A 109210-nucleotide genomic window follows, 5' to 3' on the forward strand; every position below is an offset into this window, starting at 1 on the left:
TAGACTACATGAGCGAGCGACCAAATAAAGGAAATAGAAAAGAGAGAAAAAGTGATTCTTTTAAAGTTGTAGCGCCTCTCAACCTGGTGCAAGCTTTGCAAGCATGCGTCATGTGTCTGTCTGCTGAGCTTCTGCCACATACGAAACAACGGTGGATATGAAGAGAGCCATGAGTAAGATGTTTAGAGTCACAGAGAAGGAGCGTCAGATGGTTTAACAGGCACTCAATTCTGTATTGCTGGAGGTTAGCAGTAGAGCTGAGGTCTAAAGTGGATTTTTTTTGTTCTTGCAAAAGGACACACCTGGAAAGGCTGGTGCAGGTTTGTCTGTGTGTCTATACAGTAATCCCCCACTGCGTGTTCTGGGAAAATTCCACAGATCTGAACCACACCTTTCGAATGCTTCTAATGTGATTCTCATCTACAGGAAACTATTATCTGAACATGCAGACTCGACCTCGATAAAGCTGAACTGCCAATCCTGAAAAGTAATGCTTTACTGATGAATAAAATCGCCGTTTCTATATCTAGAGGTGCTTTTCTCAAGATTCTCACTTGTATCAGTATAGTTGAGAAAGTTGATGCTGGCTTTCATAAAACTGACAAATGCCTTTGCTCTGTATGGTTATTAGTTAGAAATGAATCTGAGCCTTGAACAAATACCTAATATAAAACACACAGAGACATGTCAGAACCATAAACATCTCGTCTGGAGTTTATTAAGATCCATAAATAGATTTAGAAAGCTGATTTTGCTTTTGAAGCTACCACAAGACAGAGCTTTAGAGCCTGTAAAACAAGGTGAGGATGTTAAATAAGCCCACAGACACAGTTCTGGACTTTCTCAACCATTTGTTTTAGGCTATTCTTGGGATTTAGAGCTTGCCTTTTCTTATTTGCTCTCTTCTTTTCTACATTTCTACATATCACACAAGTAAGGGGATAACGTACAGTCGTCCCGTCTTTATCTGATCAGGGCTCTGATTTGAAGAGTGACTGCACAAAAAATGAACTAAATACATAAAACTCGAAACTACTGGTTGCCTGGGACAAAAGTCAGTTAAACAGTTTAGTGTTAATTATGCAAAATAAAATAAAAAGCAGAATCAAGTGTTCCAGAGAGCCAAATAATGACAACAACCACAACAGTTGCTCAAGAAAACAGCACAAAACGTACCAGAAAATGTCTACAAGGGTTTAAACATATAGCTAGTACTCGGATTAAATGTAATGCTGATTTAGTGCTAGAGACAAACCATCTGGGTCAGATCACTTAATGACTCTTGAAGAGATGTGTCTTGAGACTTGAGAGATCTGAGGTAGTTCATCATAGCATCATGTAATTCTCACCTCAAAGCCTATGCTTTATTTTCACACCTTTTCCTCTTCTCTTCACTTCAGGCTTTGCTTCTTTCCTGTGCAATCATGCTGCCCTCGATCGCAAAACTCTGGCGACTGGAATGAGGTCATTATCCAAGGCTGTGATGAGGAACTGCTGCATTCTCTCTCTCTCTCTCTCTCTCTCTCTCTTCTTCTTCTTCAGCAGCAGTAGCGTTTGGGATCATTCTGCTCCCCTCCTGATCCTTGATGACGTTACAACACTCATCCTTATCCATCACCTCAGAAGCTGAAGCGTGCAGACACATGTAGTTAACAATTAATTTTACAATCAATATGAAACATATTGGCTGTAATGTTATTCAGTGAGCAACATCCTGGAACCTGTCCAGGAGACGTTTGAGTGCGGGAATGTTTTGAAATCACTGTTCACTATTATTGTGAAATGTCTCTAAACACTTCGGTAGAAAGGCAGCACTTCTCATGGTGCAATGGTGACTTGCATGGATACTACCTTGTGAGTGGGTGTTTAATGATGCTTTCACTTTTCAGTGGTTATTGTGGTCAGCCGTGTTGAACGTTGACTACATTTGCAGAGAAATTATGGTTGCTCCAGGTAATATGGCACAGGCCACAAGCACCCCAAGTTCATTAAATAGATACTATCTGTGTCCTCAGGTCAAATGGCAATTGAACAAAGCATGCTACAGCAGATGGTTTACTCTCATGAACTTTCTCATATCACTGCAATAATATTTTCTTCCGCTGTCCATCACCATTTTACATTTCTGGTGTCTTTGACATCTCTTTTCCAGGAGTGTTAAATATTCTAAATAAATATGGAACACATATAGAAGTGAAAACAGCAAAAGGCTGAAGCATGCTACCACTAGTCATTATAGTATTAGTATTACATAATGGCTGATGGCGACTAAATTGGTTTTCCAATGCTATTGTGGAGGCTGAGAAAACCCAACCCGATCTCACGGCAATTCGTGCATATTTTACGAGGTGGCTTATTCGTACAAATTCGTACGAACACACTCATACAAATTCATATGATTTTTTCCAAATCATACGTATTTTACACTTTGCACAATTCGTATGAATTTGTACGAATGACCTACACTTAACCCAGCCCCTAAACCTTACCGTCACTGGGGTTTAGTCAAATCGTATAAAATCGTACGAGTGTGGTCGTACAAATTCGTACGAATAAGCCACCTCGTAAAATATGTACGAATTGCCGTGAGATCGGGTTGGGTTTTCTCAGCCTCCACAATGGCATTTTTAATGGCACTGAGTTGAATGTGTCAAGTCCATGTGAAAATGCTATTGATAACATGCTTTTTCTTCATCGTTCTAGAATTTATAAATTACTCTTAGTGCTCAGCCCCCTTTGCCCCCTAAATCTCTGTTCGATTGAAAATGCACATATTTGTGCATCTCTCAGACTCTCCCCTCTCTCCCGCTGTGTTGGGTTGACCTGGGGCTTGGCTGTCTTGCCTTGGCCTTGAGAGGACTGAGGCTGTGTTTAAGTAGAGGGAGCGGCTGAGCGAGGCAAATAAAACACTCTTTACACACTCCGAGTCTGAGCTGAGCTGGAACCTCAGGTACGCGATTGTGAAATTCCCCACGTTCCACTCCCTGCAGTCCACAACAACACAAAGAGCTGCCCAAGTTCCTCCACAGAGTGCTTGTCCTTAAGACCGTTTCGCTGTACACTGACTGCTTAGGGTCATTCTCAAAGGATTAGTCAGTTGGGGCGGCACATGATCTTGAATGAGTCCCAGAATTATACGACACTGTTTGTTTGTAAGGCTTATTCATGCTATGCATTACATGAATGCATGACCTGAAATTGGATGTCTGCATAATCATGAAGTCTGAAAAACAATAAAGGGATGAAAAACAATATCAGTGATCTCTTAAATGCTGATGAATGCAGTTGTGGAGATGTAATAGAGGAGCTGACCAAAACCACTTCATATCAGTTAAGTCCAAGTTTATAACGTGTTCAGCACAACTTATTGAAAACGTTAGTATACTCTGCAGAGTTCGATTCTTTTAGACCACACTGACCAGGTGGTTATAATCTCATTGATTATGACAAAGTAACTTCTGCGTGACTATTTGCTAGAAGCAGCAATTGAACTACCTCTCTTTTGGATGCATATTTGGCGCTTATAAAGTTATTTTTGAAGAGTTTAACTACTCAACTGCTGTCGACATTTTGTGAAAAAAGTTCACACTGCTTTCACCCTGAGAATTAATATAGTTTTATTAATTGACCAAGAATCAGTTTCCAGTTAAGCTAAATAAAAAATTATGACTTTTTGGGGGGGAAAGAGAAACACCTTTTTTCCTTTGTGATGCATGTTAAACATAATAATTTACTCATGAATTGGCAATATTTAATGGCATCTGTGAAATTTCTGCTGTCAGAAAATTGCACACTCCAAACCAATTGAACAACAAATCACCTGTGTCGTGCTCAATTGAACAAAACCTTCAGCAGGGGCCCTGCTCTTCTTAATGTATTTCTCAAGACAAGCAGCCACCATCTTTGATAGAGCAGTCTGGAAAATGTGTGAAAACAAGAGAAAATAAGACAATGAAACACATACCTTACCCGCTGCTATGGGCCAGGGAACACAGTGGTTACCATGGCTTAATCTGTCACTGAAGTGGACTTTAAGGGGTGACAGGGTTTTTGCAGGCTGATCTTTCTCCCAAACAGACAGCTTAGCATTTGTGTGCACAGGAAGAGCCCTTTCCAATATCACAAATAAGCTGTTTTGGGCAAAAGAGCCAACTTAATCTCTGTCTCCTGCTCTCTCAATCTCTATGCCAGTGGAATTGCAGCTGATAGAGAGGAACAATATTTAATTTTATTCTAAATGAATCAAAACATTCCTGGGTTTTCAGTTTGTAAATAGACATTTGGACATATTTAAATGAAAGTGAAATCCTGTATATTGTTTAGAAATTGACCCTTTAAATTTAAAACCTTGGCAAAATGATGCTGATACAGGGGACAGTGCACAAGTATAATACATATGCATATTATAAATCAAACTACTATATCTGGATTTTTTTTTTCAGGTTGAGACATTGATGGGAACACAAGTGATTAACCTGATACGTATGTGATTAAAGAGATAAAAAGAAAAGGAAAAAGAAAAGTTTGAATCAAATGAAAACATCTGTGTTTTGGTCATGTTTTGGATTGTGTTTGGAATCGCCTTGTTTGTGGATATTTTAGAATTTATTTGGATTCATGTGCACAAGCACAGACTCCACTGACTGTGATAAACGAAACTTTTAACGAAAAGTCGCGCAATTTATTCACCCTTGCATGCACCTCAAGCAGAATCATAAATACAGCCGAAATGACTTGGTCCATTAGCAGGTCACATACAGATGGGGCTGAGCACACATGCATGTCGCAGCCTCACAGACAGCAGCGGGGGGAAACTGATGCGTTCACATCTCACCGTGTCCCTCCCCTGAAACCCACCTTCTTGAAAGGTTTTTGCGCGTCTGTTTTGTGGGATAACATCAGAAGGGTTCGTCCCGTTGAGCCAATCAGGTCCCTCCCTACCTCAGATCGAAGCTATAATACATAGGAGTAAAGAGGCTTCTCGCATAAGTGGCTGTGGCTTCAAGTACCGTTGTGATTTCGAGGTCAGTCATACCTTCCCCATCCACGCCGCAACCCTCCGATGCGTTATCAGACGCACATTTCCGCACCTGTCACGGTAGGGCTCGGCGCCGAGGGACACGCGTGAGCTGAGGAGACGGCAAGGACATCGCCGGAGATCCGCGCAGCGAGAACGAGAAATCCTGCTAGACAGACCGCGCAGGGCGCTCGAGAACACCGCAGCGAGATTCACCGTGCGGCAAAATGCGGTTTAAGACGAGAGTGCTGCTGGTGTCTCTTCTCAGCCTGTCCTTGGTGGTGTCCGGACTGGCCTGCGGTCCTGGCAGAGGCTACGGCAGAAGAAGACATCCGAAGAAGCTGACACCTCTCGCCTACAAGCAGTTCATACCTAATGTCGCGGAGAAGACCTTAGGGGCCAGCGGCAGATACGAGGGCAAGATCACGCGCAATTCGGAGAGATTTAAAGAACTTACTCCAAATTACAATCCCGATATTATCTTTAAGGATGAGGAGAACACTGGCGCGGACAGACTCATGACACAGGTAATTTCCTTCGCTTCAGAAATCGCACCGGTGCTTGTATGAGAGGCAGAGCTTCGGAAAGTAGCTACAGTTCGTGCAGGGACTGTGAATTAGTCTGACGGCATGCATGGATCTCTCTAATGAAGCTGTGCGAGAGAAATGCCATCAGGAGAGCACCGGCTGGTTGCCTCCTTGCTCACCCTCATTGTGGAAGGTTGCGTGAAATATTTATGCGCTTCTCTGTTTTCTATGTAGCCTATACATTTTCATCCGACTACATCGGGCGCGCGTTATCTGTTTTATAAAACGTGGAGATCCTTCTAGATAGGTGCAGCACCTGATCCGAGGGGACTGTGGTGGTCAGAACATGTCAGTCTTACGACAGCTAAATATAGAACGAATTTAAGCATAGGCTACATGTTCAGGGGATCGCTTAGTCAGACCGCAGCCCACCCGCTCTCAGATGCTGCTTATCAGGGCATGAAAATATTGACATTTCTCGAAGGATGCTCTTCAATTTGTTCCTGCTTATTAATGGGCCAGGGCGGTACCACTTAGTGACAGATCAGAATCAGACACAATGGCCGGAGTGTCCCCAGCTCTCTTATTTCGATATTATTCGGGAGTTTGCTCATCTGCTGGCAATGCTGTATAATCTATAGCTTATTTATTGTACAACTGAGCGATAGACTATATAAGCAACAGCAAGCGGCACAAAGCCTGAAATACATTTTATGTGGTACACTCCAGGAGTAGACTAGTGCAACATTACTTTAATTGCAGAAGGGTAGACTATGTGCTATTATTTTGGTAAATAGGTGTCTATATGTAAAAATCACTTAGATGCGGAGAAGAGTGCATTATTTTACTAGTAAGACTTAGATCTATTTATTTTCTGTTTAATGCTAGAGTTGTGTGGTAGGCCTACTCAAAAATTATATAGGCTAAAGTTTTTTTTTGTTTTTTTTTTGGTCCGGGTAGGCTATTTATGCCGTCTCACACTCCATCTGTTATCTTTTTTTTCTGTCATTCTTTTCCCCCTTTTTTAAGGCCTTTTTATTTTATTTTGAAAGCAAAGCTCTGGGGGGAAAAAGTCAGTCAGAATCGGGAATAGGCTGTCTGTCCTCAAAATGGCTTTCCACTCTCGTCGCATTAGCAGGGATCATTTGAACTTCTGACCCTTTGCAATGCCAAGGAAAAATTACATTGCTGCTTAGTAGACTATAGAAAAAAAAATATAGGCTATATTTTCGATGCATTTACTATGCATATTCAGGATTGCTTCCGTCTAATTTATAAAGCTATTAGTCTGAATATAATATATTTGTTAGTCCATATCGGACGTGTCTTTGCTGAATAACTATTCGGTTCAAAGTCTAAGTCATGACTGGTTATCGCATGGACGAGGTTTGCTTAAACATTCCAAATGTCAACCAAAGTGGATTTACACGCGCTGCGCAGGTGCATTATAAAGTTTCCCCTTTTTCTGGCTCTTAAAAAAAAAAGATGAAACCCCTTTCTGGTGTGGTTTTCTCAGATGTAGGCTATATCAAACTCTACTTAAGGTGAATGTGATTATAAGTGTGCGATGACCCGCGGGCACACACGCTGCCGTTAAAATAGGAAAACTACCCATGCAATCTTGTAACTTCAAATGAACGTCTCAGTCTTTCAAGGGGAGTTAACGAGGTGTCATGTTAACAAATGTTTTGGAGAAGCGCACCCGAGTGGAAGAGATGGTTTGTTGGTTGAACACGCTGTGTAATCAATTGGGCTTAACGGTGCTGCTCGCGAAATTAGGCGCAACTGCGAGAGCATCCAGGAGGCTGTTTGCTCTGACAGGTAGCTGATAAGTGTTTCCTCTAAAACAGTTGATTTCGGGAGGAGATTAGTAGCTGACTGTGACTAGGCGGCTTGTTGAACAAACCTCGTGTGGAGCACAAAGCGGCGGCACAGGGGTTCCCGCTGCGCTTCATGGTGGCTGAACAGAATGTGGCTTGATTTGCGGCACACGACCCAATGAATTAATAAAGAGTTTAGGCTTCACGGCTCTTGAATCCCCAGCAGTTTTGCTCAGAATGTGCTAGGTTGTGTCTTTTGGTGCCTCGTTTGCATTTCCTCTCTGATTCAAGTCCCACAAGTAGATCTAAAAAGGCAGCAGATTCCAAGTATAATCACTAAATCCGTTTTATTTCAATTAAGGAAAAGTACCATTCTGTCATTTTCAATTCAGACCACAGATATTCCACAAATAATCAGTATCTCAATATGAAATTAATGCATGTAGCCACATATAAGAGGATGCATGCATCTGTGAAGTGCAATAAGTTTTTGGTGCTTTGACAGATCCAAGTATTGAAACATTGAAACAGTTTTTTTATATATATAATTGACTTATTCATTTTTTATTTTTTTTATGATGGAATCTAATCTGGTGTAATAAGTTGCATGTGGTTTTCACTGCACACATGAAAATTAGAGGGTCAAGCAAATAAGTAGAAAGTGAGGTGATAGTAGTCTGGTGTATGTTAGCCTAAGAATGGTGTGTGTGTGTGTGTGTGCACTTATGAGGGGGGAGAGAAAGAGGGAGAGAGCAAGCAAGTCAAAGCTAGGAGGGTATGTGTGTGAATTATTGCAGGTATTAATTTGGCTTAGTGTCACAATTTGCAAGCATATTTTGAATAGATTTTATATAACCTCTGAAAGACCGGCGGTTAAGCAATCACATCACGTCCCTTGAGCAAACCTGTGCTGCAAGAATAATGAGTAGTTGCTTCTCCTTTGGGACGCAGTGAAAGAGTCTTTTGTGGTGTTTTATTTGACATATTGGTTAAGTGTTGGGAAGAGTTGTCCTGGAGAAGGCCAGGCATCTCCACACAAGGTCCCGGGAAAGGTTATAGTGGGTGCACCACCCAAACATGGCCTAATATTCCACAGCTACCTGCACCGTCTGCAAAAGCCACTGCTCTAAACCTTAAGGTTATTGTACAAAACCACTATAACTCAGACATCCCTTTTTAGTATTGTTATCTCATATCAAGTTACCATTGCATGTATTTAGGCCTTTGAAAGAGAAGAGGCCAAGATGCAGTCACACCTCTCCATGGTTGGATCTATATGTTTTAGATCAGTGAAGCGAATGCAATATCTTATCAATTTTTCATTAAGCTCTTTGGGCAGACCATCCTTGCATGCAAGGCTGAATTATTTCCGGTGTAAACAAGGGTTTCTCATACAGTCTGCTTATTTGTCTAGACATACCTATTGGGAAATTACAGAATTATTGTCAACAAATGATGTCTGGCCAGCTGTGATCCTTGAGAAGTTTAGAGAAAATGATAAGATACTACTGAACCAGTTTATGGCTTTAAATAAATTAGTCCTGTGGGTTTATTAAGAGGGTGCAAACAGCTTTTATGTAAGATATGCTGTTATTTTTGGGGGATTCAGAACATTATTTATAAATTTGTAAAAAATGTGCTTATGGCATCATGGATGAATGAATAGAAATGTATTAAAACTGAGTTAATTACCTCTCTTCCTGTTCTCTCTCTATTCTATTAGAGATGCAAAGACAAGCTGAACTCACTGGCCATCTCTGTAATGAACCAGTGGCCAGGGGTTAAGCTGCGTGTGACAGAGGGCTGGGATGAGGACGGACACCATTTTGAAGAATCACTCCACTACGAGGGAAGAGCTGTTGATATCACCACCTCTGATCGAGACAAGAGCAAATACGGGACTCTCTCTCGGTTAGCTGTGGAAGCTGGATTTGACTGGGTCTATTATGAATCCAAAGCCCACATCCATTGCTCCGTTAAAGCAGGTAAGACCATGGCAGCTTGACTGGAACGGCAAAATAAAGAAGTGATGAGCACAATGTTTCACACTCGATTTCATGTGAAAAAAAGCTGAGTTAACACTCATTTTAAATACTGATACAGTAAAAAAAAAAAAAGTTGTTACTAGAAGTGTAGTGTATTAGTGTCATAAAAATAACAGAGCAAAGGAATTATTATTTCTAACAAATATTATTCTAATTAATAAATCTACTGTATATTTTAGGATTTATAAGTAATGATCAAGTGATAAGCAATCAAAGTCTACAAATTGTTTTTAATCTGCCTTTAAACCTTATGAAATTCCTATAGGACAGATATGTTGAACACAGAAGGACTTGCCAGCCAGTGTATGAAGTGATCTTACATCGCCCCACTCTGTTTCTTTGAAGGAAGCGCTTATCAAGTCATCACAAGCTCACTCACTGCAACAGAACACACACTGTACAAACATTTTACTACAGATCTATGACAAAAAACTGAGGATAGTATTTTTTACACGCGCGCTTGTAAAAATTCGACGAAGGAATAACTTGCGCAATTACGACGCAGTTCTTGTCAGGATTTTATTTAGTTTAACATTGATCGAAAATAATTTCTCTGGAACATATTGGCAAACCCTCACAAGCGTTGACCAAATCTTATCATTTAAATTCTAAACACATTTACAAATACATTAGAGGCTTTGAACAGAGCCGGGTCGAACTAGCTCGCGCAAATCTGTTTCTCAGTTGTCACCATCTTATTTCATGCCCTAGAATCTTATGAGAGGATTAGACGAAAAGTCCATTCTATAGCTCTGTTTACCGAGCCGAGAGATCGGAATGTGAAGAGATCCCACAAGACCCGAATTATTGTCATTAAGCTTGACAACGGAGAGCAGGGTGGTTTAAAAAAATGAAAGGAAAGAAGAAGAGGGCATTGATTGACTACCGCTAGCATTTCTAATTAACATTCAATTCTACACCATTAGAGCCTTGGAGAAGTGTCTGGGCTGAGTAAATACTGTTTGAGCCTGCTTGGGGTTTTCTCATTCTATAAGTGTGAATTGTCACATAGAAGTTTCTGCACCTGAGCAAATATGAAAGAGGCGCAAGGAAAGGCAGAAGTGTCCTTTTCCAAGAGTGCTCTGTACACAAGCTGCATTAGAATGACAATGTGCGGGCTTTATTGGTTTTTAATTAGAGCAGTCCAGACTCTTTCCTCCATCTCACACAAGGACATTGTTTTTTTTGGGAAAGCTTTCGATTTACAGCCTAATTCCCGTTGCCACGTTTTCTTTTGTTTATTCAGACTTTTTCTTACGTGAGGCGACTTTGGGGCAGATTTAGCTGCCTCACGCGCATGTTTCTTGAGCTTTTTTGACTGGCCAACCTCACCAATATCAACCCAACCCTAAATAAAAAAAATAAAGGTGCATCACGATGCCAGAAGAACCTTTTTTAACATCTGAAGGACCTTTCTGTTTCACCAAAGATTCTTTGTGGCGAAAGAAGGTTCTTCAGATTATAACCACAAGAGATGGTTCTTTAATGAACCTTTGACTGAATGGTTCTTTGTGGAACCAAAACTGGTTCTTCCATGGCATCGCTCTGAAGAAACCTTTATTTTTAAGAGTGAAAATGTATGCCACTTATGATGTTACTTCTCGATATGCAGCATAATAAATATTGCTATTTAATATCTCGACAGAAAATTCGGTTGCGGCGAAATCTGGAGGCTGCTTCCCCGGTTCGGCTCTGGTCTCGCTCAGTGACGGAGGACAGAAGGCCGTGAAGGACCTGAAGCCAGGGGACAAGGTGCTGGCGGCGGACGGCGAAGGGAAGCTCGTGTACAGCGACTTCATCATGTTCACAGACCGAGACTCCGCGACGCGACGCGTGTTTTACGTGATAGAAACGAAAGAACCCGTTGAAAAGATCACCCTCACCGCTGCTCACCTCCTTTTTGTCCTCGACAACTCAACGGATGATCTGCACTCCATGACCGCCGCGTTTGCCAGCAGTGTCAGAGCCGGACAAAAGGTGATGGTTGTTGATGATAGCGGTCACCTTAAATCTGTCATCGTGGAGCGGATATACACCGAGGAGCACCAGGGCTCGTTCGCACCAGTGACTGCGCATGGAACCATTGTGGTCGACAGAATACTGGCGTCCTGTTACGCCGTAATAGAGGACCACAGTCTCGCGCATTTGGCCTTCGCGCCCGTCAGGCTCCATCATAGCGTGTCATCGGCCCTGTTCCCCCAAAACTTCATCAGTCAGTCCAATGCGACTTTACAACAGGAGGGAGTCCACTGGTACTCCAAGCTCCTGTATCACATGGGGACGTGGCTTTTGGACAGCCACGTGCTTCATCCTTTGGGGATGTCAGTAAACTCAAGCTGAAACCCTCGTGTGGAAATAAAGCAAGAGAAATCACACTAATGTAGGATACAAGACAATATTAGTACAAGAAAGAGAGAGAGAGTGAGAGATATACAGAAAGAGAGAGAGAAAGAGAGAGAGACAAAGGCCCCGAGAGGAGTTGGGATATTTATTACAATGACTTTAAAAGAAATGTCATTTTCAAAGAATAAATGGAGCCTTAAAAGTTTTCTTTGCATAATTTATTCTCGCGTGAACTCAGGCTGGAGGCACACAGACGGATTCGAATGCAGTGTGAGCTCATCCAGCGGTGCAGAATCTATTTTTGTATATCTCATGTAAACAGGAAAAAAAAAAATGCAAGAAAAGTAAGAAAAGAGAAAGAAACTTTCATGACAGGTTGTAACATTCTGTGCATATGTGCAAATGACTGTTATATTTTAGGGGTAAGCAAACGCCGTGGGGCTCCAGAAATTATATTTTTATACACAGAATTGTACATTAGGATTTTGACCGATCGTTACCTAATCACTTTTCGTTATTTGAAATAGTGTAAGATACGAGAATATATTTTAATTTAAAATAGGTGCAGAGTCTTTGCAGTCTTGTGCTGTTTTCTCTTTTAGAATTCTCTATCATTTTGTCATTGCTTTGGTTGTCAGAGTGGGACAGACATATACGTCCTTGTTCACTCTTCTCTGCTTTCATTGTTTCTTGTATTTCTTGAAGAAAATACGAAATGCACATTCTGACAATTCAGTAACGATAATAGTCCCACAGTAAAGAACAAAGGGTTTCGTTAAACAAATTAATGAACAACTACTGTACATTTACTAAAATGTATTTTTCTTTTCATATTTTGTAATAGGTAAATAGTTTTATAGAAATAAAATGCAGCTGATGCACAGTTTGGATAGCATATGATTGAGTGGCCATACCAGTTAACCTACCTTTCATCAAGGCAAGGTGTCAGGAAATGTATAGAATTTATTATTTATATGTTTATTATAAATGAATGAGATAAAGAAAATATCCAAACTGTTCTGTTTTGTTTCATGAATATCCTCTGAAAATGCAGACATTAAACATCTTCACCTATCATTTCAATAATCATTATTATTGATATTATTATTATTATTATTAACGCCCATAAATATTTCATTATATGTCATTGCTGTTGTTTAAATAGTCGGCTTTCAAGAGCTGCTCTTCAAATATGTACTGGGCTGGTAATGTTCACTGCTGTCATGTTCAACACATGGCACAAGAAAAACGATATAGCCTACAGGTTGTTTAAATGCATAGAATTAAATAGGCCTACAATTTGTGTTTTATTGTTACAATAAAAACGCTATCTGACAGTCGACCAATAATGTTTCCATTTCCCACACACATAAATCGGGCTATTCAACTTGCATAATACTCGAGTGGGAGAAACAAGAAGTCCATTGAAACAAACCTGCTCGCGATCGTTGAAAACGGCTGTCGGTAAGACGCGAAAAACTCTTTGATCTGGATTTTGTATGCTTGCGAAAAGTTGTGGTCCCATGTTAAATATGAAGAGGACAGTCCTTCGCAAATAACATCTGAAAACCTCTCACGCAGGTTAAAAAGGCCATTGTTTGCGTGCTTTAGACGAAAATTCCCGTCAAAAACATCATGTGACGCAATCAAATACACATTTTTTGAAGAAATTCACCTGGATGACATAGAACAAAGTCCCCACCACCCCATGGCTGCGATTAAACGTATGAACACAGTTCTCCAGTCTTCGTGTAATTGGGATTTTCTAGTGAAGATTCCCTACAGAGAAGAGAGAAGGAGAGAAAGCGCTCCACTTCACATCTAACAGGCTACATGATGCACGATGTCTTTTATCACTTACGGTTCAGTAAACCCAAACACTAAGGTTTCCTTTGGTTAATTTTAACTTTATAATGTGGCTTCTGCATGCATGCAAGCAAATGAGAGCCCCGAACCCATTCACAGGTCCAGACATCAGACATTCCCAATCTGTGTGAAATGAATAAATAAGCAATTATAAGCTTTCACCTTTGAAATGACAAAAGCTGTTCACATTTATAGTAGAGTGAATCGGTGCTGTTTTGACAAGCTGAGAGCCAAATGTCACAATCACCGATTCAAAACATTTAAAAACTTTCACAAGCACCTCCCAGACCTCGATATCATTCATGTGAAGTCTGCCGAATAATATTATCAATGTGAGCTCAGTGGATAAAATGGCTATTGAGAACAGTACTAAAGTCTGAAGGGAATGTTCTTGCCTGACTGACGTGCAAATGCCAAAAACATCAGCATGAAGGATCAATAAATATAAAAGATGGGCTAGGTTAGTGTCTTCACCGTCTTTGTGTTGCGCTAACAACATATACAACCATATCCATTTTTTGTCTTTTATGATGAATGTGTGCATGTGTGTGCACGGACACTTTGAGGGGTGTTAACTAGTGAGTGAATGGAAGTTTGAGCTTTTGAACTCTGTTGCAACACGAATAGAAATTCCACTACCATTTCTTGAGAAGACTTCATTGTGCTGCAGGTTTTGCTGCTTTTTAGAGCTGTTGGTGAGGCTCACTCTCGGCCCTGACCTTGAGCATTTACACAGACACAAAAGCAACCGGGCGAAAGCATTCCTCGGAGCAGGTAAATAAAACCAACTAATCCTTCAGAGGGGCCTTGTGTCTGCAGAGAGAGAGCAACCGTTTCAACAAACGCTCGCTGGCATTTGCAAACAAAAAGAGAAGGAAAAGAAGGAAATACAGCTTGCCTATCATTAAATTCCAATCATTCACCTTGATTGCAGAAATATTTAGCCAAAAGACAAACACTTCACCAAATCTACAAGTTCCATTAAACTTGCATTTTAAAAGAAAACACTGAGACTACAGGCGAGACCAGTTTGGTGTGGTGTGGCGTAAAGATAGTTTAGGACACAGTTTACAATAAGGTTTCATTCAATCACATGAATTAACAATTAATAAAACTTCAGCATTTATTCGTCTTAACATTTACTAATGCATCCAGATCAAAATGTGTATCTGTTAACAACATTATTAAAAATCACGAACATAAACATTTGAAGGAATGTTGACAAAAGTTAATAAATGAGCGTCTCACAATTGATAACAAACATCTCTCAGAGAGCAGATGCAAGGTGAGTGTCAAAAGTCATTCATTTATGAGTCCATAAAAACAACACGGGCAATAGAGAAGATCAAATCCAGGAAAAGGATTTATTTCGAGTTATTATTCATAACAAGTACAATCAAGGCATTTGATCGGTTTTCATTTGACAAGCTCCGTGAAAGCTTACTAAACAAACACCATTTATATTCTTGCTAATTCAACATGTAGGACAGTCTGGTGTACACATTTCAGACACTTCAAAACGGTTTCATTAATACAAGATCGAGGGACAACAAAACGGCGATCAACACAGCATAAATCACTTCCCCCAAACAATAATGATTTCCAAGTAATGTGTTCTTTTTGTTCAGCAACACAACAAGTGTGTCTAAGCTGGCAAGAGTGTACAGATCATTCTTGGGCTTTGTGCAAGTTTTTGAACTTTGGAACTCAGAAGGGTGTGGTCCCAGAGACGCAAAACTTCCACGGACGTGGGCTAATACAGTAAGGAAATCCAGAAGCAAGGTCCCCCTGCTTTAATACAGAAGGATTATGTTCACACAAACACCACATTGAGATCAACAACCGCTTTCCCATCCAGCCCCCAAAAGAGTGAGTGAAAGAGAGAGAGGGAGAACGATACAGAAAGAGAGAGAAAAAACACGAAAGAAGGGATATCTGGCACCAGTTAAACTGAAGAGCACCTGTTGAGAAATGAAGAGAAGTTAGCATCGTCTGGAGGCAGCTCTACTGTAGACAGACACAACATTATTTAGAACTGAAACCAAAAGGAGGGTTTTTCACATCAGTTCGATATTTCAGTTTTCGTCCGATTTGCTTATGCAGTGGTTTTCAAAAGCACAGAGTGTGGAGTGTCACTCGAAAAATCAATAAAATTATTTTTATTATATCAAAGTCATTTTACTTAAAAAGTTCAAGCTATTCAGAAGTTTCCGAGCAGCTCAACACAGCACTGGGCTACTCAGGAGAACTGGGAATGTATGAGGAACGTCAATCGTTACACCAATCTAAGACACAGGCACAAATCTAACATCTTAGTTCAACAAAAACTAAGCAGCTAAGCTTTGCTAAGAAGCCATGAACCTGATTCTGTACCAGATCAACAGAACACTGATCCAGACTGAATCAATCCTACATATTCTGTAGACTTCACAATATATATTTAAAGCACAGTCCTGTCCTAGTTATTAGTGATAGCAGCAATGGTTGTTTGCTAGTGTGAGCACATATGACTATTCTCATCAGGTCACTCATAGGTGATTTAACATATATATGCTATGATCACACCACAGAATGACTCCAAAACTGATGTATAAAACTGCTTCACCCACTATTACTTCAAGCAATCTGCTACTACAACACCAAACATTTACATTTATTCATTTAGCTGATGCTTTTATCCAAAGCGACTTACAATTGCTATACATGTCAGAGGTCGCACGCCTCTGGAGCAACTAGGGGTTAAGTGTCTTGCTCAGGGACACATTGGTGTCTCACAGTGGATTCGAACCCGGGTCTCTCACACCAAAGGCATGTCTTATCCACTGCGCCAACACCACCCCATAAGTAAGGAACCCACAACCTTTAAATTAGAAGTCCAATTCGCTATCCACTGCGCTATCCATTACCACACAATCTGTACATTTCTAAATAGTCCTTTTGAAAACCAATGCCATTTTAGAATGAATACGGGTGCAGAGCATTTGTTTTATGAAAAACCCTCCTTTCTGTGCTCCTGGAAGCTCGGTCCTGAAAAAGAGAAAAAACGGTTTAATTACAAGTTACAAATAATCATACTGCTGCCAACGGGAAGCAGTGCATCGTGTTTGACGCTTCAAAAAGTGAGTAAAACAGGCAAAATGATTAAACAAAACCAGCACCAGAATTTTTTTGAGTCTCAAATGTAATTATAGGGGGGGGGGGGCACATCTACCATTATGAGAAATAATTATAATTTAATTCTGAAGCAATAGGCAATACTGGTGTTTTTATAAAGAGGCCAGTTGCTCTACTGCAGCAGGATCTGCGGTAAAAAAAAATCAAATAAAAGACTGGGAGTGTTGACAGAAATAAAGAAACAAAACAAGACCCAAAAAAAAAGGAAACATTTAGCCTACTCTTGATTTGATCACATAATACCGCTTCCATTATTTTGGACTACACAGCTTGTAAAAAAAATCTGCCAAAAACAGACAATCTCTGAAAATTTAAATTTGTCACATGTGTGATTACAGATCAGAAAGGGACTGTTTCCCCAAAGTTTATCTACACTTACAAAGAAGTTACTAAAAGATTCAATATGAATCAGAGTTCTCTCTCTTAGACTCTTTATAAATATTATGTGTCTTAGAAGATTTATACCTAGAGATATTTATTTTTAAAAGTCTCTCAGACTAGATAAAACATTTGAAATCCATAGGATTAACTCTTTTGACATAAATACATTCAAAACCAATAAATAAATAAATGTGTGCAACTGAAAAAAAAAAAAAAAAAAAAAAAATCTGTGCCCTATACCAATTTTAAACAGAGTATGTCTAGAAAAGTTAAAGTAAAAAAAAAAAAAAAAAGTTTATCATTTTTAAGTGGATCCATATGCACTTTATAACATTATTCATTATCTTACCCATTATATGTATCTTTGTAATTCCTAGAAACTCATGGAGCAAATTATTAACACAAACATATAGACAAATAAGGTACTGTAATCAACCAGAACCAACTATTATATTATAATAGAAGATGGCATATCAGCAAATTACAAGAGCATCTTAAAACAAGAGGCTGCTGAAGGGTAGCAGCTTTACAAATTAACTTCATAGACATGACGGCCCAAAGTCTTGGACACAGTGAGTATTCGAAACCAGAACACACAAAACATCTCAGATGTTTCAATTCACCTGACTCGAGAGAAACTGTGGCACCTTAATCGAAACAAAATCACTTTGTACGGCTGGCAACAGAGAAACATTCAGAAGGAGGGAGGAAATGTGGTGTTCAGAATAATACGCAAGAGGGAATCTTCAAACACAAAACAACATCAGACAACAGTTAATGGTGATCAAGACAGCTGGCTTCACATAACCGTATTTACATGGTATATATGTGACCATCTTTTATTTTTCATCTTTAAAATATCCTCAAATAATAAGTTCTCCAATAACAAAACTGTTGTAAAATGACCAAGGAATACTTTTTATATCGATATATAAAAACAAATCGAGAAAGGAAATTTCACCAGTCACGTAGTAGTAGGTATTTTCAAACCATTTCAAACACAGAAAGATTTCAAGATGAGAAAACAACGACTTGACAGCTTCATACACAAGGTTTTTTTGTTTTTTTTCATTATATACAAGAAAGTGACCACTGATAACAGTTGCTCCCAAATCCTTTGAAAGAGCAGACCTGGATGTGTTAATATCTATAGACATATTTTATTCTATTGAAATGGCTAAAAGATAATTTGATTTTGTTATGCAGTAATGTTATCTGTTAGGTTAAGCTGTACATTTAGATATGACCAAGCACTACGCTTGCACAGTACCACAAACTACTATTATTATTATTACTGTAAATAATAATGGGTGATATAATAACAATTTGAGGCATGAAATTCTCATGATTGAAGCCATGAAATGTTAGGAGTGTAATATATTCACAGGAGACTGAGAAGAAAAAAAAACCTTACAAAAATCTAAAGCGAAAAATAAAGTAGGAAAATGGATATAACGGATATGAGAAGCTGATCTTGACCAGTCCCTTCACATCCCTAACAACTCACAATTCAGATTCAGTCATCTGACAAACTTCAAAACTATTAACTGAGCCAACGTTATAAGCATATTACAAACAGTATCTTCACAAACAAATAACCACAGGACATCCTGCGTCTTGTAAGCATTCAATAAAATCCTATGGAATCATCACACAGGCCACGACTCCGCAATCCTCGTCCACACACAACATGTGCTGAAAACTAAACGCATTAAAAGAAGAGTATTACCAAAGAAGGGGACTTTCTGCTTGCCTTTAATACTTTCTCAGAAGCCATTTCTAACGACGATTAAAAGAATCTAAATATATGCAATTCTAGCACCAAAACCTAAAATCAAAATATAAAAGCCATTTATTGTCAATAATTGTTTTCCAGTTGTTGTGTTCACTCCAGCTCTCTAGAACAAAACCCAACTGCGATGCAATCAGAACGGAGAGAGGGACAATGAATAAACTTAAGATCATGAATAGTCGTAGACAAATGCACAAAAAGAGACGCCTGCGTTATTACAGTGGCTTCTAAAAGATACGCAACTAGAAAAAAAAAACTTGATTCAAATAAACATGCCTCGGATGACATGTCTCTAGCAAGCAGTGCTTTTGGCTCTGATGTCCACAGCTATACCCCAACATACCGAAGACATCTGCTGCCCTCTACAGCTGACAAAACCTACTGCAGCATACGCAACATTCCTCAATCAGGCCAAACCATCCCTCTAACTTTCTTCAAGTCATTCTGCAGTAACTCAAGAATTCCTATTGGACCAAAAACAGACATTCAAAAGATTATCTTGAGAGCAACTATTATCAGCTGGCAACAACATGTCCTGGTTTCATACCACCTTCTCTTCTCTCTTTTCAGCTGCTGGTTCAGACCATTACTGATCTCTCCACATATAAATGAAAGTACAGAAACGACAGCAAGAGCTTCATGCCAAAAAGTCCTTGACAATGTGAGATCAGTGCTGTGCCATTTCCAGCAGGACACAGCTGGTGTTTGGCTCTTTGTTTTTGATTCTTTCATGCATGTGGCGCGAGTTCGTCGACAGCACCCAAAGCTTTAGCCTCTTCAGAAAAAGTCGCTCTCTTCTCGCTCGCTTCTCGTCGTCTTGTCTGTTGTCGAACTGACTGGATCCTCAGCCGTCGATAATGGAAACATCGATGTGAGACAAATCTATCATGTGCCTATGTAATCAAGGGAACATGTGATGGAAATGAGACACTTAAAGGCAAGCTAGTCTGAGGCATCTCCATCAAAACATGACAATCAGTGGAGTCACAGTAGAGCTCTTGTTCTTGTTTGGATGAGTAACACTTGCTGATTGACATTTCATTTGCCTTCACAAACCATTAGGCACAATGACTGTGATCTGCTTCAGCCAATCGCACCAACAGAAAATACACCTTGATATCCACACCATGCACTACCAGTCAGTTCTTGAACAGTGAGAGTTTTCCTGTGGCTCAGTGGTAGAGCATTGCATTAGCAGCTCAAAAGGCAACGGGTTCGAATCCCAGGGAACACACTTAATGGTGAAAAAAATTAATAGAAATAAATAAATGTATAGCCTGAATGCACTGCAAGTTTATAAGAAATGTTTGAGCAGCAAAATCAGAATAGACTTCTGAAGGATCAAGTGACTGGGGTAATGATACTAGAAATTCAGCTTTGAAATCACTAGTAGAAAGTAGAAAACCGTTATTTTTAGATGGTAAAAATATTTCAACATTTTACAGTTGTTGCTGTACTTTGGTTCACATAAATGCAGACTTGGTGAACTCTTGGAAGAGATTTCTTAAAAATCCCACTGTTCAAGAACTTTTAACTGGTAGTGTATATGAAGAGACCTTGATATTTGATCTTGATAATGTGAAACAGACATAAGTCTATAGGAATCCACAGTTTCTATTCAAAATCTTATTTGCAACAGACATTACAAATAAATATTTAGTCTTGGTGTTAATAGACCTCATTCTTAAAAATATGAGAAAAAAAGTCCCAAAATCAAATTATCCATAAAATGTCAATGACTTTATTAATTTTCATGCATTGTGTATAAACACACAGCACAATCCAGTTTAAGATGAATTTAAAAGTGTACCTGTGAAAGCTGTGCTGAAAACTGGCTGCATGCTGAGGGTTCACAAACTTTGCAATGGCCTTCCGCTGCTCCGGCACCATTGTAAACATCTACAAAATAACCATCAAGTTGTGTATTAGCAGATGGGTTTATTATCTAAATCTGAAGCTCATCTGCGTGTTTGTTTGCTACACCTCAAGCCCTGACTGCACACAGCTAGATGGCGCTATTGCAATATTATTTTAGAGGACTACTCTATATTCTACCCAGTTTATTCTTGGGATCACTGTCAGGAGGCAAATCGTTCTCTTCCAAATCATGTTATTTTGTGAAGGGTAGTTTACAGTCAGGAGGGCATTAAATGATTTTAATACACAACATGGAGGTGAAGAACCACCTAGCTGTGTATTTTCCCACAAAAACAATGGTCAAAGGTAATGCTGTCACTGAGGTCTGCAGAGCAAATTTTAACTGGACCAATCAAATATTTCCATTAGATACTTTATCTATGGGTTGTTAGATCTAGAATTACCTGTGCAGCATGTCTCAACTAATCCTGAAGCTGTGAGTTTAATTCCTTCAAAACCAGATACATTAGCACCACTCAGCTGAGAAACATAATGAAGCATTTCACTACTTCAGCTGTTTTACTAATAAAAGAGTTTCTGTGCTCCTGAATGTTTCTCTGAGCATAAGTGACTCTGTGTCCGTGTTACACATTACATGTTCTTACTATTATATTAATAGATTACAAATAATTACCTACAAGTAACCCATAAGCCAAACCCTAATCCTAACCATATAGTAAGAACATGTAGTTCATTAATATTACTCCGTACTTAAATGTATAATTACACTGTAACAAGGACACCTTAAAATAAAGTGTAACCAACTTAATATAAAATATGAATTTTATTTTTTGTTCTGAACATATTGTCTTCAAAACAGTTTGAAGTTGACACTTAGTAATGTATACTGTAAACACATATACTTAAAAAAAAAACACACACACTGTTTCATGCTCTTTGGCCATCAGGTGGCGCCATCATCAATTTGTTGTTGGAAGCTCAGGGTATTGCAGCAACGACACAATAGCAAGTTATGCATAAAATTCACACATACACCCCCCTTCTGATGCTTGAGGAGTAATAAAAAGTAACAAAGGAAATGTGTCTTGAGAAGCGAGTTACCTCAACAGGGCCGATGGAGTTGAGAAGGTTCATGAGCTGTTTGGTGGTTGTAGTGGTGGATAAACCTTCGATGCAAACAGTGCTTCTCTGACAATCCTGAGCTCTCGGGCTCTGCTGCATCATCACACGCCCCCCACCACGGCCTCGCGCCCGACCCCGAACTACCACCTGGGGACATCAGGAAGGGGAATACTGAATAAAGATGGAAAGAGCAATGAACAGGTACACCCTACCAGCTAACAACCTCGATGACAAAAAAAAGAGAAAAGAAAAATAAGAAAAAAGATCATGTTGGTGGAACTAAGCATCTTCGTTATTTCACTGTTATATTTTGTTAGCTATTTTTGCACAGCTGTTTATATGAAATATGGCAAGTCAGTAATTGCTCTTAAAAACAGACAGACATTCTAATTCATACTAATGTTTATATCATCAGAGGGACTGTTAGACTTCAATGGTTTGTTTAACCATATGAACAAACAGTTTCAAAAAGCAAGCTGAACCAAAGTAAGTAATTTCCTGTAGCCTTGATTGAATTACCAGTTATTAAACAATCAAAGCTACAGAATACTAGTTCATATAGTGAATATGTGTGTATTTGCGGTGAGGAAACCAGCTGCAACATCAATACAGAGTGCTTTTGTCTGAAGTAGGAAAGACAGTCCACCAATCTCTTCAGCACTTTACTGATTAGACTGTGAAGCAGCTAGAGGGAAGAGACTTCTGAAAAAGGCCATCATTAAGTCACGCCTGGAGTCTGCTAGAGGCCATGTGACAAAACCTGCTGAATGAAAATGTTGTGGTCTGTTGAGACTGAAGCTGAGCTCTTTGGCCTTGAAAGCAAAGCTCTGTGCTGGGCACAAACCAGAGACAGATAACGCTTCAGCATAAGCCTCTCATTTTAGAAGGCAATAAAGGTTTTTTTTTTTTTTAGGCACTGTTCCTTGTTAAGCTACTTTGAGTGTTAAACATGAACATCATGAAAAATATTAGTTTAAAATTCATTTGAACTGAAATTCTGGAGATTTACACTACAATTAGAAAGAAGTCTCTAACGCTCAACAAAGACTGCATTTATTTGATCAAAAATTGTCAAAAAAAAATATTAGGAAATATCATTTGAAACAACTTTCGATTTGAATATATTTTTAAATGTTATTAATTGCAGACAATAACAAGCTGAATTGTCAATCAATCATATCTTGGGGGTCACATGATTCATCAGAAATCCTTCTAATGGATTCTTTTCACATTTCTGTGGGGATCTCAAAAATGGAAATTGTCATAGTTGGGTAAACTTGAGTTGAAAATAGAAGGGAAAAAAAATTCTACGACTTTCCAAAAGAGAACATGTGTAAAGAGGTTATGTTGGTGAAAAGAGATTTCTTCTTGTAAAGACATTTCATTTCATTCCATACAGTCCTTTTTAAATGAAAGGGCGTCATCAGAAGGGCCAGGCTGGCTAAGTGCAGCAGGCACGCTGAAAAATCCCTTATGGGTTCCCAATGCTATGAGCTAAGATGCTCTCTCACCACTTACACATACTGAGTATACAATTCACTTTTGCTCCAAGCGAGACACTGGGTTCCAGTGTCAGTGAGTGATTTACAAGGCCACGGTTATAGCAGTAAACAGCAGAAAGAGTTTGGAATATCTGACTCAACATGAGAGCTCAGGCAGATGCAGCAAGACAGCCGGACTGAGACAGCGTGAGCGCTCTGCTGTGACTGACTGACACGTGTTAGCACTGTATTTATCCCCTGAGAATGGACTACTGTACAGAGACAGCAGCGTGCTGAAAAGGCCAAGGGATCTTCATCTCTCCTGCTTCAGCCTGTCAATATCATCACACCTGGCACTCGGTTCCATATCATTACTGCTCCTGCTCTCCTCCAAAACAGCTACCAGTCCCCCGGGAGAAGCAGTGACACAGCTGAGCCATAGCAGGAAACCAAATCTGCCGTCTTTACTAGAGCTGAGAGAACCACTTAGAGCAGCTCTTTATGACAGGGAGAAAAAAAAGAGCCTAACAAAGACTGAAGTGTATATTCTGGACAACACCATACAGGTCCAGCAGGAACCGAAGCAGTTCTGGTCAAAATAAACGAATAAATCAAATTATATTGATATGAAAAATGACCAATTTCACAAGCAAATTCACTTTTCTGAATTCTGCCAAAGACATGAAACTTTTGAGCGCTAACATAACTACAAAGAGCTAAATGTGTGTGTAAATGATGCTTATGTAAAGAATCATTCAAACATTTGGGGTTAGTGAGATGTTTTGAACATCTCTTAGACCAATGATGCCTTTATTTGATCGAAAATACAGCAAAGCAGTAATATTGTTAAATATTACAATGCATTTGAAATAACTGGTTCATTTTAATATATTTAAAAATTATATTCATTCCCTTGCTGGCAAAGCTGAATTTTCAGCAGTCATTACTCAAATTCTCAGTGTCACAAGATCTATCGGAAATCATGCTGATATATTGATTTGGTGTTCAAAAACATTTATTATTAATGTTGTGAACATGCTGCTTCAGGATTCTTTGATGTATATTATGCTTTTGTAAGTTTTTTGTAACTTTGCCACTTATGATTTAATGCATCCTTGTTCTATTAATCATAAAAAAAATATAAAAAAATTTGACCCCAAACATTTCATTCTGTGGTGTATTTTTCACTCTTGTGGTGCACCTCAGAGGATGATGGGAGATGGGGAATTTTTGGTCAGATTCATCAAACAAGTTAAATGTGCTGCTTTCTGGCAAGTTTGAACATTTTCCTCAACAGTAATGCAGTTATGCACAAAATGCATAAAAACATTTCACAGTTACAACTTCTTAAGTCTAACAGCAATTAGCTTCCACCATAATGCATTAATTCAGACGTTCCCAATTCAGAAAGCCATGGAAAATAAATAAAAAAATAAAAAAGTGGTAAATACATTCATGTGGACATGACTTGAAAGCACCATTAGTATCAGGGCTTAGTGTCAGCTGTGCAAAATCCCATTGTGCACCTGTCCAATTAAGGGCTTACGAGAGTAATCCAGATTCAATGTCATACCCGGTTCGTTTGGTTTGCCGTGCCATGGCCAGCCTGTTGTTGATTTTGTACACCACCAGTTGCCATGGTAACTTTTCTGATGGGACCAAGTCTCTGTTGGGGGGCAGGCCGACCGATTGGTTGTTGCTGCTGCTGTGGGGGACCAGTGTTGGGACCGGCATCTGCCTGCTGAATACAGAGCAGACACATCTTACAACCCACACAGAAAGAACATCTCCAGCGGCACACCAAATAACTAAAATTACAGTCCACCATGCTGAAGTCTGACTGCACCACCATTTTTTAAGGTAATAAATAAAACGGCAGTCTTAGAGCTCGGATTTCGGGATGACACAGATCATTTTTGAAGGATAAGGTACAGCTGAATTCATTACACATCTTTGAGAAGAGTGATGACTGCATCTCTGGGCACAATGCCATGGATGTGGACCTGTCGAGATAAACTGCCTCTGGCTCTTCCTCCAAATTCTCAATCATTCTGTTTCCTCATCTTCAGGAAAACCTTTTTCTGCGTTATCGAATGGCCACTGGCAGTCTTTAGGTGTAGAAGGCCTTGAAAATGGCCAGATTTAAGTTGCTCACAGGACCACTAAATCTCACAAAATGGGCACTTTTCATAAGGCAAACTGGGAAAGATGTCTCCCATTCACTTGACAACAGACAGCACAAAATCTCAGCACATTGAATGAACTGCTGTGCTCAAATGACCAAGTTAAGAATGATGTTGTCATCTGAATATCAACAGTTGTGAGATGTATTTGGTCACAGAAATTCTCAGGTTAACTAGTTTAAACTGGATCACTGGAAAACTCTGATCTATGACAGTGTGTTATGTTGAATGTAAACGGATTTTGTGTCTATATGTTAATGTGGGATTGCATTAACAGATACATTAATGTTTTTAGATATGTGAGTGTGGCGAGTGGGGCGGGGCCGAGAGGCGTGGGAACGAGGAGTGAGGCCAGGTGTAGTGATTGGAGATGAGCTACACCTGCGCCCCACCGCTGGTATCGAGTCCCACGTAGGAGATGGAAGGATATACAACTGGAGCGACGACCGTGAAGGACGAGAGAGGACCAGGCCTGGGACATTATTTTATGCTTGCTTTTTATTTTGTGCGCACCAGCCGTCTGCGAGGGGCTGGTGCGCTGTTTTGTATTTATTTTTGAATTATTAAAATGTTTTGATTGTGCGCCGGTTCCTGCCTCCTTCTTCCTGATGTTTACAAAGGTCATATCATTACAGTGAGCAAAAATATATAGATTTCTTTTTTAACTAAAAAAGTAAGATTAGACCTTTGGGGTAAGATGCACCGAGGGACCAAAGTGTAATGTTAAGATATTTCTCATTGAATACTTTGAATAATTTTTGTATATAAAAATGGTAAATTTTTATAAAGTTCTTTTTAACAGTCCCATGAGTCAAATGTTCATTTCTGACATCTCGATCCATTAAAACCTACAGGCTAATTGAGGGAAGTCAGTTTATTAATTGTAATTTAATATGTATAGTTCTTTAAACAAGTCACAGAATACATTTTTCTCATTATCTTTTACTTGGATTCTGCTTTGCCTGCTGTCAGTTGATTTAGTATAACATTCATGACACAAAAAATACAAATAATATATATGAACTTTTGTTAATCTGTTAATATCACTTAACACATTGGCTCATGTATTATAATCCTGCACGTGCTAAACTTACATCTGACTGTTACATGCTAACTTAAAAGTACAGTTGAACAAATCTGTGCCAGTAGGTTTACACAGAGACACCATTTGAGAAAATATGAAACCGCTAATATTTTACTTAATCATACAGTTTAGTTTTAATCCGAACAGTGTGCTGAGTGAAAAAATGGTCTCTCTTGGTCTCTTTCCTTGTTAGTAAATATGCTATTCAAATATACTATTAAAAAAAGACAATTTAAATACAAACTTTCCAACACTGTTTAGATGTGCACTAAAACACTTGCGTGTCTGTGCCACTGTGCACTCAATCAGCTCACTGCTTTAAGAATTGAATTTGTTTAAATGCAAATTTAGGTTTAATATTTACATCTTAGCCATCCTTATTGGAAATTCTGCTCCCTGTTTGTTTTGTTGTCAATGTTTTTTTTTTGGTGTGGACAAACACTATACAGCAGTCAAACTCAATTCCTGGAGGGCCACAGCTCTGCAGAGTTTAGCTCCAGCCAGCTCCAAATCTGAAGAGCTTGATTAACTGGATCAGGTGTGTTTGATTAGGGTTGGAGCTAAACTGTGCAGAGCTGTGGCCCTCTAGGAATTGAGTTTCAGGCCCCGTCCACACGGATTAGCTGTATACACAAAAATCTTGTATCGTATCGTCCAGGCGGATCTGGCATTTTGGGAGTGTGAAAACGCTATTTTTTGAAACCGGGTCCCAGAGAGGATATATCTGAAACCAACAATCTTGCCAAGGCTCCAAAATAAGGACAGCTCGATGGCCCTGGGCCAGCGTGAAAGACACTCGGGACAGCTGACGGATTTGTTACCGGCCCAATAGGGCCACTGCCGCATCATCACAAAAAGTTTATAATTTGTATCTGTTTTTAAGCCTTGCTAATGAAAAGATTAAAGCAACTTAAAAGCATTCCAGCAAGGCGTGAAAGACAACTATATTCAGTACACGTGTGCTGTTCTGTGTGTACAGCACAGACATCTGCGTCTCTGATGCCCGAGCCCCGAGTTCAGTTTCTTTCCACGTCTTTCTTGCGCTAACGGACAAATACATACAAAAGTATGTCAAAATACCCATCTTGGCGAGTAACTTTGTAGCTTTATCAATGATTAATCCACATTTAATTTATTTATTAGAGCAGTAAAGGTATTACCTACCTTTTTTTTTCCAGAACAGGTTATCTCTGTTCTGTGCTTGCAAACAAACTGCATCGCTATATTTTTTCAAAATGTAATTTATGTGGAAATATAACGTTAATATTATATTTAGTCTGTAAATGGCCAGTAAAAGAATGCAAAGAGGAGAACATACTTTAGCAGGCAGAGCAAGATCACTTCAAAATATAGAATGAAAATCCTAAATATTGAATTTAAATAGATGTGCTTCTGAGGGGAACTGAATGTTTTCAGAAGTTTACATGGTGTTTCCTTTGCATCTTGCCTTGGTAAAATGCATTTAAAGTAGTGCTAATATGCACAGCGCTGCTTTGTTTACAACAGTAACCAAGTTAAAACTGCTGTTATATAAGCGCCACCTGCTGTCAGAGAGTGAATCTGCATCTCAATCAGCTGTTTCTGTTTCATGCAGGTGTTTTATGTACCATAATTTAACAAAGCTGAAGTCAGATCATTCTGTTTTTGCTTCAAATTTTGAAATTATATGGACTAATTTCAATCAAACGTAGCACAAGCTACATGTATAATTTTTTTTATCGATTCATGATTAAAATGTAGTGGTTACACTAACTTCAAATGGCTATGAAAAATCAAGGTGCAACACGGTGAAGAATATGGAAATGTTATTTTAGATGTGATTATTCAGTTTATGTACCTGAACATCTACAAACATAAAATACAAAAGCATCATTTCATTTGTATCTTTGTTCTATATATTCAGTTGTGCTATTGTTCCTAAACTGTTCATTTGTTCTTATTTACTAACTGTTCACGTCTTTAATAATGACTTTATATATGTCAGGCTAGTAGTTTTAGTATCAAAATTCTAAATTGTAAACTTTAATTGTTATCTAACATATTTGTTTCATATAAGCTTATTTATTAGAATCCAAGATAACATGGATCAAAAATGATGATAAAGGCAGCAATTTCTTTTTTTCAGCAGGGCCAATGAAAATGTTGGCAGGGCAAGTAATAATTTGAACCACTGGCCCTACAGTGAAAGTAGAAAAAAATCCTTAGCGTTGAGCCCTGCTTGCATTTTCATGTGTACAGCCAATCTGTTCATTTTGTGAAATTATGATATCATCACCCCACATCTCGACCCTAGTCAGACACTGTTTGTTACTATGTCATGTAACAAACATTGAACGGTTGTCTTTATCAACTTTAACACGGATTAATAAATGTGTTGTTCCATGTTTGTTTGTATACAGCGTGCAAAATCTCTTTTTGCTATAAGAACATTTTACAAAAACGAGTATGTTAGCTGTATCAGCCAGACCAGTATTGTATAGGTGCACCCCTAAATTGAGTATCGGCCACTACAAAAGAGAAACAAACATCAGCATGTATTCTTTATCCGACAGCAACACGTATATTCAGGCTGGTAAAGCCTGAGATTTAGGGTGCTTTCACACTAGCACTCTTGGTGTGCACACAGGGTCGATTGACATCAGAATTCAGTTCGTTTGGATGATGTGAACGCTGTCTTCCGTACTCGGATGCTCACCCGCGAACCGTACCCGAGTCCGCTTAAAAACGGTGGTCTGGGGCACACTTCATGTGAACCGCTTTTAATGTACATCTCATTTATGTTCACCTTCAACATTCTTTAGAGCATTTTCAGTAAATTCTCCTGCACTGTCGTGACCAAGCAACGGGGTAAACAGCTGCTGACTTGATCACGCAAGCGAACCGCGATTCGGACTCAAATATTATAAAATGAACACAGTCAAGCGGGGGCAGGGGGATCAATTGAACTCGGGTTCAGACCAGGCAAGTGTACCAAGTGTGAAAGCACCCTTAGGGGTCGTTCACATATCGTGTCTTTTGCGCGCGCAAGTTCGTTATTTCCAATGTAGGCGCGCGACATGCGCGCTCATAATGGAAGCGACGCGCCCGTTTTTTCCAGGCGCGTCCGCACCGCATCGAGTTAAAAACATCTCAACTTTTCAGAATGCCGCAAGCGCACCGCGGGTCATGTGACAAGAACTAACCAATCAGCTTCATCCTTTCCCGTAACAACGTTGAAAACTGAGCCAAGATGAAGGAACAGCTGTTCATAGCTGTATATGGATTGCCATTTTGAAATAAATTTAGAAGCAGAGCTACTGCGAGTGATTTTTAGTGCTGCAAATCCATTTATCCTATGCTGAAATTTCCGCATCTTCATGGAGAGAGCACGTCATGGTTGCTTAGCAAAGGCAGACGCCTCAGGAGCGCATCTGCCCGAGCGCTTTGGAAAGAAGGAAAAAGCGGCACGCCTAGCGTTTTCCACGCGTTTTTAGGCGCGATATGTGAATGGCCCCTTATACATCTGAAAGCCGAATATATTATCTTCCATTGATGTATGATTTGTTAAAATATAGAAAATATAAATATTAAATATTTTTTTAAAATCGCCTTTAAAGTTGTTCAAATGAAGTTCATAGCAATGCATACTACCAATCAAAAATTAAGTTTTGATATATTTACGGTAGGAAATTTACTAATTATCTCCATGGAACATGATCTTTACTCAATATGATTTTTGTCATAAAAGAAGAATCAATAATTTTGACCCATACAATGTATTTTTGGATATTGCTACAAATATACAACAGTGGTTTTGTGCTCCAGGGTCACATGTGCCCTGTAAACACATTCCTTCAGTCTACAACAAAGACATTATTGCCAAACCTGCTACACTCATCCTTTTCTCCCCATCCGTGTTTTTCAAACCCACATGCATTATCTCAATTTTGTCTCCATCTGAGGGGGTTAATGGATTAATCTAACCAAATACAAAATCCACACCTTCAGATTACATCGATCAGATAAACCGGGGCGGGGTGACGACACTTGACAAGCACCTCCCCCTCCCCCACCCATCCCGTCACCTCCATCCCCCCATGCTGCTTTTGTACGGCACACGCTTTGTATTCATTCTGATGAAAATTTAATTTGCTCTTATCTGTGCGGCTAAGCTGGGAAAAATACAAATCCGCCCAAACCGCCATCTCTCTTTCTCCCAGACTCTCGCAGGTATTATTACACCGATATCAACATAGACGAGGAAGATTAATTGCAGATGTCCCCCGACTGACACCTATTCTAACACACTTCATTGATGAGCTGATGGAGGGATAAAGCGAGAGGCGAGACGAGATAGATGAAGAGAGCAATACCGAGCGAGCGCAAGTTAGAAAGGAGAACAAGAAAGAGAGATAACATTGTCAGGCGGCTGAGGTTGACAGCAGGAGAAGAGAAGCACCTAGAGGATCAGCTTCTCTCGGTCTGACACCCCCTCCCCCTTCTTCCTCTTTGTCAGTCAGAGCCACGGCACTTCAGATAGCTGCATGTAGCTTTCTATTAACTAAGTTGACACACAGTTATCTTCATCCACAGAGATCCGACACTCAAAGGAAATATTTAGCTTTGCTTCAGGCAGGAGACTGGAAGGGGATGTTTTCTCCTCATTCAATGCAGCAAATCATCTCTTAGAGCCCATAAATCATCCTTGGGTCCTTTTTTTCTTGGTTGAGATGGAGAAAATGTCCTGTCAGATTTGTAAATAAGCACCTCAAACTCCAGTCTTAGTGTTAAATGACTCCACATAAACTTCCATTGTGCCATTCTCCAGTTGTCACATGCAACAGCGCCTTGACTTAAAGAAGACACAAACCTTTACAACGTCTGGATGTGTTGTCACTCAAAGGAAAGGCGCAAATGCCAAGCGACTCACTTTAATGACGCCAGAATAGTGCCATTTATGGACTTGAAAGGTAAAAGTGTTCCATCAATTAAGTGTGGTGTCACAAATCACATAGAGACCACTTTCTGTATCGATTCTTTCAAAAAGAGAAAATCGCATTATGCCTTAAAGAGTTTTTAGCGCTGAAAACTTTAGTGGTCAAAAAAGTAGACACCTTGACTTTTAGAGTAATTGGAAATCCTCCTTGTCGCGTTCCGACAAGTTCTTTGATTTATTCTATAAAGAGCTCTGCTGACAACTACTTCAAGAAAACCCCCAAAGGACAAAGACAAAAAAGTGGCATATGAACTTTAAAAAGCACATTTAGGGTTTAAACCGATAACAAATTCACTCACCTCTCCCTGAAGCTTAACTACACGTACTTTCTGTGGAACCTGAGGAGATTCGATGCTGCTAGCTCTTTGCATCACTGTTCTCTTTCCTCCAGGTTGAGGCTGACCCAGTGGCCCTTCTAGTGGGCTGGTCTGAGCAGCACCTTGTCTTTGAGTGTTTTGTGGGGTCATGGTCCTCTTCTGCTGCGGTTGCCATTGGCCCTGCTGCCTGGCATCAGGACCAGCGCTCGGCTGCTTCTGCGGCCCAGACCAACCTGAAGTCTGGGCCAGAGGTTTAGTGTTCTGCAGACGGGCCTTCACATTTGGACGAGGGGAACTAAGACCTGTCGAAGGGTTCTGGGGTGTTCCGTTAGAGATCAGCGAAGGGACCGGCTGTGGGGGTTGGGCTGCTGGGGTTGGGTTGGGTGTGGCGATCGGAGTTTGTGGGGTCTGGTTTGGGTTCTGGCCGCTGATCCGTTCCATCAGTTCTTTTTTGCGCATCCCAGCCTGCATCTGCCTGCGCTGCTCTTTGCGCTTGAGGATCTCCTCTCGCAGACGCTTCTGTTCCTCAATCTTCAGTCTGTACTGACGCGTCTCCTCATCTTCATCTGGGTCCTTAACAATGACAAATAAAAATTCAGGATGAACAAAACGTTTTTTGGGGCTTGATGAAAAAGCTGTGAACAAAAAATGTGCACTGACAAAATACAGTAAGCTTAAGTTTATTTTTAGTGTAATCAGTGTAGTGTAGTTAGTGTAATCAAGCTCCAGTGTTCATCTCTCTGCCCAAGTATACACAACATATCTGAAGGAATAAACAGTGTGCACATTACTTCTATATGTGCACATACCAGAGGTCAACTGTCACCCAATTAAAGGGTTCGTTAACCCAAAAATGAAAATTCTGTCATTGATTATTCACCCTCATGTCATTCCAAACCCTTTTAAATAGTCCAGGTCATATCAGGGGTTCAGTCGTCATTTTATGAAGTTATGAGAATACTTTTTGTGCACAAAGACAAAATTTAATTCAACAACGTATTTTTGCACAAAAAGTATTCTTGTCACTTCATAAGTTGTCTATGGACTATTTTAATTATGTTTTTACTAGCTTTCTAGGCCTTGAATGTGTCAGTTGCTGTATATGCAGGGTCACAGAGCTCTCGGATTTCAAAAAAAGATCTTAATTTGTGTTCTGAAGATGAGCAAAGGGTTTATGGGTTTGGAAAGAAATGAGAGTGAATAATCTTTAACTTTTGGCTGAACTATCCCTTTTCAAATGTATACATGCAGGACAAAATCAAGCTTTTCTGACTTCCAAAAAAATAAAAAATAAAAATAAATAAATACATTTACTGATAAGATTTTGTACAAGTTGGACTAAAGTGACTGAAAAACTGACTTCTTTTTTTGCTTTTAATTGGCTAAAATTTAAGCCATACATTTTCAAAAGATCTTTGTCTGTTTTTTAATGGCATGCCAACTCCTATGGCTATTTTCATGGCAAAATATTTTCTTAATTTTACGCTTGCTTCTGTATTCGGTTTAAAACAAAGCTTTCACAGCAAGTATCAGTACAAAAACAGTAAAAAGGTGAGACAATCAGCTGGGGCTGCTCGATTAGTACAAAAATCATAATCATGATTATTTTGGTCAATATTGTAATCATGATTATTAAACATGATTATAATTTGGCCATATGACCAAAACTTATATATATAACCTAGTTTAAAAAAAACTGCATAATCTTCACTGCAAGAATAAACTTAATTTGTTTCTTATTAAAGCTATATAATACTTCTTCAGTCTACAGCAGTACGTGTTTTTTTGTCTTTCTTTTATTGTTTGATTGATATTATGCCAAATCGAAATCAAAATCAAATTGCACAGTCCTACAATCAGCCACAACAATAATAGGACTATGCTGCACATAAACAAATGCAGTTAAAACAGAACAATTCTTGCATTTAAAATACTTGCAACTGCAGAAGTCCATGTCTGGAAAACATGCTGAGAGTTAACCCCTCCCCACATGAACATGCCACGCAGTATTACCTCTGGAGTGGTGCTTGGCTGTGCAGCTGGACACTCTTTCTTCATCTCGGGCACACTGGGCTGCTCTGGTGCTTTGGCAGCCCCCTGCCCCTGTGCCACAGATCCTCCTCTTCCTGCTGGTCCAGCACGAGCAGCCTGCCCTTGCCTAACATTCGGTGTAGCCCTGGTAACAGGCTTTGCTTGCCCACCAGGCACTGGCGGGCGGTTATTGTTGTTGCTTGTGGCGATGGGCAGCTCACGGAGATTGCTGTTGCGTTGAGGAGGAATCTGCTGCAGTGGAGATGGAGGCGTCTGAGGAAGTGGACGAGGTGGTCAGATAAATGCATTGACATTCATAGAAGCACAGCAAAACCTTTTGAGCAGACATTAATTAAATACATGTTTATTTAAAATAAATATGTATCTCGTCATCTTTGTAAAATATACACATCTGAATGGCTAACCATTTTGGGTCTGGCATGGTTGTTTCGCTGCTGGTTGCCCTGTGGTCGGGACTGCATCTGTCTGTGGCCACTCTGAATCGACTGGCGGAAGAGGGGCTGGGAGAGGTGCACCATGGGATGTTGGTCCCTTGGGTGGTGTTGGTGGTGCTGTTGGTGTTGGGGTGGAGGCTGGGAGTGAGGCAGACCCTGGGGGGGCAAGTCCTGTCTGTGCTGCTGGTGCAAGGGTTGATGGGACAGTGGCAGATCATGGTGTAGGGGCTGCTGCATTAGACCCTGAATACCACAAAACACAAAGAACACAGCCAAAATGAGGACATTTACACTGAAATATAGGCCAGTCGTGATTGAGAATGGGAGTACTCTAGAAGTCAGCCCTGTGTAATATTTCAGTAGTCTTAAAAACCAATAATGTCACATTTAACTGAACTTAACAGCTAAAACCAGTTTATATCTCAAGTCAAGAAAAAAAATTATACCAAGTTGTGTTTGATGACAATCACGAGGAAATATTTTCATGAAAGATAGCTAGACCTCTAATGTGTAACAACTAACCCAGTGACCTCAAATAACCATGACCTGAAACAGTGCTAACACAAGAGGGCAGTCTTGTCTGCTGCTTAAAATGAGGACTGCAGTTTCTCCACTACACCTAACAATGGTTTCCAACCCAGCCAAAACACCTTAGCTTTGTCTTTTTGTCATGTACACGGATGTTCACAAATTTTGGGCTCAGTAAGATTTTTTTTGTAATCATTTTATTTAGCAAGGACACATTAAATGATTAAAAAGTGACAGTAATGACATTTATAATGTTAGGAAACATTTACATTTTAACTAAACGATGTTTTTTTTTTTTTATCTTTACGGTCATAAAATAATCTTAAAAAAGAAACACTGTTTTCTGAATGATCATGTGACTCTAAAGTTTGGAGTAGTTGCTGCTAAAGATTCAGCTGTTATCACAGGAATAAACTAACTTTTTAATACAAAAGTTATTTTAAATCGAAATAATATTCTGTAATATTACTGCTTTACTGTATGTATGTTTAAATAAATGCAGCTCTGGTGAGCACAAGACTATTTACAAAGAAATACAAATAAAAATTCAAGGACTGCAAAAATGCACATTAAATGAATTAAAAGCAAAATAAAAGACTGAAAGTCCAATATTTTGTATATATTTTTCATGCTAGTTCCACGCCATGCTGTAAATTAACATGCAGGATTCAACAAGCCAGCAAGGCCATGCAGAATCTGGTAAACTGACTTACTCTCTGGCGTACCTGCATACCAAACGGCATGTGCTGGGGGTTAAAGGGGGGTCCCTGCTGTTGGGGCGAGAAGGGCTGTCTGTGACCCACGAAGCCACGGGGACCAGGGGGGCCTGGAGGGGGCTCTCTCTGGAAAATACCTCCTCCCAGAGGCCCTTGGTTTTGCCTGAGCCCCAGAGAACCAAATCCAGGACTTCCGAGTCCCCCTTGTGGGGGGAAAGATGGAGGGCCTTGGCACGACATCGGAAGAACACTGTTATTCATGAGGGGGGCAGGGCCTGGCTGGTCAAACATGTGCTGGCCTGAAAAACGTGGTTCTAGAAAAGAGAAAAGAAAGGAATAAAAGAGCAGCCAGATACCTACAGCAGCATTTCTGACTGCTTCAGTCGCTGGTAAACGACTGGATGGAATAACAAAAGTCAAAACAGATATCTTAAATCATGCAGGTATGGTTTATGCACTTAACTTGACCTTACCAGCAGGGAAGAAGTGCTCTGGATCCTGATGATGTTGTGGTGGTCCTCTCCATTGATCCTGGGGGGGCAGAGGCCGTTGAGGTGGGCCAAAATTCCCCTGAAGATGCTGCTGGAAATCAGGAGGAGCCTGGAGGGGGACAGACAAAAGGCAAAAAACAAACAAATCAAAAATCACACTGACTATTCCAGCACCAAAATATTATTGTTGACATGATTTTCAAAGCTAAAATTCTTCTTATTTGTAGAAAAATGCTTCTTATTGTTGTTCTTATTCTTACTTCATATTAAGATCATAACCATCAGTTTACACCGCCGAGGAATCTTTTAGGCAGAAAGACAGCGATTTGCATACACCCTTGAATATAAATCTTCATCCGTTCTCCGCCCTTACCTAACCCATTGCTCATAAAACTCAAAATCCCCTCTCTACCTTTCCAGAGAAAAGAAAGATAACGATCTTTACTAATCCTGAGGTTGAATACGAATCCCCTCTCCTTTATTCTTTAAAAATATCCTTCGCTCTTAAGAAATTAGCCTTCGTTCAAAAGGGCCACACTCCAGCAAATTGTGATGCTTAGCACCTCTTTACTCATTATAAATGACTTAAGATGCAATCAAACTTTTAATCCAGGTTTTCAGCTCTGATCTTCAGTCGGCCAGTGAGTGTCACCAAGGCCAGCCAAGTTGCTTAACAGAAAGTCAATCAGGCAGCTTAGCTAAGCAGCGGCCAGGAGGGAGCGAGAGAGAATCACATTGTTATTGGGGACTTCATTGCTCCATTCAAAAGGTCAGCTCCTGTAACACAATGGGAGCTTAAGTACATTCACAATACCTTTGCAAGTTTGCATTCGTTTGATAAAAGCAGCATGTCCTTTCGAGGGGCTAATCTTTCGTAAATACCCATGGATCTGTTCAATATGTAACCAGTTATGATCTGCCTGGGAGATAGAGAGGGAGTGGGAAAGACAAATACCAAACACAGGCTGCTGCCATTTCTGAGACAAGCCTCATGAGACTCAAAACACACTCGGCAAACCTATTCATTTCTGCACTTCAGGTATCGGACAAATTCTCAAAGATCAATCTTTGTTGCCTTTTATGTCAAAAAGCACTTTAATCATTCAGAACACTACCTGTTATTTTTATTGTTTAATCATCAACATCATCAGCATCTGGCATGGCATTTATGTCCGTTTACACAGATTGTTTAATGCTGCTTATTAATTTTGATTAACAAAACACAAAAAACACGTTTGTATTTGGGGAAAAGGCTCTTCACATTCTGGCTGAACAGACAAAAACTAACAACCATTTCTGAATTAGTTTATGCTTTTTACAGATAAGAAAAATTCACATTGGTTGTCTTCTCAGCATAAAAAGACCATTTTATCAGTGAATAAATTATACACAGAAAGCAAGCATTTTGTCCATTTTGGTAGTTTTTTTGCCCCACACCCGTTAATTCCCAACCCTGATATACACACAAAACATAAAATATGAAAACCCTATTTTTAAACATATTCCTTTCTACGAGTGTGTTTTTTTTAAATAAAAGCATTTACACATAGAAATCCTTTTACTGGTGTTACTTTATGACAAAATAAAAGGAATGTATCCATCCAACTAAAGCCTCATTATGCACTAAATGTTATTAAGAAAACCTAACTTAAACTTCTAACTTGTAAAATTAAGCAAAGCTATGTGGGGTTTTTTTATATTAAAGAGTTTTACGATACTACTTCTATGAGCAGTATCGAACATAAAATACAATATAAATATGTAGTATGGAGATTAATATTCAAAAACTCTGCAGTAGTAAATATTCATAGAAAAATTGTGGATCAGCCTATTGTAAGATGAGATGTGATCATATGCTAATGTATGATAATCAAGTGCCCAGAGGGCTAATGAACGCCGCGCTCTGCAAAATGCCATTGGCATTTTAAATGGTGTCCTGTCTGTACCAGACTGGCTATGGGAGACAGACAGCTGGAAGTGTGTGTGGAACTTCTCTCCTATTCAGCAAGATTAGGAACGACCAATCATTTTAGGTGTCCACAATGTGTCCAAACAAGGGGCCACTGTACACGAGTAGGTGACAAATAACATGGACACGAACTTTCCTTTTTCAATCAGGAATTAGATTCAAGTTCAGAATAGAAAGAGTATATTTTTGGTGATTGGACTCATTGTTTTTTTGCTGTTAAATGTTTTTTCTTTTTGGTGGCGTGGTCATTTTTAAAAGCTGAAATATACCATGTAGTCTTAATTCTATACAAATTAGAATAATTTTGTTTACAACACATTTTTTGATTAAAACTTTAAGTATAGCATTACACAGCATTCCTGTCACTGCCATATTCCAGACTGAAACACTAAACTATACATCCTTTAAACAGCAATGGCAATATTAAAAGGGAAAATTAAAGTACTTTTAACAGAGAGGAAAGAGAAGAGAGCTGGGGCTGAGATGGTCTCCTCCTCAGCAGTAATCACTTTAGCCACAGCATAGGCAGCTCTACATCCTTACAGGCAAGTAAAGGGCTTTTACATCTGTTCTGGGTTTTCACGGTCTCCATTTCCATCTCAACTTGCAAATTCAACCAATATACGAGGATGTTTTTAGGTTTCTAGTAGGGATGCAACTGAAACCAAAATTCTGGGATGAAACTTAAAATTCTGGATGCACTCAAAAACCAAAACCGAAAATGCTTTGTAATGATTATTTATTATTTTATTAAATATATAAAATCATTTTGGAAGACTTTTTAATTCAGCTCAATCATTTTAAATGATACTAAAAAAAACAACAACAACAACAAAAAAAAACAAGCCAATAAAATAACCACACTTTTACTGAAAGTAACAATAGAACTGGACAGAATTGATAATGATACTGGTAACACTTTACAGTAAAGTTCATTAGTTAACATTTGTTAACTATAGTTAAAAAACTAAGAATGAACAACAGTTCTTCAGCATTTATTAATCTTATTTAATGTTAATTTCAACATTTACTAATACATTATTAAAATCAACAGTTGTGCTTGTCAACAGTTAATGCACTCTGAATTAACAGTGAACACTGTATTATCATTAAAACTAACAAAGAAAGATGAAAAAAATACTGTAATATTTGTAATGTTCATGGTTTGTTCATGTTAGTTAATACATTCAGGGATTTCGGGGATTGCACATAATTCTAACGATTCACTCAGTTTCTGCGCTTGAAATCCCCAAAATATTTAAACGTGAAACATTTAGGTTGGATGATTGTAGTTTAAAAATTTGTATAAAAAAATATAAATAAAAAAATACCCTGACTTCCCCCTCAAATTACCCCCCCCCCCCCACCATAAGAGCCACCTAAAGGGGGAACCCCCCCAACGAAATTACGACATTAACTGATATTAACTAATGGGACCTTTTTGTAAAGTGTTATCTTAATATTAAATATCAATATATTATTTGTATTTACTTCTATGCAAAAGAATCAGATACAAGTTGTTTTTTTTGGACTAATTATCCAAATAATGTATATTCCTAAGCTATTATTATCAGCATGTGAGCAGAGCATACCGTCACTGAAAGGATCATTTTACCAGCGTTGATACTACAGCATGATACAGCACAGTAGCGCTACTGCAAACAGAAACAAGTATACTGCATAGAAATATCCTGTCACCACGTTATTTGAGCGCACTTTGCTTTTCCGGTGATCGGTACACAAGCACATTCATAAAGCGGAAAACTGAATGAAGCGTCAAACTGCACAAATACGAGGAGAGTGAAACTATCCTGATTGGGCCGGAACGCGCCATATATATTATATGTATATTTTATGATTTTCAGCGGCCAAAAATTTGGTGCATCCCTAGTTTCTAGAGAAATGCCATCCACACGGTGAGACAAACATTGCTTTCGGTGGCTACATTTTAGTCAAACCAAGAAATACCATGATGTCTCGACCATAACACACCGCAGTTCTTTGCAGAGTGAAATCACTTAATTCTAACTTTAAGCAATGTGAGGTTACTTACCGGGAGTCTCTGTGAAGCGATGTTAGGCCTCGGTTGGTTCTGCACAGGAGGCATTGAGGGAACTAAGATTAAATGGAAATAGAAAAAGCACGAGTCAGAAAAAGGGAAGCAGAACGGGAGAGTGGGGCGGCGTAAGACAGACACCACAGAAGTCTCTTCTTGCCACGTGTCTAAACCATGGTTTGTCACAGCTGGTCACAGAGAGAGGGCTGTTCTGCTGATTAAACTGTGCATCTCTCTCTCAAGCAGACTGGGCCACCTAATGAGATAAACTGACAGTCAAAAGGAGTAATTTCGCTGTGAATAATTTCACCTCCGCAGATGTGTGCATTTCAGAAAGCTGGTTTAATGCTGATGGACTGCCTACAGAGTGAAGGCCATACCAAAGGAGAAAAAATAAAAAACTCTAAGGACTTGAGTGAAAATGCGAGTAAGCATCAACCAAAAGTGCACAGCCTAAAAATGAACAGGGAATCTGCTTGTTAAGTCGTGACGTAAGGAATACTGTTTCCGGGTCCAAGCCTAAACTCGTTTCAGGAGAGAATACCATGTCAACAGCTGGTTATGAGCACGATTTAATCATGGCGTCACATTTAAGCAAAGCTTGAACAAAAGAAAAAAAAATTATAGTGTACACCACGGTCTCACGGCATCCCAGACATCAATATTTGAACAATCCAATAATGAATCACTGTCTGGCCGTCTGAGATTTCAGTATGAAATCACTATTTCATATGAAATGAGCATTATAATTGGAACTCTCTTGAAAACGTTTTCTGCATTTTTACTATAACAGCTAACAGGATTATATAACCATGAAAAGTGTTGATCACAGCATTATATATAGAACTACTCCCATTCCAACGAAGGTACTGCACTGTAGCCGAAAAAAAAGTCATGTCTACTGAGTACACAATGCAATGATCTCCTTATTGCAACATGATTTCTGCTGTCTCACCAATACTGTCTCGTTGAGCAGTGTAAAATGTGTCTGCACACAAGAGTTCTGGAGAAAACGCAGAAATCAAACAACTGATAGGTTGATTTGGAATTGAAAGATAAAACTATTTTAAAACAATGATCTTTGAATGTTTTCTGTATATACAATAATCTGGTTTTCAAGCTACAAATAGAGACCAGCAGTAGAACCCTTTGGACAAAGAACATTGCACACATCACAGGTCATGATGATCATGAAATGCACTTTTTTTAGTTTCTCTGAGGATAGTTTATTAAGTTTATAAAAGACTTCCTTCACCTACCTGCAAATATGAGTTGTTTAGAACACATCTCTTTGATTACAATATGAAAATGACACATTAAGGGATGTGTCGAGGAGAACAGTGACATTTAAAATTTTTTGTTGATTTAAAATCTGGGCTTTTAAGAAGGCTAGAAATAGAGCGCCTTCATTCACCCAAGTATAACAATCAGATTGGTGGTGTCTGGGGCCGTACCTTGCACGGGTGAGGAGGAGGGTCCTCTGAAGTGAGGGTTGATGTGAATGTTTTTGGGGTGATGCTGCTGATGCTGTTGATGTTGGTTGGGATGTGTTCGTGAGTGCCGCGGTGGTGAGTTCAACAAGCGTGGTACATGTGTGTCGTGTTGTGCTCTGGGCCCTGGGGAATGGTGGGTCAGACGAGGCGTCATCAGCTGCAGTGGCTGCTGAGGAATTGGGGTGCCCGGATCCGGGAATAGCCCGGGACCTCCACTGCCTCTGGGACCAGGCAGACGAGACTGATGGTGGTGATGCTGAAGCGGGGGAGTCATTCTGAGCTGCTGCTTTAAAAGAAAGAAAAGAGAGAGAGGAAAAAAAAGAGGCGAAACAAAAACACCATCAATCAATAGCATAAGCTCTTTCTCTTTCACCTCAAAAAAATCATTATCTTGTAGTGTTGTGACCCTGACTCTCAAGACGACCCCTTTAATCAAGTAATCAATCACACGAGCCATGTGACTGGGAGTGAATCTGAATTAAATGAGGAGTTTAGGAGGAATACAAAATGTTTAAGTACCCTCTTAAAAAACATGCATTGTGCTCCTGTGTCCTCATTGATTATGCAAAAGAACAATATCCTATTTCAAATAATGACTGAAGGATTGACTGCTTTAACTCAAAAATAGACATAGCAGTCTCTTTCAGAAAAGCGTATATACTAGACTTATTAACCCATCACCAGATGAAGACAACTTGTACTCATAGTCAAGGGTGGAGGGGAATTTAATTAAATCATTTTGGAAGTGCTGCTATCTGTATATACCGCTGTCTGAAGCGTAACGTAAAAGAACACATCAATGTCGAGGAATGACAGGTTATGTCAAAAGCCTGAAAAGGCTTGCCTTCTCTGTAAAAGGAAATCAGCTTTAAAAAAAGGTGCAGTAGGAACGAACGAACGAAACGAACAGCTCAAGCGCAAAGGGATTACACCCTCGACAGATATTTAATAATAAAATAAGCACAGGAAGCTAAATCCTTCAGCAAAGTACAAATTTAATTTGGTGTAATGCTTCCTCAATGGACTCCTGCCAAGTTATTTGCCATAATCCATATATCAACATGGATAAGAGGGAGTCAGAACGGTGATAATTGACTTTTACTCAAAAGCAAACTGACTCCACTCCACAAGGGTGAGACAAGACACCAGTCAACACACCATCATCTAACACTGATGCATAATCTTTAATAGCCACAAAAGGCCCAATCCAATCGCAAGAGAACGGCTTGACCACCAGGAAGGTAATAACAGAAAAGGTGTCACTTCTAACGGTTGTAAAGAATGTTACTGTTTATACACTAGTTTTCAAATGTTTGAGGTCAGTAAGATGATCACCAAGACTACAGGTATTTGATAAAAAAATGATGTAAAACATTAATATTGCAGACCTAGTTTTATGTAAATATAATAAAGTAATATAAATAGGGCTGAAACGATTCCTCGAGTAATTTGAGTAACTTGATTACAAAAAATGATTCCTCTGCCTCGAAGCCTCTTATAATTTATTTTAATCTCACGACAGGTTCTTTCACAATGATTTTTTTTAATGTGACAACACGTTTATTGGAGTAGGATTTATAGGAATGTATCTCTGAGGGGGTCTTTAGAAAAGTTTAGACGGTATTTTCTTTTCATCTTGCCTCTGAATGAAGCAAATTAAAGTGAGTTAGTGTTCAGAGAGCAGCTCTGCGTTGTTTACAGCGGTAACCAAGAAAACACTGAAATCATTGCTGTTCATAAGCGCCACCTGCTGGCAGAGGTATATGTTATGATATGTTATGTAATATAGTTTCACAAAACTAAAATCAGACCATTCCGTTTTTGCTTCACATTTTGAAATTATACAATCTAATTTAGATTAAAAACTGCTCATGCTGCATGTATGCAGCATCTGTGTTTGGATGATGATTCAAATTCATCTTAAATGGAAAGAGCACAGACAAAGCTTTATTTTGGTTATATAAAGAGATTTCTTTTATTTGTGTAACTTGGTTATTGGATTTTTTCAGTTTAGTTTTATATTTCAATTTCACAAAGAAACGTGCAACAATAGTCTAATAAAAGGATACTTTCTCATTCACTATACAATGTCTTCAATCTCATTTTGTAAAAAAAAAAAAAAAAAAAAAAAAAAAACGAATAATTAAATCAAAATCATGAGCTGAGTGAATTGTTAGATCGCTAGGATCAAGCGCAGTGAGTGATTTTCTCTCTCTGATTTTCAGATTCAGCACACCCATACATATAAGACACGATCACATAGCAGCAGAATACGGCTGTCAGTCCTTAATGTGGAAAACATGCACTGTGTTACCAGAACAGGACTCGACAACTAGTTGTCCGTCATGTCATACAGTGTAGAGAGAGCCGCTGTGTTGCTCAAACCCTTGTCTACCATGAGTTGTGTGTTTTCATGTGTGGTTTTGATAACCTGGTGATGGAGAAATGAGCTGTGTGTCATGTGAAAGAAAAAAACAGAGTGGATCTAAAACTATTAGTTTTGTGTTCTGCATGCTCTGCTCTCCAATCAAACATTAAAGCTGCCACTGGATAAGGATGGAAGAAGTCACAGCTGGATTGGACTATTGTGTCAGAAATCAGTGAAAAGACTTTCAGTTTTATGGACATTGCCATCTTTGATGTTACTTCTGTCACTGTTGCGGTGGTTAATGGTAAGGAATATAGTCTTGACCCCTTTTGCATGTTCATTCAGACAGTATTCGAGATGCTACTATAAGTTGCTATGTGAACTGGACATTCAGAGACTCACACCTGTAAGTAAATGCTTTTGTCAATTCCAAAAATTGTGTGTGATTGTACCCGTAGATTCAATATATGATACATATTCCATTTTCTCCCAAATGTTTACATTAACTTAAAACATACTGCACAGTTTTATGTGAATACTTTTTTTTGACTGTATTTGACCTTGAATTTGATTTAAATGTAATAAACCATGAAAGAGAACTCCATTCAACAGACTCTGTTTATGTAATATGTTTACATGGCTATAATATAGCCTTTAATCATTCTTTTAACGTCAAGGAAATCCCAATTTAGATTTTCTCATTCAAGCAACTGTAAGCAGACCTGAACTGCATGGGAATATTTACATGCTGCAACATATGATACAGCAAACCATTATATATGATATCTTGTCATACTGCCCATACTGTCATACAGTCATACTGCCCTGCCCTTTTTTATGCACTTGAACCAACAAGGAAAAATGTTAAGGGTTAAATGACTTCCCTAACAACAACATCAATATGCTGAGGGAAAGATATGGATCAGAGGCAAGGACAACTGATTATCAGTTCGGTCATTTGAGAAATAGCATTGACCACTGTCTAGTCCACAGTAGCTTCAAGCATAAACCTGACAATCAATACTTCAGTGATATTTAAATTGACAAGGTTCCAGAATACAACAGTGTGAGTAGAAGGGAAATGTTATCAAATCAGTCAAAACTAAAGGGAAGGCTGATTTATACTTCTGCGTTGGACCTACACCATAGCCTACGCATAGATGCACTTTAATATATTTTAATGTTACACCTTCTTATACACACATATATTACTTGCTATTTATTTGCCGCCTTCAAGACTATAATGCTTCTCCGACGGTTTTTGCCGTGGTCTGCGGGTTACTCCAGCAACATGCCCGTGGACACTGCAGACTAGCGGTTTGCATGTGTACTGGACGTCGACGCGGAAAATGACGCAGAAGTATAAATCAGCCTTTAATCAGTCAAAATTTTCATGGAACAGTTTCAACACAATGTTCTACACATTTGGTTCACCTGGTCTTCATTCAGTTCTTTCAAAGATAACTTTAATGAACTCTAGTTTTCACCCTAATATTATAATACATTTTGCTTTTAGCTGAAGAAAGAAAAATCTCTTATATTATTTCTGGACCATTTTAGGCCTGAATTTACCCTCATTGAAATGTTTGTAATCACCATGAAACTAATGCTTATACTTTCATAAAGTTTAGTTGTGAGGAGAGATTTTCTTAAATTACAGACTGCAACGTTTTTTTTTAAATGACAATAGTTCTGGCCTTTTCCAGGGAACTTGGCTGATAATTATTGCATCTCTAATGTTTAATTAACACTGTCTTATCACACAACTGTATTAGTGTTATTAGAACAGGTTAAGTAGGAGCATCAGTATTACGTGTGCGTCTCTTCAGTCATCAATCTCTCACCTGCATTCCTAAGTTCACTTGCATCAGCGGAGGCCTTTGCTCATTTATTCTCCCTCGTCCTCCAACTCCATCGCCACGGAAAGCTCCCATTCCAAACAGAGGGAAATCTCCTCTTCCTCCGGCTCCTCGTCCTCCTGCTCCTCCCCTTCCCCTGATCCCACCTCTACCTGCCATTCCTCCCCTCCCTCCATCAGCTCCTCTCCCTCGTCCTCCAAACCGGCCCTGCTTCCTCTGACGTTCCCTTTCCTCAAACTCACGCAGGTCTGCTTTAGCTGCATCAGAGAGCTCTGAAAGGAGAAACGAATACAAATACAGACTTATTAGATACTGAAAAATGAAGCTGTTGCTCATTTAAGACAGTTCATCTAATAGTTCTTCTGAAGGATCACTGTAGCATTTTTTGTCCTGCTTAGGATAATGATAATAAACTAATATTAATGTAATAACATTTTTGATTATATGCACTTACATAATATTGGGAGACAATGACAGTTGTTTTTTTTGTTTTGTTTTTTTAAAGGGGGGTTGAAATGCTATGTCATGCATACTGAGTTTTTTACACTGTTAAAGAGTTGGATTCCCATGCTAAACATTGACAAAGTTTCAAAAATTAAGTTGTACGTTTGAAGGAGTATTTTTGTTCCCAAAATACTCCTTCCGGTTTGTCACAAGTTTCGGAAAGTTTTTTTCGAGTATGGCTCTGTGTGACGTTAGATGGAGCGGAATTTCCTTATTTGGGTCCTAAGTGCACTTCTGCCGGAAGAGCGCGCGCTCCCGTATAGCAGAGCACAGCCGAGACATTCACTGATCAGAGCGATTCACTGATCAGAGCGAGAGCGTCGCGAAATGTCACAAAAGAAGTGTGTTTTTGGTTGCCAGGGCAAGACAACCCTGCACAGATTACCAAAAGAGAAACAGCATTAAGGGACCAGTGGATGGAGTTTATTTTTACAGAGCATCAACGGAGTTGTGCAAGTGTTTTTGTTTGTTCCCTGCATTTCGAAGATGCTTGTTTTACAAACAAGGCCCAGTTTGACGCCGGATTTGCATATCGTTTATTTCTTAAGGATAATGCAGTCCCAACGAAAAAGGGTCACGATCGTGTGTTGGAACCGCAGACGGTGAGTAAAACTGCTTCAAATATCTCTGTGTTGTTAACTTAGCTATCGGCGCGTGAGCACATCAAGTAAACAACATGCGATGTTGTCATCAAACTGCACTTTCCACATGTACAGCTTAAAAAAATAAAAATAAAAAAAGACGACATAAAGTGGAACTTAGTCATTTTCCAAAACCGCTAAGCAAATATATACAGTTTCAATACATACCACATAGAGACACATTTGCTGATGCTGCTCTTGTTAAATTTCAGCCTCTGGGTCTGTGTCACAGCATCTAAACGCGAAAGCCTACTTGTGATTGTTATTCTTTAGCTCCGCCCACACGTCACGCCTCCAGGCGCTCGTGTTTTATCCGGGAAAAATCGGTACAGACTATTTTTCTCTTATAAATATAATAAAAATAAAGACTTTTTGGAGTTATGAAGGGTGCAGTACTACTCTATAGGTACTCAAGATTAACAAGATATTGAGTGAAAATGAGCATTTCACCCCCCCTTTAAAGAAAGTTTGGAATTTGGAATCACAATATTAACCGCCAAATGTAAAATTACTTCAAAAACATCAACTAAAAAAAACAAAGGGACAATAGAAAATAGAAAGGCTTTGCTCATGAACATTAATTGCATTATGCAATTCATTATGCTAAGTAACCAGGTAGGTCTCCTTTATTGACTGAAAAGAAGACCGTGAAGTGTAGGGAATGGGCCACGATGGACTAATCAAACGGTAGACTAGTCAGTCACAGTGGTGTGGCCAAATCACAAAAATACATCGGAATTTAGATCAGAAATGCTTAAAAGAAACTGTAGCATTCAGAATAATTTTTCAGATGCCCCAAACATAACTATATGACATTTTTAAACCTATAACAGCACAAAAAGCTGCTTCATTTGTTAACGAATAACCTAGTGTGTCTGGGATGTTCCTCCTTTTACTGGTGGTATCAGACAGTCTGACCACAGTGTCATCTTTGCGCTCCGTCTTAAATCTCAGACGGCCAGATTCTTCAAGATCTTCCTCTTCCTCATCAGACTCCTCCTTCGCGTCGGCGTCCGGTTCGGCCTCAGCTTCTGGATCGTTTTCATTCTCCACCTGAAGCATACAGCACACACAAAACCTCAGAGCATGTTCATGAAGGACAGGAGAAAACATTCTCCGACGCAGCCAATCTTTACCTCCTCTAATTCTGTGAGCTGAGAGTTGTCCTGCTCCTCAGTTTCCTCCTCATGCTCCTCCTCCTCAGGCACTTCCTGTCGGTCAGCCTGCTCTTCACTATACTCAGTCGGGTATTCATCCACCTGTGAAGAGCAATCAAATATTTACTCCATTCAGTGGAAATTGAAGCAGGACATGAACATCAGGGCTAAACTGATCTCTTGTACATCATCCACTGAAACACCTGCTGTGGAGCGTGTCATGGGTCGGCACAACCAGAACCTGTTCGATGCCACAAACGACACTGATGAAGATAAAACATTAGAATGAAGCCAAATCACTTCGGAATGAAAATGTTAATGCCATATCTGAGAGAGAGGCCAGAAAGGCCCAGTGCAGCATTCTGAAGTTGGGGAGGGGGGCGCTGAAGGGGAGTCTTCCTAAATTAGCATAACAGTAGGAGCCCAGTCTCATTACTATGCCCTATTACCATTCCTGCTGATATTTGAAATTCAATGAGATGTAAATGTTTGACATGATACACAGAGAATGGGAGATAAACACGCACACGGCTCAGTGGTGGTGAAAATATCATTGACTGTGTTGTCTTTACACACACACACATAAACAGACAGAAAGAAAGCTCTGGCGCACACGTAGCTCACTGACAGGGAAAATATCATCATCTCACTCGAAGCACATTCTCACACACGCTCGAGCAGAGAATGTACAAAAGCATCCGGAGAGACGGGAGCACACGACTTCTGCTTGCTGAACCTCACGTCCTCCACCACCACAGGTCTTGTCCCGCTCCTCACGCTCCTGCTTCTGTAGCCCCCACAGGTCCTGTCTCCCCCTGCTACACCTACAAGCCACCTGTTAAAGCCCACTGAGCCAGCAGCCCATTCCCTCTGCTGAAGTCCACGTTTCACTCTTTATATCCAGATTTTATTTTGGGTGTGTGAATCTGAAAACGCTGTAACCCACCGAACACACTAAACCTACGGATCTAAAGAAAAAGTGGGCTTTATTAAAAACTACCCAAAATACACATTTACAGCAAATACTTTAGCTAAAAAGCCAAGCTGTATAGCCTTTTTTTAGACATTCATGTGAATTTAGATTTACCTCATTGTACCAGGACTTTGTTATCAAACATCTTTTATGTTATAAACTAACATATCTATAAATGATGTGATTAATGTGCATTATTAAATTCAAATAAATTCGATTATTTTAAAAGTTGGGTCAAAAGCAGGGGCTCTTTAACCTTTATTTACTTGAAGATCCTGCATTGTCCAATACAATATCTGAATGTGCGGTTTAAGATTTTCTGTATTTCTGTATTCTTATTAGCAGAAACTGAAAGTATTCATATTTTACATTTATTAACCACAATTCATTTTGTGATTCCAGTTTCAAGAACAGCATGTTGTTCTTCAAAAAAATTATAATATAATACAAGTAGTTATAAGCTTTTTTAGAATTTTAAATTAGTTAGATTATTTTAGTATATTAATATCAACTTATTAATTTCAATATTTTAAAGTCATCCTCTATACCACTTGGTCCCCGGCTCCCTGGTTGCGAGCCACTGATCCAATGATTAAAGAAAGCGTACAACCAACTTTAATTACAGACTTGTTTTTCAGTCAAACCCCAACATGTGTCCTACTCTTCAAATAACAAGCTCCCCTCCTCTTAGCTTATTTGGGACATGTCCCACTCTGCATTTTTGTAGAAGTCTGTTTCTTCACTGCTCTCTCATGCAACTAACAAAAAGCATTACTTCTCACTTCTAGCCATGTACATATTAGACTCTTGCCAACATGCCTAAAGAGACTAACTTTTCATCTTTAAGCGCTAGCACATTATTCACTAGAAATTATCATCAGAGGGCAGCTATTATAACGCATTTAGACAACACAAATTTCACTGCTATGGAAAGTCAACAGTGCTCAAGCAAACTTATATTTGAAGAGACAGTTTTTTTCCAGTCATATCCTTGAGAAAATGCATGCTGTATGCTATTACAACACTCTCCAGGTCATTTTGATACTGTGAATCCAGATCTCAGTACTACGAATAAGCCTTTAAAATAATGTACAGAAACATAACAGACAAACTTGCGAAATGTGATATGAGGCCAAGGCCTCCGTGCACCTGTCAGCACTGTCCCGGACACGATGATCAAGCGATCACATGGACAGGCAGAATGATCAACGACATCTGTCCTGCATTAAAGGTCAATGAAAGTCAGGACAAAGGGAGCAGTCTGATGAGTCCTGACTCCTGCAGGATTTTATCAGACTCTGTCTTTGTGTAAAGTGACTGATCCTGATGCTTCATGACCACTCTTCGCCAAACTGTTTCTAAGCTCCAGACTATTTTGTGTGTCTTTTAACACACACAAAAAAAATATTTTTGTATGCATACTAGTACACATACAAATAAGTAGTGCCTCAATTAAATAGATATGTAATACAAAAACATACAAGAAAAAAGCTTTGTACACTTTTTCAATTATACAGGATCCCATATTTATCCTTATTAATAAATATTTATGGGATGAATATAGGATCCGATATAATGGGTTTGTATTGTATAGTGTATAGGTGGATGTGATGATTTGTTTACAAATGGAAATTGTCCAGTATTTCACTTGACCGTGACTGAACATTGGCTAATGAATGAGGACATCATTGGAATTAATGATTTTAAGAAAGTGGGAGGAGGGATTAACTGTTCAACACACTGAAGATGGCCTTGAGCCAAAATGTTTGTGCTCTGACATTGGTGATGAACGGAAGATTATTTTTGTGATCACGGTCTCATGTGCTCAGAACAAGCATAACACAAAGTGGGACAGACCTAAATGACTATGACATGTTTCCAGCACACAGCACAGGAACTGACCACATACAGGGCAAATAGTAATCCTTTAAACCGTTCCACACATTAACTCTGGATAACAGTGTAAACAAAATGCTTAGCCTCGGCAGGTAGGCTACAAACAGCTGGCAAAGGTAGTTTATCACCTTCATATGTACAACAAAATCCCTTCCCATGACTGTTGACACAATCACACTTTAAGGAATTTTGAATATGCCTTTAATTAGCATAGAGCTGGAAACAGAAGTAGACTTTGTAGAAAATAAAAAAAAAACACCCTGCATCTGACCTAAGACAGCTTGTTTCGGCCTTAGTCTTGGCCACGGAAGCATGGTAGCGGGCCTCGTTCTGAACACACTTCATTTAGGGAATCGTTTGCCTTTTCTTCAGTTTCATTTATTTAGACAAGTAAACGACCAACAAAAAACGCATTAAAATTAAGATGCAAATTAAATTATTGTTCCAAGGAAAAGAATTCTACAAACAAAACATATGAAGTGGTCAAAAAATTATGTCTGACCCACTTCCCTTCTTCCGGCGTTCTGCCATTCGGTTTTCCGCCCCTTATGACGTTTACAATTTCTTAATTAGCAAATTGAACTAAATAAACCACAAACCAATAATAGTTAAACAAATAATATAAAGAAAAAACACTTTCTTAAATGGCTACATGACAGCTGGTTATATCGGTTTTTACTCAGATTGGCTTTTACTCAATCTCTTCAGACAGCATCCAGTCTACTCAAGACTCAAGAATCTCCAGTTCCTTGTTTTTCCTCTTTTTTTTTAATCTTACTTTATCTGATGTCCGATTTATAAATGACAAGTCATTTTTAGTAGGATCTTTTCAATGATTTAGTAAAAAAAAAATCAAAATTGATCTGAATGATTTGGGTCTCAAATTCTCATAGCGCATGAAGTTTTCATTTTTGGGTGAACTGCGCCTTTAAGATCTTAGAAAATAAATGAATAAACATGTACAGGAAGCGCACAACTCATCAATCATGAGCCCGTGTCATGCTTGCTAAAGACTACTTTAAAGAAGGTCAATAATCTTTTCACCTACAGCCAACTTTATCAGATCCTGTCTGAGAGCTCTTCCCATTAGCCAGCATGGATTGGCAGGACATCTGCTGAACAAAGACTGTGAAAAGAGTCTCGCCCTGAACAAAACCTTGAAGCCTGAGGGTCACAAAGCATGAGGTGTCAGGCTGCAGACGTGGAGGAAATGTGCTGGGGGATTACGGAGAGTGGGTAAGCAACAGAGATAGCAAGAGAAAGCGTTACGTACTTGGAAATCGTCATCCAGTGGCTCGTCGATCTGTAGTTCCAGCACTTCATCTTGATATACTTCATAGTTCTGGTCTCCTGTGTATTCCACCCCTTCATTTTCTCCCTCATACTCCCCACCCTGAGAGAAACCCGGTTGGCTGCCCTCGGTCTCTTCATAGGCGTATTCGGTATATCCGCCTCCATCAGGGTCTTCATCTTGCAGGTGACCAGACGAGCCCAGACCCAGTGTGGCGTTTAAACTCACAACCTCACCCTGAGCACTAGACACACAGACACCAACAGACAAACATGTGTTCAACTCTGGACAATAAAGTGATGAATTTGTTGATCTTGCCCTTGGGTTACAACGATAACTAGAGACTGAAGTGAAGCGTGTCTCCTAAAATTGCAATTCTAAACTCTTTTTTTATATTGGAAGAAAGCAAGCCGTTTGATTAGGGCAGAAGGTGTCAAAGTTAGTTCAAAGTCATCTCTAATTATGTTATGGATGAACTGCTCTATTGATTTTAGAGCACTGAAGCTTTGCATAAATTATGGGGTGAAGGCAATTTTGACCCCACAAATTGAAAAGTGAACAGTTTTGGTAATGCTGTATTTTAGATTCATTTTAAGCATACGTTCTTCTAGGCAACAATAATAAAAAGTAAAAAGGGGAAAATACTTTTAATATCAGCTATTCTGGGATATTGTAGACTATTTTGGAACTCAGAAACATAAAGAGCATCTCATCATTAGATTTAGCAAGCAGTAGCATCAACTCTCATAACTTACACCAATTATAATTTTGTCATTTTAGAAGATCCACAATTGGTAATTTGACATTTAACCCAAAAGAAAAGACCATTTTGAACATGTTTACACTGATATGAGTGTCATATCAGTCTTCTTTAAACAAATCTTTTTAATCTACATATTTCCAAGGCAAAGGTGTCACCATAATGTGATCATATGACCAGACATGTCTTACAATTCGGCAGTTACTAATAGCAATTCAATTTTCTTCATATTGCACTTTCAGTCAGTGCTCATAAAACAGTGACATAAAAGTACTTGCATACAAAATCAAACCAAGCAATATAACCTCAAGCATAAAATGGGCTACATTAAAAACACAACATTACCTACTGTCTTGTACTCAGACACACACACACAAAAAAAAATCCCATTAAAACAACAACAAAGGTCTATCTGGAAACTCAATTCTGTACACAACAACTGAAAACATATCTTAGTAATGAATTTTCATTCATGTCTCTTGTCTAAACGATCCAACAGCTTATATTTTTCAAGCAAAGAAGTGCAGAAATTAAAGAAGTGACCAAAAACAGCAATACAAGATCACTTAGAGATTTTGAAATGCCTGGGGTTTTATTTGAAGGTTTTAGTTAGGGCACCTTGCGTTTTGGTCCTCTTCATCACTTTGTAAGAGGTCATCGTTTAGCTCCTCATCTGACATCTCTGAGGGGTTCTGGGGTGGACAAAAAAAAAAGTATATAATCAAAAATCTTCAGCTTAATACACTTGATATTTTGGAGAGATTGTTACATATGTCGTTGGCTTTATAAGACTTGAATATTAAGTACACCTGCTGGAAACAATTTATGTATTCCTATCAGTTAAGATTAGGGGTTGGAATCTTTCTATCTAGTCACCTCACGATCCGATTCCAGAACGATTCTTGATCTACTTTTCCCCCAATTATTAATTCATTAGTTTACCGACTTTAAAATCCTTACATTTACATATCCTTACATAAGTAATTAAGTACTTTTAAAAATAATTACAAATTGAAAATAAATTCTTCAAACAGTTGTATGTTAAGAATTTTATACTAATAGAACTTCAAAACATACAAGCAAGTAGCAAATAATAAGGAGTAGCATAGAACCAGATTACAAACATCAAACAAAGAGTGCTTTTAAGTATTTAACTTTATCTGAATGTTTTCCTTTTAAGAACTGTGAGTGAATTTTCTTCATCTTTACTGTTGTTGTTGTTTTTTTTACTATGACATCATAGACAGCAGGAGATCTGTTAAGCTGTAAGCTCTTTTGAAATATAAGAAGTAATGTGGTTTGTCCTGTCCGTTTAATCCCTTAAAACAAAATTAACTGTGTTTAATTTGCGTCATAAAACCATTTTGAGACGCACTTACACGGAGTCACGCACAGCCGCATGTGCGAACAGTCTTCACAAACAAATAGCGCGTCAGCATTTGAAATTGAAAGCAGCCTTCTGTAAGTGAGGTTCATAATTTAAATATATAAGTCCATTCCAAATCACATAAATTATGACTTCGTAGAGCATTTGTAAGGAAAATACAGACGGGCGAGATCGCACACTTCAAGTGTAAAGCACGCGTCTCTCATATGATATCGCATCCTGTGCAGTGAAGCCCGCGAATGATCCGCTTCAACCTTTCCAAACTTTATCAATGATTATTTTACAGAAGGTTCGAGTAGTATATGTTTGTAAGGAATTGGAAGCAGAATACAGGTGTTTCTAAAGTAACTCAGCATCATCGCACATCTGGTTTAAAACTAAGCTCTCTACGGAATCGTTGGAGAGGATCGGGATGCATCATTCGATCGATTTTTCTCCCACCCCTAGTTAAGATTGCATAAAAAAACTGAAATAACAACAGATATAAAAATAAGTTTCAGCAGAGGGGTAAGAAATTGCCAAAGACAAAAATCACTTGTTTACCTTTTTAGCTGAAAGCCAATCTTCTTCAAGTAAGTCTCCCTCATCCAGATCACTGTGAATTGATAAATATATGATTAAATAAATCTCTGAAATGCCTGATACAATTACAGCAGAGCAAAGCAAGATATCAACAATTTAATTTGCTTGGCCTCATGGCAACCAATAAAGTCTATATCATTGCTGTTGTGATTCATTTTGAGTTTTATCAAAGACTAGGGTTGGGCCCTTAGATGATGCCATTGCCGATGGCTGATGACATCACTATCATGACGCCACCACCCCGATGTCATTGTCCAACGCAATGTTTCACTGTAGACATCACCCAACCCTATGAAAGAATCTTGCTGGAATGCTATTGTGCTTCTGGTAAACTTTTGCTCTTTATTTGTCTTTTTCATCCCTCCTAATAGAGCCATGAAAACTACAGTGAAGACTTACCTTTCCAAATCATCATCTTCTCCTCTCCGTCTTCTGGACCTCTCAGCACCAGGCTTATATTCATCAAACTCATCGTCTACACACAGACAAGAGAATGAAACACATTAAACTTTCATTACACACGCAAACGACACACACACATATATGAATACATATATATGTGTGTGTGTGTGTGTGTGTGTGAGACCACAAAACCAGTCTTAAGTCACTGGGGTATATTTTTAGCAATAGGAAAAAAAAAAAAAGAAAAAAAACATTGTATGGGTCAAAATTATCAATTTTTCTTTCATGCCAAAAAATCTTTAGGATATTAAGTAAAGATCATGTTCCATGAAGATATTTTGTACATTCCCTACTGTTAATATATCAAAACTTAATTTTTGTTTAGTAATATGCATTGCTAAGAATTAATTTGGAAATTTTTTAAAGCGATTTTCTCAGTATTTTGTTTTTTTGGCACCCTCAGATTCAAAATTTTCAAATAGTTGAATCTCCGCCAAATATTGTCCGATCCTAATAAACCATACATCAATGGAAAGCTTTCAGATGATGTACAAATCTCAATTTCGAAAAATTGCCACTTAAGACTGGGTTTGTGATCCAGGGTCACACACACACACACACACACACACACACACACACATATATATATATATATATATATATATGTATATATATATTATATAGAGATTTTAGGGTTCAAGATTCTGAAGCAGCAATTTCTCTTTGAAAGCAAAAATTCTGTGATTATTTACATGCCCTCATGTCTCTCCAAACCTGTATGACTTTCTTCTGCAGAACACAAAAGAAATGACGATGATGATGATGGAAACCAATCAGTGAACAGTGACCACTGAAATCCATTACATAAACAAAAACACATTACTTAAAAATCTCTTCTTTTATGTACCACAGCAGTCAGTCACAGCCTATTCATCATGAGGGGGGGAGTAAATGATGACAGATTTTTAATTCTGGTGTGAACCATCAATTTGGCAACAGCTGTTTATCATATAATCTGCTCAGTTTTCCAAAAAACATTACTCAGTACAAATGTTATTCTAAAGAAGCAACTGAAATATTGTAAGAAGTTCAGTTCTAGTGATATTTACTTTCTAGGCCGCTCAACTACCAATTAACAGCATAATAATATTCATTAGTAAGCTCATTTGCATGTAATCCAAATTAAATACAGATGTAACAAATCAGATCAGCAACCCTGCAGCTGACAGTGATGTGTACGATTGACAGGTTAAAGGCATTTACAAGAACTGACCCTGGTCTCTGTAATAAACCACTACAACACACACTTGATATACCAGTGACAGATCTATCTATCTTCTCAAAACACATCATTTGAATCTCTGGCCTGGATAAAACAACAGTCCTGCTGTCTGTAAAGGCCTTTTACAGATGATTACATAACCATACAGACCCAACCTCATGGGTCTACGCACAACTGTTCTTCATCTGCCATTTACATTTCAAAATCACTATCCAATTATACATCATTCGTTGCATTTTGCATATCAACACACGGGCTGCGCATTCATTGCATCCCTTCAGAAGGCTAATTTAGCTAGCAACCGCAAAGGAGTAGAAATGTGTAAATGCACGCCTGCTAATAACTGACGATCATTAATAATATAGACTAGAGAAATAAAAAGCATCCTAACAGAGAGTCGTGGCATCAAGGTAATCTGTGTTCAATCTGTAAAACAACAGATCAGGAGCTCAGCAAATTATGAAACAAAAGCAGCTACCTCGTTAGCACTAGCTGGGAGCTAAACTAAGTGTAAATTAATATTGCATATATAAATATATCATACCCTCGGTATTGGTCGCCATAACCCAAGACCGTGTGTTATCTTGGAGACTCTGGAATCTCTATAACGTAGATGAGCGCATTGAAACTGGTTTAAGTGCAGAGCTTCAGGCCGTTAGCTTAGCTTCAAACCTCGTCAGTCTGAGCTGAAAACATCTGCACAGCGCTAGAATCATGGCGACCGGACTGAGCCGCGCTGCATCATGGGTATGATGTGAGGGCTGTGCGTCACTACACACCAGCCTGACTTATTTTGCTTTACCGTATACTCCAAATAAAGCTAAAGGATAGACGGACTTCAGTTTGGAAATCGCAAAATGATTTTATTTACAACGTGTTTTCGTAGCGCTGAGCAGTGTAGCCAATCACAGACATCCGTTGATTTCTTGAACACCTGTGATTGGCTGCACCGCGTTCACTCTGCACTCTGTTGATCCTCTTACTGTACACGATGTAAGCATAAGGTTCAGTGATTATAAAGGAAATGTGTGAGATCGCGGTGAACTTAAGTAAATTAAAATTAAAATTGAGATTGTAAATTAAGAGCTATTTGCTCACTTTCTAGGCTAAATATAATCTGTTCAGAATTTGAATAAAAAATATTTTTTTTCGTGCTGTAAACAGCCATTTACCCTAAAATCAGAAAAGTTTCTGGAGTGAGATATGAATTCCTAATGAATGCGGGATTCATTTTCGAATGGGAAAAATTGCTCTAAACAGATGTTCAATCAGTGCACTGCAGACTAACAGAGAAAAACATAATTTTGAGTAAAAATATTTTTTATATGCAGTTGCAATTATATGACTAGTAAAGCTTGAAACTGTTTCACTTTACATTGCTATTCCCGTTTTGACAAAAATGTATAGTTTTGCAGCCCTGCAACAGTTATTTTACATGATTTTTATGATAAAAACATAGGCTATGACATAAGATGTCAAACAAAACTCTTCAGACAGATGTTATACATAAGGTATATATTCTCCCCGCAGGGAGAATATACACTCCAAGTTGAACTAAAAAGCTGGCAGCCCTGAAAGTTTCAGATATTGTTTTTACTGGATAGTGCATTATGGAAGTTGCAATATACATTTTCATAACATTATTTCAAGCTTTCCAAATTATACAAACAAATTTGTGTTGTGCCAGCAGCTGTTTGTACTTTTTTCATTTTTCACTGATTTCATTGTTGTATTATTTTCTATGCGCAACTTTGGAAATGGCAGAATCTCGTTTTTGTTCTCAGTTTTCCATATAACCCTGCAGGCATTTGACTGTTTTTAGCCTATAACATGTGATTTTTAAGAATGTCAAATTAATTTCAAAATTCACTTTCACTAGTTTGGGAAGAATTAGCTTACAAAAAAAAAATTTGAATTTGTAAATGACGAGTTTCACTCAAGTTACTCCATCATAGTATTATAATTCTTTTTTGACAAAGAAAAATGTTACATTTGATTTTTACCCCAACTTTATTTATTTATCTATTCAGTTTTTTATCGCTAGTAGCCTACTTAGTGGAACAATAAAGTTTTGGGTTTGACTTTATTTTCAATAGCGTATTTTATTTATTATTTTTATTTAGTATTATTATTATTAAGATCAAATAATAGAGTGTTTAAAAACACAATTCATTTTATCAAATCTTTGTTCGTGTATTGTATAGTAATAGTTAGCTATCCAAATGCTGTAAATTGGCCAACATCCTACTATTCTTTTATAATACATATTATAAAATATTTCTCTTAGAAATAAAATTATATAAACACCTCAAACTGGAAGCATCAGCAAGTACACACTTTTGATTAAATATATTAATCCTTTGGTGATGCAAACCAGACAGCTGTTTAAAGCTACGGTCGCGCGCAGAGTAACGCATTATTATGCCGTTTCCTTCTCTCCTTCCACTCAAGAGTTTATATCCATATCAGCAAGCGTAATGTCTGCAGGATAAACCCGATCCATCCCCACCTCCAGTCATATTTCTTTGACTGCGTTTCCTAAAGATTATTTTCTCTCTGCATCCATCCGGGGAGTCATTCAGAGGTTATGATTTTTGGGCTGCTGTTATTGGATATCATGCTCCAGTTCGGGACGCCATTGGTCTGGAGCTTGTCAGTCTGTGGCGCGCCGAGGCTCGTGAACGCGCCGCGCAGACAGTGCACGACACGCGAGTGGCCAGAGAGTGTCTGGAGTCTGTCTGAAACTGATAAAAATGGTGATGGAGTTCATCCAGAGTCTCGCTCACAGTCATTAGAAAAACAAAGGGAGACAGAGCGGAATTATACAATCCTCCAACACTGTAGTCCGATCGTAGCTTGAAAACTAGATTCTGTTGTAGCGCATTTCAAAGTTTTATTCCATGTTTTTCACCAGACAGACAGTTCATTAATTCACAGGTAAGATGATCGTGGCGGGGCGCAAATCTTTTTGTCTGATACAGTCTGCCGTTGTTATGGTGATTGTGTTGTTCATGAATATATTAGTTAACAGTGCGATGTCGTTTGATCAGAGCAAACCGGACGGCGCATGTGAACCGCTGCTCGGCTGCAGGGTGCTCATTTTAATGTGATTACATGTTAGCGCATGTCGTTCGGCGGGAGGAAGAAAGAGTTTATCGCGATCATCTCTTCAGACAGATGACGCACCTGTGCTCACGTGAGCTCGGTTTCTCATTAACCCCGTGAACTCGTGATGACAAAACACTGCTGCAGTGCGAGTCTCTATCAGCGTGTCTGGACTGTGCACGGTGCGCTTAAAAGCATGCAGCCATGCGCCAGGACGGCTGCTGTTTATCCGCGATTTAAGGCCCGTCTTTGCGCGCGAGAATCTCGCTTGCGGTGGATGACTGCGTTTTAATTCACCGTGGTTTGGCGTTAAATCTTTTTCTTAGTAAAAAATATATTTTTGGGGTTTTGGGTAGCCTAAGGTATGGTTAGGAAAATACATAGACTTCAGTGGCATTTGGCAAAACTACTGACAAAAAATAAAGCGGCGACAGCTCCTCACGCGTGTCGGTGTCTGTTCATACTGTGGCGCTAACGCGTGATAATCCCCGCTTCAGCGCGCAACTGGTGTCCGTGCACTTCTGTCGCGCGCTGGGATGGTTCGTTCCCCAGTAGCTAGTATGGTAGCCTAAAAAATTCAATTAAATTAAACTGGCTTGCCTTAGCCAATTAAGTTGTAACATAAGTTCCCAAATAATCTACTCAATACAACTATTTACTTTTATCATCCGACAGAAATACAAGGAAGACGGTTGCTAGTTGGAGCAAAGACGAAAGTTCTGTTACTAAGAGTTCTGTTCATAATTCATACAAAAAGGTTATATTTTTAGTGAATTTTAAAATACCGTTATCGTCAGCATATTTTAGAGCCGTTTTTGTGGAGAAGTGTAGGCCTACGGACAAATATAACTATTAACTTGTTTTTGTAATAGAAAATGATTATTCAGCTAAAAGTTATTTATTTATTTTTTAAACGTTTCATAAATGTGAAGTTGGGGTGTGTTTTTAGGCTACATTGTGAAAATATTACAAATAACCTAAACTATTTCTAAATTGCAATATTGACACTCAAAACAATGGTTCGAAGTTATTGTACATTAACTTTAACATGCTTGCTGTTTAATTCTTATGTGTTTCGTAATTGTCAATAAGTGGCTTTTTAATGGCTTCATGTACTGTAATGACAACATAGCTACCCTACCACAAAAGATTCATGTATGTTCAATAAACGGGCAGTTTTCATCAAAAACAAAAAAAACAAAAAACAAAAACAAAGGTAAATATATTCAGTAGCTTTTTAGTATCACCAAGACACCAAGGTCTGTGCCAAAACATGCAGAAAATACTGAGAAATACTCACTGGAGTAAAAACTATGACAACTGGTTCTCCTTTATATTATATAATAAAAACATTCATTATGAGGCATTTACTTAAGCTGGCTATTTTTATCATATTTTATTATACAAATGATTCCCCTTACTGTATTCAAAAGATACCAATTGATTGTTACATATCTTTTCTCTTTAGATCAGAATCTTGCAAAATGCAGTTCTTTGTGAGGATTCATCAGTGGTGTGTAGATTAAAACAGTTCAGATTCAGAACAGGATTTCAGGATGTCTTTTGGATTTTTTGTTTCTCAACTTTACCTTTAGGTTTATCTTTGGTCATAAGTTTTTTTGAGTGTTAGGTCTGATTTCTTCCTCTTAAATTGTTCTAATAGTCCCTCTTTTGACCTGTTGTATGTTCATATTGGTCCAGATTAGATAGGGCACCATGAATCTGTTGCCCATGTGGTTTGGCTTTGCATGCTCTTGCCTTAATAGTTTTACAGCAGACATAGACATCTCTCTTTAATATTGATATCAAATAAGCAGTCATAGGGACTCAGTTTTCAGTCATATGCAAAACAAGATGGCTGCTTCACGGGAGGCACAAGACTATATACATATAGTGGTCCCTTTGTAGTATGTTTCGAGTCAGTTTAAATAGTCTTAGTGAAAGAAATCGGGACACAGCATGGACAGAACAGTAACATGCCCTGACCCAGAGGGGTTGTGCAATAACAGTAATAAAAAAAAAACAGCTAAGCAAATATATGTCACAAGTTACAATGAAAACAGACAAATAAATAATTTTCTTATTCTTCTTGGTGCAGGTATGTAATTATAATGATGCATATGATCTAAACACAAGGATGTAACAAATCTTTAAAGGTCACACCAGGTTGTGAAATTATTTTCTAATTTATTTTGTAGTGGAAGATGGCCTCTAGGTTTGATAAATTCTGTTTATGTATAACTTGATTAAAATAAAAATGCATTATACGACATTCAAACAAAACTTAAGATACTTGTGAAACTGAGCACTGAATGACTCCTATTTGAATAGTAATTGTAACTGTATATCAATTTAAACTTTTAAGTTTATGCTTTTTGTTAAAGGTATTTGCTAAATATTTTGTAAACAGAGTATTACATTTGGCGCGCATGGTCAGTTTAGAATAGGTGTGGCACACAAATGTATCTTTTTTTGTTGTTGTTGAGTTTTCTTTCCTACAGCACAAACTGATGGGCCGATATTTTCAGTGAATTAAAGCAGCATGGTGCATGTAGAAGGTGTTCGTTGTTCCTTGTACTTGACCCAGAGTTTTCATTACTGTAATGTTTAATGGTATTATAAATGCTCCGCTGCACACTTCTGTATATCAGTTCATCTTACAGGCCTATCAGTGTCCTAACTGTTTCTGCATGCCAGGCAGTGTGTGTAAGTGTGTGTGCATGTTGCTTTAGCACACAGCCCCGCTAAACATTTGTTTATAATAATGATTAGTATTTGAAAATGAAAAATCTGCAATGCACATCCACAACCTGTTGGTGAAACTATATATGTTCCTATACTAGTATTTGTATTTGAAGGTTAAGTATCAGGCATTTTATGCTTTCAAAGTGCTAAAAAAAATGTTACAGCCGTCTGATAAATTTTAAGTACATTGCAATATTTATTTAAAATGAAGAATTATGAAATAAAAAGTAATATTTGTATTTAATTGCATGATATCTGTAAAGAAAGGTAAAAAATAAATGTTGCAATTTCGCAACATAGTCAACGGCCTGTTAACTTGAAGTATAATTGTGTATCAGACAATGAGTGGTATTATCATAGCTGTCATTTTGCAATAAATGTATATTTTTACTTTGGCTGATTTTAATTCTTTGTGTTTGGGCTCTTGTTATAGGCAGGAGGATAACATTTGTGCAGTCTCCTGATGACCTCTCGGAGCTGTCACAGATGCAGCTACACTTAAAGGTGATACCTGTGTTCAGCGGTTGTGCTGCCGTGCTGCCGGTAGGTTTAAAAGGGCATTTCGCACCCAGTACTCTGTGAAGCACATTTGGGCATGTCATGGAGAGAGAGGTGGAAAGGCAGGAGTTCAGAGAGGTGTGCAAAGGTGCGATTATGAAAGCCCGAAGGCTAACGAGTATGCATCAGACGGCTTATTCTAACTGAAACGAACCTCTGTTTTTCTTTGTCATATTTAATGTTTGAAATGTTGCTGAGTATTCACACTTTCAGCTTGGCACACCAAGTTTCTAGTACCCGCTTCTTATATACATTTCTAACTCATTTCTTCTTTGAGCACAATGATTAGACGGGTCGATTAACAGACAGGTAAAAAAAAAAACTGTACAGACAGTATGGCACAGAAAAAGCCTAATGTTTGAATATGAAGGTTACAGGGTGACTCTTGAGAGAGAGAGAGAGAGAGAGACTCCAAAAATCATTTTGTGATTTCATATGGAAGATAAAAAAGCTAGAAATGAGAAATGCTATCTCTCCGAATGAAGATGGCAGCCATTTTTGTTGTAATGTCCAACAGCGCCCCCCAGGTCTTGTGGAGCAAGCTTATGGATTTTGTGTGTGAAAGAACAAGGCTCTCACTCTCCTGCATTGCTTGCATATATTCAATATCAAAGCCACAATGGCATTTTAAAGGGATCACTGGCAGGCAGCCAAAACACAGAGCCTCTCTCTTTTTGGTGACTGTCCTGGCTTACTCGCTTTCTTCCTTTTACTCATGTCCTCGTGCTGATGGCAGCGTAACGTCTGACTCTTCTCAAAGCTTTACCCAAGTGCTGGAGCGAGACATTGGATGTATTAGGACAGCTGCCTCCATTTTAGGGAGGAGTTTTGCAGAGGAAGATGGATACCCTTTCCACAGTACCAGAATTTGCAGCGTGAATCAGTTCTGACTTGAGGCATCGCCTGCAATATTTAGTTATGTTCTGTCATTCGATGTGCATTTGTTACCCGAATGTGATACATTTTCCCGAAATTTGCTTCGATTGCATTTGTTGTGTTTATAGGAGATTAAATGGAATATAGTTTAACTAGTTTACCCGTCTCAAATTAAAGCAAATGCACTTTTTTCTAGTTCTACTTTTGATTTCCTGCATAGGTGTTATTGGTAAATTTTTAGATCGTACTGTTTTCTTCTTTTTTTTTTTCTGACCACGCACCAAAAGATTTTAATCTGCTTTTTAAACGCATTTCTGATTTTGATATAAGTAACATCATAATATCCAATTAAATTGGTGCCTTCAGGCCCTCGGGATTTCACTGGTAAATGATGATGTGCTCTAATCCGCTGTGAAATGTTATTTGTTTTATTTTATTGTATATTACTCAGGCATATAAGTATGCTGTGTTTAGTTTTTTCTTTTTTAAACCCCCGGGTAGCGAATTCGAACGATACCTAAAATGCCAGATAAATTTGAACTTAAATGTATATTAAATTACAGATTGCTTTAGCAGGATTCAACCATTTGTTTATTTTGTGTCCAGAATTTGAGTCCTTTGACTGTGTCCTTAATTTTATGTATTTATTTAATGCATCAATTTCAAAATCTTTATATGCTCTCCTGCATTAGAGTAATCTGTAATTATTCCTATCTCTATCATTAGTTAGTATCTCTAAAGATGATCGTGTCACTGTGTCTCAGTATTTGTATTGTGAACAGGGCAAATAAAATTATGTGCACGGTTTGTAGTAAATGTTCATTGAATCAAATGCGTTTAGCAAAAAAGAGTATATTTTGAAAGTGTTTTCGCAAAAATTTTTGAACCATTCCCGTGATTGTTAAAATGATTGTTTTGTCAGTTTGTGTGAATACAGGAGTTGTTATTATTAACGTTTAATTAAAAATATTTTAAATAGATTTTATAAATCAGTGTTGTCTTGTATTCATGCTGTAAAATTAAGTTTTACTTTTTTATCGTAATTATTGTGTTTATTGTTATTATTGTAATAAAAACCCTCTTTTAATTGCTTTGATGTAACAGTGTCTATTTGTGTTGCTAAAAAACATTTGATGGATTCATGTGATACAAATATGATATGAACGAGACGCTTGAAGTGTAGAGCGTGTATAAAGCCCAAAGGTGGCACTGACAGTGTGTGTGTGTGTGTGTGTGTGTGTCCGCGTGTTGCAGGGTGGATTTGTGTCTTAGTGTCTGGGGCCTTGTGCTTCAGTATCTGAGGTACACAGTGTTCTGGAAGATTCGGCCTCTTGAGTGACCCATTGGCCCTGAAATCTTGCTCGGAACTGGAAAAGCTTCAAATGCGAAACTTACGAGGGGTGTTTTTGTGATTATTGGTATAGCTACGTTTAGGAGAAACCCTATGAAACGCATTTTAAGTTCGAGCATAATGTTTGTAAAACAAATTGTATATAGGAATGATTTATGTTCAAATGTGCCCTCTGTGTTTGTATAACTATTGAGCGCTGATAATAGATAATAAACGTTTAATGTATAAACCTTTGAAAAGTGTTAACAGTTGTAATTGAAAGGTTATTACTTTATAGTCATTTTGGATATACTGTGCGAGGACAGAAATGGTAAGAACAGTGGGGGGAAAAATGACTGTTTCAGTGCTCTAGAGATTCTAAAATGTAGTTTGCTACAGTTTTGAAGACGTTTTGTTGTTTTTTTAAACATATCAGTGAAAATGCTCAAATGTTATGTACTGCTGCAATGGAGGTCACACATCCTTTTGCTCGGGAATATGTTTGCAATTTGTTCCTCGTTTATATATAATGTTTTGCTTTTATATCTGCATTATTGTTTACACTGAATATATTAGCACTGTTTCTTTAATACTTATTTTTTTTAGAGAGATATTCAAGAGTACTGAAGGTTTTCTATCATTTTAGGAATTTTACATGAATGCTTTTATGCATAAAATCTGTTAAATGAATTTAAGAATGCTAAAACAAAGCATGTTTAATGTCTGACTGTCGCTGATACTTGGTAAAAGTTATAACATTCATCTTGAGAATTGGCACAGGAACTTCATGCCATCATGTCAGTCCTTTCATAGCATTCATAATGATTTGAACCGGATAGTAAACTGTAGATTCGATACGCTGGCATTGGCCAGCGGTTATCTGATTCAAGGCTATGCCAGATGAAATGCCAGTCAACGCTGAGGGTAGTTCATTTGGTTTAATTGATGAACTCCTGCACATATGATTGGTAAGTCCTGGTATTTTACTGATTCAACTCACTTTCTGACTGCAGAATACAAGGCCAAAACACACAGCTTGTATTTGTTAGGTGTGAACAGTGAATGACTTTTTAAAGTGCTGTGTCCTTGTACAATATTATTCCTCTTTAATGGCTTTTCAAAGTTGCTGATGCTATTTGCGAGCGCATTATATTACGCATTGTCCACCTTGGGTGAATTTTAAACTCTTTTGCGATTTCATGTGGATGTTTGGATCAGCCTGTAATTCAAAAGCTTTAAATTGAATAACATTGTTCAGGCTTTTGTGCAACTCAAAAACAATCATTTTCAGATGAATTCAGCTTCTTTTCCTCATTGCAAACCGTTTATATGCAGGATGTTATTTGTTCACCTTTTATTTTTTTTATTTTTTTTTTATTGCTCTATGCATGTTTCCTAAGCTGTCTGAATGATTTATTAGGTTTTGAAGGAAAAGTAGAAAGAAGGTTTGTTTATTCCATTTCAGGCATAGTATTTTAATCAAATCTCATCTCTGTCTTTCTCTCACTTACTCACTCACTCACACACACACTTTTACTTTTTCACAGCTGCTGATCACTTAATGGCCTTTTAATTAGTCTGAACGATGCCGACCAGTTCTTGTATGCCACTATTTGACATTAAATCACGAGAAACGCACACCTCTGTGACTGCGGATATGTCAAATATTGCTTCATATGTGAGCAGTTAAAGGGTCATCTTCATTTGTTCTTTTGATACCACCGTACTGTTCAACTTTCCCTGTGTTTAGCTGCCTATATTCTTGCATTAGCGCTGTTTCGATTGATCTCAAAAGGTGACGCTAAGATTTAACCTTGACCCCCTATTTTAATTCTGTCAGGTGCTAAGGCTCGCCAACCAGTCAAAGCGTTCGGACTCATTAACAGTTCTTTTGGTTTTGATGCTGTTCTGTTAAAGCATGTGTTGATAGGTTGAAAACCAACTGAACTGGTCACAGTGATTAAAGACCGAGTGGTTAATCCCAGCAAAGAGTCTGTGACACAAACACCAAATGAGCACTGCAACTCTTCGATAAGAAAGAGCCGCGCTTAAGCACGCAAACATCCCAAATATCAATTTCACGTCTGGTCTCCCACTGACACTCAACGTGTGAGAGTGCAGGGCTTGCACCAAACAGGGCCTTGGCTGTAGTATCATGTTATCTCCTATCAATTAGTGCCTAAAGGGGATTAACCCCTGCAACACAGAGGAAGCTGATAGGATCACTGTTGAACTGCAGGGATCACCTGCTTCCCTCATTAGTGATGACCTCTCTCTCTTTCCGTCTGCCTCTCTGTCTGTCATTTTTATGTATTCACTACTAGTTTAATGGGGGAAGTGGAATGATATGTTTTTGTGGACATGTTATCATGAATGTGTTTTGGAAGGAGGGTTAGATATTGGGTGATTAGTCATGCTGTGTTGTGTTATGCTGCTGTTGTTCAGGTGAGAGTGAATCAGCAATGTATTCAGAGTTGACAGCCTTTCTCTTATAACAAGGCTAGCAGAATGAACCTCACAGTTTGAGTCTGGCTAATGTTGGTGTATCATGGCACACGGGGAATAAACTGCTGCTGACCTTACTCTGTATTCATGAACCTGTGCTGACGTTCGAATCTCCTCAGGAAAGTTAGGTTTTAGAACAATAACTTCAAGTCGGCTTAAGCCCGAGAATGTTACTGAAAACTTTCCAGTCGCATCCATTTCAGTGAAGCAATCATGAAAATTTTGGTTTCTATATTTTAAATACTGATTGGTAGTTATTCCCAGTTTATATATTTTCATGCTTTTTTTTAAAACCACTGAAAGGTATGAGATGCACAGATCAGAGTAAAATAAAAAAAATTAAACTGAAACATTGTCAAACCTTAAATATTCATTGCTTCCATTAAATATATAAATGAATATATGGTTTTATTAATGGTTTTATCTCTGACTTTGAGGATAGCCAATGAATGTTTAGAATGTTAGGGTGGCCAATCAAATGTATGTCTCCTGTGAATAGATGATGACAGAATTGTATTTTTTGTGTGAAATATTCCTTCTAAAACATGTAGCTAATTCTGTTATTACTTGCTGCTTGTTGACCTTGTAATAATGGAGACACTACATTTAAATATTTATACTTTTAAATTGTCTTTAAAAAAAAAAAAATTCTGACTCTAAGACCATTTTAAATTAACAGGTGAACAGGTGCTTAAGTTACTATTTGGCCGTGTTAAAAAAATATACATTTTAACCTAAAATCTCGATGTTAATAATAAGTGCTTAGACATCAAAGGTGAATATCTTAAACACACACACACAAAATGTTTGTTGTTACATTTCACCCAAAATTCTAAAGAAAACATGACTAATTTAATTTTGCATTTGCAAAACACTAAAGAAAGGTTTGCATTGCAGTTTCAGAACAATTAAGCACATTTGCCCCTAAATTCTCATTACTGTAGTAGTCACATATTTAAAAGGTAGAGTTCAAAAGAGGTGTCAACTTTAATACAAATAGTTGAACTGTAATTAACATTAACACTTATATATAGCAGTGCATTTGTGTGCTCATAATTGGCCTCTAGTTGTGGCAGAAAGTTCATGAAGAACAACTTGTTCCGGGCAATGCTCCATGAAGTTGGAAAAGAACACTTTTTTTTTTTTTTTTTTAAACAGAATGCAACACTCTTAGATGGTCTCTGCAGATGGAAGTCTGTTTTTATATCTCTGAGTTTTGTAACGGGAAGCGATTTGAAATCGAGCTTCATTTAAATGTTTAATGCTAAGGATAAAGTGTGAGTTTTCTTTTTTTTTTTTACTGAAATAATATAGTCATCTAAAAAGATTTCCATCTCCATTCTGAAAATGTAAATTACACAGTGCACATTTTTTAATGAGTTTTTGCAAACAAGAAAATAATGTTTCACTGGTGTGTGATTTTGTGCTGTAAGCAGTGTATGTCTCACAAAAAAAATAAAATGAAGAACAATTGTCCGCAACACCTCAATTTCCCCCCCAAAATGCCATCGAAATGCAGACACTTATTTGCTGATGAATCTTTAACAAGCAGTCCTCCATAACAAGCAGTCTTATATAAGCATGCATCAATGTCCTCTCAAGATAGTCAGCATTAGAGTCTAGTTTATCTACATTTGTCCAACCAGTAAGCATCTGCCTTCAACTTTAGCGTCATTTCTGACATACTTTTTTGGTGATTCTGGCAGCTTTGGAATGTGTGTACTTGTTTTACTTATGAACAGATACTGTCAAAAGTGCCTAATGAGTGAATAAATATGCATAAAATAAGACTTTTTTCTGTTCCTTGGGTTACTTTAGGAAAAAATAGACATGGCAAAAATCAAAGGTGTCAAGTAAGGAAAAAATTTACTTACTATTATATGAACAAAACCACAGCTAAAACTAGTATTAGTGCTTCTGATAAAGAATAATTTTCTATGCAATTTTACTATTTAAAACTGGCACTTATCACAGTTAGCAGTATAGTTTATCTATGCACTGTCCAACCAGTAAGCATCACAGTAAATAAGGGTTTGATTGATTTATTTTTCATGCTGAATTATACTTAGTAATAAATGTCTAGAATATGTGTGACACTTAATCAAGTGCCACAATCTCTTAGGTAATCCATTATAATTTGGCTTTTGTGCTTTCTGTAATATCAGTGATTCTGTAATGTTGTGATAGAAGTTTCTAAACTTATGCAGAGAGGATGGTTTGGCACCGCCCTTAAAATGACGCAATCCTCTCTAGCCAATCATAATCCTTATTTTTAATGAGAGCGTATTAGAAATCATCAATGAAAGGCTGTTTCATTTATCACAGTGTGTGCTTATAGAAATGTATAACTAAATATTACATACATATTACATGCTTCAACCTGAGTTATAAAAAAAAAATCTTATGTCAGTTAGCACACAAAAAAAGGATCTGTAGCTATTTTCATGTTCTCTATTGGTTTTCCCCCTCCGCTCATGCCGCTTTAATAAAGATGCTGCCGCAGACTTTCATTAACTGGGTGCTTCAGGCAAATATGCAGTAAGAAAACACATGCTGTCTTTGGCCTTCCAGCTGTGTGGATGTCCATCAAACTCTGCAAAAAAAAAAAAATTATACTTCAAAAGAGGTAATGCAATTGACTTGACAGACTTTTGACATGTTGGTAAAAAATGACAGCAACTTTCAATCAACAGTATTTCACAGTCAACTTCAATATAAGAAGTCATACAAGTTGTCTTATTGTGATTTTTTTTGTAAAATATATTGTATGGTTTGACAGAGCAACTAAAATCTAAATATTTGAGCTAAAATGATCTGTGCATCATTTTGTGTTTTTACGTGTTTTATTTTATACACTATTCTTATATTATATTATATTATATTATATTATATTATATTATATTATATTATATTATATTATATATTATATTATATTATATTATATTATATTATATTTCTCTTGGTAACTGGACACTATTCAATAGAAATAAACGCTGCGTTATTAACAATGCCTTAATGCAATTTTGAAGACACTTGATTAAACAAATGAATTGCTTTAAAGCATCAATGCTATTTTTTCACTATATTTACATAGAAACAACATATATATATATATATATATATATATATATATATATATATATATATATATATATATATATATAACTCAATTATGAGTTACTCAATTGTTATGCATGGTTATAATAATTACAGCTTTTTATAAAAAATATTGTATTATTTCGGAGACCATCTTTGCGTTTGTTTTTTTGAAATGCATTATAGCAGAAAGGTGAAATTTAAAATGAAATAGAAGTATTGAAGTGAAAATAATGCTAAATTTAAGGTGCAAAAAAACGTAAGTGTTATATGTCTGCACACTTTTAATATCGGCGTGATTCGGCTGCGCTGTAATGACAATCTTCCTCTGTGCAATATGGTAAGTTAATAAAACTAATTTTAGCATAGAAGACTTGGACAGTACCCTCCGCAGCACAGGCCTCGCAGACTCATCTGTGTCTGGTGGAAATAGCACAGAAAAGAGAGTTAATTATTTTCACCCAAACCCAAAATGCCTCTGTCTCTCTCTACACAGATTGGCTTGTGATTTGCATGAGGATTTTGAGAAGCTTTTCAGTATGTTTGCCGTGTCTGTCCTGGCTGTCTGTTTAAACAGGCCCCGAGTAATGAAGAAGAGAAGATGGAAGGAAGGAAGGAAGGAGGGAGGGAGGGAGGGAGGGAGAAAAGAGGAGGTGTGCTAAACCCTGGTTTCCCTCCTCAGCCCTTTTGGGATATGAAGGCCCCAGATGGTGTAGGGGTGTGAAAGCAGCATTGTGTGTGTGTGTGTGTGTGTGTGTCTGTCTGTCTGTCTGTACGTTCATTCTGAAATCAGGGGCGTCCTTAGTAAAAGAACCCGGCCCTAATGTCATCTGTTTGAGTGGAAGCTTGTCTCTGTCTCTGAATGGAGACAAAGGACAGTGGACACAACCCCCCCCTTCCATTTATCTTTGTCCCCGTTGCCCTCTGCAGCCCAGAGCCTGACACCCAGCACTGGGGGCTTTGATTAGCCAAGTGGAGACACTGGGGGGTCACGCTACCCTCTGCCCTGATTAGCCTGCACTTGGCCACTGCTGACCCCTCCTTCTGAAGAGATTCATGTGAGGAGTCTGGAGATATTGAGATGGGCATTTGGGAAGAAACATAATGCACCTTGACCTGTCTAGACTCTGCTGTTAACAAATGGATAATGTGACCTTTTTCATGTTGTTGATATAGTGTTTCAACTCTCTCTCTTAAATTTTTTTTGTTAACTTTGGTCAACAATTGCACTGTAGTTTGAGGATTTTAGAAGTCTGAGAGAAGTATTTTTTAGAATTTTTTTTTTTCCTGAAACTTTTAAACTGGGATCATTCCTGGCTGACACAAGTCAGCAAAAAAATATCCTGTTTACCACGTTGTGAGACATCCCATTTTCTGTAAGTATTTTTATTAAACAAATTAATGATGCTACATTTGATTTTGATTTTTTTTTTTTTTTTTTTTTTTTGTAGTGCCTTTGTGGGTGGTATTGATTAAAAAAAACTTTAATTTTGGGATAAAGTTTTAAATGACCTTCATTATGAATGTCATATCAAATGCATTATATTTAGATTGATAATATATGCTAGTTAATCAAAATATTACGCTACAGTCAATTATATCAGTCAGTCATTTCTAGTATTTTATATTATTATTTGATGGGGGAAAAAAGTATATAGGATTTATATCTAATGTGAAAAAATATGTATTTGTTAAGATGGAGAAGGCACTGAATTTTAAAAACGACATCATTGTCCTTATTTTCTTGTATTATGCTGAGTCAAGATCTCTGGTAAAATATGATGATTGTGCCTTTTGGGAGTTAGATACACAAAACCTGATGACAGGTGAAAAATTTGGTCACAGGAATATTGCAATTTCAAAATCTTTCTGAAATGCTGGTGTGAATGTTGTGTGTACGCAGTGGCTTTCCTTTCATTATGGTTGGCGGTGGGCATAGTTTGCTCACTGAAAGTGCAGGAAGTGCCGCTGTTGTTGTTCCTGTGCGGGTGCATGCACCGCTCCTGCTGCTTTGCCATCATGCGGCAGTTCACTCAACAGATCCAGAGTCTGTGATGGTCGAGTGTTCTGTCAGGTTTGATTCGGAGCGGATTAGATGAATCTGACCGTGGAACAGTTGATATGGAGGAGGTTTGTAGGAAAGGCGGGTGGTGGGGGGTCGTTATGGCTGCTCCTGCCCCGCCCTCGAACCAGCCACTCAGAGCCAAGAAAATGGCAGCCGCATTGAGCTGCCAAGAGAACACCGATTCTCCACCCACCCCTCCATTTCCCCAATTCCCCCACCCATCTTCCCCGCTCGCCTTTTCCCATGTTTTGTCACTTTTGAGGTAAAATGGACTGGAATCTTGTGTCCTTTGCAGTCTAAATGTCTCAAACCTTTAACATTGACTCTATCAACGCAAGCTCTTCCATGCCCATGTTTTGAAAAGTGCCCAGCTTTGTGTTAAAATGAAACATGAAAAACAAACTAGATGTTCTCCTTCAGTCATGCATATCAGACACCTCTGAACACTTTCTTCACCACTGTATGCAACCATGAAGAATGTGATAGGAGTATTTTACCTCATACGGGGGATGCTTTAGTAAATGCATTTCATGGCAGTCAAAACGTCACGAATGTTTTAATGAAGTCTGTCATATGTATGTCATTTGTGATGAATGAAAGTAGTCAGGGTTTTTCACTGCTGTACTCCCACATGGCAGATGATTGAGAGCGGAGAATCTGGATTGCTGTTGGAAAACGAGTACATTTGGTCAGGTGTTTACATTCCCCGCCATTCTCTGAGCATGGCTTCGACTGAACTGTTTTACTGGACTGTGTTCTGCAGGGGCCGTTAAAATATATACACCATCTGCACTTAATTAAATATATATATGAAGAGTTTATTTGCAAAAACGGATAACTCAGTTTTTAACAATTTTCAAAAATCATGTTTTTTAATTGTGCATTCCAATTAATCTCAATCAAACAGCAGTTTGTTTATTTTCATTAACTAACATGATCAAACTAGTTCTTTCAAACGATTAATCGCAATTTGTTGATGTAAATTCTTTTAAATAATATATATGTGTGTGAACTATGTATTATGTATGTGTACATATATATATATATATATATATATATATATATATATATATATATATATATATATATATATATATACACACACACAAACAGTATATATTTTGAAAATATTTACGTGTATATACATTTATATATTTATATTCTTATATTTTATGAATAAATATTTAATATGCAAACATAACATGTGTTCCTAAATATATACATGCATGTGTTTATATTTACATGATAAATATACATGTAGTATGCAAACCGAAATGTTTATTTTGGATGCGATTATTCACGATAAATCGTTCGACAGCACTAAATAAAACGCAATAAAAACATAACATAATAAAAAATTGCATTTTTGGAAATCCGCAAATCTACTCTTCATATAGACTATACATTGCCTTAGATTGACTTGACTGACTGCAGAATCATCTACTGCATTTTCTCCTGCCTCGCTGAGCCATTAATTCCTTAATTATGCTTTTTATGAAGGTACTCCGATTGTAGTTATGTGCCGTATAACTAAGTTTCTACATTTGTAGACAAAGCATGTTATTTTAGACACTATGGCAAAGTTTAACTCACTAAAGTGTCTAATTAAATCATAGTAACCAGGAAACAGTCTAAACAGTGAGCCAGTTTGTTTGCCTGTCTTGTGCTTGGCTTTGCCAGCACAGCAGAGAGAGGCAGGGCAGGTCCACGAAGGATGTAATATCCCCCTGACTATACTATAATGGAGCAGACGTGTTGTCTCTGCCCTCTCTGATTTTGAGTCTCACTGAATGCGTTCGTGTATGTTAAGAGGATATGTGAAGGTTATTCTGTGGAAAACATGTGACCCACCCTGTTTTCCAGTTTGAGTTTATGATAAAATGGAGCTCGACAGTTCAAATGAACAGATCACTGCATGTCGGACTGAAAATTACACTCTTGAATGCTGTACTTTTATATGGTGCTACTGAATATCAATTCTGCATTGGTCGTATTTTGCACTGATGTGTCTCACTGCTGTTCTTTTTGTGAATTTGTCTGTTTGTCACAGGATAGTGAAGAGGAACAGAGCTGATGTGCCTGCAGAGATGATACAGGTAGCAATAATAATAGTGATTGTATGTATATCTCTTTTTACTGTTATTCTCTCCCTCACTTTCTATAAAGTACTTGATCTCTGCTCTTACTTTCTTTCTCTCACTATTTCCACCATCACTGAAGCAGAACAGAGTTGTGCCTTTTTATCCTCCTTCAATACAGATATATAGGAAATTTGTAAAAATCAGTATAATATTAACTGTTTTTTGCTTAAGCTGATGTTACAATAAGTTATAGTTCTTTTGACAAGTTGCCCAAATGATCAACACTGTGATAAAACAATGTTAGAATTGTTCTTAATGTCAGATTTAATCTGTTTGTTCAAGCTTGTTTAATTTGACAAATGTCTTCTTTAAATATATATCACTTGTCATTTTAATAAATGAAATCTTTATGTATTATCCGGATAAATATATCAAGATATAATTGAGCCTCAAGTTTGATAACTGTGTATTTTTTCCTTTTATTATTTCTTAAAGGCTCATCCATTTGCTGCAGAAATACAGCTTTTCTTAATAAGCACAACTCACCATCATTTTAGATGCACTCTACTGATTTTATTATTTACATTTATAATGAGTGCTTGTAGTGTATGCTCAATTGTAAAAAAGGAAATCCACAGGCATTTAGTTTTTGATTTTTATGTGCATTAAAACTAAGTTTAAACATGTACTGACATGTTTTTTATATCAGGAAGGAGCTAGCATACACACATCAATCGCTTAATATTTGTAGACCTTTAAACTGAATAGAATATGTTAAATGGTTATTTTGTCCTGCTCATGGTTAGTTGGAGTCACGGCCAATTATGTCTCCAAATGTTGTACAGTATAAGGTCAAAAGTCGCTGTGCTGTATTAGAAAGATGACAGTAACCATTCCGGAAAGGTCAGCCACTCAGTTTGTTTCCAAAGCGAAGAGCCACAATGACGCTTTTGAGCTTTTGATTAACTTTATATTAGATTGAATTAATGATATGTCTCCCTGTTTGATGACAGAAGTAAACAGAAGAACATCCAGATCTTCTCAGTTGTCCAGTAAGATTTTAAATTTGCCCTGGTCTCATTTGCATTGAAGTCAGATTTGAAAGTTTTTTTGTAAATTGTAGTTATTAGGGCCCGAGCACCGAGGTGCGAGGACCCTCTTGTATCTGCTTTGTTTTTTATTATTATTATTCTTCTTCTTCTTCTTCTTCTTCTTCTCCCGAATGAATCGCATTTTTGAGGGCTTTAACATGCTCAAAAAGTCATGAAACTTTGCACACGCGTCAAACCTGGTGAAAATTTTCGTCTGATATAGGATTCAGAAGAGGGTGTGGCAAAATGGCTCGACAGCGCCACCTATACCAAGAAAATCAACAGCCTTCCAGCTATGTTTCACGTACATGCACGAAAATTGGCACACATATGTAACACACCAATACCTACAAAAAAGACTCTTGGAGCGAAATTCTAAACCCAACAGGAAGTCGGTTATTTTTAATATTATGAGCATATTTTGTGTAATTTTGGTCATTTCCATGTGTTGTATTTTAACGAACTCCTCCTAGAGAGTTCTTCAAATCAACACCAAATTTGGTATGCCTAATCTAAAGGCTTTTGCGATGTTAAATTGCGAAGATCCTGACTTTTCGTTGAAGGGCGTGTCCGTGGCGGCCTGGCGAATTTCGATGATTCGCCATGAAAAATGAAGTTGCTATAACTCACACATACAATGACCAATCTGCCCCAAACTTCACATGTTTGATGAGACTCCGAACCTGAACAGATTGACATGCCCATATTCAGTTATAGTCATAGCGCCACCTATTGGCAACAGGAAGTGACATATTTTACGCTGCGACGAACTACTCCTAGAAATTTTATGACATCAATGTCTTTTTTGTGGTCAGTCTAATCTAAAGGCCTGTGCGATGTTCAGTTGTGAAGATCTTGAGTTTTCGTTAAAAGGCTTGTTCATGGCGCCGCAACGAAGTTCGATGTCTCGCCATGCGAATAAAAGATGTTATAACTCAGGCATAAGATGTCCGATCTTCCCCAAACTTCACATGTGTGATAAGAGTCCTGGCCTGAACAGATCTTCAGGCCAATATTCCACCGGGTGTGGCAGAATGGCTCTATAGCGCCACCTATACACTTTCAACGGAGTGCGCCTCGAGCTATGTTTCACGTACATGTACAAAAATTGGTACACACATGTAACACTCCAATACCTACAAAAAAGTCTCTTGGTACGAAATCCGGATCCCAACAGGAAGTCGGTTATTTTGAATTTTCCCTTCAAAATTGCTGTTGTTTTTGCCATTTTCAGGGGTTGTACTTTAACGAACTCCTCCTAGAGATTTATTCAGATCAACACCAAACTTGGTCAGTGTAATCTAAAGCCCTTTGCGATAATAAATTGCGAAGGACTTGAGGTTGCGTTAAAGGGCGGGTCCATGGCGGCCTGACAAATTTCGATGTTTCGCCATGAAAAAGGAAGTTGCTGTAACTCAGACATACAATGTCCAATCTGCCCCAAACTTCACATGTTGGATAAGACTCTTGACCTGAACAGATCTACATGCCAATATTCAGTTATAGTCATAGCGCCACCTATTGGCAACAGGAAGTTACATATTTTACACTGCGACAAACTACTCCTAGAAATTTTATGACATCAATGTCTTTTTTGTGGTCAGTCTAATCTAAAGACCTGTGTGATGTTTAGTTGTGAAGATCTTGAGTTTTTGTTAAAAGGTGTGTCCATGGCGCCGTGATGAAGTTCAATGTCTCGCCATGGGAATAAAAGATGTTATAACTCAGGCATAAAATGTCCGATCTTGCCCAAACTTCACTTGTGTGATAAGGGTCCTGGCCTGGACAGATCTGAAGGCCAATATTCCATCGAGTGTGGCAAAATGGCTCAATAGCGCCACCTATACACTTTCAACGGAGTGCGTATACACTTTAAACGGAGTGCGCCTTGAGCTATGTTTCACGTACATGTACAAAAATCGGTACACATATGTAACACACCAATATCTACGAAAAAGTCTCTTGGTACGAAGTCCGAATCCCAACAGGAAGTCAGTTATTTGGAATATTCTCTGCAAAATTAGTGTTGTTTTGGCCATTTTCAGGGGTTGTACTTTAACGAACTCCTCCTAGATATTTATTCAGATCAACACCAAACTTGGTCAGTGTAATCTAAAGCCTTTTGCGATCTTAAATTGCGAAGATCTTGAGGTTTCGTTAAAGGGCGTGTCCATGGCGGCCTGACAAATTTCATTGTTTCGCCATGAAATAGGATGTTGTTGTAACTCAGGCATAAAATGTCCAATCCTCCCCAAACCTCAGATGTTCGATAAAAGTCCTTCCCTGAACACATCTGAAGGCCAATATTCCATTATAATGATAGCGCCACCTGCTGGCAACAGGAAGATTGGCACATATATGGAATAAACATTGATATATTCTACTTATATTTATGAGTTTAAACGCATATTTCTCACCGTTCACCTATTAACTAAAGCCACTCGCTGCCGGTGAGCCCGGGTGCGAGGGCCCGTTCATCGCTGCTTGCAGCTTTAATTTTAATTATAATTTTGTGGTGTGCTTCTCTAGACACTGAACAAACTTTAAATGTAACCTTCACTAGCTCAGTTGAGTGATTTAAAATATTTTACTACAGTAAATGTTAACATGTCTGCATCAGAATACTTGAATTGTACTTTTGTTTTTAAATAACAATACATTTGTTTAATTTTTGATTTATTAAGGCCCAATCAGTGTTTTGTTTTTTTGTTTTTTGTAAAAGAAACTTATGGAATATTTTTTAGCAATGCTGTTTTATTAATACCAAATCCCAAGGCAGATTCAGTAATATTTTGAAGTATTTTCACAATTTACTTAACTGTTTTCTGCTTAAATATATGATAAAATGTAACTTATTCCTTCCGTCTTCAGTGCCACATGATCCTTAAGAAATCGTTCTACTGATTTGCTTTTCATGATGCATTTTGTTATTATTATCATTGTTGAAAAAATTGCAGTTGTGTTGCTTAATATTTTTGTGGAAACTGACGAATAAAAGGTTCAAGAGAACTTAATTTATTTTAAGAAATCACTTATTAATAATATAATAAGTATATATTATGAATTTCATTGCTGTCACATCCATTTTATAGCATATTTGCTGAATAAGTGTTTTTTTTTAATCCTGCTGACCCTTGAACCATAGTGTAATATATATTCATCTATGTCTCCATGAGTACAATTGTTTATATATTAATTAAACTTTTTAGTGGACAGGTAAAAACCTGTATATTGTGGTCTCCATGAACTTATTTTAAACTTTGGAGCTGTTCATATTGATTTAACTCTGAACTCACTGTTAACGGGTGCACATGCCAGTCACTAACTTCAGTGACTGATACTTGTACCTTACATGACATTAATATTTCTCATTAGGCTTCTTTAAAATTTTATTTGGTGTAACCCTTGTGGTGGTGGTGCTGGTATGTGTGTGTGAGACTTAAGAGAGAGACGGAGCGAGAAAGAGCAAGAGACTGGAGTTTCAATGCCTCTGCTTCCTTTTGTCCTCTGAGTTGACTTCTTAGGAGCCCAGTGCCGGAGTTCCATACATGAGAGATCAAGAGTTACCAAGGTGCTCAGGAGATAGACACAGACACACACTCACACTCATTCACTCAGACTCATTTCCTTTGCATGTCAGAGTCCTGCTGGGGTTTCAGTAGAGGTCACTGACACCACCAGTGGAGCTTTCCCCTAAATGAAAAACCAACCCCTGTGTATGTGTGTATTTCTGTGTGTGTGTGTGTGTGTGTGTGTGTGTGTGTGTTGCTTTCTAAAAACAGTACGCTGTGGAAGAAGATGGTCCTGAATGGATTTATTTATGATATTACTTTGGAAATATGTTATGATGGAACTGACTCCATCTTATTACTATATTCTCTCATTATGGATTTAGTCAGGGGAAGTTCTGTGAAGCATCTGAAGGTAGCTTGAATGGTCTTCCACTGAATCTCAGTGAAAGTCTTGTGTAGTCTGAGAGTTAAAGTTGTTATATAGGTGTGCACCTGTATCAGATACACTAGAGTTGAGGTCAGATATGAGATGCTCTTTTCCCATCAACTAGCTGCAGCATTAACCATTGTGTTGTAACGAGATTAAAATATATTTGTCCTGCGGATTAGCATTCTTTACCATCCCTTTCGTTGCTTTGCCGGACCGGTCTGCGTATGTGCAGCAGTCTTTTTGATCTGCCGTGCGTAGTGAGGACCCTGGCTTGGGTCTGGCCATCCGAGGGCCTGGTGTGAAATCGGCCTGATGTCATCCCTTTTGTCCTCCATTTGCATCCCTCACTCCTTTAATGACGTTTCCGAACCTCGCAGGCGCATTCCTCAGTGGTCCATAGGAAGGGTTTGGAGAACTCGGGGCAGAAAAGCACAGTGGGAGTGTTTGGAGAGTTTGGGGGGGTCGAGGGTGTGTGGATCTTTTGTATGGAAAGCAGACGAGTAGACATCCGTATTCTGATACTTTCCCTCCACCTCAGGCTTTTCTGTTGTTTGTCTGAGTTGTCATGATATCAGGCCAACTTGAAGTTTGAAAGAAACTTGTATAATTTGATAACATATAAATGAATGGCGCCTTTAATGAAAGCACTCTGACGTGACCAGAAATGTATCTTCGCAGTGTAAATACAACCTGTTGTGACTGCAGTTTTCAGTCATTGACAACAGGGTACTTTCTTACTCTACAATCTTCTGATGAGCTTTTCTGTGTGCGCAGTTTACACTTAAACTACCTTCTGCAGCGTATATGAATTTGAGATGAAAGTTGAAGGGTAATTATATAAATAAAGTGTATGTGTGTGCGATGGAGGAAGTTAAATGTGGGTGTAAGGTGAAGAAAGCGAGAGCTGAAGGAGGTGTGGGCAGAACTGGGGACTGTTCCTTGCAGAGGAAATGAGCCACCTGCAGCCATGACAGGAGGTTTTGACCTTCATTTGGGGTTTCTTTCTCTCTCTCTCTCTGTCTCTAAATCTCTTTCTCTCCCTCTCTCTCTCTCACTCTCTGTCTGTCTCTCTCATTACTTTGCTCACACAAACACACATACTTCTGCTCTATTGAAAGCCAGTCAGGGACCTCTCCCCTCGACCATTGGGCATCACTTCCTCATACAAGTGGCGCTAGAAAAGAAATGTAGATGAGGCATTGTCATTGAGCAGGTCAGTGCATGGGAAATGCCAGTTGTCTGTGCCCCCCTTCACCTCCCCCCAGAGGACAGGTAGACCATGATCAGATGATTCTTTTTTTTCTTTTTTTTAAATGAAGATCATTTACATATTTTAGGGAAAGTCAAGTTACTGTTTGAGTGACTTACCTAACTGATATAAAAAGGGCATGTCTTGAGTGCTGTGTTGATTGCTGTTGAATGGCTGGGATCTCCGGCAGCTCTGAGGCAAACATTGGTTTGAATCGTCACCGAAAAACATTGTTAGGTCACTTTGTCTTTTTTATGGCAAATTTCCTGCTTTCAGTTTATTTTGTATATAAATAACATAATTGTTGGTCTGCAGATATGGTAGAGCATTGTATCACATGGTCTATTCAGTTTATAGTTGGTTTGTTAATAATTTAGGATGTTGTGTTAAGTGGTCTAAGAAGTTTATATGAAGTTTGTTGTACTCCACATCTAAACAATACAAGTGACATTTAGTTTTTACCACAAATGCATTTGTTTTCATTAGCCTACATTAAATAAAAAATGTATTTACTTTTTATTTGATCAAAAAGTGTAGGCCTACTTTTTACTATTTCATTCAAATGGTTTAAAAAAAATCTGCCCTCAACCCTTTTATATTTTGAATATAGGCTACAGTTAGCTTATTTGATTTGCGGAACACTTTTGATCAAAGACACTCCTTATTACGCTGATATAGGCTTGTATATTTCGTCTGGTGATTGAAGGTTATGTTTGTGATTTTAAATTATCAATGTAATTTTTCTGAATTATAAATTTAGTTTTTTTTGTTGTTGTTGTTGTTGTCCGGTTTATAATAAAGCGCCCTGTAAATTAAAATAAATTAATAAAATAAAATAAATGCGTAGCAGTGGTTTTAAATAATACCAACAACGGTTGTTAATTAATTAATGCTTTCGTCAAAAGCAGAGGTTGTTCCTATTAGCTATATTTTGGCAGGAATTATTAGAAATTGTGTTTTCTAAAAAAGCTGTAGGCCTATTCATTATCCAAAATCATAATTTCTGCCCAAGGTCTAAATAAAACTAGTAATAGTCTAATTTGTTTGCTACGTAATGGGAACTTTTTATTTATTAATAAAATAAAATAAAATTAATAGATTTTTTTCCCCAACTGAAAAGCTGTACACAGTCCCCGTCTCCCCGAACATAGATGTTCTTAATTTTGTTATGAATAAGCATGGCTGGGAGTTTTTTTCTCTCTTGTGTAAACATTTCAGTAAGTTTGAAGCAAACATGCAAATATACGTTTTACAGTGTTTGTAAATTTGCAATCGATAGGCTACTTTGAGTGATTTCAAAGGCTAGTTATGGAATAAAGTCATCCATTAATTATCAGTCTCTCTGGCAATGACTCTGTTTCTTTCGTCCCATTCACGGTGCATGCACAGGGTAAAGTTTTACAACAAAAAATCGCCCATGCAGAGATTTAGTAGGCTACAGATGCAGAGATTTCAAAAAAAGTAAATAAAAGAAAAAAAGAAAAGAAAAGAAAAGAAAAAACACCCAAAGGAACATGTGTTTGATGGTGATTGTTGGATAAGCTTTATGGATATCTGCAGTGCTTCTCAAATGCCTTACTGCTGGTGCATTAGCGACTCACTCCTGATTTGGTAAAGCTTTGTGTGCCAACGGTGTGACGTCATGTCCGCTGGGCTCAGCTCCCATTTGATGAGACTAGACTGTGGCACGTTCTTTTCAACCAAAGAGCAAGATAAGGCTAGAGCGCGAGATAGTTCTTCAATCTCACAGTAGAAGAAAATAAAGAAGCTAACGAAACATTGAGAATTATTATTCTTATTGTTTATTTAATTCTTATCAAGATTTCAGGAGGCAGTTAATTACACAATTAATACGTACGTGATACAAATTATTTACACATATAACAAACATTACCTGTAAACACAAAATAAAAATAGCATTGTATTATCTCATTTTTTACTATTATTTTTTTTCATTTAAGCTTTCAACATAGCTTTTATAGATAGATCTTCGCTGATGAGTAAATTCATTAGGTCGTATATCAGATAGAAGGCCATATTCATAGATATGCTCGTATGCAATTGAACTAATACTGTTTCTCTGATTCGGCACAGTTCTGTGTTATTAAGTTCGCACTTGAACTTGTAAGGCAAAGTGTGTTAAGTTTGGTGGCTATATAGTCACACACTCTTTTAGGTATAAAACAAAAAAAAGATTCAAAAAGTAAAAACTCCACAATTTGGTATATGGATACAGTCTGCAACTTAAATCTCGATCATTCCTTTTTTACTTTTCTAAACACGCGTGAATATGCCCTAATATGACAATTTGCAGCTTTCATGCAAAGGCCCCAATACCGCTTCATTCACATAAAGAAGTTATTGCAATATAAATAAGCAATTTAAACACCTTAGAAATCTACTCTCACATAAAAAGCAACACCGGTCATTGAATAAAGTTTTTTTTTTTTCTTAATATAATCTATATAAATACATAACAAATATGAAGTCAACATTAAAACAGTATTTTAACATCTGTCATACAGTAAACAGCTGGTTTGCTTATTTTTTATTCCATAGTTGTGTGTGTTTATATATATATAGAGAGAGAAAACTGTATATCTATATATCTGTTTATATTTCTGTGATGTGTTGTGGCGCTTACCCTGGCTTTTGTCAAGAGTGCGCATAAGCGAAATCATTGTCAGTGCTACACGTTTATAGGCAGCATTATGATGATTAAAACATACTTTGCTACAAAAGATGATTATATTGCTCTTTTATAAAAACTATGTAGGCCTATGCGATTTAAGACGCTGTGGTACATTTCTTTATTTATTTAGCGCACCTAGTTGAAATGTTTTGCCCAGGCTATGAAGGTTAATCCAATGTTATTTCGTATATGTTAGGCTATTTCACATGGTAGTCCAACCAGACAACCTATACAACATAATGCACTGTTGTTAACGACGGGTTTGAGCCGCCCCCCCCCCCCCCCCCCCCCCCCCCACCCCATCATACCCAATTCACTCATTATAATTAACCAGGCTAAAATTGTGAATTTATTTACAATAAAAAGAACAGTGTTTTTTCTTTTTCTTTTTGTTTGTTTAAAAAAATCCTGCTGACATCCGACGATTGCTGCGTCCATTTAGTATAAAACATCAAATCAAATACGATATACTTGGAAATAAGATGCATTTCATAGTACTCACAGTTGCCTGGATGCAGCAGAAAAGACTCTTTGGACTTAAGCAAGGTTTTCGCTTTTTTTCTCTCAACATAACTAATAAATGTAGGCTATTACATAAACGGCCGTTGTGTTAATCGTGGAAAACGCTTGGTTCTAGTGACAGCATGACAAAGAAGAACGATAAAAACACTTGTTTCTTAAAGAGAGCCACTCTCTCTGCCCAAGTGCAAAAAAACGACACCCATATAGCCTATTTTTGAAATTATATGACCATTACATTATAAGAGAATTGTATTCAATAAATGTATTTTTGACATAATTCGATATAGCCTCTATTTAACATCAGTAATGCTGGTATATTTATTAACTGGCCCTTTATTTTTTTGAATTATTGCATTGTAAATATAACCTTGCACCCCCCCCCCCCCAAAACCCTCCACCCCACCCATCGCATCCACCCCTCCCCACTTTCTCTGTCTCAGTCACTGTCTGATTTGTCTTCCTTTGACGTGGTGCTGTGGTTGTACAGTCCCTGCGCCATCAGGTGCAATGCCAGAGTGTTCTTGGTGCCGCTGGCTTTTTTTATTTTGGCCCTCTTATTCTGGAACCAGATCTTGATCTGTGATTCGTTGAGTCCCAGCTCCTGCGCCAGACTCTGCCGTCGCTGCTCGGTCAGGTAGCGGTTGGTCTGGAACTCGGCCTTGAGTCTCTGGAGCTGCTCCGCCGTGAAGGCCGTCCGCGGACGTTTGTCCTCTTTACTTGCGTTTTTCTTCTTTGGTTTACGAGATCTAGGACCTGCGTGTGTGGAGGAAATAACAGACCGTTATAAGAAAGAAACACAAATTGTACCAATATTTTCTGTGTGTTCATGAGTGGTCTTGAAGAGTTGGGGGCTGTAAACATTTTCAACGCAGTTATAATTTATAAATCTGTTTTACGTAGGCTTTATTTATTTATTAATTTATTTTGCGTCACATTTGGGTGTGAGCAGTATGGATCTCTCTCTCTCTCTCTGCATGTGCATGTCGCTCAGTGGAGGCTACATTAATAGGTAACCCAATGCGGGAAACCTCAGAGATGAAGCAGAATATTAATCAGGAATTCGCCTTGCTCCACATTGGACATTTTATTTTTATATATAAAAAAAAAAAAAGTATGTAAGGTATGTAAATGGTATGAGTGAGGTAATATGGCGATGATAGGCTACGTGAAATTAACCCATTCGACATCACAACTAGGCTAGTGTTTAGTCGAGAGCAGTCTAAGAAAAAATATTAAAATTGCTTTACCACGGCTAAAACGCTCCGAATGCAGTTGAATAATAATTTCGTGACCATTTGGATAAAAATAGCGTGCTTTTAACAAGAGAAGACGTTGACTTTAATGTAGCATACATTTCAACGCGAAATCTGGCGCCACAATGTACGAAACAGGCTAAGTTGATTCACTTCTATGAACGAAAATAAAATGATAGACTTCGTAGGCTATTAAATCCGCCCTCTCTTAGCTAAAAAAAAAGTAGGTTTTTAGACAGCATTCCGCTCTTTATTTTAAGCAGTAGCGTGAATGAGAGGTGATAATTTTGTTGCGATTAGAGGTTGAACGTAGATATTTTTAAAAGTAGATAGCCTAAAGTAATTTCGACGGACTAGTCTAAATGACGATTCTTGCTCGAGTTTGCGCTATTAGCTATGTAGCTACGCACATATCGCTTTCTTTTGTTTTGAAATTATATAACTACAATTTTAGTTAAATGTTAAAGTTAGGAAATGTAGGCTACTTTACTACACACAAGCACTCAAAAGCAACTGCTTACTCACAATATAGTAGATACGAGGCCTGCTCCATTGTCAAAAATATGCTAATGAAATATCAACAAAGACGAAAGGCTCACGGGGCAAAACCTCTCCTGTACAACTATTCAACGTTAAAACTGCGTTTCTGTGATATTTTATTTACTTCTTTATAACAGCCGATCCATTTCGACACATTCTGTTTCTCAATCTCTTCGTTAAAAGGATAAAAAAATAGGTGGACAACATTAGGCGATCATTCCCAATCCGTAAGCAAACGATATGAAATTGAAATGAAAGAAAAATTCAAATCGGCCATTAAGAATAACTCATAAACAATAGGCTAAGTTTGGTCGTTTTGACGTAAATTTTGTTCGAATTACTTTTGTATACTTTTCTTCACGTTTTGATTTGATCTTAAGCATCGTTCAGGCTACTTTTAGATAGCATAAAATCCCATCGTAACTGGTCCAGTATTGGGCCTAAATGTTTAAAAAAAATATATGATTTTGGTTCATCCGATATCTTTAGTAAAATTAATCATGTGTTTAAGTATTTGGCGGTTTTTAGGCTATTACAGCTTATTGAGTTTGTTTTAAAATTACATAGCCCTCTAAATGTTGGATGGACGTGATCAGAATATAGTGCAGAGTAGAACTTTCTGTACTTTGCATGTATTTAACAGGTTTCCTGGCACATGGCAAAAGTAAATAAGGGAAAACGTACTACCTGACGACGGTCTGTCCGAGTATCGTGTGCAGTAAACCCAAGCGGGCCACAGCATAGGCTGGCTAAGTTGTCCGCTTGAATTGGACTGTGAACTATCCGACTCTGAACCCAGGCACTGATCCACATTCTCCCCGCGGGTCTTCAGGGGCTCTTCGCTCTCTATCTCTGCCTTCTTTCCTCCGCTGCTGGTGTGTGTAGAAGTCCCCTCCGCTGGTACAGTACTTACCACCTGTCCCGTGCTAGGACCCGTAGGGTTGAGATTCTCTCGCGCGCCGAGATTGCCCTCATCGCGCGTGATGTTCGCTTCTTTCTTGCGGCCAAAGTCCGGTCGCAGGATGTTGTCGATGAAGAAGTTTGTGATGCGGTGCGGGAGCTGCAGGTTCCCTGGAGCTTGCAGAAGGGGTCGTATGGCACTGTTGGACTCGTCCGCCGCTCCTCGTTGCTCCGCGTCTCTTGCGCTCTGCTCATTCTCATCCATGCTGAGACACACTTTCCACTTTCCGTCCTTAACCCTTTATCGCTCTCCAGCACTCAGGCAGTCGCACCCCACTCCACGGGCGACTCCGTCCACTTTGTTCACTTCAGGAAAATTTCAGAACTGAGCAAGAAAATCTGTCAGTGAGCTTTAGCGACAGTAAAAAACCTTTGCGCACCGTGGTCACAAAGGAAAAACATAGTTACGCCTTCCAATCACGATTTTTTTTCTGTTTAAGGTTGATGAACCGTAACCTGCCAGTTGGATGCTATTTGTTTTCTGCGCAATGCAACTATCGGGAGGTTAGTGGCCACTCTGAGGACAGAGAAGTGGGGCTCCTAACTGCTCCTGAAATACTTTCACTCCGGATTTTTGTTCTTATTTTTAATACGAGCCCCCAGTGACGTTACACTCCGGTATCCTAGACACGTGCCTTTGACCAATAGAATAGTCAAGATCTAGTCACATGACCCTGATTCGAGAGTAACAGACAACACTCATCCTTGCACATTTAAAGACACAGTACTTCACCAAAATACAAATTCAGGCAGTGCCAAAAACGCAGCTTGCATACTGAACACGGTCTTCACGTTTTAATCATAGAGGTTTACTTGTAGGGTAACTATGTGTGCTGTGCATGTTTTTTGTAGGCTATCATTTACCCAGGTTTGGTCATCAACTAACTCTCCGAATGCACTCACGAACCTACAGATTTTAAAATCCGATTTTTTTATTTAATCTTATTTTTTTGTACTATACTGATATCATTGAGTTATGTTAAGTTTACTGAGAAGGGAAAACATCTTATTGTATTATTTACATTGCAGCTTTGTGTAATGGAGCCTAAAATACCATGTGTTCAACCAAAACGTGCGGAGGCAACATCGTTCCGCAATGGTGTGCATGGTGTTCCAAAGCCATAACAACCAGTACTGTTTTCTTGATGTGTGATGACTTTTTATGGAAGAGTAGTAGGCGAAATTCAGATTTCTCAACATTCAGAGCAATTTTATTCAATTTGGCATGATTTACAGCGATAAAGATTTTCGGCATTATTAGCCTGTTACAGAATCATGAGTAGGCCTACGCACTATTTATACGCACTATACACTGCATACAAAACTGAAAAAGTAAACTAAAAGAAATACATACCGAGGGTTCTTCATCTAGGCTATAGACACGAACAGTCAATATTTCAATGGTAATGATGATTGGATGCATATTTCTTTGGACAGATGCCAATGGCTCTTTAAACATAATATAGTATTTCAAAAAATGTTAATTTGCGTTTAGTCGCGCCAAAAAAGAAATAGTAGAACTTCTCTTTCACTCGTTCATAAGGTTTAACCAGAGCCTAGGAGCTCTGGCAACGGCTGAATGCCCAATGCCTTGTATTGCAGATACGGTTACTGTCTCGCGCTCTCCAGGTACCAAGGAGCAGCAAATGCATCGTGCACATCATTGTGATTCGGATTCATTTCATTCTTTATTCTTAATCAGGCAGCCTAGAGTCATTACGTATATTAATCGCGCCTAAGGAGCCTAAACATTGGGCTACACTGGCTGTGACCTTTACAGCCTATAGCACAACGAAATCAACATTAGCATCAACCCTCATGCCCTTAGTATAACGTTTGTAAGGACATCACCTTGTTGGAGCTGCCGGTTTAGGTGGTTAGCTTCTCATAATGAAAGTGCAGTAGCTATAGCTTTTCTAACTAAAGAGGTTTCTCAAGAGGCCTTCTGTGATTGCATTTCTCATTAGGAAGTTTCTGTGGCGAGCCAAGAGCGTGCAGTCTCTTTACAAATTGGTTTATATCATCTGCCTAACCACCTTATTTTAATGCCACTTAAAAAGGCAAGTTTTTTTCTATATTTTTCATGATTTCCCACCTTTTAATAACAATATATATGTTTTTTTTTGTTTTAATTAACAGTCTGAATATATATGTATATATATTTGCTGTTCATTGTGGGTTATTTTGTTTTATTGTGAACATTAATTATTTTGTTAGGGGGAATAAACTATGGGCAAAATATTTTTAGTCATGTTTTTTATATTTGCTACATTCATATTGATGGCCTATTGTTGCATGATGGAGATCCCCCGACAACAGCCATGTGAATGGTCCATGGCGGTTCAATAGCCACTGGCCTGTTGTACAGCCTTTCTCAAAAGTGGAATGGACACGGCTCTAATCTAAGGGTCTTCAAGGATGCATTGGCTTTAATGACAAGAGAGCATTCTTTTACAGCGGTTTTAATCACCCGCAAGAAATTCACCGTAGACTCGTAGACTCACTCTATGCGCGGAATGGTTGAAAGACAATAGAGCGGTTGACAAATCGCAAGCGCCCTGGCCTGCCCTCTATCACTGTCTCTCTTTTGCTACAGTCAGGGCTGAAACGCTCGCCCTGGCATAAGAGCGAATTGCTTTTTACGCAATTATTTTGTTTTGCGCGTAGAATAGATTCCTTATCAGACATGCAAATCACAACAGTTAGCCTACATGTTATGATTGTTAAAGCCAGAACTTATCTAATTAAAATAAAACAGCAATGCATTAGATCAACGATGTTCCATAAATGAAGCATCCCTGTCTCCTCATTTACCCTCCACTTCTGCTGCTTCATCCTCTGTATCCTGTGATGTCACGAACCAATATGAGGCGTCCCCTCCCATAACAGTTAAGAGGCTGTTATACAGCAAAAAGAAGATCATCAGCAATAAATATAGCTTTCTAAAGTGCATCTAGGGTAAATCTTGAATATTCAACATTTTACGCTCTGTATCTTACATCATATGATGAATTACACTATGGTGCTATTTCAGGCAGGCTCATGCAGTTATTTCATATCACGTTAATTTCACACTATAGCGGCTCTTAGGGTGCTTTAAGGTAAACATGTCAGCAGCGGCACCAATAGTGAAACCCTGTGCATAGGGTTAAGTCTATACGTTGATGTTTTTATTTGCTTTGATATGACATCAGTATTTCGTCTTTTGTGTTGTCTGTGACATGTCAGTCGTGCACACGGGCGTTCACGTGCGCATCTTGTCTATATGTTGGTCTCCAGAATATAGCTCACCCTGGGGACACTTCATTTACTTATCCTTATTCATCAAAAAAAAAAAAAAAAAAAAAAAAAAGATTTCACTGCGCCGTTATGTCAAAACTGAGGTCTGTTTGACAATTACATCTTCCTGAACACGTACAGAAAAATTAAATATTTTCTACATAAGGCGATATATTTATGAATCATTCTGTTTGCTTTGCACCTAAAAAACATCCACAATTGGAGCACCGAAGAAAATATTAATGGCACAGTGTCAATTAAGTAGCCTAGAATAACGGCCTTGTTTGTAAACCGATTCTCGCTGACATTTTTGTTTACTGAGGTTAATCAATAACTTTCGTTCTTAGATAATCAAAGATATTTTTCTGTGTTTACATTGTTTAAAGTAAGCTTTGGTGATAGGGATAGGCTACTTTAGCAAAGAGTTTAATTTATGTTTTTATATTTATTTATTTAGCTATGCGAAGTAATGTTTGCCTGTTTTGCGTGATAGACAAAATATCGTTCATTGATGCTATTTACATTGACCAAACGGGAAAAAGTCTAAACATGAATTAAACTATTATATTAGTTATGAATAGTCTATGTAGCATTTTCTTGTTTGTAAGGAGGAATATGCAAACACTAATCACACTTGGAAAGCAAACGTGTTTTCCAAGCATAAATGTGTAAACACAAGCACGGATTCAGAGGAAATAACGAAATAACTCAGAATAATTTTTATTATTCTTTATTTACTATTATTTATTATTATTATTTTTAATTGCAATATCCAAACAGACACACTTGTCAATATGCATAGGCTACTTAAAAATATATAAATTATAATTATTAAATAAAAATACAAAAATAGCTCAAACTATTGTCCCACAGCAAAGGTGTGAAGGTGATGTGCCGTTTGCTCTTGCAAAGTGTCCAGTATAAGGCTAAGAGCTTCCTAGGCCTATCAATATGTGATAGTCAGCATATAGGGCGTATTTTTTTTTATTTAAATCAATGTTTTGTACCAGTTTAGACTGGAAGTGCTTAGTGTTTGACCCACTGTGTGTTGTCTTTGGACTCTCTTGTGCTCCCAACACACAGTATATGCCACTGGCTCAGTCACTACAATAGGTGCTGACGCGCTGACTCGATTTGTGAATGGACGCGATGGTGTGTGTGTGTGTGTGCGCGCGCCTTGGTGATCATGGAGCTTGCAGCCTGATACAAAGGATAACACACCCACCTCAACTCTCTCTCTCTCGCTTTCTCTCTCTCTCTCTCTCTCTCTCTCTCTCTCTCTCTCTCTCACACACACACACACACACACACACACACACACTGTCTTGCTCTCAGAAAATCACAAACACTCATCCTAACACGGTCAGTCAAAGCACACCAGCGATATGAGTCCTGACACCATGCAGGGCAGGATCCAACCCAGCCAACACCACTCGGATCTGCAATGACACGATGACAGTTACTTTCGATGCTACAAACATATATCTTTTTTTGTAAAGCTCTTTAAATGTAACGATTGGAAGGAATCCATACCTGAGAAACGCGACTTATGTCTGCAATCCACCGCTGAATATTTGGTCCAATACCAAAAAAAGTGCAACCAATACCTCTGTGGGTATTGGTCTAAATGCATGACTGATGCTTCTTGTTTTAAATCCAGATTCCTCCATCAAAGCCAGGGAACTGTCGGGGTCCGGATCCTAGCAGAGTGGACACTTTGAAAACGCCGGGAGGATAGAGTTGATAGGTTTTAATGCCTTTAATTCTAAAGCGTCTGATCGTCCTGGCGTAAATAAGTCTCCTTTCAGTCGACACAGTCTCGCTGTCCCTGACCCACCGTGCATGTGGCGTCCTCCACAAACCTAATTAAGGCTCTTTAGATGGGATCAAGTTAATTGAATGCTGCTCCCATCTTGAGACCCTTTTTTGGAGAAAATGGCTTCATTGACAGTCAAAGCTTTAGCCTTGTTTCTCTCATCCCACTTCTTAGATTTCAGTGAATCGGAGAGACGAAACGTTTTTGCGTGGTTAGACCTTTTTCCCCTCAACTAACGTAAAAAATCTGTGATGATGCTTAAAATATTTGTAAACGTTTAATGTCGATTGTCTTTCCAAATGCAAGAAAGTGCCACAGGTGCATTTTCACTTTCACAAATACCAAGCATTTTCTCTCCGTGAAAACACGCATTTAGAGTGCCTCTCAGAGGTGTCAGCCCAGATTATATTTCATTAACATCACGGATCAAACGCATTTTCTCAAATTGGTTTGTGACCGGTTGTCAGTAACTTTTACGAAAGGGAAAAGAAAAAAAACTTGTCTACACTATTACGAATTGTAATAAATACATTTTCTTCATGTTTGATGTGGTATAAGAAGCCTAAATTTCATTTAGATTAATTAACTGATTGACTCATTGAAAAACGTTTGTGTGTGTATATATATATATATATAGCTTTATTATATATAAAGCTTTATTATTTTTGTAAAAATATGTATGAGTAATATTATGCATTAGTCTGTCTGTATTGTATTTTGTTAAACCCTGACAGAAAACCATGAATGAAGCCTACATCCATGCATAAACGTCTTTGTTCCAAGTGGTTAAATTTATGCCATTTAAATGTTGGTCAGTTGTTGTAGTCGGGACACATGTTATTTAAATATTCACTTTGTGTTATGCCCAGTTTATTCTTACCTCCAATTTATTAAAACGAAGCTAGCATGATTGTAATGAATATTCTACTAAAGTAATCTGATTTTGAAGTAATTTAGTTAGAACTACGAGATTAACATTTTTAAATTGTTTTCGTTTTTCTATTAATGACTTCAAAATTGTATATGCAACTTCCTTTAACTTAATACATGAATACATTTCGTTTAAATTTAACTGCGTATCTTAATTTTGTAAACATTACTGAATGTTTGATTAAACTAACAAAAACACAATTAATTATTCTGAATTCTGAATTTCTGTTCAGATTATGTCTATCTATTCCAATTTAACATTTTAACATGTCCAGAATTCGTTAATAATATCTAGTAGCCTACCATTTTATGTTCTGATTTCCATTTTATTTGAAAAAAAGAGAAAGAAACCTATTTGAATAACATGATCATTAGACTATATTTGCCGTTTCAATAAATTATTCTCCGATTTCCGCTCATTTAGTAAATTTACCTGGGAGTTTGCTAAACAGGTAAAATGACTATTAGAAGTTTTATCATATTAATAATTTATCTTATAATAAACGTAATCAATTAAAAAAATCTAAATATGATTTATTAAAATATAGGCTTAAAATGTCCCGATTTTTTTTTTAAAATAAGCTTTGATTGCTTGGAAGATTATTCTCCCGTTTTACTAACAAATTATTTCAAACGCACAGTGCTAGTTCTGTTGAAAAAGTTATGTGCAAAATAAGTTCAAATAATTATTTAGCGAATATAGAGACTTTCTTTTTTTAATGCACAGTTAGGCTAATGCTGGTCCCTCTCTGAATATAAATAAATGTAAATGTATATGCACCCTTCAGGTGCTGGGACATCTTACTTGTGACAGTGGCTAATAAACAGCACGTGGTGGCCATACGCTTATAGGGTTAATTTTTCTTTCATTCTAACCCCTAGCATGAGATGAAGGAGCCTTATAAATGGGTACACCTACGTAAAACAATAGGAAACAATCAGTTACATTAGACAGCGCTTGCTCGCATTCTATAGGTTACCTGTAGCGAGGTCTGAACACCCTGGGTGGGTCACAGGGCGTGATCCTGGTTTCTTCGCGGGAGTTTAGCTGCTTTGAATTCCATTGGCACCTGTTCCGCGTGCTTGTGATTGTTTACGGCCCTCGCGACAAGTGTGGCGTGTGACATGTGCACAATAATCACTTCCCTTAACACTATTCTCACTTCCACCTCACTGTGCACTTGTTGCTTAGGCTGATTCACGTTAGCGTCACTTATTTTGTAAAACAATTAGTATGTTTATTACGTAATAAGCACGTTACACTATAGCTCAGTCTGTCAAGTCCCCGCGTGCACACATCAGCAAAAGGTCAGACGGGTTGGCGAATTAATATATAGCCTAACAAGCAAGTATCAAATAAAAAAAGTATGGCTGGTTAGGAAAAACACGTGATATGATAGACTTACAGTCACAATTTAAGTGCCATTTCTATCTAGGTTTCATAGTGGGTTTATTTATTTATTTTTTGTAAATGGGCTTGGGTTTTCTCCTTGTGTGGCATCACTAATCATATCTTCAGGTTCAGCAAGTGTATATATAGAGAAGATGCTGTGTCGCGTGCCCCACCTTTAACCTTACCACATAACCCCCAAGATATTTATTTTGACCACAGCTGAGATGAGAGGACTTCCTGAAACGAGGTTGTCAATCATGTAAGGCATGGACCTGATATGAGGTCAAAGGTCCCAGCGTGTTTCTTGCGATTACGTTTAAAGTTTTGAATGCAGAAGAAATGTCTACCTCAGATATTTTCAGAGCGGATAGGGTATTTTTTTCCCCTAGTGTCCCTTCCAGTGCCTCTCTGAGAAAGTTGGAGTGGTCTTTTGTGCGTCTGTACTCGAGCGGAACCTGCTCCGTCCACAGCTGCTCTCCTGCTTTGTGACGGGGAATGCGTTATTTCGCCATCTTTCACACACACTAATCTATTTATCTCCACTTCGCTGTTTTTTTGCACTTCGTATTCTTCATTCAAGTTTAAAATATTCCGCTACATAAGCTGCCTATGCCTTTATGCTTTGACTTCACAAATTTGACATCACTTGTCAAAAAATAATTCAAAGGAGGAATCTCTGCACAGTGTTTGGAAGATAAATGGAACCGTTTTCGTCATCATGTCTGAATTCGACTTCTAATATACGTAAATTGAATTTTCTAAATATTTAAGATTACTCAGCTGAGCTAACAGATGAAAGATAATGTGTGAATGAACGTGACTGTCTCTCAATAAACGTTCAAAGCAATAACGCACTTGAGGGCGAGAGCAAGTTATGCTCCCAAAGGGTTAGAAATAAAGACTATTGTGCTCCATCTAGTCCTCCTGTTTCTCCTTCCTTCTGCTGCTCGTATTAAATGTGAACATGCAAAGACTGGGTAATTAGGCTTACTAAATTATTTTCTAATGGTTGGTTATTTGTATAAAGATCTATTCTTGGGTGAGTTAGAAACAGGGTTAAAAAAGATTAATAATTAGTGCACTTTTAAAAAAAATAATAATAATTGAGATTAATTAGCCTGTAATTTTGGAATTAAAACACTAGACATGAAATTGTCTTTGTTCCCTGCAAGTAAATTTTTAGGTTTTACAGTTTTGAATCACAAGAAAGGAAATAATTCTATCTTGAAATTGCACTGCTTTTTAAAATGATATCTGTTTTACTAAATGTATTCATTTTCTTTTCATAAATGTGGCTTTTGTCGGTTAAATGTTTTGTAGTAATCACAAAAGTAGAGTGTGAACTGTTAAAAGCTCGCTGAGGAAGTAGCCTACATATTAAAAGAAAGTCCCTGCTAAATATTTAGGTCAAATGACTAAGTATAAAAACTCTTTATCTTAAAGTGACATGGCAGAATCCCATAACAAGGTCACTGACCTCAAGCTAAATGTATGTCATTTTACGTGATTTTTTAATAAAATTAAAAATTAATTAAATGCTTTGAAGAAACCAAATAAGTTGTATTACTCCAGTCTTAACAATAAGGAAAACGGCAATAAAATCAGATTTCTGAAAACACGAAGTATAGTTGGAATGGAATCTGTTCCCTTTAATTTTTTCCCAAATGATATGATCCTTCTCCTATTTTTTATTTGTTTGGTTTTTTTGCATTTGTATCATTGTTAATTAGACATATAGTAAAAAAAAAAAAAAATCCCCGGACAACAGGCTTTGCGGCACTGGCCTACCATTAGAGTGTGTGTTCATGTGCTTGATTAGGTTGTAATAGTGGCAGGCCTAACGGCAGTCAGCAGACTGGTAATCCCAGACCGTAATGCCATGTGTATTTCATTTGCACTGTAAAGGATTTGTGCGGATCAGACGCTTCACGTGTCACCACCTGATATTTACTTTTCTGACTGCAGCCATCGCAGAACTGTGAAATTCATTCCGCTGCACACAAGAGAGAAGTGCGTTTGATTTTCTTTTGTACAATGCCTAAAGAATATCAGTTGTAATCTTCATTATATGACACTGTTGATATAAAGTTCCATGGTAATAAATGACTGATCTAATCTCTATATTGTCTCCTTCCCTTCATTCACCTGCATATCACAACTAGTACATTTAGAATTTTTGAGACCCTATTTGATATTGAATCCTAAATTAGATCAATTGTAGAAATATATATTTGTTATGCTGTTATAATCACAGCTACACCCTTGTTGATTATTGTAATAACAGAATCCTTGTCGAATCCTGTGACCTTGACCCTCCTTACCGAAAAGCACTTTGCCACCACCTATCTTTGCTGTAAGAGCTCTTGTCTTGTGATCGACCATGGAATCCATAAACCAATTAGAACAAGCAGGGCTGAATCAGACTGACTGAGGCGAATGGAAGTCCTGGTCAGTTGTGAGGGGTGAGACATGTTTAAATGCCAGACTGGCATTTGAATGGCATCGCGGGCAATTTGGACTGAAATGGTGCTCTGTTTTTTTTTTTTTTTTTTGCACCCTCCTGTAACACCGTCGCTGGTCTGTGTCCCATTAGGTCTAATTCTTCAATTCATTATCTTGCTACCCTCAAAGATTGAGTGAGACGGTGATGAGACAATGAGCGAGAGATACCGAACGAGAGAATGGAGAGAGATTGCCATTGTGGTTTAACATGCACACGTCAATCCCCAGAATCAGTGACAGTGTTGACTGAGGCAGAAATTATTTCACAGCCTGGCGGTCCAATTTAAGATAATTTTGTTGGTTGAAAAAGGCGGCGATTCATTTTGTCTCTGTTTTTATTCTTTTTTTTTTTTTTTTGTCTAATTGTGCATGTTTCTATATGGCTGCATTATATCTTTTCAGGTGCAAGACCTTTAAGAAGGCTTGTGTACTCTGTGTAATCTAATATATTTTCTAAGTGTCTCGGTCTCTTTTGTCATTAACATATTCTGTCTTCTCTCTCTCTCTCTCTGTATCCCCCCACTCCCCTTCATCTCTCCTCTACTTCCCTGTCCTCTGGTACTCCTGTGCTAGTTCAGTGAGAAGCCAAAGAAATGTCAGGGGTGAGTTCAATAAGTCTGGGTAATTGCGATTCTGTCTTCTCGTCCGTTCGACTGAATCATCTTCCATTAGAGGAGCGGTGGGGTGGGTGGGGGGCCTTACCCAGGGCCAAAGAGCAATCTAAATCCTCAACGCCTGTTAAAGCCTCTGCAAGTCATCTCCATACAAACACATGGAAAATCCACCAACACGCACAAACATTTATTTTGTTGTTCTTTATCTTTGGCTTGTACCTTTCTCTTGCCCTACAGAATAGCTGATGTAAACTTTTACTGAAAAGAACTTGCAGATTTTTTTAGGGACCGACTTCCAGAGCAACCCGAGGTTAAGTGTCATGCTCAAGGGCAAAATAAAGTATGGTAGAAACATTTATTTTTAATGTATCGAGCAAGGTTCAAATCTCAGCCCACACAACACTTTCACCACCAGAAATCCAGTGCTGTTGAGTGCAATTCTGATGCAACTTCACACATTCTTTATGCTTTTATGTCTTTATTCAACAAGTGTTGTTGATTTTGTGTTCAGTAACCACCAGAAATGCTGAAATGTACGTTCAACGTTGCTAAAAAGCTGGTTTATTTTGAGATTTCCCTCATTTTCATTTGTCCTTTGCCAACATCTGGCTTTTGTATCAGATGTGAAGGGACATCCACAACGCCATGCTTGTCACTGTTGAAGTCTGACTAGGAGCAGGCAGGGTTCATGCGACCATGAGGGGTCCCTCTTCAATCTAACGTGGTACTGTTGAAAAATGTACAATACTGCCATCTGCTGATGTAAATTGGTACCAAATTTATGAAAGTGTTCTTTGAAGCGTCAAAATTAGCCAGTATAGCTATAATACATTTCATGTACGTGCAACACACAGCTTAATTCTTTTTTCTTCGCTTTTATTGGTCAACTCAATTTACTGTTGGTATATGAATTCACACATTCTGTTCCTCACTCCAAACACACAAGAGGAACATTCTACTGATTGTATTGGACAATGTCAGGCTGTATTTCAAGTATTTTTTATATGCTAGCGGGAATAATAAGTGTTTAAAACGGTAGAGAAGATGGGATGTATGTATTTCATCCTATACACTTCTATATGTATTTAAATAAATATGCATTTTTAATCATTAAAAAAGTCATAGTAGTAGCTTAAATCAGTTTACTTTAACCAAATGCTTTTTGCCAAAAAAAAAAAAAAAAAAAACCTCTGAAAGATGCTAACACTGTTATCTCAAGTTCAGGCCCCTTTGCCAACAAGTGGCATTGCACCAGCTAGGGTTCATTCTTTAAACATTCATTTGGACAGCTCACGTTTGCTCTTGACTTTGAAGGCAAGAGGATGTAGTAGGTTAAACAGTAACAGGGAATATGTTTAAATATGTATGTTTCTTTGTAAGAATATACATTCTGGAAATATAAATTAAAAGATGGGTGAAAGATTATCATGTATGTGCTTTCACACATTTTTAAATGTATGGTCAATCCTAATGGCTGATATAGCTGAGGGGATAGGATAAATTGTCTCTGATGACTCCTTCCTCATAGACGTCCGAGAGGAAGAGAATGAGGTCAGAGAGACAGAAAAGGGAGAAGGATTTATTTGGATTCTGAGGAGTTTGATGTCTGACATCACAAATTAAAATCAGTTTTTTTATTTGTGTACGCAATAAATGTATAACTGTAAACAACATTTTACTGTACAAAGATTCTTAACTTGTACAAAGGTATTACAAATGTAAGTAAGATTAGCCAAAAGCAACAAGATATCAATAATGTTTCACATATAAAATGTATTGAACATTATATTAATTAATGTCACAAACTCCTTCTTCCTGTTTGATCCCATCTGCTTTAAAACCTCAATGTAACCACAATAAGAATAAACCCTATGAAGAAACATTAAAAATTAGTCTTGGTATTACTGAATAAAATGCATGCATTTTTTATGCCTGGCCCACAAATGTCAAGAGTGAATGAATAACTCAAAAGACCATTTATACAACACACGATTTTATTGAATTTCATTCATTGAACCTAAAACAGTATAAATGAAGTGGTAAAGACACACAGGGTACACTCCCTCTTAGAAACACATCATCACATATCTCACTCCCCTCAAAATAAAGCTTTCATTCAGTTTCTCCTTCCCTGAAGCACAGAGGTTCAGAAAGAGCCTCTTACTCCTGAGAGCAACGTTTTAAAACATTCCCTCATGTTCTTCTTCAGACATTCCCAAAATACAACAGCATTTTCTTAAAAACTATTTTTCCAATTTACTACTGCTAGTAAAGACACAGAACATGGTGTTTTTTTTCTCCCAGTGAATATGATCATTGGTATCATCTGCAATATTATATTGTGTGACTTCTTTAAAAAAAAAAAAAAGCGTCTGATGTCATATTACATCTCCACATATATGTATAAACAATGTGTTTATTGCTGGCATGTTGCTATACTGCATATGAGTCGTCTGGAGTACCTTAACATTATAAAGTAATAAATATGAAAGAATACCAGACTCACAGAAACTGATTGCACTTCATTTGCTAAGACCCCCAAACCACACTAGCCCATTGATTCCTCTTATATTACAAACAGAATCAGCTACAGGTGATAAGCAATACATAATGAATAAAGTACAGAGAAAGTACTCTGTACTGGAGAGGAAGTGACAAAAGCACTTAATTCTATAATACAAAGGCAATCACAGATTGCAAACCCTTGAGGCCACAGTAAAAATGTCTTCTGGACGTTTAGTTATCCCAAGTTTACAACCTTTTCATTTAGAAACCTTTAAATTGACTTCTTTACACCATTTTTGTGAGTTTACATTAATACAAATGAAGCCTTGATGTTTTAACTTACGTATGATTCTTGGTGCCACTTCATTTCTTGAAAACCAGTGTTTCTAGTTTTACTTTTGGTCTGCGTAAGCAACAAAGTATGATAAAAACACAATCAATTCAGTCAATATACTACACTAACCAGTCGGCACAAATGTGATTGGCAAATCAAACCTCTCTCTGGTACTCAACATAACACTCAAGGTGGTCAGTCTTTATGAGAGACTTTTTCTTTTTTTCTAATAAAACTACAACAAATCCTATATAGACAGTACACAGACCTCTTTGGATAGTTTAGGTATTTTGCACGGTCTTAATATTTTCCCTTTGATTACTCTTTCGGTTCTTGTGTGCACACCACCTTTTTTTTCCCCCTGGCCTTATCCACAGGGACCAGCACACACACAAACACTCGTATACACAAAGTTTCACCACTACTTTTCACACTTTCACCTTCAGTGAAAGTGAAGCTAGTTATGATTTCGTACAGTCCAATAGCGGCACTTCAGCAGCTAGGTAATAAGGAGACTGCCGTTACCAGTAACACTACTGCAAGGAGCTGTAACGCCGACACACTGATGGTAGTAATGAATGCCAGGGGGATTCTTTTGGCTGTTCATGGCACACCGGGCCAATTCAGACCAACCTGCTCTTTGATTTCTTGCATCATTATAAAGAGGAGTATAATTAACAGCAAAAGTTATGCTTGGACAGAAACAGGAACACCCAATATTGAGTCTCAGTTTGAAGGCCCTCAGTTTTGGCACTCTTTGAAGCTCACTTCATGACCTCGGACACCCGCTTAGTCATTATGAGGCTTCTCAGTTGAGCCCTGTGGAGAAACAGATTGTCTGTTAGTAAAGAAAATGCAGTGTTTGCACACCTTGCATAACCAAACAGAAAAAAAAAAAAAGAAAAAAAAAAGGAAACTTGATTTGCATTCACCCCCCGATTACCCAGAATAAAGGAACATGCATTAACTGTACCACTGTGCAAAATACCTAAAAATAAATATTAATATGCACTAAGTATTGGAAGTCAGAGCACTCGTCTTCCTTTCTAACTACCTGGTATGCACTATATATGACGAGTCTTGTATATGCACAAATTATACAAGGCTAGTGTGGATGTGGCGCCCTGTAAAATATGATAGCCCTTCATAGGCCAACACTCTCTCACCCATGGGCAGCTGGCCAGTCTCCAAAAAGAGCTCAAAGAGAACATTTAATCATCCAAAGCCAACCAGTGTATAGTGCAAACGGTTTAAATGGTAATTATAATACTCCCTTTGCCATTGTTTGAATAGTGTTAGTTACTACTGCACAATCTTAACTCTAGAGCTATACTTAGAAGATATAGCCATCTCTAGATTACAAAATAGAAATTCACAGACACATCATTGGTCTGTCTCTATTCAATGTATTCAGATAGATCCAGTTTGGGAGTCCACTGCATCTCTTAACTGGCCACTTCATAAAGAAAGTTGAGAAAAATCCTAGCAGAGCACTAATCCCAGCTGGTCAAGCAACATCATCCGGTGCCAACTCGAAAACAAAAAGCACTCGGGAAAAACATGTCCAATGCACCACTTGGAGCCAGTAAAGCACTTTGTTTACCATCTCTCTGACCATTAGCATGAAAAACAAGGAGCGTAATCTGCTTTCACGCCCTTATTGAGAAAGAACGAGGTTATGTCAGCAAGACAAAGAGCCACAGCTGACCGAGAAGGCTTGGAGGGGACGGCACAAACATGCCTCAGACTACAATCAGCAGCTAATTAAGATGTCCAGGCATGACGTTTCAGCCCAGCACTGGAAACCATTAACAAACTCATCACTAAAAAGGAATGCACTTGATAGAAAAGCTATTTCTAGTCAAATTTAGGTGTGCTGTAAAAATGCACAAAAGTATCCCTAGATCCCTAGTTTTCCACATAAATTTCCTATATTTCCAAATCGAACATATAACATCTATAAAAGTTACAGGGCAAGCTGTCTACCATTTTTTCAGCTAACATGTGGTCCTTCAACAAATACAAAAGCTAAATTTGTCACTGTGTTGCCTTTTGCTAACGTTAAAAGCTGGAATACATCTGAATCAGTTTATGAAATCGCAGACCTCTTATGGTAACAGCCACATCTCTAATGTGGTTTAGAAAACTGATCTTGTCTGAATACTCACTCAGATTGTTGTGTGTAATAATCTGGCTCCAAGTCTGATCTGTTTCCTAGAATATTTAGGCCGCCTGGTTATACATTTACACTAAAGTGCTGTAAATAGCTGATGACACCGTTCCAAGATATTTCAGTTTCACATTTGCTTCTGTAGGTGTGCCCCATTTTAGTTTCGTTTCTGAACACAAAAGTGTTGACTGGCTTAATGCAGAGCACTCCAGGAAACTAAAGACAATACAGGAGTAATCTAACAGGTACTTTACTAAAATAAATGAATGACAGGAAAAGGGTTTGGTGAGCAGAAAATATGGGGAAACGTTTCTTACCATAGCTAGCTGTCGGCCGATGTTTCCAACGGTCACTCCACCAGAGAAGAATATACAAGGCAGCCATGAACGAACATACAAGAAGTCTGGAGACGTATACCTAAGAAACATTAAAAGAAATGCACTGAAACAACTCGCTTATGACTTCCAACAACTGTTAGGCTACGATCAGAAAGTGACCCATTCAGAATTTACTTAAATCTCATATCTGATGACTAAACATGTAATATAAATACAGAAGTGAGACTGTGGCTCAGATGTCACTTGGTAATTGATGATGCATGACAAACTATTTTCGACTGCAATGTCTCAATTTGTGTGAGTCATAACTTACTGGTAGATGCCATTGTAGACCAGGAGCTGAGCGATGAGGGTGGCTAGAAAAGCAGTGGTCAGCCCTAGACCGAAGCCACTCCTGGAGCGGTCAAACGTCCACCAGAGGCCCAGAGACAGGGCAGCCAGAGTTAGTGAAAGCTGCACATTATTGGCAAAGTCCAGTTTCTGTGAGGTACTTTGACTTAAGGGAAATACGAGTTAGTTCTAAGTTAAAACTTTCCTTAGATAAATGTTAAATACATTTAGAGACTTCATGTGTGATTATAAACTGAAGGACTTCGGTTTCTATGTAGTTCCAGTAATAATATATATTTATGATTAAAGGCTGGTGTACACTACATGACTTTAGTCCATATTTTTGCACCAAAATGCAGTCTGGTGGAGTCGATGCTTGTTGGTGAAAAAGTCTTTCATTTCTATAAACTATTGTATAATGGGCACAGACTTCTTTTATATTTTTAGTACAAATATTAAGAATTATTTTCATCTATCAAGCATCTCCTAGCAATGATGTGCATTTTGCTGTTCCAGTTTCGATCATCATATGATGCCTACAGTTTGTTACAACTATTCAGAAAGGTTGTGTTGTGTCAAAACAGATGAAATATTTTTCATGGTAAACACTGGCTACGGTTTCATGAGCGTGACTGGTAAGGATACAGCACTGGCGTGATTGATGCCCACAAAAACAGCAATGCAGCGCATCACACTGGCCCACTCCCGCTTAAACTTGTGTGGTTCTCCAAGATGATGGTCCAAGCAGGGGTACAAGAGACCAACCACAGCTGAGGAAAGAGAAAACATAAGTTCTTTAAACAACAGTAACTCCTCAAAAACAAAACATATTTGATGTAGAGTCTAATTTGTATTGTTTGTTTGATTACTTTTTAGAACACAAGTAGACAACTTTTGTGTTAGTCATTAACTAGTAACGAAGGGTTAATGTTCTCAAAAGTCATTTTCTACAATAAAAGATGTAGCCTGGTATGTGCCCACTATGTGGACTGTGAGGAATGCAGGGGGAGGAGCTGTGTGTGTCCGAATTATTTATTTATTTCTGCTGCACACGACTTCCGTGTTTCTCTTTGCTTCTAAGTGGCATGTTCTGTCTTCCAGCCAATGGCGTGCCTCCTCGCAGCTCACCCGTTCTGAGCGCAGCCAATGGAAGAGCAGCACCCCAAAGACTGACCCCGAATGCCCGGCTGTTTCCAGGGCAGCGCTAACCGATAACGACGGAGCCCAATGTCAACAAAACTGCCCCCAAATCATCATGAGGACTCTTACGTAATGCACATACGATAACAAAATGCCCGCGGCACGCAGAAGGTTTTTGTCCCATCAACACAAACACAACAGTGACTCACCAGCAGCTGTCCCACAGCAGAGGGGGATCCACCAGGCCGACGAAAACAGCGTGTCCAGCACTTCCTCTGGAAACAATGTAACGTTTCTCTGGATCTGGAGTAAGTTCAGCACCAAGGCGAGAACTACTCCTACTATAAACAACACGAGCCCCCGTCGTATTAAATTAGCGGACTTGAGGCTGTGCAGAGAGCCGTACGCGTGTCCCAGGACTGAGGTTATGATGGACATCATCTCTCCCGATTTACAAACAATCCAGCGGGCGCTCGACAGATCCTGAGTCTTCACAGTCGATGAACAGGAGCAGGTCCAGCAGTGCTCCTCTAGTCTTGGCATTTGGCACTGCGAGAACCGAAAACTTAATGATTAATGTGGAAAAACGTTTAAAATAATCATGCACAGAGTCAAGCTATTGTGCTACAAATACTTCTAGCCCTATAAAGCAGACTGCTCTCAGTGGAAGTGTCGGCTATGGGAACCCACCTTGATCTTTAGGCAGTGTCCACGTCTGAACGGCAGCGCGTCGGTGCTTTTCAAAGCTAAATTGCGAAACGCTAATCTGACAGAAGCTGGTTTAGGATGTGTTGTTTGGTCACATCATCTCTTCGTGAAACGCGGCTGTCTCTTTCAATGCACAGTACAATAGTGCTACTCGCGCGCTTCCTCTGCAGAAAACAAGCGCGGTCATGTCTGGTGAGTCGCGCTGGCCAATCAGAGAGCGGCGGGCCATATGACGCGAGCGCACGCCACCTCCCTCTCAGGACACGCGTTTGTTGATGTTCACTTGCTGTCAGCTGTTCGTTGGCATGGATGTGTGTGTGTGACCAAATATCCCCACAAGTATGGTGAAACCTGAAATTTTAGACATAAAAAAATTACATTATGTTTATCTTAAAAAGTGTAGGTTTAGGGTTAGGGGATATAAAATATCGTTGTCAGTATAAACAGGATAAAAGTAATAGAAGTCTATTGAAAGTCCCCATAAATCACAGACGTGTGTGTGTGTGTGTGTGTGTGGACTGACGTGATGACAAAGAGTCAAGCAAAGTTTTAAACTTCTGGATAAGGTTTAATGACGTTGCTTTGCCAAATACCTTTCACACAACATTACTGCACTGATTAGAGATTCTCGTTTAATTTGATGCAACAGTCACCTGTTTGCACTAAAACAAAGCTCAGTGATGGGGACACTAAGTTGTAATATTTTGTAGTTGTCTGACAAGACAGCAGTATGTAAATCTGAACACTATATTGTTTGGGAATGAACAGGCCCTGTAGGTTTTCGTATAAGTGCCAGCGTGCAGTACGTGATGTATGTGTTGGACGGTGTCCAATGCTGAAGGAGGGAATCGGGTCGTGATGCTCAGTGGGCTGTTCCCCTGTAGTAAATAAGCTTGTGTACTCATAGTACATTTATTGAGTCAAAACAGAGCAGAGTTCAAACTCTCACCTGAGTGGAACCACTTCTCACCAGATAGATGGGTCAGATTTTTGCCCTTTGTTGAGAATGACTGTCAACAACTAGGCTACATACTAAACATGGTTTATCATTCATGCGAGGACATGTGATTGTATAGATATGCTGGTACAAAAACAACATGCTGTATAGGTAACTGATGTGTTGAAAACATTTAGCTTGTGTCTGCCCTGTAAACCAAGTGCAAACAGTAGCCTGTCTGTCCTTCACCCAAAAACATATTTCAGATGCTATAACTGCAGGTGCTAAAGATACTTTTATTGAGCAATTTAGCGCCAAATTGCCACAGGATCCCATTAAATTTTAAATTCAGTTTGATTTATTTGTTTTGTGGTTTTCAGTGCCTATGGGTCCAAAGCAGCTTTACAAAAAACAGTGCCAAAGCTGTTGAAAAACTGAAAGATCTTAAAAAAACCTTGGGAGGAACCGAGAGTCGACTGGGGAAGCGGTGCTCCTTGGGTTGGCTCATATTTAAACAAATTTATGACAAAGCAAACATAATCATATATCCATTCGTAATGCTCAGGAGTGGAAAATAAACAGTTATATTGTTGAGCTGGGAGATTAACTGAAATCCATTGTGAGCGAAGTTAACGTTATCTGGGTGAAAGTACCAAAACTCAAAGCTTTGGAATGTGAATGCCCTGAGCTGTTTAGAAGTGAATCATCTTTCACGTTCATATTGTTCTTCTAAGTGTGGACACTGGACACTTTCTTTCAAATCCTCAGGCAAACACAACTGAAGAGCAATAACTGACATACTGACTTTGTAAAAATAAGACAATTAGTCATTTCATTTGTTTTAAATGCACAAAGGACATGATTCAGTGTTCTCAAAAAGCTCATTACATTGTTTAAAATGATTAAATAATTAATAGAAAATTAATAGAATTAGAACTATATTTTTGCTTGAATGCTAGTTCACAAATTTCATTTGAATAGGAACATTTATTGACTTAAGGTGGCTCACACTTGAAGGTCTTTGGTTTTTTCTTTGTGTAGATTATGACCTACAAACCTAAGAACTGCTGTTTTAAGGTCTTTTCTAAATCTGTATGGGTCAGATGTACCACATGAAAGTTTTCCTATACACAGACTTTCTTTCACATTATTCAGCATTAATAGACGGATAATACAGACTCGTGCTAATGAAATCAGAATGAAATCAAATAACTGAAACATGTTAAATGCATATTTATTTTTAGTATTAATATACGTCATTTAAGGCCTATAGAAAATGACTTTGTCATCCTAAAAACTAGAAAGTTTAAAAGTGAAGCAAAGGAAAGAAACTCCAAAACGTCAACACCATTTAAATCGTTCATTGTTTTGGGCATAATGAGTTCAGCCACTGCTCTTCTGAGGCATGATGTGACCCATGGTTAACAAACAGGGATTATAATGTTTAGCTACTAACGTTTAATCATCTCTAGAATAATTTTTCATCCGTCTTCTGGAATCTTAAGAATCTGATTTAGCCTCACAAACTGAAGGAAGATGGCATGCAATGGTATAATGCACAGAAAGGGCGTTCAAACGCAGATCCTTTTTACAGGCTAGATTTAATTTTTGTCTGGTTGAGAGGACAATACGCCATGTGGAAATTCTGCCCTGTAGTGGCTTATTCAGCAGTGCTTTGTGGCACAACATCTGTGTGGCAATGTGTGGGAGAGAGATAACGTCTGGGGAGAGGAGGGGGAGTGGGTGGTTCAGAAGCGTGAGGCAGACAGGAAACTCCCTACAGCCATCCTTCCTCCTCTACAGCTGAGACCCCATGAGGCTCTTCTCATCCTTCACCACCACGCGCACATGATTTCATACAGTTATCACAGTGCAACGCAGGACTGCAGAGATAGAGTCTTCAAACATATTATTTTTCTTCTCCACAGACGCTTGCTAGGATTTCAGCTGAACCGCTTTAATGTACAGTCACCATTCAAAATGTAATTTCAGCAACGTTTTTAGGCCTACCATTTCATCATGACATTCAAAATCGAACCCACAGCGAGTCAATGTATTTCCATTGTCTGGTCTTACTGTCAAGGACATGGTGGTGTAAAGAAAAAGAGAAACCTTGAAATGGTTGGCAGGCAGAGAGGCACGTGATTGCATGAAAATAAACTGTGGCTGTTCAACAATAAATGTGTTGATTTCTCCACAAAAATAATATTTTAACATAATATTTTAATTATAATTGGCCTTTATCATTAAACTACTTAACTCTTGCATCTTCTGGACCCCTTTAAACAAAGGATCATTATCATAATCTAAATTCTAGCAATGAAAGTGAGCACTAAAGAGCATGCTAGAAGTGCATTTATAAAATCGATGCATTACATTAAGGGGGGAAATTTACCATTTTTTCAAAGTACTGTATATATGGATATGTATGCACAAACACAACTGCATGTAAATGACTCACCTTATTATTTCTCTTTATTTGAGTAAAAATGGACCTCATTTCTCATCTCTGCCTTCCTCATTTCTCTCTTACAGTCTCTCTAGACGCTTTAGCAGCAGGATGTTATGACAGATCAAATGAATCCCAGATGAAGCGTGGCAGAGATTAAGCAGCAAGTCTGGGTGGAATAGCAGCATATTCAAAATAATGAAAATGTTAAAGTGGCTGCTTTAAATTGACTCATCAGACGAGACATCCTTATGCCCTCCCCTGACACAACATGAAGTTATGTGGTTGAAACGTTCTAATCCATCCTTT

At 38.2% G+C, this 109210-nt stretch overlaps 4 protein-coding genes and 1 long non-coding RNA gene across 13 annotated transcripts; 2 read left to right on the plus strand and 3 right to left on the minus strand.

Annotated features, from left to right (window-relative positions):
- Nucleotides 1-4894: 4894 nt before the first annotated feature.
- On the plus strand, nucleotides 4895-12841 carry shha (sonic hedgehog signaling molecule a). Its single transcript, XM_052560282.1, has 3 exons — nucleotides 4895-5544; nucleotides 9088-9349; nucleotides 11055-12841. The coding sequence occupies exons 1-3, from the start codon at nucleotides 5245-5247 to the stop codon at nucleotides 11747-11749; spliced, it is 1257 nt and encodes a 418-aa protein (XP_052416242.1). The 5' UTR covers nucleotides 4895-5244; the 3' UTR covers nucleotides 11750-12841.
- A 2122-nt stretch (nucleotides 12842-14963) lies between these two features.
- rbm33a (RNA binding motif protein 33a) lies at nucleotides 14964-57602 on the minus strand. 7 transcript variants are annotated; one of them, XM_052560636.1, is made up of 19 exons: nucleotides 57391-57602; nucleotides 55562-55637; nucleotides 55124-55175; nucleotides 53812-53885; nucleotides 52416-52677; nucleotides 48253-48375; nucleotides 47983-48169; nucleotides 45957-46243; nucleotides 41706-42027; nucleotides 40249-40310; nucleotides 36209-36335; nucleotides 35745-36049; nucleotides 34462-34734; nucleotides 34019-34309; nucleotides 31988-32578; nucleotides 25020-25187; nucleotides 21945-22112; nucleotides 20776-20864; nucleotides 14964-19858 (listed from the first exon to the last, which is right to left on the minus strand). In XM_052560636.1, exons 1-19 carry the CDS (start codon nucleotides 57407-57409, stop codon nucleotides 19810-19812), a joined length of 3525 nt encoding a protein of 1174 aa, XP_052416596.1. In that variant the 5' UTR covers nucleotides 57410-57602; the 3' UTR covers nucleotides 14964-19809. The 7 variants fall into 7 exon arrangements, with proteins under 7 accessions (XP_052416596.1, XP_052416595.1, XP_052416594.1 ...); XM_052560635.1 differs by having other exon boundaries at nucleotides 41706-42030; nucleotides 57391-57596; XM_052560634.1 differs by having other exon boundaries at nucleotides 25020-25184; nucleotides 35733-36049; nucleotides 41706-42030; nucleotides 57391-57596.
- Nucleotides 57603-59466: 1864 nt separating this feature from the next.
- Nucleotides 59467-76329, plus strand: LOC127961397 (uncharacterized). Of its 2 annotated transcripts, XR_008154437.1 has the most exons (4): nucleotides 59467-59783; nucleotides 63130-63239; nucleotides 75177-75222; nucleotides 75350-76329. It is a non-coding gene; the product is annotated as an uncharacterized LOC127961397 (long non-coding RNA). The 2 variants fall into 2 exon arrangements; XR_008154436.1 differs by having other exon boundaries at nucleotides 75177-76329.
- An 8800-nt stretch (nucleotides 76330-85129) lies between these two features.
- On the minus strand, nucleotides 85130-88025 carry en2a (engrailed homeobox 2a). Of its 2 annotated transcripts, none has more exons than XM_052561869.1 (2): nucleotides 87184-88025; nucleotides 85130-85456 (listed from the first exon to the last, which is right to left on the minus strand). In XM_052561869.1, the coding sequence occupies exons 1-2, from the start codon at nucleotides 87659-87661 to the stop codon at nucleotides 85140-85142; spliced, it is 795 nt and encodes a 264-aa protein (XP_052417829.1). In that variant the 5' UTR covers nucleotides 87662-88025; the 3' UTR covers nucleotides 85130-85139. The 2 variants fall into 2 exon arrangements, with proteins under 2 accessions (XP_052417829.1, XP_052417828.1); XM_052561868.1 differs by having other exon boundaries at nucleotides 87181-88022.
- Nucleotides 88026-99966: 11941 nt separating this feature from the next.
- insig1 (insulin induced gene 1) lies at nucleotides 99967-105727 on the minus strand. Its single transcript, XM_052561983.1, has 6 exons — nucleotides 105498-105727; nucleotides 105017-105356; nucleotides 104313-104437; nucleotides 103651-103817; nucleotides 103317-103416; nucleotides 99967-101648 (listed from the first exon to the last, which is right to left on the minus strand). Exons 2-6 carry the CDS (start codon nucleotides 105348-105350, stop codon nucleotides 101619-101621), a joined length of 756 nt encoding a protein of 251 aa, XP_052417943.1. The 5' UTR covers nucleotides 105351-105356; nucleotides 105498-105727; the 3' UTR covers nucleotides 99967-101618.
- Nucleotides 105728-109210: the final 3483 nt, after the last annotated feature.

This window comes from Carassius gibelio, chromosome B7 (genome assembly GCF_023724105.1).
Source record: "Carassius gibelio isolate Cgi1373 ecotype wild population from Czech Republic chromosome B7, carGib1.2-hapl.c, whole genome shotgun sequence".
Classification (NCBI taxonomy): Eukaryota; Metazoa; Chordata; class Actinopteri; order Cypriniformes; family Cyprinidae; genus Carassius; species Carassius gibelio.

Bases quoted from the DNA above. Each gene is read 5' to 3' on its own strand.
- insig1 (XM_052561983.1), bottom strand. From the start codon at position 105,350: ATGCCAAGACTAGAGGAGCACTGCTGGACCTGCTCCTGTTCATCGACT. The intron at 104,438-105,016 runs GTGAGTCACTGT...CTCTTTCCTCAG, and splicing joins CTGCTGTGGGACAGCTGCTG to CTGTGGTTGGTCTCTTGTAC. The intron at 103,417-103,650 runs GTAAGTTATGAC...AATGTTTCTTAG, and splicing joins GTCTACAATGGCATCTACCA to GTATACGTCTCCAGACTTCT.
- rbm33a (XM_052560632.1), bottom strand. The intron at 40,311-41,705 runs GTACGGCCCCAG...ATTTAATCTTAG, and splicing joins CTCCTCCTCACCCGTGCAAG to TTCCCTCAATGCCTCCTGTG. The intron at 34,310-34,461 runs GTTAGCCATTCA...CCACTTCCTCAG, and splicing joins ACCATGCCAGACCCAAAATG to ACGCCTCCATCTCCACTGCA.
- shha (XM_052560282.1), top strand. From the start codon at position 5,245: ATGCGGTTTAAGACGAGAGTGCTGCTGGTGTCTCTTCTCAGCCTGTCC. The intron at 5,545-9,087 runs GTAATTTCCTTC...CTATTCTATTAG, and splicing joins CGGACAGACTCATGACACAG to AGATGCAAAGACAAGCTGAA. The intron at 9,350-11,054 runs GTAAGACCATGG...ATATCTCGACAG, and splicing joins CCATTGCTCCGTTAAAGCAG to AAAATTCGGTTGCGGCGAAA.
- en2a (XM_052561868.1), bottom strand. From the start codon at position 87,661: ATGGATGAGAATGAGCAGAGCGCAAGAGACGCGGAGCAACGAGGAGCG. The intron at 85,457-87,180 runs GTACGTTTTCCC...CCACACACGCAG, and splicing joins GGACAGACCGTCGTCAGGTA to GTCCTAGATCTCGTAAACCA.